This window comes from Ambystoma mexicanum, chromosome 5q, assembly GCF_040938575.1.
Source record: "Ambystoma mexicanum isolate Mex_15411 chromosome 5q, UKY_AmexF1_1, whole genome shotgun sequence".
Classification (NCBI taxonomy): domain Eukaryota; kingdom Metazoa; phylum Chordata; class Amphibia; order Caudata; family Ambystomatidae; genus Ambystoma; species Ambystoma mexicanum.
Genome location: NC_090933.1, coordinates 1238440524 through 1238584702, shown reverse-complemented (window position 1 = coordinate 1238584702; position 144179 = coordinate 1238440524).

Genomic DNA, 144179 nt, shown 5'->3' with positions numbered 1-144179 from the left:
AGAACACCCAACATAGACTTAATCCTGTGCAGCAGTATATTCTCTTCAAATCAACACATGTCTGTTTGTATCATGAGGCATCAGGGAACATTAATAGTAGGTCAAACTTCCAGGAGGAGACACCTAGGAGCATGACCCCGGTATCAATGAAGCCCTGAATTTAGAGGTTGGAATGCCAATATATTAACTAGTTCTCTCCAAGTACCCCCATTCATGCAAGGATTTTTATGTTCATCATTATTCTCTTATCAGTTTATGTTGTGTAGCTTAGACAGTTAGTAATTTGTCACGTGTGTCGTGACCTTCACCGCAGAGATGAGCCCAGCTGACCCACGTGCCACTTGATCGACTGGGAAGCAGCGGCCAATTGCAGCATGGCATCCCCTATAGAGCAGGCTGTGCCATACGGCCCCTCCAATCCGCACAATGATTTTGTACATTATATGATGGTGTCAGTAATGATGACAATGTTCCTTATCATGTGATGCCTGTGTACTCTTTTGTAGAGCGCTCTCGGACAGCAGAGTTGTCTGATTGCATACCTTAATTAATATAAAGTTTGTTATCCTTGCAACTTACCTCTTGGTCTTATTCCCTGACTCTTGGTCTTATTCCCTGACTGGGCGTGTTATCATTACTTTTGCATATTGGGAGGGCACGTGTTTGGGTGCCCATCTTCAGTGTTCACTGTCTCCAACCGATCTGATCTGGAGGCAGAATAGCACTAGGAAGCCTACGAAGCCCAGGTAATTGCTAAGTATAGCACTAGAGCAGCTATGAATGAGGGTTGGTACGTGCCAAATCTACATGAGAAAGTGGCAGAGTTTGTGGGAAACTGCGTGACATGTCAACAGTTTTTGTCTGGCCATACTCTAAAGACGGTGTGAGGAACTATACCTCGACCGGAAGGGCCCTACCAGAACTTGCACATCGACTACATTGACATGCAAGAAAAATGTGCCTCTTACAGGTACAAGGTAATCATTGTCGGTCCCTTCTCCCGTTGGCTCGAGGCCAGTCCCCGTGCACAGAACGACGCAAAGACGCAGATAAAATCTTGGTGATGGTGGTGTTCCCAAGATGGGGTATATGTGAAGAAATAAGGGTGGATAACGGCCATTGCCAACAACCTTTTTGAGGAAATTACGCACCTCATGGGAATAAAACATAAACTTTGCACAGTATCCCGGCCGCAAGCCAACATGATTGTCAAGAAGGCTTATCAAAAGAACGTTTGACCAAGCTAAAATCTACTCTATGCTGAAACTGGCTTTTTTGTCTCCCCCTTTCCTTTTCACCCTATGCAACTCACTCAGTGCAGATCACCATTTGGCTCCACACAAAATTGTAACGGGTCGGAGGGTGCATGCGCCTGTCCCTCCCACCCGTTCAATTTCGGACGCTAACCCTAGCTCAGAGATGCTTAGATATGAAAAGTGTATGTGACCGAAATGACTAAAGCTCTCTGCTACATCTCCCGCCAGGTTCAGCGACCTACATGTCGGCCAGTCAACACTGAAAGACAGCAAAGTGCCCATCCGGGAAAGGTCTTTCCGGAAGCACAGCCTCTTTATACTGGTGACCAAGTACTCCTCCGCATCGCAGTTAGAAATTGGAAGGAGCCGAGATTCTTCAGCCCCTACGAGGTGCTGTATGGAACACCAATGCAGTGAAGATCAAGGAGAGACAGGTATGATCCATACGGCCGACGTTCGCAAAGACAACAGCAGCATAACAGAACAACAAAGCGTCAACTGATGGGAAATATATACAAGTTAATTTGGACATTTTGTACTGCTATCAGATGGTATAGAAGGCCCACCAATGAACAAGACGATGAGCAAGAGGCTACTAAAGAAAATAGGGGGAAAAGAATTACCAGGTTACTCACCGTAGTGACCACCTTACTCCTAGTCCATAGTCCGCTTTCCTCCATACTTATGGGACATCTCTCAGTCCTGTGGGACGGGACCGGAGCACTTTGTAAAAAGCATCCAAATGTTTTTCAAAAATGTGTCCCTCCTCTCTTTCCTACACGGGGCCCGGCACGCGGCCGTAATCCCGCCCACCTTGGCTCTGCCCCGTGCATTGCCAATCAGTCTTTTTCTATCGCAGGGTCAAGACCCATTAGCGATAACAGAGGAACCTTATTAGAGGGGACGGCGGGCGGGCGTATGGAGGAAAGGGGACTATGGACTAGGAGTAAGGTGGTCACTACGGTGAGTAACCTGGTAATACTCCTACTTCCCGTCCCCTTTCCTCCATACTTATGGGAGATTCCCAAGCACTCCTTACAGGAACTATGGGTGGATGGAAATACCCCTTACTGAAACAGGTTCTTCAGCACAGCCTGGCCGAACTGAGCGTCAGCTCTAGAGCTCATATCGAGGCAGTAATGCTTACAGAAAGTAGATGGGGAGGCCCAAGTAGCCGCTTTAGCGATGGACTCCCAGGGAACATACTTCTGAAAAGCAACCGCGGCTGCCTTACCTCGCACCTGATGTGCATGGATACCTTTAGGAGGTTTCAGCTTTTGGACGGTGAAAGATTCCATGATAGAGGCGGCAATCCATCTGGAAATGGATGCCTTAGACGCCGGCCTGCCCTGGGGTTTACCGAAGGTCACAAACAGTTGGGAAGAGCTCCGAAGCTCGGAAGTCCTGTCCAGGTAGAATTTAAGAGCTCTTTGGACATCCAGGCAGTGTAGAACCCTTTCCGCCTCCGAGGCAGGGTTCGGAAAAAAGACCGGAAGGGAAATCAACTGATTCAGATGGAATTCGGTCACTACCTTTGGTAGGAAAGCTGGGATCGTCCGAAGGACTACCTTGTCCTTGTCAAAGACCAACAAAGGATGCTCCACCGACAATGCCTGGCGCTCACTCACTCTCCTCGCTGACATAACGGCTACCAGAAAAGACACTTTCTAGGACACGTACTTGAGGTCAACCGTAGCCATTGGCTTAAAGGGTTTATGGCACAGCGCCGTCAGGACTACATTTAGGTCCCGAGGAGGGTGCAAACTACGAACCGGAGGGTAGATGCGTGTCAAGCCAGCAAAATTGTCTCTTCGCCACCGGGTTAGTTAACGAATAAGAACACCGGTCTGTAGAGAGGTAGGCGGAAATCGCCGAGAGATAAGTCCTGCAGGACAGGACATGAACCCCTGACTCTGCTAGGGAGGATACGAAGGACAGCACCGTGTCAATCGTCGCCATCCTCGGGTCCAATTCTTTCTCCAAACACCAATGACAGAACCTGAGCCATTTACTCTTGTATTGGGATCTGGTCAAGGGTTTCCTGGCTGCCTGGATAATGCGCATGTTATCCGCAAACAAATCCAAATGCTCTAGAGCCGTGAACTCAGGCACCATGCCGCCAAGTTGAGCGATTGTGGGGAGGGGTGCCACATCTGCTGTTCCCCTTGGTGAAGAAGATCGGGAGTTACTGGTGACCTGATCGGAGCACACACCGACAGGTGTTGAAGTTCTGAGAACCAAAACCTGGCCGGCCACCACGGAGCTATCAGTAGAAGAGAACAGTTGACAGAGCTCTTCAACTTCCAAATTGCTCGATGAACTAGGGGAAGAGGCGGGAAGGCTTAAGCTCTCATGTTGTGCCATGGGATCTCGAGTGCGTCCCCCAGAGAGGAGGCTCCCAGCCCCCCTCTGGAGGCGTACTGAGTAAGCTTCTTGTTTACCGCCGTAGCGAAGAGGTCCACCTGCGGTGTGCCCCAGCGCGAGAAAATCCATGAGGATCTCCGCCTTCAACTCCCACTCATAGCTGACCACTGTCCGCCGGCTGAGGGCATCCGCTGTGACATTCAGCCGGCCCGGGATGTGCACTGCAAGCAGCCAGACCCCATGAAGCACGGCCCACTCCCAAATCTGGATGGACAGATCCACGAGAGGGGGAGACTTCGTTCCCCCACTGTCATGATCTCTGCTTCCAAAAGGTCAGGGTTTTCCCAACTCCCTTGGAAGCAGATCCATAACCCAGGTTCCGAGTGCCAACCAGTCCCAATTGGGACCTTTTGGACCCAGTCCTGGCGCCAGTGGCACCAGGCTCATAAATATGCCCAGTCCCAGCGCTGGAAGCGCCGGGCTCATAATGCTTGGGTGGACTTACCTGCAGCAGACCATGCTGCTTACTTGCCTGCCAGTTGAGCCTCTGATCCTCTTCTGTTTGGAACTACTTTTCCTGTGGGGTGGGGCAGGAGCCACTCCCTAGATTCAGAACACTGGAACTCTTCTGGAAAGCAGGAACTCTTTTCTTACCTAGGCGTGGCTGTGGAAGGAGACACCTAAGCACTACAGGAGGCTATTTAAACCACACCCGATGGATGAATCTTGCTTTGCGTTATTCTGCATCCTCTGCAGCAGAACGCTCATCGTGTCTTCTGCATCTGATCCTGGGCCTAAGGAAAAAGGCTTACCATCCTGAATCCAGTCTTCAGCAACACCTATAAAGACAAGAAAGAACAGGTTAGCATTACGGTCTTCAGTGACAGCTCTTCACTTACCTGGTCCATCGGCTGTCACCAACGCCTCGCGCTGCATTCCGGCATCTGAAAGACAAAGGCTTACCTACTCTTCGTGCGCTCCGGAGGTCTTCACACTGCATTCCGGCATCTGAAAGACAAAAGCTTACCAACTCTTTGCACGCTCCGGAGGCCTTCGGCGCTGCATCCCGCATCTGAAAGACAAAACAAGGTGCGTTTAAAGACATTGGGGAACTTTAATACTCACGTGCCATTACTCCTTTCCACATCTAACCCAGTGGGTATTCCGGCACCCTGCAGCCGCTCCGAACTTGTACCTGCAAAATAAAAAGACAGTTAGAGCGCATCGTGAAGCAGGCAACAAGCGCTTACTTACGTGCTTCCAGGCGCTTCTATTCATCACACGGGCTCCTTCTTCAACTCACTTCAGCCCGTTATCCGCCATCGCCGGAACCCTGCAAAACAAGAAACATCATTACTAAAGACTTTAAAGACATTAGAATTACTCGAAACTTACCGTTCGTGCAGTAAACGACGGACAGCAGTCCTCTGAAGTCAAGAGGCCTGCTCCCCTTATCCAGTGAAGAAGCTGGTTACAGCACCCTGCCCCGAGGCAGATGGAGAGCACGGCGTTCACTTACCTAAGGTGAGAGCGTTAACCTTTGGGGTTCTACAGGAGAAGAGAAAGGGAAGAAGAGAGAGACATTCAATAACCCAGTTCCTTAATCCCATATTTTCTATCTGCAGACATCTGACCCTTCAAGTCAGCCATACAGTGCACAGAGGTCCAGCCCAAAGAGCCAGCCGTGTGTTACACATCACCTTTGCAGATACGGTATCCGCCCAGTCAAGACCGGCGCCTCTACCGGAATCAGGTGAGCGTTACAGAACGCAAAGCCCACCACAAAACTCCCGTCCAGGCGCTATGGAAACCTCGGATACCGACCAGCTAGCCCAGTTACTTGGGGAACTAAGGGCAGAAGTGCATGCAGCCCGTCAGGAAACGAACGCTCTAAGAAGGGAACTGATTATTTCCAAGGAGCGAACAGATGATATCGCTAGACAATTGCTACAGTCACAAGCCGGACAGACCCCGTTACCCGCATCTGGGGGAAATCTTCCTTCTACATCCTCTATGAATCCAGTGCAGATCAACCTACCTGGGAATGTACCTCTGGCTCCGCCCGAACGATTTTCTGGTGACCCAAAGAGGTTTGCAGTATTTATCAATCAGTGCCGGTTGCATTTCTTATGCCGGCCAGCAGCCTTTCCAACTGATCAAGCTAAAGTAGCTTTCATGCTTTCGTACCTTAGTGGCAATGCGGCAGACTGGTCGATCCCTCTAGTAAATCAAGATGATCCGGTCCTCCATGATTTTCAAGCTTTTCAGCTCAGTATGGAAAAACTGTTCGCAAGACATTCACAGGGGCAGGCTTTGGACAATGAGCTTCTTTCGTTGCGACAAGGTAATCAAGACCTTTTGGCTTATATTGCGTCTTTCAACAGACTGATAGTGGAAACTCAATGGCCTGAGGACAAAAGGATTACGCTGTTTTATAGAGGTCTACGTGGAGAGCTCAAAGATGTGTTAGCCCAAGTAGTGAATCCCCCACAAGATTGTTCGGACTATATAGACTTAGTCGTTCAAATAGATCACAGACTGCAGAACAGGAAGGCCGATCGTTCCAAGTTTGATGCTCGAGTATTTTCCAAACCGCCAACTCCTTCCAAAGGAGTAGACCCCGGGGAACCCATGCAAAAAGGGGGTCTGAAAGGTCCTCTAACACAAAAGGAGCGGGAAAGGAGAAAACAGTTGCAATTATGCCTCTATTGCGGAAACTCAGGGCACTTTCTTCGAGACTGTCCGGTGAAACCTGCCAAGAAGGCAGTAGGAGCTGCAGTTACCAAAGTTACAAACTCTGAGCAGGGAAACGACCTTGCCCGACAAGAATAGAGGTCCTCTTGCCGAGCGTGAAAACCAGTTCCGTGACCTCGCATTTCGTGATACCTATGGTCCTCATTAGCCCTGATAATCCGGATCGATTACATGCAATTGAAGCTTACGTCGACAGCGGTGCCATCGGCAATTATGTGGATCATGAAATGGTTTTGAGGATGAATCTAACTCTTTGTCCCAAGGCTGTAAAGGACGTCATTACTACGGTGGATGGTACGGAGATAGCCTCCGGGCCAGTAACGCATACCACTCAAGAGGTGACGCTAGTAAGTCAAGATGGACACCATGAGAAGATCGTGTTCGATGTGATCAAGGCCCCTCAGTTTCAGATTATTCTAGGAATACCTTGGTTAGAGAAACACAATCCTCTGATCGATTGGCGAGCAAAAACGGTCCAGTTTCCAGAATGTGTCTCTACTTGTCACCCTCCACCTGGTGGTGCACTGGCAGCAATTTCTTCAGAGACTCCCCAGTTACCTCCCGAATACCTAGAATACCAAGATGTTTTCCGGAAGGATCAGGCTAACTCTCTACCTCCTCATAGGTCTTATGACTGCCAGATAGACCTGATACCTGGATCTACTCCTCCTTGTAGTAGAATTTATGCCCTCACCGAGCCTGAGAACCTTCACCTTCGACAATACCTGGATCAATACCTGGCAAATGGGTTTATTCGTCCTTCCAAGTCCCCTGCTTCTTCAGCTTTGTTCTTCGTTCCAAAAAAGGAAGGAGACCTTAGAACTTGTATAGATTATCGCTCCCTGAACCAGATCACCGTTAAGAATAGATATCCGTTACCTTTGATCCCTGAACTCCTGGACCAAGTCAGAAAAGCATGCATATATACAAAGCTGGATCTTAGAGGAGCTTACCACTTGGTACGAGTAAAAGAGGGCGATGAATGGAAGACGGCCTTCCGCACCAAGTATGGACTATTTGAATATCAGGTCATGCCCTTCGGACTTTGCAATGCCCCGGCCGCCTTTCAATATTTTATGAACGATGTCCTCAGAGAGCTCATAGATGTGTGTGTTGTTGTTTACATTGACGACATCCTCGTTTATTCTTCATCGGAATCTGAACATCGGAAACACGTGAAAATGGTCCTCGAAAGATTGCGTCAACACAAACTTTTCGCTAAGTTGGAAAAATGTGTTTTCAACGTGACTGAAGTTGAATTCTTGGGATTCATATTATCACCTGGCGGAGTGCGTATGGATTCAAAGAAGGTCGATGCAGTTCTCAAATGGCCATCACCATCCCCCGTAAAAGGTGTGCAAATCATGTTAGGCTTCGCTAACTTTTACCGCAGGTTTATCCCCGAATTGTCTCGAATAGTCCAGCCCATCACTGCCTTGTTAAAGAAAAACAAACGTTTTGAATGGTCTACCGAGGCGGAACAAGCTTTCCAGGATTTGAAGACTAAATTTATCTCTGCACCAATCTTAAAACACCCTCGCCCCGAACTCCCCTACATCGTGGAAACTGATGCTTCAAGCCTTGCCATGGGGGCAGTTCTATCACAAAAGGACCCGGTAACCAATCAGTTGCATCCCGTGGCATTTTGGTCCCGCAAATTCTCGCCTCCTGAAATCAATTACACGATTACTGACAAGGAACTTCTGGCTATCAAGTCTGCCTTTAAGGCTTGGCGGCATTATCTGCTGGGGGCCCGACACACCGTTACTGTGATTACGGATCACCGAAACCTGCAATATTTGAAAACCGCAAAAGCCCAATCCTCTAGACAACTCCGTTGGGCATTATTCTTTGCCGAGTTTGACTTCATAATTACCTATCGACCTGGTACAAAGAACGGTAAAGCTGATGCCCTTTCTCGGATGGGAGTGGAAGAACACTTGATCAACCCTAAACCTGTACCAATCATTCCCGAACAAAGAATTCTGGGTGTAATCGCCACAGAATCCATAGAGGAAGTTAAGGATAAGGCCAGGCAACTTGTAACTCCAGCAGACATACAGAATTGGCATCTGCAGGGAAAGGACTTTGCAGTAAAGGACAACTTATTGTATTTCCAAGAACGATTATACCTACCCAGCACAGATTTACAGAAAAAAGTAATCTCTTGTTATCACGATTCCTTAATGGAAGGACATCCCGGTATGGCCAAGACCTCAGAAAAGATCAAGCGCTTCTTCTGGTGGCCGTCTTGGAAAAAAGATATCAGAGACTTTATAATGTCCTGTGGAGTATGCGCCCAAAACAAGAGTCAAAAGGAAAGACCAGCAGGCCTCCTACGCCCTATTGACATCCCACCTCGCCCTTGGCATACGCTTTCTATGGACTTCATCACCGATCTACCTCCATGCTCCGGATACAATACGATTCTAGTAATCGTGGACTTGTTCTCCAAGATGGCGCATTTCATTCCGCTCAAAGGCTTGCCAACAGCAGCAACTCTGGCCCGAGAATTTCTCGAAAACATCGTCCGACTGCACGGTTTTCCTTCGGTTCTAATTTCGGATCGAGGTAGTCAATTTATTTCTCATTTTTGGCGAAGTTGCTGTCGGTCGGCTCAAATTGATGTGAGACTATCGACCAGTCACCACCCTCAGACCGACGGACAAACCGAGAGGACCAATCAAACCCTGGAACAGTATTTACGCTGCATGCTGCAACAAACTGAAAAAACTTGGAAAGACATCCTTTGGATAGCCGAATATGCCTACAATAACTCTGTCCATTCGGGAACTGGGAAAACCCCGTTTTTTCTTTTGTACGGCAGTCACCCTCGAACCTCGGAGTTGGATCCCCTCCAAGATCTTGAAACACCAGCAGTAGACTACCTGCATTCTACAATCACCCAAGCCTTTAAGGAAGCTGTTTCTCACCTTCAAAGGGCTAAAGAACAATACAAGAAAGGAGCAGATCAACATCGGAAGGAAGCCCCTCAATATCAAGTAGGGGATCAAGTCTGGTTATCCACCAAATATCTACCTCTAAAAGGGCCACGCACATTCAACCCAAGATACCTTGGTCCCTATTCCATCACTACCATAGTAAACCCAGTAGCGGTCAAGTTGGACTTGCCCCTGCACATGAAGATACATCCGGTCTTCCACGTCTCTCTATTAAAACCCGTGCAACCTCAAACCCGACTAACTAAATCTCCGAAACCTATCCTAGTTGATGGAGAACTCGAGTTTGAAGTCAAAAGCATTCTGGACTCCAAGATCTCCAAATCTAAACTATTTTACCTAATTGACTGGAAAGGCTACGGCCCCCAAGAGAGATCCTGGGAACCTGCTGAATATGTCCATGCTCCTCGCCTAATCAAAAGATTTCACCGAACATTTCCTGACAAGCCAAAACCCCCGGAGAAGCCCGGTTTGGGAGGGGCCTTGAGGGGGGGTACTGTCATGATCTCTGCTTCCAAAAGGTCAGGGTTTTCCCAACTCCCTTGGAAGCAGATCCATAACCCAGGTTCCGAGTGCCAACCAGTCCCAATTGGGACCTTTTGGACCCAATCCTGGCGCCAGTGGCACCAGGCTCATAAATATGCCCAGTCCCAGCGCTGGAAGCGCCGGGCTCATAATGCTTGGGTGGACTTACCTGCAGCAGACCATGCTGCTTACTTGCCTGCCAGTTGAGCCTCTGATCCTCTTCTGTTTGGAACTACTTTTCCTGTTGGGTGGGGCAGGATCCACTCCCTAGATTCAGAACACTGGAACTCTTCTGGAAAGCAGGAACTCTTTTCTTACCTAGGCGTGGCTGAGGAAGGAGACACCTAAGCACTACAGGAGGCTATTTAAACCACACCCGATGGATGAATCTTGCTTTGCGTTATTCTGCATCCTCTGCAGCAGAACGCTCATCGTGTCTTCTGCATCTGATCCTGGGCCTAAGGAAAAAGGCTTACCATCCTGAATCCAGTCTTCAGCAACACCTATAAAGACAAGAAAGAACAGGTTAGCATTACGGTCTTCAGTGACAGCTCTTCACTTACCTGGTCCATCGGCTGTCACCAACGCCTCGCGCTGCATTCCGGCATCTGAAAGACAAAGGCTTACCTACTCTTCGTGCTCTCCGGAGGTCTTCACACTGCATTCCGGCATCTGAAAGACAAAAGCTTACCAACTCTTTTTTTTTAAACATGTTTTTATTATTTTGTAAGTGATACAAAAGGTAAACAGTCCCTCAACTCCCCATCCCGCCTCCCCCGCCCTCCCTCTTCCGGAAGCATAGTCATTGAACCAAAGATCTCGCAGCTAGTCACTAGGTGAAAAAGTCAGAGATTTTTATAGAGTGCGGGCACCACTGTGCCATGTAGTCTGACTGGAGATATTCTAGCACTCCACCCCATTCTTTTGTGAAGGAGCCATGTGTTCCATGGAGATTGTGTGTGATTTTTTCCATGGTCATTTGGGACCAGACCTTGTGTAGCCAGGTGAACAGCATCGGTGAGTCTCTATTTTTCCATCCCTGTGCGATGGTTGCCCAGGCCGCGATGAGTAGGCTCATGAAGCATTTTCGCTGCGCCTTGGTGAGTGTGTTGACTTTGTGGTCCGTGAATCCACAGAGCCAGGTTTTCTCTGTATACCGGTCCACTTCTGGGAAGATCTTCTTCAGTTCGGCTATTACTCCTGTCCAGAAGAGTTTAACCTTGGGGCAGTCCCACCAAATGTGTCTCCACGAGCCTGCATCTGTACAGCCTCTCCAGCAGCGGTTGGGTGTAAGTGGGAACATACTATTTAGTCTCTCCGGGGTGTAGTGCCATTGTGTGACGACCTTAATCCACATTTCTTTGGTTTGAACTGCTCTTGTCAGTTTGTGGATATCTGACCACAGCGACTGCCACTGCTGTGCGGTGATGGCTGTCCCCAGCGTTTTTTCCCATCTTTTCATGTATGCCCACTTGATGTCTTCTCCCTGGGTATTCATGAACCTGTAGAGGTTGGAGACTAGTTTTCTGTCTCCTGAGTTTGTGAGGAGAAACTTTTCAAAGGCGGTAAGTTCTCTTGTCGCCGCATGGGTGATCTCAGGCGTGATCAGCCAGTGTCTAAGCTGCTCATATTTGTACCTGTCCGCATTAGTGAGGTTCCAAGTTGATTTGCAGTTGGCAAAGGATCTCAGCTCCCCGTCCACGAACATCTCCCCTATTTTTCTGCATCCAGCTTCCTCCCAGTTCCCATATGCCCCTTGCTCAGTCCCCGGGGGGAACTGCCGGTTTCTACAGATTGGGGTGAACGGGGCCGTAGTCGTGGTAATATTCTCTCTCCGTGTCTGCTCATCCCAGGCATTCAGCGTGGTCTTCATGATCTCACTAATGCGAAGATTCGGGTGCCTGTGCTGTTTAGGTGTCCATAATAAGTCTTCTAGTGGGGTTCTGGCGACCGCCCGGTCCTGTGTCACCCATATCGTTCGTTGATTATCTCCTAGCCATTCTCTCAGAATCCTGAGCTGGGCCGCTTGGTAGTAGTTCTTAAAGTGTGGGAGTGCTAGGCCACCTTCCCTGATGTTGGATGTGAGGATTGTTCTGGATACTCTTGGGGGTTTCCTGTTCCAGATGAAGGATGAGACCGACTTGGCTAGGGCTCTGAAAAAGGAGTCTGGGACCCCAACCGGTAGGGACTGGAAGTGGTACAGTGCTTTAGGGAGAATGTTCATTTTTATCGACTGTATTCTCCCCCACCAGGAAATATTTAGGGGATTCCACCTCTCTAGATCTCTTTGAATCTTGGCTAGGAGTGGGGGGTAGTTCTTGGTGTACAACGTCTCTACCTTGTGAGTCAGTGTTATCCCCAAGTATTTTATGCCCTCTTCCGCGACCTTTATGTCCATGTGGTCTGCCTCTCTACCCAGTGTTACGCTGCACCCTGCCAATATAAGCATTTCTGATTTTTTTTTATTTATTCTTAAGCCAGAAATGCTCCCAAATAGCTCCAGCAGGTGGAGCGCCGCTAGGGCTGAGTGGGTGGGGTCCTCCAGTGCCAAAAGCATGTCATCCGCATAGGCTATAACCTTGTGTTGTTTCCCCGCCATCTCAATCCCTCTGATTTGATCTGTTTCCCTAATTTTAATGAGTAGGGGTTCTAGGTACAGCGCATACAAGAGTGGCGAAAGTGGGCAGCCCTGTTTCGTTCCCCTGGATATTTCCACCCTCTCTGTAATTTCTCCGTTTACCGCTATCCTGGCTGATGGGGAGGAGTAATTGGCTTTGATCATGTTAATATATTGATTCCCAAATCCCATGTGCGCCAGAGTTTTAAAGAGCATTGACCATTCTACACGGTCGAACGCCTTTTCTGCATCTAGAGAAAGTAGTACTGCTGGGGTGCGGGAGAATTTTATTTTCTCTATAAGGTGGACTAGTCTTCTGGTGTTGTCATGTGTCTGTCTTCCCGGGATGAAGCCCGATTGATCTAGGTTGATTAAGGAGGGAAGCAGTGGGGAGAGCCTAGCCGCTAGGATTTTGGTGTAGATTTTTGCATCTAGGTTAATTAGGGCTATGGGTCTGTATGAGCCCGGGAGGGAGGGATCCTTCCCTTGTTTATAGAAGACCAGAATTTTTGCCTCGTTCATAGATGGAGTGACATTCCCACTATCTTTGAAGGTGTTTAGAAGTCTAGTGAGGAATGGGGCGAGGATGTCTACGTATTTTTTATAGAATGTGGCTGTGAAACCATCCGGGCCGGGTGCTTTGTTTAGCGGGAGGCTCATTATCGCCTTCTTCACTTCGGTTTCGGTTATCTGGGCCTCTAGGTCTGCTCTGGTTTCTTCTGAGATTTTCTGAAAGGGGATCGATGCCAGGAAACTGTTTTGGTCAGCTTCCTTTGGGTTCTCTGTGGAGTACAGGTTCTGATAGAATTCCCTGAATGTGTTCCCTATGTCCTCGGAGCTCGTTAGCGTTTCCCCGTTTGCATTTTTGACTTTCTTGATGGTCGTTGCGTTCCGCTTCGACGAGAGCAGTCGGGCGAGAAGTCGGTCTGCCTTGTTGGCTTTGATGTAGTATTTCTGTTTGAGGTATAGGAGAGATCTCTGGGCTTGTTTGCTTCGGAGCTGTTCGAGTTGACCCTCTGTGTGTTTGAGTGTCCGTTTTAGGTCTCTAGTGGGGCTTGACATTAATTCTTCCCGGACATCCGACAGCTTCTTTTCCAGTTCTGATTCCCACTGCCGTATTTGTTTATCCCTGGTCGCTTTGAGGGCTATTAGATGGCCTCTGATTACTGCTTTGGACGCCTCCCATACTGTGCTCAAGGGGACCTCCCCCGTGTCGTTATGCTCAAAGAATTCTTCCATTTTTTCCCTTATGGATTCTCCCATCACTGGGTCGGATAGTATTTCTTGTGGGAGTGTCCATCTCCATAATCTCCTTTCGTTCCCCGGAGTCGACAGTTCCAGCCAGATAGGTGCATGATCCGACAGTGAAATGGGGCCCAGCTCCATATCCTGTATTTTTCCCAGGATCCCCACTGACACCCAGAAGTAGTCTATTCTAGACATTGTGTTGTGAACGTGTGAAAAGTAGGTGAATCCCTTGGTTTGGCCTTTATATTCCCTCCAAGCGTCCCACAGGGCCATGCCTTCCATCTGTTTCCTCAGACGCTGAGAGGGAGCGCTCTGGTGGAGGGGTCCGCTCGCACTTCGGTCTGATTGGGGGTGCCAGGCCATATTTAGATCTCCACCTATTATCATTTCCCCCTTCGCGAACCCCTCCAGCCTCCCCATTGTGTCCCTCAGAAAGCCATCCTGGCCCGAGTTTGGAGCGTAAATGAATGCCAGTGTCATAAGGGCGTTGTGTAGTTTGATGTTGGCAAAGACATACCTCCCGTCCTTATCTGAGGTTTTGTCGATCACCTTTACTTCTATATTTCCTTTCACTGCGATCAGCACTCCCGCCTTTTTTTCGGCTGCGTTGGATTGTGCAATTATCTCGTATCCTCTCAGGCGGATTTTCCCCCTATCTTGAGCTTTAATGTGGGTCTCCTGGAACATTAGCACATCCGCCTTTTCTCTTCTTGACATGATCTCTACTTTTTTCCGCTTCACCGGGGAGTTCAGGCCCCTTACATTTAATGTTACAAGTCGAATCTTCCCCATTTCAAATAGTCTGATTGTACCAGTGTAGAGCTCGAGATGCGTTTCCCCTTCTCGCTTCCGGAAGATCTGCCCTCCCCTCCCCAACAATAAACAATTCCCCCAACCATAAACTTTGTTGCAACTTTACACCCGAGGAGGGCACGGGTACCTAAGGTAGCTCTGGCGTTCCGCCTGTCGCTCCCTGCCCTCTGTAGGCTCGAGGTTAACTTATTGGGGAGTCCTAAACCCCTCATTGTTCCTTGATCTTTATGTGGGTTGTTCCAGCTCTGAGCCGGGCCAACTAAGACTGTCGTTTGCGACTTCCATCATTGGGGGCCGTTCCCTGTGCTGTCTTCCGTTATTGGGCCCCGGGTCTTTGTGGTTTCATCTTTGCATCCTCTAGTTTGTTACGGTAGTCCCATCTCTACCCCCTCCACGACGTTTTCTTTTCTGACGGACCCGTTCCCATCCCCCCGGCCTGTTGTGTGGTTCCCCCATTTTCCCGTCTTTTCTGGCTGAGGATTCCCTCGGCTGGATGTCCAGAATGGATAGCCCCTCTTCCATGGTAGTCACCCTCCTTTGTTTCCCTTCCCAGTCGAACAGCAGACCGAAAGGGAATGTCCATTTATATTTTATCTCCCTTGTGACCAGTTCCCTCGTGAGAGGGGCCATCTCTCTTCTTTTTAGGAGTGTAACGGCTGATAGGTCCTGGAACAGCTGAATGTCTGCCCCATTCATCCTGATTTGATCCAGCTGCCTTGCTCTTCGTAGAATAAGCTCTTTTTGTGGATAGGAGGACAAAGCCGCCAAGACGTCTCTGGGTCTCTCTCCCGGTGCCCCCGTGCGTCTCGGGCCTACTCGATGTATGCGATCGATCCCCACAGTCTCCGGGTCCTGAGCTTCGATGATATCCCCGAAAACCTCCTGAACAGCTTTCTTTAGGTCCCCGTCCAGGACCGATTCTGGCATATTTTTGATGCGTATATTCGATCTGCGGGACCTATTCTCGAGGTCTTCGCACTGAATTTCTAGGTTATGTGTCAGGCGCACCAGGTGTTCTTGTGTTTCGGCGCGCTGAAGGGCCTCCTCTTCTGCGTTTTGCACAATCTTCTCTAGGGTGTCCGTCCTTTCCTCCAGGTTGGCCATGTCATGTTGAACTCCTTGAATTGCCTGTTGCATATCCTGTTTAATAGCTGCAAACTGGTCTTGGACCGTTGACATTAATTTATCTTGTAGTTCTTTAAACCAGGAGTGCATATCGTCTTTTGTCGGAGGTTGGGCGCCGGGGGCCATGTCCTTCGTCTCGGACGAGTTCGCGGCCTGTTGAGAAGAGTCCTCCTGTATCCTGCTCCTGGTCGACACTGGGGTGTCCCCTGCCCACATTTGTATCAGGTTGGAGTCTTGTTTGGGGGGCTGCTGTGTCTGTAGGGATCCCCCCCCTCTCCCCTTCGCTTTAGACATGTCTTCTTTCAAATGATCTTGTCTTGGAGTCCCTCCGGACGGACCCGTCCCCTCTCCTATTTCTCTGGCCGGGGGGAAGCCTCTTGTTAGGTGTGCCTTGGCGCGTCCTGCTGATTTCGTGTCCCTTCTTTGGTTGTTTGTCGTTGTTTGTCGTTGTAGGGGGTAACTACTCGGGGGGAAGGGGGGCGTACAATCCACCCCGGTATGGCGCCTGTTGTAGAGACCCCACGTGTGCTGCAAAGTTGGGGCTCCGGTTAGTGCGGCCCTCGGAGATTGCGCCGCACTCTGTTACCCTGGGTGGATCTATCTACGGTGCTCTGGTTTGTGGCGACCTCCACTTATCTCTCAGCTGTGGGGTGGGGGGGGGATGATCCCTCCCCGCTTCGGCCTGGTGGGCCTTCGTGCGGTTTCGCCGCCGGCCCTCCAGATTCACGTGGCTCCAGGGGGGCGTGGGGTGCACCCGGGGGGGGGCCTCACCTTGTGGTCCACCGGACTGGGGACCGCCGCTGGATTCCGGCGTCCCGCTCTTCCCGCGGGGTCCGCTGTTGCCGAGGGTCACCGAGCCCGTGTTCCTCGGGGCTGCCGGAAGTTTGCCCGACCCCCGGGCGCCGCAATGCTGGGGCTCCGTTCCGAGGGGGGCTCCCCGCTCCTCGCTCCCCCCGCCGATGGCCTCCTCCTCACGTCCTCTGGGGGGCCTGTGGTGGTGGTTCGTGGAGCGCGGGCCGCTCCTTGTCCCGATGGGGGAGGGGGGAGCGCCGTTCCTCGGCGCTGGAGGGGGCCGATGTGACCGCCTCCTGGTGCCCGTGACAGGGGCCGTACCCGGGGCTATTTGTGGGGTACAGCCGCCCTCCGGCTCGCAGCTTCTACGGTGCTAATGTGTGGCCCGGCGGGAGCGAGACTCACTCGCGTCTTCTCGCTCCGGCGGCCATCTTGGAATCCGGCGGCCATCTTGGAATGTAGCTTACCAACTCTTTGCACGCTCCGGAGGCCTTCGGCGCTGCATCCCGCATCTGAAAGACAAAACAAGGTGCGTTTAAAGACATTGGGGAACTTTAATACTCACGTGCCATTACTCCTTTCCACATCTAACCCAGTGGGTATTCCGGCACCCTGCAGCCGCTCCGAACTTGTACCTGCAAAATAAAAAGACAGTTAGAGCGCATCGTGAAGCAGGCAACAAGCGCTTACTTACGTGCTTCCAGGCGCTTCTATTCATCACACGGGCTCCTTCTTCAACTCACTTCAGCCCGTCATCCGCCATCGCCGGAACCCTGCAAAACAAGAAACATCATTACTAAAGACTTTAAAGACATTAGAATTACTCGAAACTTACCGTTCGTGCAGTAAACGACGGACAGCAGTCCTCTGAAGTCAAGAGGCCTGCTCCCCTTATCCAGTGAAGAAGCTGGTTACAGCACCCTGCCCCGAGGCAGATGGAGAGCACGGCGTTCACTTACCTAAGGTGAGAGGGTTAACCTTTGGGGTTCTACAGGAGAAGAGAAAGGGAAGAAGAGAGAGACATTCAATAACCCAGTTCCTTAATCCCATATTTTCTATCTGCAGACATCTTACCCTTCAAGTCAGACATACAGTGCACAGAGGTCCAGCCCAAAGAGCCAGCCGTGTGTTACACATCACCTTTGCAGATACGGTATCCGCCCAGTCAAGACCGGCGCCTCTACGGGAATCAGGTGAGCGTTACACCCTTGCTTGTTTATGTAGTACATTGACACTGCAATGTCCGTTCTTATGCAGACCACCATGTTGACAATGAGAGGTCTGAACGCCTTGAGCGCCAGAAAAATCGCCAGAAGCTCCAAATGATTTATGTGCAGGAGCTTGTCCTGAGGTGACCAGAGGTCCGAGATCTGAAGAAGATCTAACGTCGCACCCCACCCGAAAAGGGAGGAGTCTCGTGATCGTCACCATGGGGGCTGAGTGCTGGAACCCCGTGCCCACTGACAGGTTGCTGAGAGATGACCACCAGTCCAGGTCCACTCTCATGGAATCCGGAATCATTATCCGCTTGGAATCGGGGTCCACAGCCTGACGCCAGGAACTCCGAAGAGCCATCTGGGTCCGTCTCATTTTGAAACGAGCAAGAGGAAGAGCCAGTACACACGAGGCCATGAGGCCCAGAAGCCTCTGGAACCATCAGGCCGACATGCTCTCCGACTGCGTAAACATCTGACACGTGGCCAACAGATCCGCCATTCTGTCCCCGGTCAGATACACTCGGCAGTCGATCGTGTTCCAACGAAAACCCGGGAATGTCAGGTCCTGTGAGACCGTCATGGAGGATTTCCGCCAGTTCACCGACAGCCCAAGATGGAACAGGAGCTGAAGGAGAGACTGGAGGTTGCCCGCTGCTGCCAACGGACAAAGGCTGCATAGGAGCCAGTCATCGAAATCGGGATACACATGGTAACCTGGAGACAAAGATAGGCCGCAATCACCGGCATCATCTTCGTGAAGAAACGCAGCGTGGAACTGAGGCCAAAAGGAAGCACCCGAAACTGGAAGTGCTCCTCTCCCAAAGAGAAACTGAGGTATCTCCTGTGTGGATTCCAAATCAGGATATGCATGTACGCATCCTGAAGATCCACCACGCTGAGCCAATCGCCCGTCTGCAAAGAGGAGCGAATCTGGTCGGGCGTGATCATCTTGTATTTCTCTTGGGGTAGGGAAAGATTGAACTGGGAAAGGTCTAGGATGGTGCGCAGGCCAGCCTGGTTGGGTTTGGGCACTGTAAACAGCCGGGAGTAGAAGCCCTCCCCTTGCTCCCCAAGGGGAACGGGTTCCACAGCTCTGAGGAGCAGAAGTTTCTGAACCTCGGCCTTGAGGGAGGGTGAGCCCGACAGCTGAAAGGGAGGGCTGAGGGGTGGGGTAAGGGGTAAAGGTAAGCGGAAGCCCGCTCGAGCAACTGACAAGACCCATCTGTCTTCTGTGATGTCCTGCCACGCCTCCCAATGAGACGCAATGCGTCCTCCCACCGGGGTCTCGTGCGAGCGCGGAAAACCCTCATTTGGCATGTTTATCGGTGACGGTGCCACCTGAACCTGATGAGGAGGCTTGCAGAGAAATACTTCGTACGCTTTTGTCTACGGCGGTTATTCCCTGCAGGAGTATCCACTCTGCGAGATTTACGGTCGAGGAAGCCCCTAAAACCAGAGGAAGGTCGACCTTGCGACAACGGCCTTTGAGCCTTGAAGGAAGCTTTAACCAGAACAGACAATGATTTGGCCGTCTGAGTGCTGTCTTTGGTTTTAGTGAGCTCTACATCAGTAGAAGAGTGAAAAAGCTCCTTACCATCAAATGGAAGGTCCAGAACCTTGTCTTGCACCTCCTTCGAGAACTTAGTGGCATGTAGCCACGCTTGCCGCGAGGTATCAACCCCAAGCATCAGACCCGAGCCGAGGTGTCTACGTGATGAGCCGGAGCCTCCAGGAGATCCTGGGCCAAGACCCTAGCATCGGAAAGGCCTCCCCTGAAATCCTCCAACTTCTCGACCAGAATGTGCTCCTCAAACTCTGACAGACCTCTCCACATCCGCATGTTAGCTCCCGCCAAAATCAACTGTGCATTGGCCTGCCTGAGCTGCAAGGTCGAATTGGCAAAGATTTTCCTCCCTAGGGAGTCCAGGAGCTTGTCCTCCTTTCCCAAGACCTGAGTAGCCGTCGCGGAGGAGGATGCTGCAGGTCTGGATTGCAACGTAGCCACAGCCACCACTGTGGAGGAGAGAAGCAGACAAGACAACAAGGACACTTCTTCCGAAGAATGTAGCCTGTACCTCGCATCAATCTTTTTATTGACAAAAAGTCCCGAGTGTGGCTTTTCCCAAACTCTTCGGACCTCGGCCAGGACGTCCTTCTGCAAGAACAGGCCGGTACGCTCCAAAGGAGACAAGGTGAACGCCCCAGAAAGCACGCCCTTCTGTGGAGTAGGTGCCTCGGGCACCGGAACATCTAAGAAACTCATCATGTCCAGTACCCGGTCATGGAAAACTCTGATAGAGCAGGGAAGCTCCTTGTTGTCCTGATCGCCTTGAGGGTCATCTGACAGGTCAGGATCCTGCTGAACCGTGTCAGGCACTGCCTTGTCCACTGGGGACAATGGTGGCACAGGTGGAAGCGCAGGGGGAGGCACCACGGGCAAGGGAGGCGCCAGCGGAACCACCGTCAGAACGGGTGGAGCCGGAGCCGTGGATGGACATATCTCCTTGAAAAGCCCTTTAAAATATTCCCTCATGGGGTCGGTGCGCATAAGCGCTTGACATTTACAGAAAAAGGTGTCCTCAGGAGATTGTTTTGTAACCTGAGGAGGCCTCTCATGAGGTGGACAAATCCAGGGACGTAACGGGGAAGGGTGCCACACCGGCCCCTCCGCCGACGTATCCACATAAATCAAGGGAGCCACCCCCGCAGGCAACGAAACATTGTGCGGAAGAGGCATCCGGACGTTCCAATCATAAACCGGCTGGTAAGGATGCGCACAAGGGACCTTAGGTTCACCCGAAGGACCGAACCCTACACCAGGGGCCGATGGCGTAGTTGTAGGGGTAGTACCTAAAATGGCCGTCGTGGTCGTGGCGGGAACGGCCGCCATTTTGTCCTCATCTGAGGGGCACTGCGGCACGTGAGGAAGTGAGGCAGGGGTCCCCGTCGATGGGTCAGGGGTCTTAATTTTAGCCTTAACGTAAGGAACCTCAGCAGAGCCGGTACTATGAGGCCTGGAATGTTTCTGCGACATACCAACCGCCAACTGAGCCTTCGAAGGAAGAGCCTTGGCACTGCCGGTAAAAGAAGAAACTTTCTTCTTTGCCCCGTCAACAGATCTGGTGTCACCACAAGAGCGGGAACTGTGTGCTGTCACCGACAGGGCCTTGCCCGGCCCCTCAGAACTGTTGGTATCCTTAGCCTCTGTACGAGGGACCTCGGACCTAGGCCCGGTAGAAGCCTTATCGGCACGGGCCTCACACATCCGTTCGGTAACCTCAAGCCCAGCCAACACCTCGGGCGCACCCCGGTTTTGTTTTTGAGGGAAGCCGAAAGAGCGGCCTCAAAGCATGCTCCGGTACCCCACAACTCAGTAGAACTGGGTCTACAAAATGCCCCCACAGGAGGGGCCTCGGAGCGTACTCCAGTGTTCACAGGCCCCTTACGGAGACCCTCGGAGAAAACTCTGGTAGAATTATTAGGCCCGACAGGCACCTCAGGGCGAACCCCGGTAACAGAGGGATCCACGCCCCTCCCGGCTCGAGAGGAACCCGGAAAGGTATCCCCCGGCCGGGGTGCTCTGAAAAGTAAAGAACTTACCGGGCGTTTTTTCTTCTCGACGATGAAAGCCTGAAAATGCGAAGGAGGAGTCCGTCCGAACACCTCCTCCAACCGCTCCAACCGACGTTGAAGTGCCCGGACCGAAAGGGAGTCACAGTAAAAACAGGAGTCCCAACGGTGTTCCGGACCCAAACACTCTAAACAAAGAGGATGGGGATCCGCCCTCGCGAAGCGACGGTGACACGATGAACAGTCTGGAAAATCTAGTTTAAAAGACATAGGGCCTCATTAGGACCCTGGCGGAGTGGGTTTCCGCCAGCGCTAATCGCGGCGGACCCGTCCGCCGTACTACGAGTTCCCTTAGCGCCATGGAGGTTTTCTCCGCCTGGTTTTACCGGGCGGAGAAAACCATGGCGCTAAGGGACCTCGTTGTTAATTACGCCGCCGTACTTTACGGCGGCGTAATTAACTCCTTCCCCACTCCCATTATACCCTATGGGGCAAGAATGGGAATGGGGAAGGGTAAAATGGGGATTGGGGATTTACCGCTCCGCCAAGGTCGGCATGGGGTGGTAAATCCGCCAACCCCCATGGCGCTATCGGCGGCTTTCCGCCATGCTCCGCGGTGCATTTAGCACCGCGGATTCCGCCAGGGTCGTAATGAGGGCCATAGACAGACTAGTAAACGAACGCTAGCGAGAGCCAGAGAGGGAAAAAAGGGAAGAAAATCTTCCGAGGATGCAAGTGCGTCCGGCCCTGATCGTGCGGAGAAAAGGACTGATGGGCGATGCGCGGGGCGGAGCCAAGGTGGGCGGGGTTACGGCCGCGTGCCGGCCCCACGCAGGAAAGAGAGGTGGGACACATTTTTGAAAAAAAATTGGATGCTTTTTAAAAAGTGCTCCGGTCCCGTCCCACAGGACGGAGAGATGTCCCATAAGTATGGAGGAAAGGGGACGGGACGTAGGAGTAAAAGTGATGTAAATACAATAAGGATTTGAATATTGTGTGTTTTTGCCTTTTGTCTTCTTCTTTCCTTCTGGTTCTTGATGTCTAGGGGTAGTATGAGTACACCTGACCATGGTAGAAGGTAGACACGTGCTAAAAGGTGTATTTCAAAAGTATATAATACAATTGGGGAAGGAGGAGATCTGGCTTCCGAAAATACCTGGTATAGGGAAATGAAAAGGGTGGGACAAGTGAACACTAATGGTACCTGCTACATGTGCTCACTCATCCCACACCTGGCAGGGGCACCAAAACAATTCTTGCCACAAGAAGTGGCAGTAAAGGAAGGGGGGATGCCTATTGCATTTGTCTCTGTGCAAAACAAGGGGGATATTCCAGGGACATGAAGTAGATGTAAAATGGATTGATGAAGTGGAACACGTTTACGAAAATAACTTCATACAACTAGAAAGCATGGCCCAGCATATGTTGCACCGCTATAGTTGCAAATGATGCAGCAAACAGAACACTCACAGAGGCTGTCGCAGAGATACGAACAATTCACGAAAAAGTGACAAAGGAGACATAAGATATTACATCAAATACTTGGCACGCATTCGAACAAGTGCATCAGTGAGTGCAGTTTTGTGCGAAGGACCTTGTTGTTGGTTGCCCTCACAGCGTTTCAGCACTGTACTGCTTATGGTGTGGATTCCCTTCACTTTTTGACATTAATTCCCGCTGCAAACTACAGGAAACAGCTTGCCACGCCCCCCTAGCGCCCATAAAATCGGCTGGTCGCGCGCATTCGAACGAGTGCATCAGCGAGTGCAGTTTGCAGTTTGGCTGGTGGCAGGTGAGGTAGCGTGGGTCTCTATCTTTTGGTTTTACTATACTGTTCTTTTTTACACTGCTACTATCATAGCGCGACTGCCTGTTGCACGTGAAAAAGTGTAATCTTTTGGTTTTACTATACTGTTCATTATTACACTCCTAATGTCATAGCGGCGACTGGCCGTTGCAAGTGAGAAAGGGTAATCTTTTGGTTTTACTATACTCTTCGTTTTTACACTGCTACCGTCATAGTGCGACTACACGTTGCAAGTGAGAAAGTGTAATTAAGTATATTCGAACACTGAACACGAGTTACGGTTAAACATTGAAGTCGGCCATGGCAATAATTGCATCGGCTGTCCCCATAGCTAAATCCAACAGCTTGCCTCACAAAAAAATTAAAACTTACAAAGCGAACACAAAAAGTTGCACGGCCCGATCCTGCAAGCAACTATAGACTCTCACTTCTGACATACGTGAGTTCTGTACAGCCTCGGCGGAAAGATCCTCTGCTTTAGCCAGCTTGAGTGAGAGTAAGGAACAAGTTACTTACCTGTAACTGTTGTTCTCCAGCATGGGTCTGGCATGGATTCACATGCTCAAGAATATATTCCCCGTCGTCAGGCTGGGAATCCTCGGTAAAGAAAAATCAGTATCAGTTTTGTTTCTGATCTGTCTTTCGTAGTAGTAACCAATCACTGATCTCTGCGTCATACTGACCACAGCCAATGACTGCCATCTCCCTAAGCCCCGCCTCTGGCAGCCATCTTCAGATTTGGCAGCACGTGAAGTGGCAGTATGACCAAGTGAAGAGCCGCAGAGGGGTAGGCGGGAGGGTTCGCATGTGAATCCATGCCAGACCCATGCTGGAGAACAACAGTTACAGGTAAGTAACTTGTTCCTTCTCCAGCATGGGTCTGGCATGGATTCACATGCTCATGAATATAAGAATACATAGCAGTACACACATGAACAACCACGGGAGGTGGCAAAAGGCTCAACATTAAGCAATACAACGACTCAACATTAAGCATCTCTTACCTCCTCACCAGGCTCACCTTAAGCGAACAGGTCGCGCAGCACTGCTTGGCCGACCCTGTACTCCTCCCTGGAATCCCGATCGACGCAGTAGAATCTCGTGAAGGTGTGCGTCGACCTCCACGTAGCAGCCCTGCAGATGTCCAGCAGGGGCACACCAGATAGGAACGCCGTAGTAGCAGCGATCGCTCTGGTCGAATGGGCTCTCGGACGGCCTGGCAGCGGTCGGTTAGCCAACCGGTGGCAGTGCATGATGCAGCCGGAGAGCCATCTGGAAATAGAAGACTTCGAGAGAGCCTTCCCTTGATTCACAGGTCCAAAGTTCACAAACAGCTGTGATGTCCTCCGAAAATTCTTCGTCCGGTCCACGTAGAACTTCAGCGCTCTAGCCAGATCCAGCGAGTGCAAAGTCCTCTCAGCCGGCGACGAAGGAGATGGGAAGAAAACAGGTAACACCAGGGGCTCGTTAAGATGGAAGTCCGACGGCACCTTGGGCATAAAGGAGGGGTGCGTCCTAAGCACCACCCTCGAAGCATGGAAAGTCAAGTACGGTGCTTTGCAGGATAGGGCCTGGATCTCTCCCACTCGTCGTGCGTAGGTAATGGCCACCAGGAATGCAGTCTTCCACGACACAAACTTCATGGGTGCGGAGTGCGTCGGCTCGAATGGGGGCACCATGAGCCTGGTCAGCACCACGTTAAGTTCCCACGCCGGGGCCCGGGCCTTCACCGGCAGGAACGACCGGAACAGTCCTTTCATAAACTCTTTTACCAGTCGATGGGACCACAGGGACGTAAATCCTGTGGTTCTGGTATATCTGGAGATCGCCGCCAGATGAATCTTAATGGAGGCATGGGCTAGCCCAGCCTTTGCCAGCGATAGCAGGTACGGCAGTACTTGAGGGGCAGTAATCCTTAGGGGGTTGATCTTCTGTGCTCGGCACCAGATAGAGAACCTATTCCACTTGTGACCGTAGCATTTGAGAGTCGAGGACGGCAAGAACCTCTCTGCAGTCGGCCGGTATATCGTACCCTCCAAACTCTAGCGCTGCAGGAGCCGAGCCTGCAGGTTCAGCGACGCCAAGTCGTGGTGGAAGATGGCGCCTCCTTCTCTGGAGAGAAGATCCGCGTCCGCCGACAGCTTGATGGATGGGGACATTGACAAGTCCAGAAGGTCCAGGAACCAGATCTGCCTCGGCCACGCCGGTGCGACGAGGATCATCCTGCACCGGGACCTCTTGAGCTGGTTGATGAGTCGAAGCAGCAACGGCAACGGAGGGAACACATACAGATGTAGGCCGTCCCAGAGGAACGAGAACGCATCGCCCATGCTTCTCGGCTGGGGAAACCTGCTGGCGAACCTCTGGCACTTCGAGTTCGTCGCTGTTGCGAACAGGTCGATTTGGGGTTTGCCCCATCGTCAGAAGAGTTGATCCACCTGATCCTGGCGCAGCTCCCACTCGTGACACGCACGCAGCTCCCTGCTGACCGAGTCGGCAATTGTGTTTCTTTCTCCTGCCAGGTGGAAGGGAATCAGGAACATCCCCTGGGCGACCGCCCAGTGCCACAGATCATGTGCCTCCTTGGATAGGGCTGGGGATCTGGTGCCTCCCTGCTTCCGTATGTAAAACATTGTCGTGGTGTTGTCCGTGAAGATCCGCACCACCTTGGCCTTGAGCGACGGGAGGAACGATTTGAGAGCCCAGAACACGGCTCGGAGTTCCAGGATGTTGATGTGCAGGAGTTTCTCCTCCGGGAGCCAGAGGCCTCTTGCGTGGAGATCTCCGGTGTGGGCGCCCCAACCTTCCAGGGAAGCGTCCGTCGTCAGGGTCTTCTGGTACGCCGGCGTCTGAAAGTTCTTGCCCGCCGTGAGGTGCTCTGGAGCGCCCTACCACTGAATCGCCCGCCGGAACACCTCGTTGAGGGGGACCCTGTCTTCGAAGGTGCCTGTCGCCTGCATCCAACTGGCGTCGAGAAATTCTTGAAGAGGGTGCATCCGTAGTCTGCATAGGCGCACCAGGTAGATGCAAGAGGACATCATCCCCAGGAGGGACTTGATGGACCTCACCCTGGCCACGTCCGTGGCTAGCAGGCGCTGCACTTTGCCCAGAATGGTCTTCGCCCGTTCTTCCGACGGTGCCGCCAGGCGCCTCATTGTATCGAGCTTCGCTCCCAGAAACAGGGCCACCTGCGACGGCACCAGGTGAGACTTTGGGTAATTTATGGCGAATCCCAGGTCTGTGAGTAGCTGGACGGTCCTCGCAGTGTGTTCGACGGCGAGTTCCCTTGTCCTTGAGCGGATGAGCCAGTCGTCCAGGTAGAGGTAGACGTGAATCCCCTGCAGGCGCAGCCGCGCCGCCACAGGTGCTGGGCACTTGGTAAAGAACCTGGGGGCCGACTTCAATCCGAATGGCAGTGCTCTGAATTGGTAGTGGCGTCCCTGGACGACGAACCTGAGGAACTTTCGGTGACTTTTGAGGATGGGAACGTGGAAGTAAGCATCGTCCAGGTCCAGCGACGATAGAAAGTCGCCTTCCTCCAGCTGTCCCAGCACGTGCTGGAGGGTGACCATCCTGAACTTTTGTGACCTGATGTATTTGTTCAAACGACGAAGGTCCAAGATGGGGCGCCAGCTGCCCGTCTTCTTCCTGACGAGGAAGTACCTTGAGTACACCCCGGAGCCCCGGAGCCTCTTCGGGACGGGCTCGATGGCGCCTTTCCTGAGCATCGCCCGTACTTCCAACAGCAGTTGCGGGACGTGATTTTCCTTCCTGGCCACAGGTGGAACGTGAGGGCACTTCTTCAGGAATTCGATAGAGTGTCCTCTTGCCAGGGTATCTAGCACCCAACGATCGGTGGAGATGGACTTCCAAACGCCGACGAACTTCGTCAGCCGGCCTCCCACCGGGGTGCTTCGGTGGGGGCCCGAGGCCACGGCCGGTTCAGTCCTGCTTGGAGGTGGTGGCCTTGCCGCCCTGGCCACCTTGCCGACGGCGACGAGGCGCTCCCTGCTTGCCGCGACCCATGTAGGCCTCCTGAGACGAGGAGCATGCCGCCTGGCGGTAGGACGACGAGCCACCGCTGGATCCCTTGGAGGCCCCCTGTCTGCCTCCGGAGCTCCGAAAGGGCCGTCCTTGCTGAAGGGCTCCTAGGGCGCGGGCCGTCTCCGTGTCCGTCTTTATGGCTTGGAGGGATTCGTCCACCGCCTTCCCGAACAAGTTGCTGCCGTCGAACGGCATGTCCAACACCCTGGTCTGGACGTCCTGACGGAAGTCGGTCGCCCGGAGCCATCCCCGTCGTCGTAGGCAAACTCCGTTGCCCAGCTGGCAGAACCCGGTTACGGCAATATCGGTTGCCACCGTTATGGCGTGGTCCGACGCCACCTCGCCTTCTTGAAGTATTTCCAGGGCCTCGGACCTCTTGTCGTCCGGTAGGAAGTCCAATATGGGGGCCAGCTTAAACCAGAGCTCCCTGTCGTAACGGGCCACGATCGCCAGGGCGTTGGCCGCTTTGATCGTCGTCACCGCCGACGAAATGACCCGCGCCCCATGGCGTCCAACTTCTTCCCCTCGCCGTCCGTCGTTAAGGCTCCTGACCCCGCCGCTTTCTTCTTCGCCGCCGCTGAGACGTCCAAGTCTGGCGTTGGCTGGGCCCTGAGGCACAGGGGAGCGGTCTCGGGGACCCGGTACTTCTTCTCGTACCGGTCCCGTTTGGCTGGTGCCGTGGAGGGATTCTTGAGTACCGACAGGCCCTCCTCCCAGATGTCATCGATTAGAGGCACCGCGATGACAGTCTTCCTCTTGGCCTCCCGGCGCTGATAGAGGAAGCCTTCCTTTTTCTGCTCCTCCGGGCAGAGCTGGAACAATTCGGACGCCCTGGCGATCATGGCGTGGAATGAGCCAATCTCGTCGGGCGGAGATGCCCGTGCGACGGGAGACCCGTTCCTGTCCCTCAGAACCCATCGTCGAGCCCACCGCACCGTCATCTCCCGACTCGTGGGAGGATGAGGAGGGAACTGCAGGCCTTATGGGGGCGAGCGGAGGAGAGGGTTGGGTCCTCCGTCGTTTGTTCTGAGGACTTCCCGACGGGCCAGGTTGCGGGTCCTCCTGCCTGGGCCGTGGTAATCTCGTCCTTATCTCAGAGCATAAGGACTGGATCGCAAACAAAATGGCCGCCGAGCTATCCTGAGGCCTAGGTTCCGGCTGCGCCGGAAGGGAAGGCTGCTCTTCCTCGCCATCGTCGTCTTCCTCGTTATCTCCCGAGGATCTTCCTTGCGGGACCGAACCTTCTCGAATTGGACTTCGAGATTCCTCGCGACCTCGGTCAGTTCCCCCTCCGAGGCTGACTCCGAGCTCGAGGAGGCTACCGTGCCCCACCCCCCCTTTTTCCATCACGGGGGCCATGACGATGGGCTGAAAAGAGGATTCCCTCCTTGGCGGCAGGGAAACTCTAGTCCCGGAGGCAGTCTCCGCTGGCGGGGTCTCTGCCGGCTTGGCCAGAGTCGCCGCGATCGCCTCGATAGAGGCCTTTGCCTACTTGGTAGGGGCCTTCACCACCTTAGGTGCGTCCTGGGCCTTCTCCTTAGGGGGAGGGGCGACGCCTCGCTCCCCCTCTCCCGAGATCGGACGGGGCTTCTCCCGAAGCTTACCCGGGGTCTCGGACTGCCTCTTCCCCGAACCGGAGCGCTGGCTCGTGGTTGACGGTGCCGGGGAAGGTGCGCCCTGCCTGGCGACCGAAGAGCCCGACCTTTCGGCGCTCCCGGAGCCAGCGGACTCGCGGCGCTTGGCCTGGTGTTGGGCCCCCGTCGCCGGGGCGCCCGCACAGGACTTAGAAGCCCGCTCGGACCCTTTCTTCTTCTTCTCACCCGTTGAGCCCTTCTCCAACCAGCTGGCGAGACGGGATCGACGGTCCCTCATGGTCCGCTCCGACAAGTTCTTGCAGAACTGGCAGTCCTTCTCTACATGAGTCTTGTCCCCATGAAGACAGTAGAGGCATCGCAAATGTTCGTCCTCCTTAAACACATTCTGCAGCCCGCATCCAGGGCAGCTGCGAAACAGCTTGGGTCCGGGTGGCGAACTCGCGTCCTGGGCCATCTCGAAGTAGGCAGCAAATCTTCTGGAATCCTCCAAGAGGTTGATTCGACGAAATCTTCACCCTTGAGGGGCGTAGGAAAATCCCGCAACGGGTACCCGTTAACGGGAGTAGAAACGGTGGAGCTTGAGCCTCGATTAACCGAAAAAATGTGAAAATTCACCTGAAAAAGCGCGAAACACGCAGCAAAAGCTCGAGAGCTAAGCACGAGGACTCCCAACACTTGAACGTGCGGTAAAAATCTGAAGATGGCAGTCATTGGCTGTGGTCAGTATGACACAGAGTTGAGTGATTGGTTACTACTACGAAAGACAGATCAGAAACGAAACTGATACTGATTTTTCTTTACCGAGGATTCCCAGCCTGACGACGGGGAATATATTCTTGAGCATGTGAATCCATGCCACACCCCATGCTGGAGAATGAAGAAATCCCAGGGGGAAACCTCACATCTGAAATCCCCGACGACGTACTGATCGGCATTACAACGTTTTAACGGTACAAACGGCATGCGATCTTAGATCGCCAATGTCAAATGCCATTTTAATTCCCGCAATACTCGAGCTTCCTGAACTTGTAGCCTGTCCTTCAAACCCTCAAATAATCCATCCAATCACCTATACAATGCCACGAATGCAACAAGTGGACATGGCACAACAGTTGCACAAATGTTAAATTATGCAACACTGAATTGAGTGACATATCTTATCCGCTGTTGGAGACAGTGACAAGGCAAACAACCTAATGACCTCTGAGGTTAGACATACGGAACAACCACATTTACCTATCTCCAGTAACACAGACTCCCCCAAAATGCTGTTGCCCCTTTCGATTATATCTCAATCCCCTATCATGTTCTCTACTTCGACTTCTTTGTCCTTGCCTCTTTCTATTTCTTTTCTGAAACCAACGTCTTGCAGATCTTCGTTTCCCAGACCAGTTTCCCCCCTTTAATGGAAACCACTCTAGGAGCTATGAATACAGCTCTGTAAAACGCTAACAAAGCTTTATGAAATATAGGGAAAGGTCGCTAAAAAAATATGAAATGCTGTTAACTCTATTGAACTCTTGTCAAATGTATGAGAAGAATATTCACAATAAGGTTCCTTCATTAAGTGACTTAAAAGAAACGGGGCGAGTTGCAAAAGATGCACGCTCAAGCACAATACTCATAACAGATGACATGCAAGATAGCGCAGCCCTAAATGCCCAGGAAAGTGAAGCTCTAAGCACACACCATTCTACATTAAATAATTCAGTAATCTTATATTATTATAAGTTATAACAGGAATGACGAGCCCGACATAGTTGCTTGAGCATTCCATTTTAGGGCCTATCTGTGCGGCCATAACCACGCCCACGCAAAATCTTGTTGCAAATGTAGAACCGCACAATATCAAAGCTACCTGCAAGCCTTTTAACATTTGTACGTCTGCCAATCCAAATCAGAAAAAACAGAATCAAAAGGTGCCAGTAAAATTTACCCAAACCGGTTCTCAAAGATTCATTCAATCTATATCAGCACCTGGCAAGCAGTCAATCCAAACCAAAAATGCTTACCTCGCTAGGGGCGTCTTTAGGGCCCTCAACTGAATATGTACCACATAACAAGGTAATTCGAAAAGCCAAAAATATTAACACTATGAGTAAAGACAGGGAATATGTTCCTGCTAATGAAACTGCTCCAAGCAAAAATGCAATAACAGAGCCCAGTTTGAAAGTGAAATCTAGACAGACACTTTCCAGGCAGGACCCTACGTTCTTCACCCTGGAGCAGAGGAGAAATGAATCTGCCACAAATTCCATCCCACTCAATGTGCAAATGAACTTAGAAAACAGGGTTCCTGTACTGCATGATTATTCGGACAATGCACTCACTGTCCCTGAAATGGAACAAGCAAGCAGCAAATAAATGTAATATCCCTGAGATGTCATCAAGGCCAGCTTTGACGATCTATGACAAATCTGTATTTCAACACTCTCTACTGTTACAATGCAGAGGTGGCCGGTATCAGACTTATACACTGAACAGATAAAGCATTACAAAACATCTTCGTAGACATAAACATTTTGGAAGACCTGACCTCTTTAGACATTTCACAAACAGAGTTTTTCTATGAACAAGACCTTACACAAACCCGAATTTGGATTGAATCCGGGATAGTATTAAACACTATTTGGAAAGCACAAGAAGCTTTATTCCGCATGGGTTTTATACTACAGCAGGATCATCTTCGAGGAGGAGTGGGGAAGCCCATACAAGAAATGATTGCCCCTACTCTGGACATAATCTCAATTGAACCTCAATTGAGAATTAATTGCAATTCTGGTGCATTTGATTCCCATCGACAAGTCACATTTGCGCAAACTAATGACATAGACTCCTTGAGGCAATCTAGACATGCGCAAGATCCAAAACTTGAGTATGATACATAACAATTCATTTCGATGTCCACTCACTTGAGCCCTTGTAGGCTGGCTAGCTGAAATACGAGAGGGTTTAAGCACCTACTGACCATAGAACATAACCCTTGCAATGCATTCGTTATTATTTTGTTGCAAGAAACATGGCTGACTATACCCCAAGTTTGGCATGGATATACTGTGACCTCGTTACCAGCCAAAACTGCAGCCCGAGGTAGACCTTGTGCAGGACCAATGGTTGCTGTTCAAACAGACCGCTGTTTCTCAGTAGAACCGTAAGATGCCCCTAGCAAAACATCAGCAATCTTAAATGTATATAGGAATCATGATGGCACACTAGAATCTACATCCTCCTGCACCTAGAGCAAATTTTGCAACTAATTGCCAAAGATAACAACAGCACTTTTGTAATTATAGCAGGTGACTTGAACATGCATTGTTTTACAGGCCCAAAAGTAAAAATTAACCATTCTAATCAAGGCTGATAGAGGAACGACAATTCATCATGCTAAACAGTGCGCTTAGAGGAGATATTACTCCCAAACCAATGTGGAGGAGGGGAGATCAAGTGGGCATCACTGACTACATTTTTGTTCAACATGGGATGTTTAATCTCATTCAAGATTTTCAAGTTGTTACACAGCTACATAGTGACCATGAGCTCCTGACAATGACTTGGGTTTGGCCTACCACTGTGCAAACTACAGAACACTATGTCTGGAAGGGCGCTGGGAAGGTTTGAGACTGTGTGGAGAAGTAGAAGAAGTCAAAGAAGCAGAAGAAGAAATCGAAGAAGTAGAAAGTAGTGAAGCAGGTTGTGAAGCAATTCCCTGACCAGTGCTAAAAGAGTGTTATACTGGAGAGTCAAGGAGGATTCAGGGAGCCCCTTCATCGTCACAGTGTGGGCAAGTTAATCAAAGTAGAGAGCGGAAGAAGCCCTTGGAGGGACTTACAAGACTTGTTAAATAAATTGAAGATAAAATAACCAGGCCGTGGCATACAAAAATAGGGGAGTACGCTAGGAGAAGGGAGTCATTCTCCTAGCCCCTCATGGACATTTTGGAACTTGTTTCTTTTTGAAATTGTGAACTTTTCCTTTGTTTGTAAACCTTGGAACGTTTCCTGAGCTCAAGAACGCTGCACCTAATGAGACTCATATCCAGGGAAAGGGAGTAATTCTCCTGGGTTTTAGATTAGGATTTGTGTTTAAGTGAAGAGCTAGAATATTATATGATATCATATGATATGGCATTTATAACGCGCCTATACACAAGTGTTTCAAGGCGCGACGAGGCAAGGGAGGTGTGGGATGTTTTTATCCACGCATCCAAGCCCTACCTCAAAACTGTGCAGTACTGGCATTGAAAACATCATGATGGCCAGAGATTCCCAGAAAATGCCCAGGGAAGTGCATGAAGAATAGGCTGCCACCCATTTTGCCGATGTTATGGGCACAGAAGGGCACTGCCTAAAACCACCATTGGACTACCCACACAGTAGCCTGAAACCATTGGGAATGGCAATGCTGATTGCCAAAAGCAACCTAGAATTGTGCGGAATTCATTTTCTTAAATCCCAAAAATGGGTGCATTACCAGTACTCACCACTATCAGAAAGCCGGCGTTTTAAAACAGCACCAGACTTTTTTTTTGTGTAAAACTGAATAAATGAACCCAAAGCAGGCCAAAGAAAGACTTACTGAGAGGTGGATACAATCTAAAGTTATATTCTGAAGTGACTTGAAGGTTTATAACAAGACTGGCTGAGCTGTGGATTTCAGCAGTTTAAGTAAATTTGGACTGAAAGACACTAAAAAATCTAAATGTTTAAAAGAAATGAGTGACCTACTTTTGATTGTCACATAGGTTGCAATTGTTTTAATGTCATAGTTTTAAACTTAGAATCAGCATTCTAGCTGCATATGTAAAAATGGTTAATTTTATTTGAATGCAGAAAACTGGGTAACTAAAAGTGACATTAGCTGGGGCCTGGCTTAAGGAACTGAATTCTGCCCACCAGCTACCCCCGACAGGAGATGAGACTTGCACAACAGCTGTGTTCCCAGGCCTAGCTGCCCTTTTGCTGCTCCCACCAAAAGGGATATGACACTTCCCTGATTGAATTACCTGGGCTCTGCAGGAAATTGAACAAAGCCCTGTCCTGACTCAGGCAAATGTTTTATTATGGGGCCGTAAAAAGTGGCTTCCTCCTGGAAGGAAAGGGGAGGAGCACTGCCTGTGAGAGCAAGCTGGCTTGGCAGAACTGGAAAAACCAGAAATTCAACCTTGTGCTGGGGGGAAACCACACCCCTGTAGCCAGAATATGGTTTTAGAAAAAGATGAATAACTCATAGTACGGACTTGTCATAATTATTTAAATGATACCATAATTCTTGTGATTTTTCTGCCCACATTTTAAGAGGTTTTTAGAACCGGTGGCATGATCTGGGGGCAAGCTAGCAGTTAAGAGGGTATTACTTAAAATGTATGCATGTTATAAGTCTGATACTTCATCAATTAATGCCTGCATGCCTTGCACACATTTGGGTAAATTTGATTAAGAATCTGATATTGGTAACCTGACCAAAAAGTGAAATATGTTGCCATTTCTCAATGCAAGCTCTCAGGAAGAGCAGATTTGGACAGGGTATACCTCCTGTGATATGTGATGGGTGCATGTAATTTTAAACAAATGTGTACCTGTGCAAATATGTCTTTTGGGTCAAAATATAGATTGTGTGTAATTTGACAGGGGTGGGTTCTCTGTACCATAAACAGACCTCATCATGATGACACTTCATTTCGTTCCCCCAATCAAGGGGAAGAGGAGGAAGTGGCCAATGACAAGTGGAGAGGGGTAGGGCCTAGGAAGCTAGCCTCTCCACCCATTTTCAAAACACATAAAAGCAGACAGTCAGGACAGATAGGGACATTCAATTCCATTTGCTGCGGAGCATGCTGCCGGACCATACAACATCCAGAGATCCAGACTTCAAATCCATCAATCTCCAGAATCCAGAGAGGCTAGACCAGCAGAGCAGAGCTGACCCAGACCGCTGTTAGCAGAGAGAGAGCTGACCCAGATCACTGTGAAGTGCAGAGACCAGACCAGAGTCCAGTCTAAAACCTGACCAGATCCGTGGCGAGGCCCATTTATTTCAAAAATATATTGTGAGTACCTAGCAGACTGTGCAGAACCAATCTCTTAGTTAAAATAATATAATTCAATCTATTTTAATCTAAGTAGAACTGCCTAAAAGCTGTCACCTGTCATTTTCTAGCTGCTAGCTGTCACTTGTCACTTTGAACTTTTAAAATTTAAAATCTGAAAAACGACCTTTACCATATCGCTCATATCTCCGTGACCGTTTGTCTTAGAGACTTGCAGTAACTTTCCTCTGAAAGCTGGGAATCTTGGCTTTTCAATGAACCTAGAACCGCATTCCTATTCCATACACTTTTGCCGCAATCGCGAAAAACGCACTCACGAATTTGCCGCGATTTGCGATTTGGTTAAAAACCCAGCCACGTGTGAAAACAACAGTTTCCTTGCTTTCCTTGCTAAAAATTCGTTTGCCTCTTAAGAACCATCCCTGAATCATTGCTAGAGTGAGCCTGGACTAATATTAACTAGATACCACTCACCCTGAACCTCTAGAGGGAATTAAAAGCATTTCAGCATATTTTTCACTTCATTGCCAGCACATATAAAAGCATTTTGGGCCTGTGTTTCAAACTTCTGTAGTCTAAGCTTGCTGGGGTGAACTGAATTACATTTGATTGCATTTCTGAGAACTGTGTGCTTTCCTTCCATTTCCTTGCATTGCATAAAGGGGGGAGGGGATTGCCAGAGAAAAGTGATTACACTTTTTTGTTGAAATCATATTGAGTATTTTCTGTATTGCATTTTCATTCAACATTACATCCATCTGAACCCTATAAAGCATTCTCTACCACATTATTCTTCTGTCCCTATTTACCAGTGTTGCTATCTTATCCATCCTATAACCACTCATCATTGATTATAAAGAAGTGTGCTAGTGCCTGACTATCCATTATTGATTACTGCTCAGATTAAGTGTGATATTCAATTATTAATTTATTATAAAGTGTGATATATATATCTATTGTTTAAATTATCAAATAAACCTTTTAAACTTGCAAACCAGAACTACTTCTTGGGTCAGTGGGGTCAGGGGGATTCCAAGAGAGGGGTGTTATATAGGGGTAGTCATCCAGAACGCATGAACTGGACATAAAGATATATCAATAAGGGTTTCCATTCAGTATCCCAGACTAGGCATTGACTTAGCTGTAGTGTTGAATTGAATCCTCTTACAAATTGGGGGCTCGTGCCGGACGTTTGGATTAGATCTATCACTTGTGCAGATTAATACAGCGTGCCAGCTGACCAGATACACATATCCGGTCGGAGCACACGCTGTGTTACGCTGTAAAGCACTCCTCAAAGGAACGCTCTAAGGAAAAGGTCTGTTTTGCAAAAATATAATATAAACTTCTGTAAGTCAGGACAGAGACCAATCTCTAGAATGACGACCTTAGTAGACATGAAAATAGCCAGAGAGCACTTCTTACATAAGTTATTTGTGAGAGGTGAGTGGACTCACCAGGACCGCATGGTCTGGTTGCAGGCCATCACGCAACAGGTCACGGAAACAGGGTCAGATATATGGAGAGATCAGGGTCCCTTACATGTGGCCCTGAGTGAACTATACATGGCTCCTAAAGCTAAGGATGAACAAGACAAGATGGTTAGGATAGCGGCATACCTGTACCTATATATGGGAGGCATGCAGGATAAATGTACTGAAAGCCAAGATCTGGCGAATAAGCGACAGATGGCGTTAGAGAAGGTCCAATCTGACCTGGTCTCTTCTGAGCAGAGGCTGCAGGGGAGCCAGGAGTCAGAAAATGAGAGTAGACAGCACATCATTAAAATAAAGAAGGATATGGACATCCTGCAACAGGAAAAGGCTGACCAGGATACCAGATTTCTGGCCTTGCAGAAGGAGTACCAAGAAGGTTTGGACTCCCTACTGCAGAGCCAGAAAAAGCTGGAGCAACAGTTAGACTTCAATAGGGTATGTGCTGAGCAGGTAGTCACCCTGCAAAGCCACCTAGATAGGGAGAAGGCAGAGAGCAATAAACTGATTCTGAAAGACCTGGATACCCAGGCAGAGTTTGATCAGGAGCGCCAGAAAGCTGGTGCCTTCCAAAGGCAAAGGGACGACCTGGCGGCACAGATGCAGGCTCTTAGTCAGGAAAGGGATACCTTAGGCCAGGAAGTCTGCCACTTAAAAAGGAAAATGGAAGAAAATCACCTGGCCCTCCAGGGACTGGGTGACCTCCAAAAAGAACACCATAACTTGTTAGAGCACACCAGGAAGGTGGAGGATGCTCTGGCAAGAAAGGAGCAGGCCAATAGGGACACAGCTCAGGAGGTAACCATCCTGCAGCAAAGACTGGCCCAGTGCTCCAGGACCAATCGGGAAACGCAGAGAGAGAATGAGGCTCTCTGCCAGCACAATGATAGGCTCCAACAACAGGTAGCGATGCAAGGGAGACTGATAGAGTCTAGTAAGGCCTTAACTGAGGAACTGAAGGCACAGGCCCTTGCATTGCAACAGGGAGCAGGGGCGGATAGAGACCAAGTTCGCTGGGAAAGGGAAACTCCTGAGCATAACCTCTGGAGCCCTAGTACCAGAGGCCTTTATATCTCTCAGTCCCTGGACTCTGCCTCCCCCATGTCCCCTGGCGCACATGAGCACCGGGCCACAGGGATGGCAGATTACTATCCAGCCAGAAGCATGGGGCTCATAGGCCAGTACCTCCCAGGAATGGATGGGCGGGCATCTGGGTATGGGCACCCAAGCACAGTGCAATTTAGTGGGGAACCCCAGGAGAGTAGGCCCATTAAGGGCATCCTGAAAACCTCTGCCCAGTTAGGTCAGTGGGGGGGGGGGGGTACCCATCAAATCCTGGCAGCAAAGAGGAATCTGAAGACTCCTCTGAACCGTACAGGACACAGGAGACCAGGTCCCCACATTCTGCCAGCCATTCCCAGGCTCGCAGAATCCAGGAAAACCTGGAAGATCAGACAGGAACCTCTGGGAGCAGTGCCTCTGAGTCAGAGGACGAATGGACAAGGGTTACCCGAACCAAAAAGGCCAATAAGGCAAAAAGGGCCTTGATTAAGGACCCATTGAAACAGATTAAGGCAATCAGGAGTGTCATCACGCCTTATCATAAGAACGCCAAGTACTCTGTTTGGGAACACTTGGAGCTCTATGAGCAAATGATGGAGACTTTTCATTTGAAGGACAGCCAAAGCTGTATCCAATATGTAAAGTGGACATTCTCCCCAGAGTACTCCAGTTTCTTTGCAGGGCTGGAGGACCAAAATCATTCCAGGTGGTCCACCTATAGGGCGGCCATATTAAAACATTTTTCTGTTCACAGAAATCCCCAAGAGGCTCGCAAGGCAGCTTACAATTTGCAGTGTGGGGAGGATCAGGCCCCACAAGAGTTTGTGCAAGAACTGAAACGTGCCTTTGCGCAGACCACCAGAAGGGTGCGCACAGACAGCAGAGAATTTATTAATACGTTTTTCCATGCCTTGCCCAAATACATAATGACCCAGCTCGTGAGGGATTTTCACGAGAAAAGATCTTTAGACTGGGTCATTGAACAGGCGACCCGGATCTATGAGGTGCAGAAGCCCATAGAAAATAAAAGCAATACCCAGAAAAATCCCAAAACCAACAGCACCCCTGCTGCTGCCAAGGTGGCAGAGGTAAAGGTCACCCCCGTTTTGGATTTGGAGATGGGGGGGCCTAAAAACCTACCTGCACCTAATAATGCTAGGCCCAGAAGGTCCTCGGGCCAGTCACAAACAGGGAGTCAAGGAGGTAGTCCCACAAATGGGGTCCCTCGCTCTCCTGACTATGTAAGTCCCCGTTACAAGGGTAATCGACCCATCCTGGGTTATGTGTGGACTCCTCCAGCCCAAGGGGGGATCCAACCAGGCACCCAATCCAGGGGACTTCCCTCCTAACTTCCCCCAGGAGGGCAGAAATTTACCAAACCCTGGGCAGAACTTTTTCCCCAGATATCCACCCAACTTTTATCCCCAAAACCATCCATCCTTCTTTCCCCAATTCCCTGAGCCCAGACCACTGAATCCGGGAGAGGGGAGGCCAAGGGTAGAGGGGTATCCAAATCTTCCCAACCAGGGGTACTACCAAAGAAGGGATAGCTACCCTTCCCGGGATCAGCCCAGGGGAGAAAACAGGGCCCCGTATCAGCCTGAGCGGGTTTCCCAGTTAGAGCGCCAGGTTCAAAACATGGCGCGGGATCTGGGTCACATACTGAGGGCTCAGCAGAACCCTCAGATCGGCATGCCGGCGCAGAACGCACCCAACTCTGGACCTGGTGCCCCAGAACAATGACGGGGGCAGCACCCCGATAACTCACCGGTTCCCAGGGAGGAGGCACAAAGGGAAGGGGGGAGTAAAGCCTTGGAGGAAGCTTCCTTCCTCACTTGTAAACAGCCCCTGGAAACCCAGGAACCGGAAACAAAATCTCTTGCCCCTGAAAGTCTGCCTCCTAAGGAGCAGAGGGGGGGTAGGAGAAACAAAAGACCCAAACAGACTCAGTTTGAGGAGGAGGTACAGATCTTCCAATTTGAGGGAGAGGGATCCTCAGAAGATCCTGGGAAAAGGATCTTCTCCTTCAGAGAGGGGGGAACTCCTCCCAAAGAAAAATGGGTCCCTAGGGATGCAAATCCAGACTGGGGAGATGTGGAGACTGAGCTACCGCCGCCCACCATCTCATCCCAGAACCAACAGCAAGAAAATCCCCTGGTTCAAACCCACCCTGGGGACTGCCTCCAAAAAGGGGGGGGTGGCCCAGAACCGGAACCAGGGGAACCCACAATGGCTCTGATCTCCAGTTGCCAAATTTTTCTTTCAGATTCCCAAGGCTCTCCACAGAATTCTGCCCAAATCTCTTCGCTAGCGATGTCCAAAACCAGAAAATTAGCCCACCAGTTGTCCAAAAATGTGCATTATCTGTGTCCCCTTGAGGAGAAGGAGGGAAGATACTATGCCCCGGTACAAGTACAGGGGCAGGGTACAATTTTGGCACTGGTGGACACTGGATCTCAAGCTACCCTTCTGTCCAGAAGGGCCTTTGACGAACTGAATGCAGGAAGGGGAGAGAATTACCAAATTTCTCTCACCTCTCTTCCTGGACAACTGCAGAACTTTGATGGGAAGGAAATTCCCGTCGAGGGGACGGCAGATTTGGACATTAAAATTGGGCGACACAAGTTGAAACACCCGGTCATAGTTGTGACTCCAGAGGGCACCCCTTGTTTACTAGGGAATGACCTCCTGAGAAGGTTGTCACCCCTAATAGATTGTGTAAACAAGATCCTCTGGACCCAGACTAGCCGACCAATAAAATTAAAACAGAGTGTCAACCATGTTAGTTTAAACGGCACCTGCCACATGGTTGAACAAAAATCTGACCAAGTAGAATTTCACTTCCAGAACAACCAAATTCCAGACGTGACAGTAATAGCAGTAGGACAACAGACTGGTGATGGGGGTCCTCTCTATTTCTGAAAATCAACCTTCCTTCCAGCCTAAAGTGGTAGTCCACGCTGGAAGGAAACACTCTGAAATTCTATACTAATCCACAATCAGAAACTCCCACTCCTATAGTCCAGAAAGATGTGAAATCAGCTCAGAGCCTGGCTGATATTCAGCAAATTGGAGAGCAGTTGTTCATCCCTGTTCAGTTAAATGATGGGAAGGACTCTGTTCTCGCTCGATTGTGTGTGAACAACGGTAAGAGCTTCATCAGCGAAGCCATGTTCCGCCAACTCCCAAAAGATCCAGCCATTCCCACCTTCAAACTGATAGACAAATGGGGAATGGACCTGGAAGCACCTAATTCCAAACATTTCCTGCCAAGCAGGTGTATGCTCAAAATCTCCATTGGCAACAAGAGCATAGTCCACAATTGTTGGGTCGTGCGAGACGTCCATGCCGCCTTTTACTTAGGCAGTGACATTCTCAATTGCTTTGCCATTAGTTTGGACCTAATAAACTTCAAAGCTTGGTCCCGATTAGCGGATAATCCCATGGGCTTTGATGATCCAGAAAAAGCATTTAGGTCAGCTCAATTGCGACCTTATGCAGTTGAAATTCAGATCAAAGAGGAAGTCACCATCCCAGAAAGGACCCGACAATTCTCCCTGGAAGTGAAAGTTAAAAGAGGACAATATTTGCAAAACCCTGATGCTTACATACATCTAAACGCTTCTCTCCAACAGCAAGGGTTGGGGGTAAACCCAACACCATTAGTCAACATAGAACATGACACCATTCTAATAGAGGTGGATAACAGCGACTTAAAGAGTATTACTCTATCCGCAGGCACCATTATTGGAATGGCGGTTGATGACCGACATTTTTCCATCGATTTAGGTAATGAACTGTTAGGACCAATCCCCAAGGACTGTTTTGACAGTGGCAGTGAGGACAATACAACACCAGACAGGATTTTTACCCGGCATGGGGGGAACTTCCTGGTGTACACTTCTTGCCCTTATGGTAAGGAAGATGTGACTTGTGACTTCAGAAGGGATGAGGTGATTTTCCAGGTCCATGAGGGCTGCCTTTCCCGCCTGAAGCCTCCAGTCCAAATCAGCACTCTGACCAGGGACTTCTCCACCCAGCTGGAGGAGGCCGCTGAGATAGCCAAACCAGAAGACTTTCCAGGCTTCAGGCAGATGGTGGAATAGAGAGTCAGCCTAGCTGATGCCTGTGTGACTCTGGAACAAAAGCAAAAGTTGAAACAAGTTTTCTTGGATTTCCAAGATCTCTTTGCAGTAGACTCATATGACTGTGGTCACACTGACATCCACACAACAACAATCCCCACGGACCCTGGCATGACTCCCGTGTTTGTGAAGCAATATCGTTTGCCTCTCGCATCCATGGAGTACCTTACTGAAATAATTAAGAACCTTGAGTCCCGGGGAATAATCCGTCCAGTCCACAGCACCTTCAATAATCCGGTGCTGGGAATATTAAAGCCAAACGGCCAGTGGAGACTCTGCGCCGACCTGAGGGAGCTCAACAAACGGGTCCATACTTCCCGATGGCCTCTGCCCTACATTGACCAAGGGCTGGCCCAGATCCAGGGGTCACAGGTATTCACTGCAATAGACCTGACCAATGGATACTGGACCGTGCCTGTCAGCAGGGAGGACCAATACAAACTGGCTTTTACCTTTGGGGGCCAGCAATACACATGGACCCGGACTCCCTTCGGATACCTCAACTCCGGCAATGAATTCAACATTTTCCTACATAAGGCCATGCCCGACCTGGGTGCGAGGGGTAACCTGGCTTATGTAGATGATGTCCTCATCAAAAGTTCATCTGTGGAGGAACACATAGCGGAGATCCGTTATGTTCTGACGCAGTTGAGGTCCCCCGGAGCAAAACTTTCCTTTCAGAAAGCACAGTGGTGTAGAACCCGTGTTAATTTCTTAGGGCATGAGATTACTCCTCAGGGTCTCTGTCCCCAGGAAAAGAAAGTGGAAGCACTTCAGAAACTGAAAGACCCCACAACTCTGCGGGAACTAAGGAGCCTCCTTGGTCTGACTAAGTACAGCAGAAAGTTCATTGAGGCCTACACAGAGATCACCAGACCCCTGATTCATCTCTTGAAGGGGGGGGTCAAGTGGGAATGGAGTCCAGAACAAGCCGAGGCAGTAAAACAACTCAAAAGAAGCCTCTCAAAAGCGCCTTGCCTAGCTTACCCTGTCAGAAACAAGGAGTTCTTCCTGGAGACGGGGTTCTCTAATACGTGCTTGACAGCAGTATTATACCAAAAGCATGACAAGGTCAATAAAGTAATCTCCTATGCGAGCAAAACTTTATCCTCTGTGGAGGAAAAATTCAACGATTGTGAGAAGGCACTCCTGGCAACGGTGTGGGCATTGAAGAATTACCGCCCGTTTATCCAGGGGGAACACATCATAGTGGAGACTCCACACCAGCCTCTGCAATATCTCCAAAGTGATAGAATCCGGGCCGGAAATGTGAGTAATTCCCGAATTACTTCCTGGATTCTGTCAATGCAAGGCTTTCCTGTGGAGGTCAGATATGGCCAAAACAAGAAGAGTCCCCTCGCGCAAGGTCTGGCTGACTTGCATGATTGTGCTAGAGAAAACTGTCTCGAGGACGAAAGTCTAAAAATCAAGGACAACATGGAGGCATACCTTAATTCCCCCCACAAAGTTTTTGAAGAAGACAAGTGTGAGGGAATGCCCACTGTGTATGTGGATGGATGCTCTTACCATGTTGACAACGACGGGGAGAAAGAACTGGTGGCCGGCGTAGGGAATGCATGGGTGAATGAGTCCCCAGAACCCTCAGCTGGATACAAAATTGGTCCCCGAAGTAGTCAGGTGGCAGAATTGACGGCTGTGCATCAAGCCATCCTCACTGCTGTCCAACATCAACTCCACGAACTGGTCATAATCACAGATTCTGATTATGTACGGAACGGGTTCGTGGAGCACCTGGTTAATTGGAAAACCAGAGGCATGTTGTGTGCTAACAACAAACCCTTGAAACATGGGAAGTTGATCCAAAACATTGATGATCTGGTCACCTCGAAGGGAATGACCATCTATTGGAAGAAGATCAAGGGTCATTCCAAAGTAGAGGGACCAGACAAAACTGGAAATGACTTAGCTGATCAGCTGGCCAAAACCGGGGCCATCCAAGGGGATCTAATTGAGATTGAGTCCCTGTTGGGGGAAATCCAGGTCACTGCTATCACTAGGTCCCAGACAAATGCTCACGATGATCTTTCAATTGCACAATGGAGTAAGGAGACCCCTAATGCTGATTTGATTACCGCTCAGAAGGGGGATCCAATAATTGGTAAGTTTTACCAACACCTTGAGGACCCTGAGAACTTTCCCCTGAGGGATACCGATTATATTGGGAAAGAGGACCTAAGAGTGTTGATGAAATGTCCAAAAATGTTCCGAATCCAAGACGGTTTGCTGGTAAGGAAATCCAAAGCTGGCCACGATCAGTGGGTGGTTCCTACCTCATTCCGAAGCCTGATGTTAAGTCACGCCCATGATGCGACCACCGCCGGTCATAGGGGGTTTCACACAACACTGGAAATCTTAAGAGAGGTTGCATACTGGCCACACATGGGCCAGGACCTCAACCAATATTTGAAGGGTTGTCTTGTGTGTGCACAATTTCAGCCAACCTCCCTCACACACCGTGCGCCTCTCCAAAAGAGGGGGATGACCCTGCCATGGTCAGATTTACTAATCGTCTTTGTAGGCCCCGTGATTCGCTCTGCTAGGGGGAATAAGTACATGTTGACTGTGACATGCTTGTTTACCAAGTGGGTGGAATGTCTCCCAGCCCCAAATTGCAAGGCAGAAACTGCAGCTGCCCTGATGATTAACCACATCTTTTCCCGTTTTGGTCTACCTCAAAGGACTGACTCAGACAGAGGTAGCCACTTCACCAGTGAAGTGATGACAAAGATGTGGGAGATACTGGGGGTCAAAAGGAAGTTGCATATTGCTTACCGGCCAGCTTCTTCTGGGGCAGTAGAGAGATATAACCAAACCATTGTGAGCATACTAAAAAAGTTTGTGGCAGATTCTGGGCCAAGTTGGGATATCCGATTACCTCTGGTCCTAATGGCCATCAGATCTACCCCTTCATCTGCAACCAAAATGTCACCGTTTGAGTTGATGACTGGGCGCAAGATGGTGCTTCCTCAGCATTTGCTCTACAGGACCCAAGAGCAGACACTGATAAATGCCTCCACAACTCATGAGTATGTGGAGAATTTAAGGAAACACCTTCAACATGCTTTTGCTTATGCTCAGCGGAATCTAGAAAGATCAGCTGATAGCATGAAGACCCACTATGACCTGAAAACTTCCAGGAAGGAATATCAGGTGGGGGACCGGGTCTATCTATACAATTTCCAAAGGAACCAGGCCAAACAGCGAACATTTTTGCCTACATGGAAGGGACCCTTTGAGATTATAGACAAAATCTCCCCTGTGGCCTACAAGATCCGCATCCCCAAAGGCGGTTTGGCAGAGGGGGAAGAAAAGGGGGTCCACATAAACCAGTTGAAGTACAAATCAAGTACTGTTTGCTGGGTTTGCTGCCTGTCTCTTTGGCTTTATCGTGGGATCCTGCCGACTGGAGGACGTCTTAGGCGGATACACCAGATCCTGCCTGACTTCATAAGAACTAGGTGACTTTCTTAAAAACTACATCCTATCCCGGAGGCATGACACCTACCACCGCGGACTAGTAAAAGGGTGGCATAGGGTGTAGGTGTGCATAGTGCACACAGGGAGCACACTGTTTAACAACCTGTGGAGTTGTGTTAATTGTATAGAGTGTGGACCTGCACGAACTTGAAGTGTGTTGTTCGTAATAACCTGACCTAAAGTTATTTGCTTCTTACTTAGGTTTCTTCCGGTGCGGAGGCTCCGCCTCCTAAAGAGGAACGCCCCTCTCTGCCTCTACAAGTGGACTGCTCCCAGCGCACCGCGCGCGCACCGCCAAGTACAACTCAAGTACTGTTTGCTGTTCGCGGTGCGCGGCGAACTGGGAGGCTGGACGGACTCGTCCTAGAGTTCTGTGGGTCAAATGTGCCTGTAGGTAAGGTGGTTGCGCGATTTTGAGTAAACCGTGAGACTTGACCATTATTGCATGTGGCACGAATCTACGTGGTTTGAGAGGTTAGCCCTTTTTTTCAGAGGCGAACACTCCTGAATTGTTATAAAATAGATCAAGGTTAATACTCCGGCCTGTGATCTATCATTACATTGATAAGATTTGTGTTCCTTGCTGCATGCAAAACGATGTCTTCTCGACTACGGAGTGGGCTAAAAGAAACGATTATCAATCCGAAAATACGTACCAATGAGGCCACTATAAAAAAATTGGATGATATGCATGGAAACAAAAAGCTTATTGAATCGAACAATGATAATATGAATGACAATATAATGCATGAAATCAGTGCTAATAACAAACATGAGATAGCTATCAATCTAAATACAACAAGGAGAAGTTTTCTAAGTGTACCAGAGTCAGAAACTGTGAACAATCAAGCCTTTGCTAATATGGAAGACACTAATATAGGGCCGCCATCCGATATTTCGATCGTGGCTCCGGCTGTACTAATGGAATTGGAGAAGCGGATCGTAATGTCTAATGGCCCGTCAACACCAGTGACAGCACGGCTAATTGGAAAACACCAAGTACATCTTCATTGTGATATCCCATGTAACTTGGTATCAGAATCTGCCAACTCTTACAATCTAGAAAATTTAGCCTCTGATCAGGTGTCGATAGATCTGCATAATGATAGCCCTTCTGTTAATAAGTAAATGACCACGCTTCACGCTGATGCTTGTCTTTATAGAGAGGCTTTATTTCTTTAGTTCATCCAAGAGAAAGGCCCCCAGCTGTGGCTGTCCTCCTGCTCTCAATCCTCTCTCTCTCTGCTGCTAGAATGTGGAACCTTTGCTTAATCATAACAACAAAGGTTCCTTGGTAACTAGGTTACATGGCAGCAGCTGAATTGATGTGATTGTAAACTCAATGAAGTAAATGTAACCACCTCCTAACACCTCCCTTCCTTTTACCAAAATATAAGTATTTGCCTAAACTAGATAATAGATTTCATTGAACATAAGTAGTTCATTATTTACATAGTATCTGATACACCGCTATATGAAGAAATAATTAAATTGCTTTAAATACCTTGCAGTGCAGTTACAAGTTGTTGTTTACCTTTTTGCAAATTGCTATCCTCTCCTTGTTCCAGACCCCACCCCCTTTAACAAGCACCGAAGATCCCAAATCTTTAACAACTTGTTTGGGCTGTGAAAATATGGATGCACCTTTGCGCACCTTGGTGGGAAGTTTGATCTTGATCCAATCACCTTCCTCAAGACTGAATTCTCTACAAGCATTCTTCCTGTCATATTGCTCCTTGGATCGGACCCCAGATTCAAATATTTTCTCTCTCACTCCCTCCAGATCTATTCCTACGAATTTTGACCTTCCCATCCAGCCTGGACACATGTGTGAGTTAGGTTTCCTCCCTCTTAATAGTTCAAATGGGGATACACCCGTAACACTGTGTGGTGCTAGTCTATATTGGAATGTTCTCTCCATTATGGTCCTGATCCAGTCACCTCCTGTTGCTACCGCAATTCTAATTGCATCCATGAGAGTGCGGTTGAAGCGTTCTACACACCCATTGGTCTGGGGATGATATAATGAAGTGGTTACTTGTTCTATTCCATGGTTACTCAAGAACTCTCTAAATTCCTTGGAAACCAATTGGGTCCCATTATCTGATAAACACTTTCTGGGGAATCCCTCTCTCCAAAATAATTGCTCCAAACATTTAATGATGCTACTGCTGGATATGTCTCTTAGTGTAAATATTTCGGGCCACTTGGATAATAAATCTATGACAACCAGTACATAGGTGTCTCTCCCACCCTTGATATTGAAAGGCCCTAGTAAGTCTAAAGCAACCTCATCCCATGGAACTGTGGATGGCTTTCTAACAGTCATGGGTACTTTTTGAATCCTGAGACCCTTATTACCTTCAATGCAATCACAACAATTGTTGACCACTTCTTCAGTGTCTTTGTCAAGATTAGGCCACCAAAATTCTGCTCTAACCAAGCCTTTGGTTCTAGGCAGTCCCAAATGCCCAACATGAGCTAGCTCAATTATTAATTTTCTCATTTTAATAGGTACAACCATCTGATGTCCTCTATGTAAGTATCCTTTATCAATCCAGAGTTCTTCCTTAACTTTGGCAAACCCGCCTAAATCACCAATATAGTTTCTTATTCTGTTCTGCGTCACCAATGTTAAAACTCTCTGGTACAATTCATCCTCTGAACATGCATTGTCCCACTCCTCTTTCTCACGAGTCAGAGGAGACTCCTCAGACACTGTTTCTCTCACTACTGATCTGGATAAGGCATCAGCAACTACGTTGGTTTCACCACTAATGTGAAGCATATCATATTGCAGGCCTTGTAGGGATGTCACCCACTTCATGATGCGTCTGGAGACTCCCTCCAGACCACCTTTGGTAAATATTCCTATTAGGGGTTTATGGTCTGTACATACTGTGAATTCTCTGCCCCACAAATATCTTTTGAACTTTTCCACTCCCCAGACACAAGCCAATGCTTCCTTTTCTACCACTGAATATCTGTTCTCAGGTCCTTTGAGAGATCTAGAGGCAAATGCTATGGTGTGTAAGCCCTCCTGATCTTCCTGCATTAGGACTGCCCCAATACCATAGTCACTTGCATCCACAAATAGTAATGAATGTCTACTTTCTTCAAACGTTTTCAAGATGGGTGCATTGACTATAGCATCTTTAATCTTACCAAACTCTTCCTCACAAGATTCATTCCACTTGAACGTAACACCTTTACGAGTCAACATCCTCATGTTCCTTGACAAATTTGCCAACCCTCTAACAAACTTGCCATAAAATTCAACCAGACCTAGAAAAGATAGTATATCTGCTTTGGATTTTGGTGCTTCCATCTTGCGAATAGCTTCTATGGCCTTTTCTTTGGGTTTGATCCCTTCACCTGTAATTTCATGACCTAGATATTCAACTTTGTCAGTTTTGAATATGCATTTCTCTAACGATACTGTAAGGCCAGCCTCTTTGTATATGTTCAACACTCTCTCTAACCTTTTATCATGTTCTGCTTCATTTTTCCCACATACTAGCACATCATCCTGGTAACACATGACACCTCTCTCTCCTCCCAGTAATCTGTACATGACGTTCTGAAATACACTAGCTGCTGAAATCAATCCAAATGGCATTCTTATACATCTGAAAAGGCCAATAGGGGTAATGAAAGCTGTGAGATCTCTCGAATCAGGGTGTAATTCTACTTGGTGATATGCAGATTTGAGGTCAATAAGAGAAAATACTTTGGAATCAGACACCCCTGCCAATAAATCATCTATTCTGGGTAAAGGAAATTTGTCAGCCACTACATTTTTATTCAGGTGTCTAAGGTCTATGCATATCCGCAGAGATCCACTGCTCTTTCTCACTATTACAATAGGACTAACCCACTCTGAGGAATCAATTCTCTCTATCACCCCTTCACTTTCCATTTTATTCAATTCACTCTCTACATCTTTTCTCAGGGCCAAGGGAATGGTCCGTAATTTGGCAACTTTGGGAATGGCATCCCTTTTCAAACGAATTTTGTGCACAAATCCCTTCAAGCACCCTAACTTAGTGCCACTCATATGCCCTCTGGCCCCTTCCATAACAATGCTCGAGACCGATTTTCCACCGGATTTTCCACCTTCAACAGTCAAAACCTGTTCTGGGTGGCTTGCTTCAAGTCTTATCTTGAGCTCTGCCTGATCGCTCCAGGACAACAGCTCTCCACCTCTGTTGGCTACATGGATAGTCCCTAACGCCTTCCTGTCTTTGAATTGGAGCTCAGCTTCAAAGCACCCTAAAATTTCTATGGGCACATCTCCATAAGCATTTGCTCTGACTACATTCTCCCACAATGTACAACATCCAAATTTCTCCTTCCACACTTGCACACTTATCAAAGTATAATCTGCTCCACTGTCCATGAGCATTGATACTGGCACCCCTCCAACTAACACAGTTGCATATGGTTTCTTTTTCTTGACCTTCCCATCAATGGCATTGACTGAAAATATAACTTCTCTACCAGCATCATCAATTGATATAAATTCTTGATCTGCATTGACTTCATGTATTTGACTTGGGGCGGTATAAAAATTCCTACAGCATCTAGCCATGTGTCCTCTGACCCCACATTCATTACATATAATGTTTGATGCATAACATTCTTTGTCAGATGTTTTGTGATATAGACTCCCACATCTGAAACACCTCCTAATTGATGCACCTCTAGGATAACCAGAGTCCCTGCCACCCCAGAATGTAACATTCTCACTGGGCGACCCTCTGGTAGATGATCCTTGTCCCCATGCTCTGGTAAAGGGACCTTGGCGACACTCAGGTCTCCTACCCATTTGCCAAGTGCGACGCGCAGTTGCCGCACCTCTCTGCATCACTCTCGAAACCTTATGTATGGCAGCTTCATTGTCATCAGTTTTGGGCTTATCTTGAGATGTATTATCCACTTGAAGCATTTGTATACATTTGTCTGTGTGTTCTATCATTTTCGCTATCTCAATTGCTCTATCAAGAGAAGGATTTCTTTCCTTCCATAACTCCTTCCTGATGTTATCATTAGAACACTTAATCATGAGTTGGTCCCTGACATGCTCATCTCGACAATGGTCAAATCTACATTTGATGGCTAAACCTCTAAGAGCAGTTACAAATTCCTCAATACTCTCTCCATTTTTTTGAGTTCTCGTGGCAAATTTGTACCTTTCAAGAATTATATTTTCTTCAACACAGTAGTGTTTGTCTAATTTTGCTAATGTTTTCTCATATGGACCCCCATCAGGAATGTCTGGAGGTTCTGGTCGTTTTTTGACCACTTCCTGTCCTGCGGCACCTAAACAGTGAAATAGGAGCGCCTCTTTGCGCTCATTGGAGAAATTGGGTCCAAATGCTGCCAGTGCATATTTTTGAAAACCCTCTTTCCAGTCTATCCAACGCACTCTGGGCTCACCTGGTGTAGGCAGGAAGAAAATTGGGGCTGGGACGTTTGCCATGTTGTGAATTAATTAATGTCACCCCCAGGTAGGAAACCTTACACAGCCACACTGTCACTTACTTGTACTTAAATTTTATAAGGTGTGATTTCAGGTGGAACCTGTGCTGATATTGTCAGCGCTGTCTGTGGTAGTTGCAATTTGTGATCCACAGGTCAGCCTCCTCCGTAATCCACAGGTGATCCAATTTTGTGATCCACAGGTCATCCAACCTCCTCAATATTCGTGCTCAGCTCCAGTATGCTTTTATGGTTCTCTCCACTGCCAGGCACTGACTTCTTTCTTGGTGCTCCGCTCCAAAATGCGCTTTGCTGGTTTACTCCGCTCCAGGAGGATGGCCGTGTTTCTCGCCTGCTATTACACAACACATCTAGTGTAACACTCCGTCCATTTGCATCCAAACTGTAATCAATATTGCTGCAGTGTTGCTGCTGCTGGGGGCCTTTTCTCCTTGGCCAATCCTCGTCGCCAATGTTAATAAGTAAATGACCACGCTTCACGCTGATGCTTGTCTTTATAGAGAGGCTTTATTTCTTTAGTTCATCCAAGAGAAAGGCCCCCAGCTGTGGCTGTCCTCCTGCTCTCAATCCTCTCTCTCTCTGCTGCTAGAATGTGGAACCTTTGCTTAATCATAACAACAAAGGTTCCTTGGTAACTAGGTTACATGGCAGCAGCTGAATTGATGTGATTGTAAACTCAATGAAGTAAATGTAACCACCTCCTAACACCTTCCCAACCAAAAAGGGAAGTGGTATGTTCTTCACCTGATATGCGAGAATCCACTCATAATAAACCACTGAAGACTGAATTACATGAGAACTTTCAACCTAAAATTACTTCTGATGTGGAGGATCTCCTGAGCTTTGAAGCCTCCTATCCGGTAATGTCAAGGATTCTTAACTTACTGGACAAGGGCCATGAGTATACGCATTATGAACTCCGTGATATAAAAACATCGTTGCTCAGCATATCCTCTAAACTTAATAAATTGGAGGGTTATATTTTTGCTGAGAATTATAAAAAGGAGAAGGGCTGTTATTCACCTAGTATTCCTTGTAGATGCACCGTAACCACAGGATCCTTCCAAAGAGATTGGAGGGGAACCAGCTTATAGCTTTCCCTCGACTTTTGCCCAGATAATGAATGTACAAAGAAACACGGACTCGATACAAATCTATTCACACGCGCAGCTTTGCCAGATGGTAAAGCAGAACTCAGAGAAAATTGATCAACTAATTTTCTTCAATCAGCCTAGCGATGTGATAAAAGAACCAAATGGACTGAACCAGCTGACTGAATCGGATAATGTCTCTGAGCAATCACCTGACAGTCCATCTGACCTAATAGAATTAATAAAAGAGGAAAAGGTCCAGGAGGGCGAAAAATTGGTACCTCCCCCACAAGAGCTACATTCTGAGCCGCAAGGATTAAAACAATTCCTATCACGCAAACAAAAAAGATTGCATATTCGTGCAATAAATAGATTAAATGCAAGAAATAAGAAAATATTGGAAAAACAAAACCTTAATCAAAAACAAAAAAAAGTAAAAAATGTTGATCAAAATGCTAACATGGATCCAAAATTAAATGTTAAGGGGAAAGGAAGTGAGGAGAACATTGTTGCCTCTACTGGCAATATAGACCTAGATGCAACGATAGATGTAGATGAACTTACCATTGCAAGTCGTCTTGCATTACAATTGCAATTGAATGTTGCTCCCAACAATGAATTAAACCAAATATCTGAGACAGATAAATCTATCTCAGTCAAACAGAAGGAATTTACGGCTTCATTGTCCTCCTCCCAACAATCGCTGTTATCAGCATTCTATAAACCCATTCCCAATAAAAAAACAACTGAACGGACCACTATGGGAGTAGACTCATTAGAAGACAATAGGGTAACATTGGGAAAACACAATGACAAAGTCATTCCCCCACAAATGCAAATTGAGCAAAACCGCATACCGTACTTGGAGGGACTGACATCAAATACAATAAAAAATGTATCTCCAGTGCAACTGGAGGAAGACAGATCAACAAAGCAGTGGAACCCACAACTCCTGACTGGGCCAGGAAAAAAAAACAAAAATCAAAGTTATACATTGGCTAATCAAGTTGAGGAAGAGGTGGTGGGGGAAAAATCTGTCGTTACGAAGACCTCTTTTGAGGAAGATACATCTGAAAAGCCGATATCAACTATTTTGCGCTGGATTAGTGCTCCTGAAATTAATGGCGACCAAGATCTGAACAGATCATTTATATAACACACCTTTAAAAAAATCCCTGCACTAAGAACGCTGGTATCAAATGACATTATATGGATTACTCTTCCATCCATAAAGAATCATAGGATGGTCTTGGAACTTCAATCCTCAATAATCGCTGAATTAATTTGGAATTATAAACGAGAGTTAAAAATGTTGGGACTGGCAGTATTCCAAATTCCTACTATTGATGAAGCAAAAATTTTTAATGAGGTCATTCCCTTAACTATTACAAGCAAAAACAATCATGCATCTACGGGCAAGGCTGATAATTTAACGGATAAGGCAGTCTTGGAACAGTTAGTTGCTATTTCTGCGGTATCTAAAGATTGGTCCTGGCTACCGACAATACTGGGGAAGCGAAAGGAGGAAACAACGATAGAACACTCATAGTAGCAAAAAGCTTCTGCGAGTGATATCATGGAACTCATGTGGTCTGAAAAACTTAAAAACTTGGGCAACTAGATATGCTCCGCATGAGCTTGTTGATATTGTATTATGCCAAGAAACCATGGCTCTGAAACCATTTGAAATTAGAGGCTTTACAGCATACTCAAAATCTGCAACACGGGTACATAGAGGGAGACCATCAGGAGGGATCTCCATTTTGGTAAACACTGCTCTGATGTACTCGCTGTTATTAACCGTTACAACTACATCCTATTATTGCAATTGTAATTAATATAGGACCATCTTCTATGGACTATGTTTTAATAGTATCAGTATATTTTAATCCATTAGGTACCGCAATGGATTCATTACTTAAAGATTTGGATATCCTGTTTGACGAAGTTTATTGTAAATGGTCTAATGTAAAAATAATCATAGGAGGAGATTTCAACTCAAACTGTACTGAAACTCCATCAAATGAAACTCAATCTAAGGTACAAAGTCACCCCCTGACCTCAAAGAGACGGGGAATATGCCTAAACCAATTTTTTAAACATTGGAATATAGACTTCTTACCCTTCATCACAAAAGGAAATGTGACCACATGGTCCCGAAATAATAGAACCTCATGTATTGATTACATTGCGGTATCTGGGGAACTATCATCTGATTGTAAAGGGGTAGAGATCGCGAACATTGAATTGAGTGACCATTGTATTTTATATGTAACTTTCAAATTAATGATTCCAAAATTGCAATTAGATCCATTAAGCATATTTATACTGGAAGATCGACCAGGTGCCTCCCTACGATGGAATACTAGAACTTGCAAAAACTTAAATGTAACCATCAAGATGTTAATAGATAGCGCTAGAAATAAGCATCATAGACAAACAATTGTTTTAACGATCAGACAAATTTCACTAATTATGACTATAGCGCTTACATACTTGGTATTTCAAAAAACTAAAGAAATAACAAAGCCACGGGGAGTCGACTTAACGGCTACCAGAATTGCAATCCTAAAGAAACAAAAGAAAAATGAAATCTTACAATTAAATGGAATGTGTTTGGCTAGCGATGAATATCATATACAGAAACGAAAGGTACTTAATAAATATCCAAATCGTATAAAAATTATAGGATTTACCTTCATAACTCAATGAACCAAACAATGATTACCGCATTATGCAAAAATGACAGGCGTTCCATATGGGCACTCTTAAGGAGCAATGACTTGGATCAAACGGTGGATCAAAGCTCTACTATAAGTGCCGAAATATGGACACAATATTATAAAAAAAAATTTGCTTTACCGGAAAGATTTAAAGCACTTGCTGACAACTTTACTGACAAAATGCTGAATGAATTTGAGGGTTGGACACTTGAGGATATCACATGGGCACTTGGAAAATTGAACAAATCAAGAGCGCCTGGTCCAGATTGTATTCCACCTTGTGCCTTGAAAGAAAATATCCAGTTATGGGCTCCGATATTAAAAATTCAATTTGACGAGATTATTCGCTCTTCTATTAGTCCTCCATCCTGGCTTCAATCGATTATAGTTCCAATTCACAAGAAAGGCGATAAAACAAACCCAGGCAATTTTCGCCCGATTGCTTTGATGGATGGAAGTGCTAAGACCTTAGCTATCTTGTTGTTACAACAGCTGAAGGTGGTGATTAAACAACAGAATATTTTATCGATATTTCAGATTGGGTTTCGCGCCGGAATGGGAACTGCTTTAAATGCAACTGTTCTGGTGCACCTAATTGCACAGACGAATTCTCCGAACACGGGTCCATTATATATGGCATCCGTGGATCTAACAGCAGCTTTCGACTGTGTAATTAGGAATCTTCTCTGGGCAAAGTTGGAAGAAATGGGATTTCCGCCTCATTTAATCGCAATGTTAGCCAAATTGCATTATAAGACCTCATATCTGGTACGCATCAATAAATCTGGTTCAACAACAGTCCCGATTATTACCGAGGTGGGGGTCAAGCAGGGGTGCAATTTGGCAGCTACCCTGTTTAACCTATACATCTCAGATATTGAGACAATATGGAACTCGGAAGTAAGCTATCCAGCAAGACTGGCACACTTACGTATCCATTGGATTGCATTTGCAGATGATGTCCTAATTTTTGATCGAACCCCTTATGGCCTACAAAGGAAACTGGAAATATTTGAAGCATATCTTTATAAAAATAACCTTATATGTAACGTTGAAAAGTCAAGTATCTTTATACTAAAAAATCTAAAAAAGAAATATCCCAAAATGCAATGGTCAATAAATTCTATCCATATGCCCATCGCATCAAATATGAGATATCTGGGGTATGATGTTATTGATTCACCTTCTAGAAAAACATGGTTCGCAAACTTAAATGCAAAAAAAAATGTTCTAGCGACTCAAATGCGGATGGTAGTTATAAAGCATTGTAAATTTTCAATGGAACCACTTTTTCAATTTTACATGTTGAAAGTAGAAGCAATCCTACTTTATGGATTGGATTTATGTCTTTGTAACATAGACTCAATATTAGATCAAATTCAAGGGCAATTGTGGAAAGCAACCTTGAGATTGCCAAAATCACTCCCAAATTGTATTTTACGACAGGAGTTAGGAATCTCTGCTTTATCAACCAGGTTCCATTGGCGACAGCTAACTAATTACGGAAAAATTATCTTTCCACAGCAACAGTCATTATATGGGGAATTTCTAATCATGATTGGGAATCGAGAACCTAAATCGTTGATGAAGTTCTCGGAATGTATGATAAAAAAACTGGTCGATTGTGGTTTGAAACCAATAGATTTAGAATATCGTATGGGACATGTAAAGAAACGCTTATATGAGCAGGATTGGTTACTAACAATAGAAGATATGCAGGAAAAAAAATTATATTCTGAAGCAGCAAAATTTGCAACATCAAGACTGCCTCGCAAAACCTATTTGATTAAATTCCCAGCGTATAAACAGAGATATTTCTATCTAAGATTTAAACTCAATCTGTTTCACACCTATGAGAAAACCATTAAATGGGAAAAAAACACGAATGCTGGACTCAAACCATGGTGTAGATTTTGGGAGGGCAAATACTGGATAGAAAATCTGAAACATCTTACAGTATACTGTGAGCATTTTGAAACTGCGATATACTTTAATCGGCCCACAATATCTAGGTATGACTCAGGAAGCTAGGGAATGGTGTTGGAAAAAATTCATGTGGGGATACTCAATGAAAGCAATTGTTCGATTGTGTGCATTTTTTGAAAAACTCGAATTTGAATTAGATGAGAAAGAAAATATGAATAAATCCTAATGTTAAACTTGTCAATAGTTAAATGTACGAAAAAGTACGAACAAGCTTCATCTATTGGTAAGGTAAACGCACGAGAAAAGCATGAATTTAGCTTATCTACTAGGATTTACTTTATACATGTATTATGATAAGTAATGATGAATTCTAAATAACATACTGTGAACTTAATTTAATTTTCTATGTAATGATTTTAATAACAAAACTTGACGATGTTGTAAATGTTTGTTAATCAAACTTTAAAAACAACTTTTAATAAAAAAAAAATAAAAAAATAAACCAGTTGAAGTGTTGACATCCCAGGCACACTCTGCAACAACTGGAGGAATCCTCTGGAATCCTAGAGGGTACTGTCTCAGATTAATTCAGTTCTAACTTAAAATATCCTACATATCGCCTATCAAATTCTGAGTTTCTCAATGTGGGTGTTTTCGTTTTTGAATGCAAAAAGAAATGTGCATGTCCATATGTTTTGACTATAAATTTATATGCCACCCCACTATATCAATGGTGGGGGAAAAATGTCTATGAATAGGTATTGCCGCTCTTCCTTTGTCGTCCTAGGAGAAAGAAAACCTCGAGACTGGCCAAGGAGGACGATCCCGTGACCGGGAGCAGAGACGCAAGGGGCCTGGGGTACCGCCCAATCTTCCCATCAGGACCGGCGAGGAGAACCGATCGATCCGACCGGATGGAGAAAAAGATGCTGAACTGTGCCATCTATTGGAAGAAGATGAGGAAACATCCCAGGTCTTGCGAGTTCCATCAGTGAAACAGAATGGCCATCGCAAGAGGGGGGCTTGTGGGATGTTTTTATCCACGCATCCAAGCCCTACCTCAAAACTGTGCAGTACTGGCATTGAAAACATCATGATGGCCAGAGATTCCCAGAAAATGCCCAGGGAAGTGCATGAAGAATAGGCTGCCACCCATTTTGCCGATGTTATGGGCACAGAAGGGCACTGCCTAAAACCACCATTGGACTACCCACACAGTAGCCTGAAACCATTGGGAATGGCAATGCTGATTGCCAAAAGCAACCTAGAATTGTGGGGAATTCAGTTTCTTAAATCCCAAAAATGGGTGCATTACCAGTACTCACCACTATCAGAAAGCCGGCGTTTTAAAACAGCACCAGACTTTTTTTTTTTGTGTAAAACTGAATAAATGAACCCAAAGCAGGCCAAAGAAAGACTTACTGAGAGGTGGATACAATCTAAAGTTATATTCTGAAGTGACTTGAAGGTTTATAACAAGACTGGCCGAGCTGTGGATTTCAGCAGTTTAAGTAAATTTGGACTGAAAGACACTAAAAAATCTAAATGTTTAAAAGAAATGAGTGACCTACTTTTGAGTGTCACATAGGTTGCAATTGTTTTAATGTCATAGTTTTAAACTCAGAATCAGCATTCTAGCTGCATATGTAAAAATGGTTAATTTTATTTGAATGCAGAAAACTGGGTAACTAAAAGTGACATTAGCTGGGGCCTGGCTTAAGGAACTGAATTCTGCCCACCAGCTACCCCCGACAGGAGATGAGACTTGCACAACAGCTGTGTTCCCAGGCCTAGCTGCCCTTTTGCTGCTCCCACCAAAAGGGATATGACACTTCCCTGATTGAATTACCTGGGCTCTGCAGGAAATTGAACAAAGCCCTGTCCTGACTCAGGCAAATGTTTTATTATGGGGCCGTAAAAAGTGGCTTCCTCCTGGAAGGAAAGGGGAGGAGCACTGCCTGTGAGAGCAAGCTGGCTTGGCAGAACTGGAAAAACCAGAAATTCAACCTTGTGCTGGGGGGAAACCACACCCCTGTAGCCAGAATATGGTTTTAGAAAAAGATGAATAACTCATAGTACGGACGTGTCATAATTATTTAAATGATACCATAATTCTTGTGATTTTTCTGCCCACATTTTAAGAGGTTTTTAGAACCGGTGGCATGATCTGGGGGCAAGCTAGCAGTTAAGAGGGTATTACTTAAAATGTATGCAAGTTAAAAGTCTGATACTTCATCAATTAATGCCTGCATGCCTTGCACACATTTGGGTAAATTTGAGTAAGAATCTGATATTGGTAACCTGACCAAAAAGTGAAATATGTTGCCATTTCTCAATGCAAGCTCTCAGGAAGAGCAGATTTGGATAGGGTATACCTCCTGTGATATGTGATGGGTGCATGTAATTTTAAACAAATGTGTACCTGTGCAAATATGTCTTTTGGGTCAAAATATAGATTGTGTGTAATTTGACAGGGGTGGGTTCTCTATACCATAAACAGACCTCATCATGATGACACTTCATTTCGTTCCCCCAATCAAGGGGAAGAGGAGGAAGTGGCCAATGACAAGTGGAGAGGGGTAGGGCCTAGGAAGCTAGCCTCTCCACCCATTTTCAAAACACATAAAAGCAGACAGTCAGGACAGATAGGGACATTCAATTCCATTTGCTGCGGAGCATGCTGCCGGACCATACAACATCCAGAGATCCAGACTTCAAATCCATCAATCTCCAGAATCCAGAGAGGCTAGACCAGCAGAGCAGAGCTGACCCAGACCGCTGTTAGCAGAGAGAGAGAGCTGACCCAGATCACTGTGAAGTGCAGAGACCAGACCAGAGTCCAGTCTAAAACCTGACCAGATCCGTGGCGAGGCCCATTTATTTCAAAAATATATTGTGAGTACCTAGCAGACTGTGCAGAACCAATCTCTTAGTTAAAATAATATAATTCAATCTATTTTAATCTAAGTAGAACTGCCTAAAAGCTGTCACCTGTCATTTTCTAGCTGCTAGCTGTCACTTGTCACTTTGAACTTTTAAAATTTCAAATCTGAAAAACGACCTTTACCATATCGCTCATATCTCCGTGACCGTTTGTCTTAGAGACTTGCAGTAACTTTCCTCTGAAAGCTGGGAATCTTGGCTTTTCAACGAACCTAGAACCGCATTCCTATTCCATACACTTTTGCCGCAATCGCGAAAAACGCACTCGCGAATTTGCCGCGATTTGCGATTTGGTTAAAAACCCAGCCACGTGTGAAAACAACAGTTTCCTTGCTTTCCTTGCTAAAAATTCGTTTGCCTCTTAAGAACCATCCCTGAATCATTGCTAGAGTGAGCCTGGACTAATATTAACTAGATACCACTCACCCTGAACCTCTAGAGGGAATTAAAAGCATTTTAGCATATTTTTCACTTCATTGCCAGCACATATAAAAGCATTTTGGGCCTGTGTTTCAAACTTCTGTAGTCTAAGCTTGCTGGGGTGAACTGAATTACATTTGATTGCATTTCTGAGAACTGTGTGCTTTCCTTCCATTTCCTTGCATTGCATAAAGGGGGGAGGGGATTGCCAGAGAAAAGTGATTACACTGTTTTGTTGAAATCATATTGAGTATTTTCTGTATTGCATTTTCATTCAACATTACATCCATCTGAACCCTATAAAGCATTCTCTACCACATTATTCTTCTGTCCCTATTTACCAGTGTTGCTATCTTATCCATCCTATAACCACTCATCATTGATTATAAAGAAGTGTGCTAGTGCCTGACTATCCATTATTGATTACTGCTCAGATTAAGTGTGATATTCAATTCTTAATTTATTATAAAGTGTGATATATATATCTATTGTTTAAATTATCAAATAAACCTTTTAAACTTGCAAAACAGAACTACTTCTTGGCTCAGTGAGGTCAGGGGGATTCCAAGAGAGGGGTGTTATATAGGGGTAGTCATCCAGAACGCATGAACTGGACATAAAGATATATCAATAAGGGTTTCCATTCAGTATCCCAGACTAGGCATTGACTTAGCTGTAGTGTTGAATTGAATCCTCTTACAGAGGGGAACAGAGGGAAGACAGAGACAATGATCTTAGTAGGCTAGGTGACATTGAGATCGCGAAAGTGCAGGGGGGTTAGTGGGGATGCGAAGAGGAAGGAGGAGGGGAAGTGCAGTACATAGGATAAACAGTAAATAAATAAAATAAGAACAAAAATAAGAAGTGCGGCCAGCTGGTGGCAGGTGCAAGGGTAAGTGCAGGTAGGGGCTGTAGGGATACAGAATCAGCCCCAGAGTGCAAGGGTTGCCAGGAGGGCAGTGCAGGTGTGCAACTGGCGGGGAGTGGTCCTGAGAACAGAGGGTAGTCAGGTGACCATTGGAGTTTCAGTTCCCGCCAAGAGTTCAACAGGGGAGAGGAGGAGAGAAAGCAGAAGCCAAGAGGATGGTCTTGAATTGCTTCCGGAACTGCAGATAGTTCTCCTCAATTATAAGGGAGGCTGTTCCAGAGGGAGGCCCCAGCCGAAGAAAGAGATCTACCACCAACTCGTTGCTTGGAGAAGCGTCTGACTCTGAGGGAGTTGGAGGCGTATGAGCGAAGAGTCGGGAAGGAAGATATTTAGGAAGAGAGAGTTGAAGGTATTGAGGCCCCAGACCCCAGACGGCCTTGTGACAATGTAGAGGGTTTTGAACTTAATCCTCGCAGCCACTGGGAGCAAGTGCTGAGATTTCAGTCCTGGAGAGATACAATGCCTGGCCTTGAGGCCAAGGACAAGTCTTGCAGTCCTGTTTTGGATGAGTTACAGAGGGCGGAGAGTAGAGGCAGGCAGATTTAGAAAGAGGCTGTTGCAGTAGTCCAGCCTAGCGAGAATCAGAGCTCTAGAGACAGTGAGCTTCTGGGGGAAGGAGAGGAAAGCAAGAATACCTCTGAAGTGGTGAAGCTGGTAGTGTGACTTCTTAGAGACGTCAGAGATGTGGAGAAGGAGAGTGTGGAGTTGAAGATGACCCCGAGGTTTTTAGCCTCACACGTGGGAGCAGGAAGAGGGCCAAGATGGGCTGGGCAGAGAGTGACTGGAAAGGAGGAGTGGGTATCCCGTTGAGGAGAATCTCAAGGCAGAGATCATTGACGGAACACCACTCCTGGTTAGCAGACATAGAATAGGAGTTTGGACTAGGACAGTGAACTTTTGATTTGGACTACACAGAGTTCCTGCCTGAATTTTAGTTTATTTGAGGTAGGGAATCCACCTCTAGTTAGGGATATATAGGTTTGTTTTATGCTTTAAAATAAAAGTTTATATGTTAAATACATTTTGATACCGCCACACCACCTGCTCTCTGTTCTAGCCTGACCTCATCTCCGCCCTACAGTAACTCGTGTCACCACCATGCACTGCTCAGACTAGTAAGTATGACATCAAAGACGACATCACAAATGCCCAATATTAGTCTCTTTCATAGATTCACAGCCAGAAAGACAGATTGACCAATGAAAAGCTGTCTTTCCTGGGTGCGATGTTCTAATCACCGCCCGCACCACCGGCATTAATATAGAAAAGGAACAAGGTCCGTTTTCAGATGATGGTGGCCATTTTGGAACATGTTTCTTATGGCTGCCATCATCCAAAAAGGGACTCAGTCCCTTTTCCAGTTTAATGGCGCTAGCCATTTTTTTCCATTTATTGTTCCTATGGCAAGTGATGGGCTTGTGCTGAGCTGATCTACCGTCAGACAAAAAAATTGATAATATCCGCACCCCATTAAATCCCAGGGGGCAAATAGCTTTCATGCCTCGGTGGGGGGGCAGACATGGGCTTTACGTTTACCACCTATGGCTGGGAACCCTGGAAACACCATTTACATCTAAAATGTAATGAAATTCACTTCCAGCCAATGTTAGCAGGCTTAAACTCCTTTTAGAGGTCATGCAAACCCAGCCCATTGTGACACACTCACTGCTGCCAACCCACATTCTATAGTCTACAGTTTAACTTTAGATTCTTGGATTCTTGGCACAGGTTCAAAGGGAACAAATTGATCCTCAGTTGCCCCTCTTAACTCTCTACTGAGTGAGTCTACTGTCACATTACTTTCTCCTGACAGTGCACCGCCGACAGTTCCACTCAGTGAATGTAGCAACACCGCCACAGGATCTGTGCCTTCCGTGTCAGGGACAAGGACCACTTCCCCCTGCTTCCTGATGTAGTATATCGCCGTCCTCTTTGTCTGTCTGATTCCTTCACAGAACAACATCCATGGACTTGTAGATACCAAAGGTGGGCTCCCCAGCCCAACAGAGACGCATCTGAAACTAGTGACAACTCAAGCACGACTTATTTCACATTCTATCTAGCTATAATAGGCTTTGTTTCAACCAATTATGTGTCTTGTCTTTGACTCTTACCCATTTTTGTCTCTGAAAAGGTGAATACCGCTCTGTATTGTGGGTAGCGTAAAAGGGCATATAGACTGATCAACAACTGCGGATGGTTCTGTAAATTTCTGTACTGGGGGAGGAAAAGAGGCTGATGTGATACATGAGTCTCTGAATAGACGTGGCAGAGTGGTTAAATTGATGAGATATACCCACGTCAACAGCCACGGGACTCAATAGTGTGCGGATGCAGACGGAGTTAGGAACGGACCTGGATCTGTAATAAGCCATACCCTGTCTTACCCAGGGAAAATGGTTTTAGGTCATTCTAGACAAGTGCCACTTGCTCCTAAAGGAAATTCAGCACACTTCATGTTTACTCACTATTCGCCAAAGGCATCTAAGTACCTGGATAAATGGCACGAATATACACAGTGAGTCAATTAGAGACTTTCCGCAGGAAGGCACATTTGATTTAGACAGGATAATGAATTTGCGTATAGTGCTAGAGAATAAAGGTGCACATGTGTACACCAACGCCAATGAGATAGCTATCTCGAGGGATATACTGGCACTAATAAAAGACAGACCAAACCTAAGACTCGGGCATTGAAAGGCACTCAAGAAAAGCTCCAGGAGCAAGTAAAGGTTTTGAAAACCGGGCAGTCAAACCTGCAGGTATCATCCCATAATACGGAGTACAAACGATTATATCCTGTACTGCAAGGGGAGCTCCCATTAAAGTAAAGTCCTGAAGATATTTTGGACTCGTACAATCCACATATTCTTAATGGAATACCTGACCAGCGAGTGGCTAGTCCGGGCTCTACTCCATTTACACCCAAAATACAAGCTCACATTTCTAGACTCCTCCTGTCCACTGGCACGTTTGAAGGGTTTCCGAATATGCTTAATACCAGCGGTGGTGTATTCCCGCTCAGATAGCTTCAGTGAGGAAGAGATATCCTAGTGACTGTACATACCCCATGGAGCGCTACTGATTTGTTTAACTTTGTTCAGAGGTTTCCAAAGATATAAGGAAATCCTGTTGAACTTCGGGAGGAATTACAGGTTATCATTGATTGTTATCACACCAGTTGTGTTGATCTGAATCAGTTGTTACGAGCAGTACTGATCACAGATACATTTACTTGATTAAGGTGCGTGCAAATTGTCCACCCGAAGAACCAGCTACTGCTAGGGATTTCAAAGACTTTACTGACAGGCGGTGTAAACTATTATTCAAATGTGTCCGCAAAAGACGGATTGGTCAAAGATCAATGCATGCAAGCAAGCAAAGGGAGAAAATCCGGCGGATAATTTTGAAAGATTGAAGAGATGTCCGAAGTGATTAAGGCAGTGTTGACAGGATGGGAAGCAAAGGGATTAGTGCAAGTTTTGTTGGCCAGGCAGCATTTTTTTTAGGAGAAGGTTGAGAGACAAAAAGAAGCGACTGAAGCCAAGTTAATGGCATTGAAAATATACAACCTCCCCAGGTAAGAGGAGGGTTACGCACCCGCTCTGTGTGGGCAAGGGGTGGGCCGGGGAGGAGGAAGAAGAGCGCCTCAGTCGTTCGGACGGGGTAAACTGCAGAAAAATATTATCCAAATACGTATAGCGACCAATGCTATTAATGTGTGCATCAGCATCATTATAACGGTCGAAGCAGGCAGACAACCGCGCCAAGGGAAACAGCGAAGTTCCCAGCGCCCATTACTATCGACCGATGTTTAGAATTGCCAAGGGTACCCTGAACTTGTTGCACCACTTATTTTGATTGATCCTTCGGCCCCGTATATTAACTGTGTTGTTGCAGGTCAGTAAATGTCATATCTGATCGAAACTGGAGCATCACACTGCACTTTAAAAGCTTCTGGGTTTCCACAAACGACACATTCTGATGAAGTAGTTAATGCGGTGGGCATAGGAGGGACTACCATACATCATCCTGTGCCCACTGCGCTTAGGGTTGCAATCGGTCCCATTTCAGGCCAACATGCCTTTTTGCTGAGTCCTTGTCCTACTGTGAATTTGTTTGGGTTAGACTCGTTATGTAAGCTGAGCTGCTCTATTTACTTTCCCCTGATGGTGTATATCTTGATAGTCCTGCTCACAAGGAGCACGAGGTGCTGATTACCGATTCAGACTTTGAGAACCAGCCTGTTACCTCCTGTCTGCGGCAGGGGCTGATAGACCGGGTCCCAATCAAATTATGGTCAACCCATGCCAAAGTTACTGGATATATGGTCACTGCTGAGCCAATCAAAATTACCCTGAACCCTGCCTGGTCCTTGCCATGTTCCACAATATCCCATTTCTAGAAAGGTGGGAGAGGGTGTTCGTTCTGTGACAGAATCCCTAATCCAGCAAGTTATTATTGTGTTTGGGTTGATTCGCTCGTAGGAGATTTAGTCTTTTTTTTGTCAGGATAATTTTGTCACATATATATGCGGGGTGATATTGATAAGGCTCCTTTGGCAGGCGGTTGAAGCCCAGGAAGGGACAACTCTAAGCCAATTCCCACTGTTGGCATAGCATCTCTAGCGGCCGCTTACACTGGACCTCACAACGTAACCGGCCACAGGTACGTACTGCGATCTCACTGAAAGATATCTGAGAGTCAGTAGTTCTGACCAGAGGGACAACTAGCCGAGTTACTCACCTCTGGATTTGTCTCCCCAACAATGATGAGTGCTCCTGAGGGGGCAGTGCAACGGCCAAGAACAGACGTTCTGTTGGGTATAAATGTATAGGGCTAGGAGGGAAGGGGATTCGGAATGTGGGTCCAGTGTTTCTGTTGGGTTTGTGCTATCACTGCTTTCTACTAATAAAGTGTTCATCAATTCACCAGAGTCGCGTGTGATCACTTTACCTCTACAATGGCCACAGGACTCTCTACTGGCTGGACATAAAAAGAGAATTCTTTTCAAGGTGTATTTCCTCATGAATAGGTTTCTTAGTAGACATATTGCTCATATTCATTGTTATGTCCCTTCTCGCCCCTTAGCAACCTAGCAGACTGGGCATCTCTCAAGTGTCCTGTTCGTGGTAGAGGGCCCTTCTCTGTCTGGGCTCAAGCAATGGAACACTCTCCTTGAGAATATCAAGCTACAACTGAGTCACCACTGTTTCAGGTCCCTTCTCAAAACATCTGTTTGCAGGTTAGATTGGTATACTACGTATGCCCTGGGGAAGCTTCTCTCTCTGCAGTGATGAATAGTGCAAAGCAGCAATTTAGTTTGCAGAGGGCCTTTCATAATCATCCTACTCACTCCTGCATTCAAGCACAGCCAACCTTAGGTGATTTGTAATCTTCATACTTTATGATCCGGGGGCCAATGGTGCAGTGACACCTAAAACTGCATTTTCCTCTGCATGGTCAAATTTTTCATGATTCTCATCATTCGTACTCTCTTACCTATGGAAGGAGTCCTGGCCCTGAGTGTACACCTATATGCCTTATACTGGCTATGATCGAAACTGTTCCATCAGTGCATCAGACATAAAAACTGGCAGAACACGCTCCATCTCTTCCTGTTTGGGCCTCCTTGGACACAGCAACGGCCATTTCAGTGAAATCCTCAGTGGCTAAAATGCACAAATTCTCAGCGGCAGTGTCTTAGGCCTTACCAACGTTGGTAGAAAATCCCCAACCAGTGACTGAGGTCCCATTAATAAGATACCAACAATGAATCTACCATCAATTACAGTGTTTCTGTGGTGCCTATTCCTCACCCAAAGGCAGCGTCAGTTAATTTTAAACTGGACTGAGAGTCAGATCAAGGCCTTTTCACATTTAGATTTCGGCAGCCACACCAGAGGACTTTGCTGCCTATCCCACCTTATTCTGGATGTTAAGACTTTGCACAGCTCGCATCTCTCCTCAAGAAGGTGCAGGTAATACATGTGGTCTTCCTGATCTATGCTCATCATCCGAAGGCTCTTATGTGAGATAAAGTCAAGTCATTTTCTCAACTGTTCAGATGGTTCAGGAGCACAGACAGTTAACAAGGTAAATTAAAACAGCCCCCGCAATCAGGCTGCTATTTTTCACAAAATCAAAACCCTGCACATAGCCATATATTGATGAGAAAGAGCTCCCTCCAAGGGCTACTATCCCAATGGGTGGAAAACGATTTGGATTGTAGGTTTGGAGCACAGGAAGACAGCACTGACTGGTTAGTGGTAGGCTGTTCTTAAAAGGACATGCAACTATTTTAGAATTCTACGGTGAAAGCATAGGAAAAAGTTAGTGTTCTTTATCAAATTATAATGTTTCAGGTAATATTCAAAGGTATGTCATCTATAAAAGACATCATGCACCAGAAAATGTATAATCCCAGCCTCATTTTCAATACACGGTGAGGAGCCTTTCACTGAATCTTCCCATAAATGGATATCTACAGAGAGATCTTGTTTTATTATAAACAACAAAAAAAACAATTTCAAAGGTCTAGTCATAAGAAATGTTAGTAGCAGTAGAATTTATATACAAAAAAAGGTGAGTGCTATGTGATCACACCAGAGGGTGAGGTCCATGTATGTATTATATCCCACCTCATCCTCCTACAACACACCCCTGATGTACAGCACAAGGAAATCCCATGCATAATTCAAATGAACATCTGCGAACACAAGGGAAAGGACTGCAGCAAGTCTCCAGCTAGCACAGTGAGTGGTTTGTGAAGAGTAAAGACACAACTATACTCAAGTAAGTCAACTAATCTATCGATGGATGTAGGTTCCTAGTATAGCATCTAATACCACATTTAGGCTGTGTGAAAGCATTTACTACATGGAAGGGAGAAAGAAGAAGGAAGAGTACTGTCTGAGTGACTAGTTCAGTAGGTAACGTTGAGTGGTAAGGCTTGAAAATGTGTCTAAGCCTATTAACTAGTAAATGAGGGGATGGTCAAGAAAGCAAGTTGGGGTTTCCATAGAACTGAATGCAAATTGCAGGCTCCACTGTTTGCCATGTCAATTCTGCAAGTCTATGGAACTGGTTAGCAGTACCAGTGAAGGAAGGAGCTTACTTGCATAACCCACAACTGGTCGAGTTTTAAGCAATACTATAATGATCCGAAAAACAGATGGACCTTGCAAAAAGCAATCTGTAGTGTTGTTTGTACAATAACAGTAACTATCGGGGCAGGCGTGCCGAGATAGGCATTCCCAAAATAAATGATGGGCCAGAAAATTAAGTAAAGATGATGAGCATGATAGCATCAGCCATCCTAATGTGTGACGCGAAGAGTAAAAAAAAGCAACACAACCATATCAGCCTATAGCCTTGTTGGGAGGAAGCCTAAGAAGTGAACCATAGTATCGGCCCAGTAGTTATAGGTTGCCCTCCTTTATGAGAAGTGATATTGTTTTCTCCCCACTCCAAGGGTTACCTTGTGTGACGTCAGGCTGCCGCATGTTCATGTAGAGAGAATTTGGATGACTTTTCTGTGGCTGATTTTCAGATATCTTACAGGGATCCTTAGCAGCCAGGCTATAATGTCCGTTGGTTGTTGTTGAACTAGGGACAATACTGCCTGTGCTGGCATGGCGTTCTTTCTTAGATGGACTAGACATGGTGCTGCACCGCTCTTTAGCTGCTGCCAGTACTGCTCCTGGGCATCCTGCCAAAGGAACCCGGTGCTCCTTGCTGGGAGTGGTCTGCACTGGGGACATTATGCGGGCCTGATCCCCATGGTCACGCAGTGCATACCTCAGCTCTACATTCTCCTGCATCAGTGACACCATCTTGCGGAGCTCGCCGTTCTCAGAGAGCAGTCGCACATTCTCGGTGCGGAGGCTATCCACCTCACGGTCTTTAATGAATGAATTCATCATCTTGGTGCAGACCTGCCTATATCGGAAAATAAAAATAAAAAAAAAGTCAAAGTCAAAGATCTGTTATTCTCCATTAGATTTATTTTGCAACAACCTAGAAACAATGCACTTTTTTAACCTAGCAAAAAGGACAAGGAAGTATCTATGCAGGTAAACATGAATTTCCACTCCCTTCACCATTGAAATAGTCACATAATCATCATGCACATTGATCCAATGTACACATACAAAATACTCTGAAATCATCATGGAATATCCTGCTACAAACACAACTGTCCCCAGTCTGTTACATAATCAACATGCAACAGCCTCAGAACCCCTAACACATCTCTACCGCTTTCCCTTCATCTCTCCCAAGATAAATGCACAACACACTATCCTCCTTAGATTGAAACTGGATTGGGTATATTCCACTTACATGCACAGGTTTCCTAGTAAAATATAACACTTACAAAATATATAATCCAGAATCTTGTAGCTAGACTCTAGGCTGCAGACAAAGAAGCAATTACTAAACTGTAGGTGCAGCTCTCAGTATGAGTGTCATTTATAGTTTCATATCCTGTCAGGCTAGGAACTCCCCGATCATTAAATTCAGATATAATTGTGGAAAACCTAGCTTGTTTCCTATTCTGTAAGCAGAGCCACCCCTAAATGGGTGCATGCCACTTTAAGAGCACAGGGGCCGCCTCTAACTAGTCATGCTGACTACCTACACTCCAAATCCAAACACTTAAATTCAGAGTTTTGAAGCATTTAACAATCACCACATTACCCCACTACTCTTAGCCTCCTTGGGAAACAGAGTTAGTTAGCATGTGTGAATAAATAAACGTTACTAATACTGAAAAGCTACACTTACAACTAAGTACTGTATCAACCTGCAGGAATGGGAAATCATACTAAATTTAGCAGCACAATGTTGCTTCCATAGCTGGGATGTAAGGTAGGGGGGCCTGTCAGTGAAATAAATTCCTCAGTTTTTCCTGGCTGACCTGAAAATCCTCTCGTACTGTGGTGGTCCACAAGTAATGCTTACTAAAGGTATGTACTTAGCCCCACTTAGATGCGTTAAAAATGTTTTTAGGTGAGTATTGCCACTAGTTGAATGTGTTATGCTTCCTTACTGATTTTTTTATAACAGAACATTTAAGAGGCCTCCTTTCTCATAGCTTTGTCTTGTTTTGAAATGGATGGTTATGAGCTGTATAAGCCAATTGTTAAGCATGTCAGGAAATCAATCCTTCTGACCTCCAGACTGTAAAGAGCCCCATCACCCGGACTCTCAGGTTTTTGATAAAATACTGGTAAAAGAACCTCTGATTCAAAAGAAAACTTGACATCACCTTTGTAAGAAAACAAGTTATTTGCCAGCATTTATTATGACTCTAAAGAATATTCAAAGATGGTTCCAGTGTTGCTAAAGCTTGCCAGTCTGACACCCTCCTTACTAAGATTTTAGCTAGAATAAAAGATGATAGGTACTTCAGATTGGAAGAAAGAATTGGTATGAAAGTATTACCCATCAATGCAAAGCAAACAAGCCCGCTTAAGAATTCCTTCAAAACAAGAACTGCAAATCACTATACATGATTAGGTCTGTAACTTGTTAATACAGAAATATGTACCCTTTGATGAATTCTGAAGACCTGAGATTGCCGGAAGAAGCAAACAAGGCAAAATATGGATAGCAATGAATTGGATGTAACCTTGCTGAAGCACACCGGCTGTCTTTTTGGCATGCCTCATCCTCGTAGACACTGATCCTACCTCCTCTATGATGTCCATATAATCTAAATCTATGGTCAAGTGTCAGAACTTGAAGTCTTCAAGAGGCAATTTGGAAAGACTGATCAACATGGGTCCTGATTGAGAACTTTGCATTGTCGTCTGGGCAAAAGATTTGTGAAAATGAGAAAGCAGGACGTAAGGCTCCATGGGCAGAAAGCAACAGGTCTGTGGACCACAGTTGACTGGCCCACATTAGTACCAACAGCATCATCTTGTAAGGTGCAGCATAATATTGCTAATCATTCTCTCAATTAGGGGAATTGGTGGAAAGAGAAATGTTCCTGACCAGTTAATCAAAAGGGCTTCTCACAGGATATCCAACCGATTTTAATTTATTTATTGTTGTTGTGTTAGAGATCAGCTGCGAGCACAGCTGTTTTGCGGCACCACTAAAGCAGAAGTACAAGTTAATTACTCCTGGTAACGTTCTTTCGACTGGTTGTTCCTCCCACTTATTCCTCATCTTTGATATTCAATATCCAGCTTCAACTGCTTTGGAAAAGAAAATTCGGCAGAGAGCGCTGTGTGTCGATGCTGTCGACTCAATGTTCATCGAGGGCCTCCGTCTCGTGGATGATGTCATTTGAGGTATATATAGCACACGCAGCACCTGTTGGCTTCAGTTCTGTTTTTCTTTCAGTAGAACTACCTGCATCAACACGGATTTGACTGTACTAGGCTCTGAAGGAGCGATAGCTGTAAGAGCATGGGAAATTCTACTGCAGGGTAGGCTGGGAGAGCAATGAGGAATACATGGGAGGATCATCCAGTCAAAAGAACATTACCAGGGGTAAGTAGCTTGTTCTTTGAATGGATTGTGTCCTCCCACGTATTCCTCATCTTTGATAGATTCCCAAACAAGTGTTTGTTTTGGTGGAGGGAGTAAGAATGTATCAATGGTTTCCATGAACAGAATGAAGGACAGCTTTTCCAAAGCTTCCATCCTGACTCAGGGAAGAATCATGGCAGTAATGCTTCACAAACATGTGTATTGTAGACCATGCAGCTGCCTCAAAAACGTTTTAATAGGAACACCTCTTTGCAGAGCAGAAGAGGTAGCCATGCCCCAGGTGGAATGGGCCCTCAAGCGTTCTGGATGATCTTTGTCCGCCAGCCTGTAGCATTCTGAAATTTCTAGAATAATCCATCTGGATAAGGTCTGCTTTTTTACAGCCTGACCCAGTTTGTGACCTGTATAACCTATAAAAAAGCTGATCATCCAGACGAAGTTTGGACAATCTAGACATATAGAAGCTTAGTGCTTTACGTGGATTTCATCTGTGCAACCTCTCTTCCTCCTTGCCAGATGAGGTGGAGGGTATAAAGTGGCTAACACCATTTTTTGTCCTACATGAAAATCTGAAATGATCTTAGGCAAAAATGAAGGCTTCACCCTCAGGACGACCTTGTGGAAAACTGGGTGGTTTAGATGATAGTGCCTGAAACTCACTCACTCTACGGGCTGAAGTTAATGCTACCAACAAACGTTAGTAACCTTAAAGGACATGAATGTAGAGGTTTAAATGGTGCACACATAAAAAATGTAACATCAGATTGAGGTCCCAAACTGGAACCTGAAAAGGAGATGGAGGGAACACATTGGCGAGTCCCTTCAGAAATTGTATCACCAGTGGGATCTTAAAATACAAAGTTTCTTCAGAAGAGCGCTTAAAGATGGATAGCACCACCAAATAGCCTTTAATTGTTCAAACCTGGAGCGCCAGATTGGCTAGGTACAGTAGAAAAGATAACACCTCTGGTGTTTTGCACAGTAAAGGGTGTACATTCTTGTCACTGCACTAGCTGCAGAATTTGTTGCATAGGCAGCGGTACAAGGACTTCATTGCTGGCCTTCTGGCCGAAAGCAAAATGTCCATTACGTCACCAGGGAGGTTCCAATCCTTGTATCTCAGCCTCTCAGAAACCATGCGTGAAGGCTGAGAGTCTTGACCTCTGGATGCAGAACCTGACCCTCACCCTCATCTTGCGAGAGAAGGTCCTCTCTTTGTGGAAGACGTATTGGAGGGCAGATGGACATGTCCAGAAGGTCTGGGTACCACATCCTCCTGGCCCAATCATGAGCAATTAGGATCATGGGTTTCCGGAACTTTCTCAACCTCCTGATCATGAGAGAAATGACGGCGACTGGAGGAAACGTGTACAGGAGTGGAAACTCCCAGTCCACCACAAACATGTCTCCTAGAGCTACTCTTGGATGAAAATCCCTGGAGCAAAACAGTTTGCATTTCCGGTTGAATCTGGTCTCAAACAGATCCACTTGAGGGGTTCCCCAAAGGGTGACAATCTCTTGAAGGACTTCCTGAGCTAGTTCCCACTTGTGGGAGACTGTGCTCTGCCTGCTCAGAGCGTTCGCCGATGGGTTCTCTTTTCCGGCTAAGTGAAATGCTGATAGGGATATTCCTTCTTGAATTGCCCAGTACCAGAGCTGCATTACCTCTCTGCACAGTGATAGTGACTCTACACCTCCTCTCTTGTTGAGGTAGTACATGGCCACTGTGTTATCTGTTGTTATTAGGACATTATTTCCCCGCAGTGAGGGCAGTAAAGCCTTCAGCTCCAGTATGATTGCCCTCAGCTCCAAAAGATTGATATGTAGTTTGGACACCGATGGAGACCAACGACCATGATTGTGGAGGCGCCCATTCCCTGACACAATATCCAAAAATAAGAATAATGGACACACCCCAGTAGGGAATGGGACCAGGAGATAGATTGCAAGAAGAACAAAGTTTATATGAGATAAATTGTGCACGCAGAGAACTCTGCTGCCCAGAGAGTGCTCTACCAAAAATTACACGGGCAGCACATTATGAAAGAGAAAATCGTCACAGACGACATCATATTACAAAAGCACGATTCTGCAATACAATTGGGTCGAGACGTCGGTGCCGTGTAGATCCTTAGGTTTCAACCACATGGGATTGGTTGGTGCTTAAGCATCACTCCTGCTGCACGTGGGTCAGCTGGGCTCATCTTTGCGAGGTGAAGGTCGGGCCAGCAAAAATGACACTTTCCCTGACTAACTGATGTTACAATAACAGCATTTGAGAGTATGATACAAGGACAAGTTACTTACCTGTAACTGTTGTTCTCCATCATGGGTCTGGCATGGATTCACATGCTCATGAATATTCCCCGTCGTCAGGCTGGGAATCCTCGGTAAAGAAATAATCAGTATCAGTTTCGTTTCTGATCTGTCTTTCTTAGTAGTAACCGATCACTGATCTCTGGGTCATACTGCCCCCAGCCAATGACTGCCCTCTCCCTAAGCCCCACCTCTGGCAGCCATCCTCAGATTTGGTAGCACGCAAAGTGGCAGTATGACCAAGTGAAGAGCCGCAGAGGGGTAGGTGGGAGGGTTCGCATGTGAATCCATGCCAGACCCATGCTGGAGAACAACAGTTACAGGTAAGTAACTTGTTCCTTCTCCAGTATGGGGTCTAGCATGGATTCGCATGCTCATGAATAAAAGAATACATAGCAGTATACACATGCACAACCACGTGAGGTGGCAAAGGCTCAACATTAAGCATTACATCCAAAACTCAACATTAAGCAATTCTTACCTCCTCACCAGGCTCACCTTAGGCGAACAGGTTGCGCAGCACTGCTTGGCCGACCCTGGACTCCTCACTGTAGTAGAATCTTGTGAAGGTGTGCGTAGACCTCCACGTAGCAGCCCTGCAGATGTCCAGCAGGGGCACACCAGACAGGAACGCCGTAGTAGCAGCGATCGCTCTGGTCGAATGGGCTCTAGGACGGCCGGGCAGCGGTCGGTTTGCCAACCGGTGACAGTGTATGATGCAGCCGGAGAGCCATCTGGAAATGGAAGTCTTCGAGAGAGCCTTCCCTTGATTCGCAGACCCAAAGTTCACAAACAGTTGTGACGTCTTCCGAAAACTCTTCGTGCGGTCCACGTAGAACTTCAGTGCTCTAGCTGCATCCTGCGAGTACAAACTACTCTCGGCCGGCGTCGAAGGCGACGGGAAGAAAACTGCTAACACCAAGGGCTCGTTGAGGGGGAAGTCCGATGGCACGTTGGGCATGAAGGAGGGGTGCGTCCTCAGTACCACCTTTGTGTCATGAAAAGTCAAGTATGGAGGCTTGCAAGATAGGGCTTGGATCTCTCCCACTCATCGTGCGGAGGTGATGGCCACGAGGAACGCTGTCTTCCATGACAGGAACTTCAAAGGCGCCAAATGCATACGCTCGAATGGGGCCCCCATGAGCCTGGTCAGCACCACATTAAGCTCCCACGCCGGGGCAGGAGCTTTCACTGGCGGGAACAATCGGAATAGTCCCTTCATAAATTCCTTCACCAGGCGATGAGACCACAAGGACACCCGTCCCGTAGTCCTGGTATATCAGGAGATGGCAGCCAGATGTATTTTGATGGAGGCGTGAGCCTGTCCAGCTTTGGCCAGCGACAGTCGGTACGGCAGTACTTGAGGGGCCGTAATCCGCAGAGGGTTAATCTTCTGTGCACGGCACCAGACAGAGAACCTCTTCCACTTATGACCGTAACACTTGAGAGTTGAGGACGCCCTGGCTTTTGCAAGAACCTCTCTGCAGTCAGCCGGGATATCGTACCCTCCAAACTCTAGTGCTGCAGGAGCCAGGCCTGCAAGTTCAGCGACTGTGGGTCGTGATGAAGAATGGCGCCTCCTTCTCTGGAGAGAAGATCCGCGTCCGCCGGCAGCTTGACTGGTGGGGACGTTGACAAGTCCAGAAGGTCCGGGAACCAGATCTGCCTCGGCCACGCCGGTGCGACGAGGATCATTCTGCACCTGGACTTCTTGAGCTGGTTGATGAGGCGGAGCAGCAACGGCAACGTAGGGAACGCTTACAGAAACAGGCCGTCCCAGGGGAACGAGAAAGCATCGCCCATGCTCCTCGGCTGCGAGAACCTGCTGGCGAACCTCTGGCACTTGGAGTTCGTCGCTGTCGTGAACAGGTCGATCTGGGGTTTGTCCCATCGTTGGAAGAGCCGATCCACTTGATCCTGGCGTAGTTCCCACTCGTGGCACGAGCGCAGCTCCCTGCTGAGTGAGTCGGCGATGGTGTTTTTTATTCCTGCCAAGTGGAAGGGAACCAGAAACATCCCCTGGGCGACGGCCCAGTGCCACAGATCCTGGGCCTCCTTGGATAGGGCTGGGGATCTGGTGCCCCCTTGCTTCCGTATGTAGAACATCATGGTGGTGTTGTCGGTGAAGATCCTCACCACTTTGTCCTTGAGGGACGGAAGGAACGACTTGAGCGCCCACAACACTGCTCGGAGCTCCAGAATGTTGATGTGGAGAGACCTCTCCTCCGGGAGCCAAAGGCCTCTTGCATGGAGATCTCCGGTGTGGGCCCCCCAACCCTCCACCGTCACCATCTCCTGAAAATCTGGGGTTTGAAAGTCTGTGCCTGTAGTGAGGTGAGCACGGGTACCCCACCATAGGATCGCCCGACGGAACTCCTCGTCGAGAGGGATCCTGTCCTCGAAGCAGCCCGTCGCCTGAAACCAGCGGGCATCGAGGAACTCCGGTAGCAGACGCATCCGAAGTCTGCAAAAAGGTACAAGATAGATGCATGAGGACATCGTCCCGAGAAGGGACTTGATGGACCTCACCCTGGCCACGTCCGTGGCTAACAGGCGCCGCACCTTACCCAGGATGGTCTTGGTCCTCTCCTCTGACGGGGAGGCCAATTGCCCCACTGTATCGAGCTTCGCTCCCAGAAACAGTGCTACTTGCGATGGAACCAGGTGGGATTTGGGGTAGTTGATGGCGAACCCCAGTTCCGTGAGCAACCGGACGGTCCTCGCTGTGTGTTCGACGGCGAGTTCCCTTGTCCATGCCCGGATTAGCCAGTCGTCCAGGTAGGAGTAGACGTGGATCCCCTGCAGGCGCAGCCACGCCGCCAGTGGTGCCAGGCACTTGGTGAATACCCTGGGTGCCGACTTTAATCCGAACGGTAGGGCTCTGAATTGGTAGTGGCGTCCCTGAACCATGAACCTGAGAAACTTCCTGTGCCCTTTTAGAATGAGGATGTGTAAGTAAGCATCCTCCAGGTCCAACGACGATAGGAAGTCGCCTTCCTCCAGCTGTCCCAGCACGTGCTGGAGGGTGACCATCCTGAATTTCAGCGCCTTGATGTATTTGTTTAACAGACGCAGGTCCAGGATGGGGCGCCAACCGCCTGTCTTCTTTCTGACGAGGAAGTACCTTGAGTGCACTCCGGAGCCCCGGAGCCTCCTGGGGACAAGCTTGATGGCACCTTTCTTGAGCATCGCCCTTAACTCCAACAGCAGTTGAGGGACGTGATTCTCCTTCCTGGCCACGGGAGGAATGCAAGGGCACTTCTTTTGGAATTCCAGCGAGTGCCCGTTGGCCAGGGTGTCCAACACCCAACGGTCGGTGGAGATGGACTCCCACACGCTGACGAACTTTGTCAGCCGGCCTCCCACCGGGGTGCTTCGGTGGGGGCCCGACGACATGGCTGGGTCAGTCTTGCTTGGAGGCGGCCTTGCCGCCTTGGCCTCCTTGGGGACGAGGGCGGGATCCCCCTTGTTTGCCGCGACCTCTGTAGGCCTCCTGGGAAGAGGAGCGGGCCGCCTGGCGGTAAGCGGAGGAGCCACCGCTGGATCCTTTGGAGGCACCCTGTCTGCCTCCGGAGCTCCGAAAGGGCCGTCGCTGTTGAAGCACCCCTAGGGCCCGGGCCGTCTCCGAGTCGGTCTTGATGGCCTGTAGAGACTCGTCCACCGCCTTACCAAAAAGGTTGTTGCCGTCGAACGGCATGTCCAACACTCTGGTCTGGACGTCCTGGCGAAAGTCTGTCGCCTTGAGCCATCCTCATCGTCGGAGGCAAACTCCGTTGCCAAGCTGGCGAAATCCGGTATCGGCAATGTCCGTTGCCACCGTTATGGCGTGATCCGACGCCACCTCGCCTTCCTGCAGAATTTCCAGGGCCTCCGCCCTCTTGTCGTCAGGTAGGAAGTCTAGCAGGGGAGCTAACTTGAACCAGAGCTCCCTGTCGTAGCGGGCCACGATCGCTAAGGCATTGGCCGCCTTAATCGTCGTCGCCGCCAACGAGATGACTCGTCGTCCCATGGAGTCCAACTTCTTGCCCTTGCTGTCCGGCGGGGAAGTAGAAGTTGAAGCTGCCGCACCCGCTGCTTTCTTCTTAGCCGCTGCCGAGACGACAGAGTCCGGGGTGAGCTGGGCCCTGAGGAACAAGGGGGGGGGGCATCTGGGACTCAGTACTTCTTCTCGTACCTGTCCTACTTGGCGGGTGCCGTGGAAGGGTTCTTGAGGACAGCAAGCCCCTCGTTCCAGACGTCGTCGGGCAAAGGCACCGTGAGGACCGTCTTCCTCTTGGCCTCTCCTCGTTGGTAAAGAAACCCTTCCTTTTTCTGCTCTTCAGGGCAGAGCTGGAAGAGCTCGGATGCCCTGGTTATCATGGCGTGGAAGGAGCCAATTTCGTCGGCTGGAGAAGCCCGCGGGGGGGGTGATGACGGGATGTCCACTGTGTCATCACTGCCGTCGTCGTCCGTCCCCGTCGCTGTATCCGTCGCCGTATCCTCTCTAGGGTCCGGCGAGGGGGATGAGGGTTCCACCGGCCTCGCGGGCACGAAGGGCGGAGAGGGGTGGACTCTCCTCCGCTTGTTCAGAGGGTTTCCTGACGGGCCTGGTTCTGGATCCTCCGTCAGGGTCCGTGGTAATCTCGTCCTTATCTCGGTACATAAGGATTGGATCGCCAACAAAATGGCCGCCGAGCTATCCTGGGGCTCGGGCAATGGCTGCGGCGGACGGGATGGCCTCTCCACTGGGCCCTCTTCGTCGTTATCTTCGATCACGTCAGCGGAGACCACCCCCTGGGATCGAACCTTCTCGAACCTCTCGTTGAGGCCTATGAACCTCTCGTTGAGGCCCTTCTCGGTTTCCACCAGCTCCTCCTCAGAGGCTGATTCCGAGTCTGTAATTGCCACCGGCCCACCCCCCCTCTTTTTCAGCCGGGGACTTCACGAGGGTCTTAACGATGGGCTGGAAAGAGGATTCCCTCCGCGGTGGCAGGGATACTCTGGGCCCAGAGGCCGTTTCCACTGGCGTAGTCTTAGCCGCCTTCGCCAGGGTCACAGCGACCACTTCAATAGAGGCCTTTGCCGGCTGGATCAAAGCCCTCACCACCTTAGGTGCGTCCTGGGCCTTCGCCTTGGGGGGAGGGTCAACGCCTCGCTCCCCCTTCGAGATCGACCGGGTCCGCTCCAGCAGCTTACCCGGGTTCTCGGACTTCCTCTTCCCCGAACCACAGCGCTGGCTAATAGTTGAACGTGCCGGAGAAGTCGCGTCCTGCCTGGCAGCCGAAGAGCCCGACCTTTTGGGGCTCCCGGTGCCCGCGGACTCGCGGTGCTTGGCCTTCTGTTGGGCCCCCATCGTCGGGGCACCCTCACAGGACTTAGAAGCCCGCTCAGACTTTTTCTTCGCCTTTTCACCTGCTGTGCCCTTCTCCAGCGAGGCGGTGAGGCGGGAACGACGATCTTGCTTAGTCCATTCCGAAAGGTTCTTGCAGAACGCACAGTCCTTCTCCACGTGCGTCTTGTCCTCATGAAGGCAGTAGAGACATTGCGAATGCCTGTCCTCCTTGAAAACGTTTTGTAATCCGCATCCAGGGCAGCACCTGAACAGCTTGGATCCGGGCGTCGAGCCTCCCTTGTCCTGGGCCATGTCCGTTGAGGTAGGCCGCAGATCTTCCGGAATCCTCCAAGAAGCATAAAGTCGACGATAATTTCACCCTTGAGGGGCGTAGAAGAATTCCGAAACGGGTCCCCGTTATCGGAGGTAGAAACGGTGGAGCTTGAGGCTCGATTAAACCGAAAAAATGAGAAAATCTCCTGAAAAAAGCATGAAAACGCAGCAAAAACTCGAGAGCTAAAGCACGAGGACTCCCAACACTTGAGCGTGCGGTAAAAATCTGAGGATGGCTGCCAGAGGCGGTGCTTAGGGAGAGGGCAGTCATTGGCTGGGGGCAGTATGACCCAGAGATCAGTGATTGGTTCCTACTAAGAAAGACAGATCAGAAACGAAACTGATACTGATTTTTTCTTTACCGAGGATTCCCAGCCTGACGACAGGGAATATTCATGAACATGTGAATCCATGCCAGACCCCATGCTGGAGAAATGACACTTGTAAAGTCAGGTAGGAATGTGGGTGCTTCCCAGAGTTCATAGACAAGTTATAGGCAGGCATTGTACCCTCTGCACCCCGCAACCCATAAACCTAGAAACCCCGGTCCAGGTGCCCACCTTGGAGGTTTTGATCTACCGAATGCCTCATGATACGAATAGAAAAGTATTAGGATTAGAAAGAATATACAAGTGTCTGGGGAGAAGGCTCTTGGGGGCATCTTCGTTTGGCCAATACGGGAGGTCAGATGTGTATCAGTATGCATCAAAGAGCAGAGGGGCATGGGCCTGGTAGGTTACAGCTTAGCAGGGTGGGGGCCAAAAGAAACATAAGCGGGTTAGTGGAGATGGATAGGCACTCAGGCGATGGTCTGTTCTCACACAGTGCAGTGAGCTCATCTGTTCTGGGACGGCAGTAAAGGTTGCAACAATGAATAGCTGAACTTCCGTGAGAACAGGGTTTGTGTGAAGCTGGCAGGAGGCAGTGGGGTGGGGGCCTGGGCTAGTGGTGTGAAGTGCGGTGCCGAGGGAGATATAGGCTTTAAGAGATCATTTTTAGGCCTAGTAGAAGATGGCGTTTGGCGGATTAACTGAATTGAGTCTTTTCACGCTAAAAAGGTTTTAGTTACATTCTTTCCGTGTTAGTAATTAGTAGGTGATTAACACAGATTGTAGTTGGGGAGAAGGGTGGACGTCTCCCCCCTTCAGCACAAGAGAAATCTGTGTTGCGTGAGTGGTGAGAGGGGCGGGATAGACCCGGGATAGACCACCTCTCTCCCAACAATTGTCAGATTGTTGGCGTGGGCTGCCAACCCTGTGAGTGAGGCATCCATCACTACTGTTATCTACGGTCATGGTTGCCAAAAAGGTTCTCCCTTCAGACTATTGTCCTCACAGACCCACCACAGAAGATCCTGTGCGACCCTGCTTGGAGCCTGAAGCAGGTCTGACATGTTGCCCGAGAACTGAGAACATTGTGTCCTGAGAGCACATTGAAGGTGTCTCATTCTCAGGTGAGCCTATGGCACCAGAAAAATGCAGGATGCCATGAGGCCAAGCAACCTCAAAAGGTCAAAGGCTGGGAGAAGCTGGGCACGCTGAAACTTGGGAGACCCTCTGAAGAATGTCTTGAGCCCTCACCTCGGGTGGCAAGCTCTTTCCCAAGGATGTATCCAGTACGGCCCAATGAACTGGAGCTTTTGAGATGGTGTATTGGAATTGAGGAAGAATCCCGCTCTGTGAAGAGAGTGGCAGGTGACGATGAGATGATCCAGGACTGGTGCGGGAGAACGTGCCCTGATCATCCGATCGTCCAATCGTCCAGGTATGGGCAGGCGTGAATCCCCCCTCTCCTGAGACTCACTGCCACCACCGCCATCAGTTTGGTGAAAACCCTTGAGCGAAGGTCAGCCCAAATGGCAGAACTCGCAACTGATCATGAGAACTGGCAATGGTGAACCTCAGGTACTTCCTGTGCTGGAGATGGATTGGCACATGAAAATAAGCATCCTGAAGGTCAAATGACACCATCCAATCCTGGAGTTGGAGGGCCTGAAGGATCTGAGAAAGTGTGACCATCTTGAACTTGTCCTTTCTGAGGAACTTGTTCAAGTATCTCAAGTCCAACATGGATTTCCGTCCTTCTTGGGGATTAGGAAATATGGAGAGTACCATCCTTTGTTCATCTCTGCTACAGGTACCGGCTCTATTGCACCTTTATCTAGCAGGGTCAGCATTTCCTACACAAGGAGCAGATCTGGAACCCTCAAAGAATGGATCCCCAGTGGATAGTTCTGAGGTCTCTGAATGAAAGGAAGGCAAAAACCTTGGGCTATGGTTTCTAATGCCCAAGCATCCAAAGTAATGTCTCGCAATTCTTTCAGATGCTGAGACAGTCTGCCTCCCACTAGGGTTTTGTGACTCAAGATCTCAGAGAGGTTTACAGGCAACTGAAGCAGTGGCTGTTGGTAAAGATGCCCCTGCTTGAGCAGGCTTTTCACCTCTCCCTCATCCACCATGAGGCAATCTTCTTTGGCCTATTTGACCAGCCATTCCTCTCGCTCTTCCAACTGAGGAGTAGTAGCGAAAGGATCTACCCCTCCAAGGAGGGCAACTGGGGCAAAAAGGCTGGGGCCGTCTTAAAGCAGCACCCAAAGATTTGTCTGCTGCATTTGAGGTCTGCAGCTTCTCACGGCTTTCGTCAGCATTTTAAGCAGTCTAGACGCACGTCCAGGGCAAAACCAGATTTCCTTAACCACGCAAATCTATGAATTATGGTGCTTGCCGCCATGGCTCTGCTGATGCTGTCAGCAGAATCCAAACCCGATTGAAGAGACGTGCACATGGCTTCCTTGCCGTCCCTAACAGTGGCCAAGAAAACGTCTCTTTCCTCCCCTTCGGGAATATGCTCAGCCGCCATAGAAATGCAGTTTCATAGAGTGAATGAAAACTTTGCTAAGGCACATGTGGAGTTGGCTGACTTTAGAGCCACGCTCCCCGCAGAAAATCCTTTTCTTGCCCATGCATCTACTTTTTTGTCATCCCTATCCGGTGGGAAGGTTGGATAAACTGCTTATTTTGAGGTCGTGGTTGCTGCCTGCACCACCATATCTTCTGGTGTGGGTTGTTTTGATAAGTAGTTGGGGTCTCTACTAGATGGGCAGTATTTCCTTGTCAGGTTCTTGTTTACTCCGGCGTCTCCCAATTGGCCATCACGTTTTTTTGAAGAGCAATGTCGAATGGTAAAATGAGATACTTTTGCTGACCTTCATCAAGGATGTCTGTTAGATCATCCAGCTCCAAGGTGAGGGCAAGTCTGCTCCATCCCAGGTAATCTACAACCTTAGACATGAACTGTCTGTATGATACATCTGCATGTTCATCAGACTCAGGCTTACGAAATTCTAATTCTGGTGAAGTGTCCACTCCACTAGCTGTTTGTAAATTTTCATAAAGGTCCTCTGAATGTTTCTTTGATGGGGTAGTCGATGGGGATTTTTTGGGGGTTCTACCTACCGCCAATTTCCTCTTATGCTCTTTCAGAGAATTCCAGTTATCGATTGACATTTCGAGCCGGCCGAGGTCTTGTGCTTCACACCGAGACACCACAAGCATACTCGATGCGGATTGGTTATCGATATCTTGGAACCGCAGTCCTGACACTTCTTAAACCTGGTCTTCGGGGTAGAAGTTATCGAAGATGAAGATATTTTTGTACCTTTTGTGAAGGATATTATTGAAGCGTACCGTAGTTCTCGAGGCGTAAGCTTACTCGGAAAAACGGAACTGCAGCCCACGGGCACTGCGCATGCTATATATACCTTCGATGACATCATCCTTCAGACGACATCAAGTCAACTGCATCGACGCACAGGCCCTCTGCCGAAGCCGTAAAAACATTCTGAAGCAGCTGAAGCTGGGTACAGAATATCAAAGATGAGGAATACGTGGGAGGACACAATCCATTCGAAGGTAAGGGACACCATGCAACACATCTTTCACACACAATATGTGGACGATATTCGGCTCAGGTAAGTGCAAGGGAAGAGGAAATGAAGAAGTACAGATTGATATTGCAGAAAGTGGCAATCAATGGTGACAACAGAAAAACAATAAGAGGGTGATTCTGAGTGTGCTGGTAACGGTAAAACATGCAGTAACAGCAAATACCCAAGATTTACTGCACCATAAAAGTACATGTCAGTTACTTCATGCAAAAATACTGGACACAAAGCATCCAAAAAAGGATATGGTAACTATGTCTTACTGCATACGCACAATACCTTATAAAGAGAGCGGCCAATACTGGATGCAGTATTTACCACCTCCCTTTTTTAAACTAAGGCCAAACAATAATTCTGAATGACATAACTGGGAAAAAGAACACATGTAACACCATAAGAAATGTCTGGCATGTATAAGCAGGCAGAATTGAGGGGCAGATCAATTAGAGGTGCACTCCTAAGATAAGAAGACTTCACAAGACTACTCTGAAGACCAACAGCAACATGCAGCTCAGTGGAGCACTGGCAATATTCTTAGTGGAGTTGTACCTGCTATTTCATGGTTGGAATAATGAAGCAATCCTATAGCAGATGGGCCAACAAAGACAGGAGGAAGAGGAGGAGGAGGAGGCCCCTTATACATAGGATCAGAATAACCCCATGGGCACTAGCAGAAACACAAATCCTGAGGGCTTAGCGGCATGGCATGAAAACCATAATTCATGTACTGCAACTAATTCAGAATGGGCTTGAGAGCCATACTGCCATACGAAATGCCACCCCCTTCTATTGAATTTAGTGGCCGTACTACATTTCTAGTTAGAGGAAACTATTAGCATACCGTTAGCATGGTGCCTTGCATGGCCCAAATTTTCCAAACTACTGGTGCAGGTTTTGGCTGCCCTACAACACAATGCAGCAGCACACATTTCCCTACCAACAACCCAAGAAGGCAAAAATCCAATGAATGTACATGCTTATAATGTTGCCTCTTTTCCAAATGTAATTGGTGCCTTGCACGGCACACATGTGCCACCCCTAATGCTAAAGAGAGAGTTTACATAAACAGGACGTTGCAACATACACTGAATATGCAAATGACATGTGACGCTGACATGACCATCACAGACTGCAGTACAAGGTTTCCTGGCTCTACACAAGACTCAATGGTACTGTGAAACAGTACCCTACCTGTGTACATGACCACACAAACGGGATAAAGAACATGGCTCCTAGGTAAGCGCAACCCGAGTGTCGAGTCCCACACCAAAGTGGCGGTGTGTTCATTGAGGATTTAAAGAAGCCATGCACACCCACATACACAGTACAACCTTATCATCTCACAGATCCCACACTCCATGGACCCATTAATGCATGCGCAATATCCCAATGTGTGGCAGGCTCTAAAAACAAAATGCATGCATATGCTTACAGTTGACGGCAGCTATCCACTCTTGCCATGGCTAATGATACCATACCGAAACCCTCACAGGCCTACAGAGAGGCACTATAATACGGCATATATCTAAACATGCTGCGTCATATGGCGCTCATTCGGACTACTGAAAACTAGGTTCCGTTGCCAATAGAGGAATAATGTATGCCCCAACAAGGATGGACACATCATCATGGCATGTTACATGCTTCACAATCTTTGCTTGCGGCGTAAATCATCCACAAGACAGTAAAAAAGATGATGATGAAGAAGAAGCCCAAGCCATAAGCGTGGGATTTACAGGAAGGGCAGATCTCAAGACAGCGTTAAGTGGCCTTATTTTTCTGTGTTTATGTGTGGGTGGTCACTGATACAAAATGGGGCAGTTCGGTGTATGAATTGTGCACTCTCAGGCAACGTGAAGAAGTATGATTTAAATAGTGAACACAGGGTGCAGAATTTGCACTTGCCACTAGCCGCTGGCTAGTGATAATTGACTCTTGGCAAGTAAGAAATAGTGTGCTGTCTGTGTACATAGAATCGAGGTGACAAATGACCTTTTAGTGGCTGTCTCGTAGCCTGCAACCGGAAATGTTGCACCCTACTGTAACAGATTCACATACAACCCGAGGTGCTCCATGATTTATGTGTGAAATGGCATATCGAGTTTGCATCTGAACGGCCTTTATTTAATAGAACATCGAGCAATGAGTGCACTCCCACTGTAATCAATTCCCTCCCCACCCCATCATAACCCTCAACCTCCCCCAACACACCCTCAACTTCCAATCCCAACACACCAGTCAAACTCCCCCTCCCCAACACTGATGAACAAAAAACACACGTCCGCATTTCAGCCTGGGTTTCTTCCCCTTGCCAAGCAGGCTTGGTGCGTGAATGTCTCATAAACATACAGGATGAGCTGCAGGATCCGGTCCGTCTGTTGTTGACAGAGGTGGGTGGTGTTGGGTTGGTGTTGCCAAAGGATTGCAATTGGACTAGTCTCCACCCTACACGCTCCAAAATTCCATACATCAGTCCTGGTTGGTAGCCTTGGTGCTCTTGATAATATCTAGTTTCCCACACAAACGTGACATGTTCTGTCCTATTTTCTTCCCATGACACATTTTGGCCTTTTGAATGTCTTGGATGATGATATTCATTTGACAAGTTCTCGTGCCTCTGAAGTCTGGTCTCCATCTCTAAGAAACTATGGATGACTGCCTGGTGTTGTGCCTCAATTATCTCTGGTTGGCCTGTAGCTTGAGTGCTCACAGCTGCCAAGTGGGGTGAAGGGGGAGAAGGTGCAGAAAAGATTACAGACACTTGTTTTGCAATACTGATGGGCCCATGTGAATCAGGTGACCACCCTCCAGTATCACCCTGGTCATCATTGGAGTTATCTGTGGCAACTCCAGTAGGTGTACACAGTGGAGTGCCTGTGCCCTCTTCTCCCTGGTCATCCCCATGGTCCACTGTCACACTTCTGAGTGCGGCATGAGCATTAAGACGTCTGGACCACACACAACAGGCACAACAGGCAACCTGATGTGAAATAATGACGTATGGAGTTTGCATCTTAACACTTTATTGGGCATATCATCTAGTCATGAGTGTATTCCCACTGTAATCACTCCCCAACCCAACACACTGGGCAGCCAACATCTACAGCAGTAGTTTGTAAAAGGAGGGGTGGACCATGCCATGCACCATGCTGATAACTGCCTCTATCCAGAAAATGGAGTACCATCACTAACTTCAGTAGAAAAATGTGGCATTTCGTATGCCAATTTGGCTCTCAGGCTCATTCTGAAGGAGTTGCTCTGCACACCCGATAATTCCTCAGGATAGTTGTTCTGTTCAATAAAGGGTGTTAAGATGCAGTAAACTGCCCTGTGGAACTCCCCTGCTATTATCGCCATCTGGGGACGTCTCCCGTATAGACGAATGCTCTGGTACCAGTCCGCTTCATCACCATGGACCCAGGCCAGTCTACTGCCTGCCCATTCCACCGGAGTGGTGCAGGTCACATGATCGGATCACGTGACTCTATACCACGAAGCTGCCCTGTGGACCTCGCACCCTCCTACCTGTACTGGCTGCCTGCTGCTGTTATCATCTGGGGATGTCTTCTAGTGCAGATGAGTGTCCCGTACCAGGCCACTTCGTCTCTCCGGGCCAGTCTATAGCCCTGCCCCTCCACCAGCGCAATGCAGGTCACGTGCCTTGATCTCTACCTACTTCTTTGGACCCTTTTGGGCGTCCTCTGCAAATGGTGTTAATCTGAGAGCTTTTTCCCTGTTTGGGCCTGGTGGCCCGTTCTCTCCTTATTCTCATGGTCCTTACCACTTTTTAGCTTTCTCTCATGACTTCCTTTCTTTCTTTCATTCATTACCGACTTGCCTTATCTTTTCCAGCCCCAATGGTTTTCTTTTGTCAAAAGATGGCTCATAGAACATCACTCATAAAGTTGTTTTCCTTTCTCGTCTCATCATCTTCTTTTCCTTGCTGCCAAACTAATATCCTGTGATGGGTCAGGAATGAAATGGAGACACAGTGGATTCATGTTTTTGGCCATAGACTTTTATTAAACAAAATGGGTTTGGAAAAAAATCTCTCTGTCCCTGTTCTAAGAGGTATTTTCCCTACCAAAACAAAACAAATGGATCGGTCCTTTGTCAGAATGTCCAAAACAAGAAATCATGTGTACAAAGTACTATTCTGACCCTCCCATTCTAAATTCAACTCTAAAGTAAAAGGGAAATGTCTTTGGTCTTCAAATATTTACCAATGTTCAAAAGAAGAAATGTTTTGACTCCAACACAAATGTTCCAAGCAAGTACGGCTCACAGCTCAAGAGGATAATTCCCTACCCCTGGATTTGTCTTCACTTAATAGCAGTTCTTTGAGTTCTGCTGTGTTGCTGCTCATGGAGCAAACAGAAGAACTATGCATATTTATTTTCCTAGCATTTTAGGATTGTAAAATTATTAAAATGGAAAACTTGCAATTGAGAATTAATATTTCGTAACAAATTATGCTTTTTTTCTCCAGTGCAAGAAAACCAGCATTGCACAATTGTATTTTTCAGAGTTCCTGTGTTGTGTGCATAATCATGCAGAGGCAGATCATTTTCACACTTATAATTACATTTACACTCTAATTATAAAAACAGTGTGTAAAATGATGACTATGGTGTAGTTTACATCCATTCAACCTTGCAGTCAATGGGGTACATTACTATAAATGTTCAGTGGAAGCAGGGTCTTTGTTCAAGGGTGAGTGATTGTCATTACACCAATTACAGGTGTTCTAACCTCTCAAATTTTCAAGACTACAATTATAATATCCAAAACCTGACTCTGCAGGAAGTGCAAGCGATGTTCAAAAACAGACAAATGAAAGTTACCTTTGTAATTGAAATAGAAACTCAGCAAAACCTGTCCCTGTAATAATCCAGATAGGTATTTAACTTTATGTAGCACTTCATAGATGGTTCGTCCAACATCTAGGCACTGTGATTAATATACCTCAGTCGATACTCAGTTAACTGTCCTCTGAAGGATTTTAGCCAATAGGATATCTCAACTGGTTGAGCACTCGTTGCTGCAATCGGTGCTTGATCTGTAGGTTGCAGGTTCAAATCCTGGCAAGGCCAATTGAGCCTTTCATCCTTTCAAGGTTGATAAAGGAGTACCGACTTTGGTTTGGTGATAATTGTGATAAATATGTTCTATGTACAACGCTTGTGCCTAAAGCGCTGTATAAATACCCATTTGACTATGAGATTAGATATAGAATTTAGCATGGAGTCCTTGGCTCTCTGCACTGTTGTAGCATAACATTGGCATACAATTAGGTAAATAGCTCCCGGAAAGGAGGACTTTCATTAAATATCAAAAGACAATTTTTTTTTTTTTTTTTTTTTATTGATTTAGTTGCATTTTTTTTGTTACAACTTTTCAATTAACATGACATAACAGCACAATCTGAACATAAGAATTAAAATAATGTAAAAACAACTTAATGTCATTTCTCAGAAGATCATTCAAAATGTACAACCAGTAAATACAATAAGTATAAAGCACTCTAGTATTCACAAATGACCAGAATATCATCGAAGAAAAGGACACTGTATCTAAAATTTTTATCATACTCAATTCGAATAAAAATATTCAATCATGTATTCATGAGTTTACCCTGATCTAAATTTAAGGAAAGAAGAACATTTACAGTGGCTATCTGGATTTTCAAGTCTGACGAGCCAAAAATGCGGTCCCAACAAGCATCCGAATCATACATTGCAAATCTAGGGCAATATTTATGAAAATGCAGTTGTCGCTGACCAAACAAGCTAGGACATGTAGTGATTAAATGTGCTAAGGTTTCTGGAGTTTTGGTTTTTTGACAGAACCGACAAAAATTTTGAAGTGGTCCTATAAGCTGGCGCGTACAAAGGAGATCTCTTGTTTCCCATATATGTAGCCGGAAACGGAGAATTAAATTTCTATATTTCGAAGAAGGAGCTCTTGATAAGGAACAAGTTACTTACCTGTAACTGTTGTTCTCCAGCATGGGTCTGGCATGGATTCACATGCTCATGAATATTCCCCGTCGTCAGGCTGGGAATCCTCGGTAAAGAAAAAACCAGTATCAGTTTCGTTTCTGATCTGTCTTTCGTAGTAATAACCAATCACTGGTCTCTGCGTCATACTGACCACAGCCAATGACTGCCCTCTACCTAAGCACCGCCTCTGGCAGCCATCTTCAGATTTGGAAGCACGTGAAGTGGCAGTATGACCAAGTGAAGAGCCGCAGAGGGGTAGGCGGGAGGGTTCGCATGTGAATCCATGCCAGACCCATGCTGGAGAACAACAGTTACAGGTAAGTAACTTGTTCCTTCTCCAGCATGGGGTCTGGCATGGATTCACATGCTCATGAATAAAGAATACATAGCAGTACACACATGCACAACCACGGGAGGTGGCAAAGGCTCAACATTAAGCATCACATCAAACTCAACATTAAGCATCTTACCTCCTCACCAGGCTCACCTCAGGCGAACAGGTTGCGCAGCACTGCTTGGCCGACCCTGGACTCCTCCCTGGAATCCCGGTCGACGCAGTAGAATTTCGTGAAGGTGTGCGTCGACCTCCACGTAGCAGCCCTGCATATGTCCAGCAGGGGCACACCAGATAGGAACGCCGTGGTAGCTGCGATCGCTCTGGTGGAATGGGCTCTCGGACGGCCAGGCAGCGGTCGGTTTGCCAACCGGTGACAGTACATGATACAGCCGGAGAGCCATCTGGAAATGGAAGCCTTCGAGAGAGCCTTCCCCTGATTGACAGGTCCAAAGTTCACAAAGAGTTGTGACGTCTTCCGAAAACACTTCGTGCGGTCCACGTAGAACTTCAGCGCTCTAGCCACATCCAGCGAGTGCAAAGTCCTCTCAGCCGGCGACGAAGGCGACGGGAAGAACACAGGTAACACCAAGGGTTCGTTGAGATGGAAGTCCGACGGTACCTTGGGCATGAAGGAGGGGTGCGTCCTGAGCACTACCCTCGTGTCGTGGAAAGTCAAGTACGGGGCCTTGCAGGAAAGGGCCTGGATCTCTCCCACTCGTCGTGCGGAGGTGATGGCCACAAGAAAAGCTGTTTTCCACGATAGAAACTTCAACGGGGCCGAGTGCAGAGGCTCGAACGGAGGTCCCATGAGCTTGGTCAGCACCACGTTGAGCTCCCACGCCGGGGCCGGAGCCTTCACCGGCGGGAACGATCTGAACAGTCCCTTCATGAACTCTTTCACCAGACGATGAGACCACAAGGACGTCCGCCCCGTGGTTCTGGTGTATCGGGAGATCGCAGCAAGATGAATCTTGATGGACGCGTGTGCCAGACCAGCTTTGGCCAGCGTCAGCAGGTACGGCAGTACTTGGGGGGCCGTAATCCGTAGAGGGTTAATCTTCTGTGCGTGGCACCAGACAGAGAACCTCTTCCATTTGTGTCCGTAGCATTTAAGAGTCGAGGACGCCCTGGCCTTTGCAAGAACCTCTCTGCAATCGGCCGGTATGTCGTATCCTCCAAACTCTAGCGCTGCAGGAGCCAGGCCTGCAAGTTCAGCGACTTCGGGTCGTGGTGGAGGATGGCGCCTCCTTCCCTGGAGAGTAGATCCGCGTCCGCCGGCAGCTTGATCGGCGGGGACGCTGACAAGTCCAGAAGGTCCGGGAACCATATCTGCCTCGGCCACGCAGGTGCGACGAGGATCATCCTGCACCGTGACCTCTTGAGCTGGTTGACGAGCCGGATTAGCAGAGGCAAGGGAGGGAACGCGTAGAGGAACAGGCCCTCCCAGGGGAACGAGAAAGCATCGCCCATGCTCCTCGTCTGGGGAAACCTGCTGGCGAACCTCCGGCACTTGGTGTTCGTCGCCGTCGCGAACAGGTCGATCTGGGGTGTGCCCCACCGTCGGAAGAGGCGATCCACCAGATCCTGCCGTAGTTCCCACTCGTGGCACGAGCGCAGCTCCCTGCTGAGTGAGTCGGCGATGGTGTTTTTTATCCCTGCCAGATGAAACGGCACCAGAAAAATCCCTTGGGCAACGGCCCAATGCCACAGGTCCTGCGCCTCCTTGGACAGCGCTGGGGACCTAGTTCCGCCCTGTTTCCTGATGTAAAACATGGTGGTGGTGTTGTCGGTGAAGATCCTCACCACCTTGCCCTTGAGGGACGGAAGGAAGGACCTGAGGGCCCAAAACACTGCACGGAGCTCCAGGACGTTGATATGCAGGGACTTCTCCGTCGGGAGCCAGAGTCCCCTTGCGTGCAGATTTTCGGTGTGCGCTCCCCACCCTTCCAGGGAGGCATCCGTGGTCACGGTCTCCTGGTGGGCTGGGGTCTGGAAGTCCATGCCCGCCGTCAAATGCGCGCGGGTGCCCCACCACCGTATCGCTCGTCGGAAACTCTCGTCGAGCTTGATCCTTTCCTCGAAGCTGCCCGTCGTCTGGATCCAGCGCGCATCCAGGAATTCTTGCAACGGGCGCATCCGGAGCCTGCACATGGGAATGAGGTAGATGCAGGAAGACATCATCCCGAGGAGGGACTTGATGGACCTCACTTTGGCCGCTTCGGCCACCAACATCCGTTGCACCCTGCCCAAGATGGTCCTGGTCCTCTCCTCCGACGGGGAGGCTAGAAGGGACACTGTGTCGAGCCTGGCTCCCAGAAACAGTGCGACTTGCGCGGGCACCAGGTGGGATTTGGCGTAGTTCACGGAGAATCCCAGGTCCGTGAGGAGTTGGACGGTCCTTGCCGTGTGGACCACGGCGAGCTCCCTCGTCTTGGCGCGGATGAGCCAGTCGTCCAGGTAGGGGTAGACGTGAATCCCCTCGCGGCGCAGCTGCGCCGCCACCGGTGCGAGGCACTTGGTGAATACCCTGGGTGCCGACCGTAGTCCGAAGGGAAGGGCTTTGAACTGGTAATGACGCCCTTGGACCACGAATCTGAGGAATTTGCGGTGCCCCTTTAGGATGGGAATGTGGAAGTAGGCATCCTCCAAATCCAACGACGATAGGAAGTCTCCTTCCTCCAGCTGACCCAGGACGTGCTGGAGGGTGACCATCCGGAACTTCTGCGCCTTGATGAACTTGTTCAGACGTCGCAGGTCCAGGATGGGGCGCCATCCTCCCGTCTTCTTCTTCACGAGGAAGTATCTCGAGTAGACTCCGGAGCCCCGAAGCCTCTTTGGGACGAGTTCTATGGCGCCCTTTCTGAGCATCGCCTTTACCTCCAGGAGAAGTTGAGGGACGTGAAGTTCTTTCCTGGCCACGGGGGGGACGCGCGGGCACCTTCTTTGAAACTCGAGCGCGTGGCCCCGGGCCAGGGCGTCCAGCACCCAACGGTCGGTGGAGATGGACTCCCACACGCTGACGAAGCCCGCCAGCCGGCCTCCCACCGGGGTGCTTCGGTGGGGGCCCGACCCCACGGCCGGTTCAATCCTGCTTGGGCGCGGCCTTGCCGCCTTGACCTCCTTGGCGACGACGGCGGGGTCCGCTAGACTTGCCTCGTCCTCTGTAGGCCTCTTGCGACGACGAGCGGGCCGCTTGACGGTAGGAAGCGAAACCGCCGCCGGAACCTTTGGAGGCGCCCTTGCCTCCGCCGCTCCGAAAGGGCGTCCGTCGTTGCAGGACTCCAAGGGCCCGGGCCGTCTCAGTATCCGCCTTGATGGCCTGAAGGGGATCGTCCACTGTCTTCCCAAACAGGTTGTTCCCGTCGAAGGGCATGTCCAGGACTCTGGTCTGGACGTCCTGCCGGAAATCCGTAGCTTTGAGCCATCCACGACGTCGAAGGCAAACGCCGTTGCCCAGCTGGCGGAACCCGGTGTCGGCGATGTCCGTCGCCACGGTGATGGCGTGGTCCGAGGCCACCTCACCTTCCTGCAGGATCTCAAGGACCTCCGCCCTCTTGTCGTCCGGCAGAAAATCCAGCAGGGGAGCTATCTTGTACCAGAGCTCCCTGTCATAGCGGGCCACGATAGACAAGGCGTTGGCCGCTTTAATCGTCGTCGCTGCCGACGAGATGACTCTACGTCCCATAGCATCCAATTTCTTTCCCTCGCCGTCCGGCGGGGAAGTCGATGTGGAGGCCGCCCCCCCCCCGCTTTCTTCCTGGCTGCCGCGGAGACGACGGAGTCCGGGGTAGGCTGCGCCCGGAGGCACAGGGGGGCCGTGTCCGGGACCCGGTACTTTTTCTCGTACCGGTCTCTTCTAGCTGGCGTCGTGGAAGGGTTCTTGAGGAGGGAAAGGCCCTCATCCCAAATGTCGTCCAACAGAGGCACTGAGAGGACCGTCTTCCTCTTGGCCTCGCGCCGCTGATAAAGGAAGCCTTCCTTTTTCTTCTCCTCAGGGCAGAGTTGGAAAAGCTCGGAAGCCCTGGAGATCATGGAGTGGAAAGATCCGATCTCGTCGGGCGGAGAAGCCCTGGTGGGAGGCGATGACGGAAGATCCTCGTCGTATGCCTCGTCGTCCGTACCCGTCGCTGCCGTGTCAGTCCCCGTATCATCCCCTCGGGTGGACGGGGAGGAGGGCTGGAAGGGGCGCGACGGTTGAAAAGGAGGTGGTGGATGGATCCTTCTTTTCTTGGTAGGGGGAACACCAGAAGGTCCCGGTTCTGGATCCCCCGACGGGAGAGGTTCCTCCGTCGGTAACGGTAGCCTCGTCCTTATCTCGGAGCATAAGGACTGTATGGCCAACAAAATGGCCGCCGAGTTGTCTTGCGGCGCTGGCAGAGGGGAATCCGACGGGCGAGCAGGGGCCCCGTCGGTATCCTCGACGATGTCTTCGTCGTCACCTGCGTCGGGGTCCATTCCGACGGGCTGGCCTTCTTCCACGCCTAGGCCGTGGCTTAAGACCTCGATCAGCTCCTCTTCTGAGGTTGAGGCCGAATCTCCGACGACGCCCTGCCCTCCCTTCTTCTTCCCCACGGAGGGTTTCACGGGGGTCCTATCGATGGGCACAAAGGAAGACTCCCTCCGAGGAGGCAGGGAGATTCTGGGCCCTGAGGTCGCCACCACTGGTGCAGCCACCACAGGCTGAGCCAGGGCCGCCGCGACCGTTTCGATAGAGGGCTTGGTCGGATGGATCAAGGCCTTCACCACCTTAGGTGCGCTCACCGCCTTATCCTTGAGGGAGGGGGCACTGCCACGCTCCTCCTCTGCCTTAGAGCTCGACCGGGGCCTCTCCAGGAGCTTCGCCGGGTGCTCGGCCTTCCTCTTACCCGACCCAGAGCGTTGGCTCGCGGTTGATGGTGCCGGGGAGGGTGCGCCCTGCCTGGCGCCCATAGAGCCCGACCGTTCGGCGCTCCCGGTGCCAGCGGACTCGCGGTGCTTGGCCTTATGTTGGGCCCCCGTCGCCGGGGCGCCCTCAAAGGTCTTAGAAGACCGCTCGGATTTCTTCTTCTTCTCGCCAGACGGGCTCTTACCCTCCAGCCAGTTGGCGAGACGTTGATGGCGGTCCTTCATGGTCCGTTCCGACATGTTGCCGCAAAACGCACAGTCCTTCTCCACGTGCGTCTTGTCCTCATGAAGGCAATAAAGGCAGAAAGAGTGTTCGTCCTCCTTGAAGACGTTCTGCAGCTGGCATCCAGGGCAGGCCCTGAACAGCTTTCCGGGCGTCGAGCTTCCCTTCTCCTGGGCCATCTCCGAGACCGGGCCTGAGAAGCTTCTGGATTCCTCCGAAGTGTAACTCGACGAATCTTCACCCTTGAGGGGCACAGATGAATCCGACACGGGTCCCTGTTGATCGGATGTAGGATCGGTGGAGCTTGAGGCGCTTTGACCGAAAGAATCGAAGTTTTTTTGTGAAAAAAGCGCGAAAAAAGCACTAACGCTCGAGAGCAATAGCACGAGGATCCCAACACATGAACGTGCGGTAAAAATCTGAAGATGGCTGCCAGAGGCGGTGCTTAGGTAGAGGGCAGTCATTGGCTGTGGTCAGTATGACGCAGAGACCAGTGATTGGTTATTACTACGAAAGACAGATCAGAAACGAAACTGATACTGGTTTTTTCTTTACCGAGGATTCCCAGCCTGACGACGGGGAATATTCATGAGCATGTGAATCCATGCCAGACCCCATGCTGGAGAAATATGATTGTGTAATGCCTCTTTTATGTGGTGGAAAGCGAAAGCTCGAGGCGTGTTTATAAGTAAGACATTTCTGATGGTTCACAATCCAGGAGGTCTGATGGATTTTTAATTTAGCCTTATCCGGATTTTGCAGAAGAGTTTCGAGTGAAATATCTGCCTCTGCTAAGATCTTATATACTGCTGACAGCCATCTTTGGATAAAGACATGATCTGTCGTAAAGATGTAGTTCGACAATACCTTAAGTAGATTGTCTATCTTAGATGATATTAAACATTTTCTGAAAAAAGAACATTGTTTCCAGTTAAGGTGTGCAGATAGTGAAGAGAGACCCAATTCATAACGCAACCATGAAATGGGGATAAAGAAATCAGGCTGTTCTACACTTTGAAAATCAAAATTAAAAATATATTTGACAATTGCTATGTAATTTGAGGAACTTTTGTACTTTTTCAGAAGAACTTTGCACTAATGATAATAGGTCTTATAATAAGCTGTTGGTGTGAGCGCGAGATATCCTCCCGAACTCTGATTTCTTTGTCTACTTTGTACAAACTTTGTGGGAAGTTTGAGGGAGTGATATCACTTGCTGCCGACCCCTCCGTATTTTCATTATATTTATTTTTTGAAATTTGAGAGTGGAAAAGAGCGCACGCAACTTATTAGCGATCCCACAACTTTTTGTATTTATGAAATGGGGATACACTGGGGCAGATGCAGTACATGCTTCCAAAATTTGCCCTCCCATTTATCAAGAGTAGTAGATGGTATAGGAGGTCCAGCTTCCAAGCCATACAAAACTGTGGGAATAACTTTCATGTTCCAAAATGTTAAAGCCGGGATCATGGAGAATTTTCCAAATTTTGCAAGGAGAATCCGTGATTGTGATATCGCTGTTAGTAATTTAACTTCTATTTGAGCAATATGTTTCAGTGGATGGAGTGAGGCTTCGAAAATAATACCTAAATAGGTATACGACGAAACCAAAGACAGAGAAGTGTTATTATCAATCAACCAATGTTTGCGAGTGTGAAGGCCAGAATGTGGGTTGAACATCAAGACTTCAGTCTTTGAGGAGTTAATTTTTAAATCGTTCTCTGCGACATAGAGGTCTAATGCTGATAAAAGTTTTTGTAAACCATTGGGGGTCTTTGAGATGAGGACAATATCATCAGCATAAAACAATGCTTTTATGGGAATACCATTAATTTTCGGAGAATCTGATTGAATAGGTTCGAAGGTATATTTGATGTCTTGGATATAATAATTGAAAATGGCTGCCGCCAGCAAACAGCCTTGTTTAAGGCCACGTGAGGTGGGAATCGGGTGGGAGAGTAGACCATTCAATGTCAATCTAACCTGAACCGTAGTGGCAGAATGAAAATGATAAATGAGGTCGGTAATAGAGGGGGGACATTTGTCATGAATTAGTTTAGACATAAGTTTGACTCTAGAAATTGAGTCAAATGCAGAATGCAGGTCCACAAAAGCAAAGTAGATCTGTTGTTTTTGAATGTGACACAGAGATTTAATAGAGTTTAAAAGAAACAAATTAACAGCTGTGCCCATTCCTGCAACGAAGCCTGACTGAAAAGGATTACGATGGAAGTGGGTTAATGTCCATGCCGAAAACTCCAGCAACAGAAACTTTGCAAAAATCTTACTTGGAGAGTCAAGGAGCGCAATGGGGCGATAATTCGCAGGAAGTGAACGGTCTCCCTTTTTGTAAATTGGCACAAGAATGGACGTGTGCCATGAAGAAGGGAGAGTTCGAGTGGTCAGAATGTTTTGAAATAACAAAAAGAGAATTTTGGCCCAATGGTTTATGTTAGATTTGAGCATTAAATTGCTGATACCATCGGGTCCTGCAGCTCTCGAGCTTTTAGCCAATTTTATATAGTGAATAATTGTTTCCAATTCACAATTCAGAGACCAATGCGAGGTGGACTGCATTAGATATTTAAACATACTGAACGCTGGATCGAAATATAATATAGAGAAGTGTTGGACCAATTGCGCCTCTTGCACTCCATTGGCTTGTGCCTCTAATTGTTGATTACAATGTTTATGCTTAAGTAGTTTCCAAGTACCTGCAGAATTCTTTGTAGCTAAAGTATTCAGCATTCGCTCACTGTCTTGTTGGAATAGCAAGGCTCTATGCCCACGGACCCAGTTGTTATAGCGGGTTTTTGCCTGCCTTGCGAGGGTAAACCGAGAGCTTGAAGACAAGGAAAGCAGAAATTTGCGTTCCTGCCTATAACTTATCCTTCTATGATGTAAATCATGATCAAAAGAGTGTAAATGAGTAATTGACCTCTGTTTAGAGATAAGAATATTATTCTGGAATTGTTGTAGAAGGTGTGTATATTCAATCTTAGAATTAGAATTGGAAGCCATAGATGGATCAAGTGATTGTTTTAGCGTCCAAAACATTCTAGAGGACAGCGTGATGCGATTGCCAGTGGAATTGATAACAAGATGTTGAATGGACCTTCTAGTATAAGAAGGCACTATAGCCAGAGGTCTTAGGAAATGTAATGTCAGAAACTTGTGGTCACTGTATAACTGAGAAGTGATGTTTAGTGAAGTGATTTTGTCAAACAAATTTGCGTCAGTATATATGTAATCAATTGTACTGGAGCTTGAATCCCGGCACCAAGTTGTTGAAGCAGGAAGATCCCCAGGCACAGCTCCGTTAATCATCATGAAGTTATTATGAGACATAAAGGTAGTCCAAGTCGAAACCTCCTGAGCAGTAGATTGAGATGTGGGGTTAAAGCAATCGAGATTAAGATCGCCAAGGAGAAGAATGGCAGTGACATCAGATGCCTGAGAAACTATTTCAAGCATGTAGGAGAGTTCTCTGAGAAATGAATTTAGAGACAGTTTTGCCGGGTTCCGGTATATGTTAAAGATGGCCATATTACCTCCACATCCAATTACTCTAACTAATTGAATATAGATGTCGAAAGCACACCATGGGACTATTTCTAAATCAGCAGATTGTTTAACTGCTACCAGGAGGCCCGACATTGGACGGCCTCTCTCGCCTCTCACAGCCGAAATAAGTGCAGTTGCATAGTTGTCCCAAACAGGAGGGGTTAGAAACCATGTTTCCTGAAAAGCCAGTATATCATAAGAGTGAGTAAACACATCAATAGCATGTTGTAGATGAACATGGCCTCTGGTATTCCAACAACCTAGTGAAAAGAAACGATGATCCGGAGCAGCTTGAAGTTATAAATTATGACAGCCCTTTTTGGAAGATTGGTATACTCGTGTGGGTTGGAGGGATTTACCTGAATCAGCAGCAGATAGATTTGTAGGAGAGAACAAAGATTGTGATCGGTCAGGGTCCTGAGAGATGAGAAATCCCATCTCAAACAATATCAGCTTAGCATTCCAAAGCAATTTCGCCACAGTAGCTGAAGGAATCCATAGACGGACAATGGTGAAGTCAACATCAGCAATAAATTCCACCAGGTCAATATCAGTTGACAAAATGTGTTCCAAAGTATCAACATCATTCAGAATATTTAAAACACACTGCCTATTGAGATTATACAATGGGTGGGAGCCACCACGACATTTCATAATTAATGAATAGCCGTTTGGGGCACGTGAATTGGAATTTTGAGATAAAGTTTTAGGAAGAGCTTTGCTGAGATTCATATTTTTGGAGGGGTGCAAAGAGGCAGGGCGAGGAAAGGGGGGATAATTCAACGTTGGCGGTGCAGGAATAGTGACAGACCAGGGGTGGGAAGTGGGAAAAATTCGGGATAGGTCCTGTGGTACAGTTGAGTGATGGGAGACAGGTAGAGAAGAGCCAGGGCGTAGATCACTTTGGGCATGAGTAGTGGCAAGCGCATTGTTATTGGAAGCCCCAATATATGAAGCACCGTGGGTTTCCAAAAAGGTGTTCATTAAAGATTTAAGCTGGGAGGTCATCAAATCAGGATTCTGAAAAGTAGACTCACACGGCATGTTATTAGGAGCTTGATGTTGAACTGGGACAGTAGGTAACAAGGAAACTGGCGGAGGTGGCATCACGCCTATAGGCGCCGTTCTGAAGGGATTGTTGTTTGGAGCCTGGGGAGCCACAACAGTAGGCTGAGTAGAAGCAGAAGTAGAAGAAATAGACTGATTTTTCAGGGAGAGATATTCATCAATAACATTTTTGATGAGAGTAATTTTTGCAATAGATGAGGTGTCAAGGCAGGGTATGGGACTAGAGTTGATCAGAGCAGGCAACAAGGTTGTGGAGGAAGAGGCAACCTCTGAACATGCAGGGGGCACCTCAACAGTTGAGTGATGGGAGACAGGTAGAGAAGAGCCAGGGCGTAGGTCAGTTTGGGCGTGAATAGTGGCAAGCGCATTGTTATTGGAAGCACCAATATATGAAGCACCGTGGGTGTCCAAAAAGGTGTTCATTAAAGATTTAAGCTGGGAGGTCATCAAATCAGGATTCTGTAAAGTAGAGCCACACGGCGTGTTATTAGGGGCTTGATGTTGAACTGGGACAGAAGGTAGCAAGGAAACTGGCGGAGGTGGCATCACGCCTATAGGCGTCGTTCTGAAGGGATTGTTGTTTGGGGCCTGGGGAGCCGCAACAATATCAAAAGACAATTCTGCTATCGAACCTCAAAACACACAATACAATTCATGCTTGTTTTACTATGTAATTGGTTAGGTTTTTGTGTTTTCAATATTTACAGGAGATCAAACGACTAGACCTTGGTGTATTCTGTCAAAATGCAAAGCTGCTGCATAGTAATGATTTCCATACAATTTTTGCACATGTCGGCTGCATGTCACATCCATTTTACTCTCTTGCAAAGGAGAAAAGTTAATTTTACTTTCTTAAAATCATTTACTCTCAAAGTTTAAAATAGGGAGTAAAATATTCTCACCTCAAGATCTTATCTGCAGCACTGCCTGCCAGGCTTCATCTTACTGCAGGATGTGTTTTATTGACACTCCTTGGTTATCACTTGATATATTTATGTCAGGATTCTCTCATTTAACATTGTCCAACTTGACCTCACCTGGAAAGTCCTTTTGCCAGGGTGTGCCCTTTACATTAACACCTCTTGCTTGTGAATGACTGGTAGATTTTCCTGCTAGGGCTTTGTTTGTATGCAAACCAGTTGTTCTCATATACTTGTTCTCATATTCTCAAACAATTGTGATTTGTAATGTCTGGTATACTCTCCTGTCAGGGCTTTACACTTATTCTTATATACATGTAATACCTGGTATACTCTCCTGTCAAGGCTTCTTTTACTTGTAACTTCTAATGCCTGGTATACTCTCCTACCAGGACTTTCTGTACTCGCACTGTGCACACTTGCAAACGGTCTCTTTTTATGACACTGTTCGGTTTCTTTAAATTATGTGGTACCTGTTACTCCATCTCATTCAGCTTATTTGCTTTAGTTTCCCTTGGGCACCCTTGGGCACGCTTGCAACTTTGAGAATCTCTTGTTAGTCTATGGTGTTTGGTTTCTTTAAACCATATGGTACCTTCTGTTCCGTTTCATTCCTTGCATCTACATTAGTTTCTTTTCTATACTATTGTTTGCATGCCCTAATGTCCCCTTTTCCCTTGCGCGTATACCTCAGGTTGCTGCAACAGGAATAGCTTCTCCCGCAGTGAACCGCCAACAGCCTGCAGATGTCCCGGTGTCTTCTCTGAGGCTCGCCGCCTGTGCCGTACGGTTCCCATCCTGTTTCTGTGTCTCGCTCACCTGCTGTATGCATTTTTGGACTCCAGTAGCGTGGAGGCTGCTCTACGGTACAGCTTCAGGTCGAGATGCTGTGCTCTTCAATCCGATGTTCCTGCAGCTTACCAGGCTGGGCTGGTTCCGCTCCTGAGCTGGTTGGCTCCATGGACCTCACTTCTGGTTGGTAGTCGCTCAACACCGAGTGGATAGTCGTCTTCCATGCAAGTCTCCTTACTCAGCTGATCTCTCTATTTAAATATCCCACCTGCAATCGGGCACTCGCAACAACTAGAGCGCAGCGTGTGCTCCTGGCCTTTCATGATCTTCATTACTCAGCTCATATTTCTCGTGGCAGTGTTTTCAACATTAGAAAAGGGAAAGTCAACTTGTATTCTTTTACAGGCAGAGTTTGAGGAGATGCCTTTAATAAGATTTAAGGGCAAGTTCAATGTTTTATGTGCAGGGGTTAAGGTAATGTTTCCAATGTTTTTTTTAAGAGGGAAGTTTGGCAACTTATATACGTTATATTATGTTAACTGAATGTATTGAGGCGGACGTACGCCCAAAGGCATCATGGCGCTGGAGGAGTGAGAAATTTTGAGGTCACGGTTTTTAAAATAGCATTGTTTTCAATTGCTGATGAAAAGCTAAATGGTCAATGGTCCCCCGCAGAGCAAGAGGAAGGTTGTTCCATGCTCTGGTGGTTGCCACCTAGAAGGCGCACCCCCCTTTCCGAGTTAGCCTTAACCGGGGATCTGCTACCCGCAGGGCCGCCTGGGATCAAAGAACACGTATTGGCATGTAGTGGACAACCTTGGCTTGCAGATATTCCGCTCCCATGCCGTTGGATTTAAACATAATTCGGTCGGCAATAGGGAGTCAATGCAATTGCCTCAGCAGAGGAGTCATATGAGCTCCAAAAGGGGGGCGCAGAATGGATCTGGCCGCGGCATTCTGGAGTAACTGTAAGCGCCTAATCAAATAACTGGGCTGCGCCAAATAAAGTGAATTACAGTAATCCAGTGCACTTAGAACCAGAGCTGCAACCACCAGAGCATGACATGCTGTAGGAATGAAGGGAAGGACCTACCCGAGGACACAGAGCTTAAAGTTTTACATATCGCAGCAACTTGCTCATCCATGGCCACAGAGGCAGATATCTTTACCCCCAAATTCTACAGGACAGGTGTGGGGAGAGAGCCTAGGGATATGGGTAAAAAATCAGCTGTCCAAAACAGCTGAGGAGATGTAGTACCCACAACCAGGACCTCGGTTTTGCTGCCGTTTAGCTTCAGCCAATTCAATGTCATCCATATCCCCAGCTCCTCGAGACATTTTCTTAGCCGGCTAGCTGTCTCCGATTTAGTAAAGTCCAGATGGACCAAAATCTGAGTATCATCTGCATAAGAATAGTAACGAAACCCATGTGACTGAATGAGGAACAGAAGGGATCTAATATAAATATTGAATAGAATAGGGTACAGTGCCGATCCCTGGGGAACCCCACAGGAAAGAGAGGCCGGGGCAGAGCGGAAAGGTGGAAGAGACACTGATTGGAAGCAGTCTGCCAAAAAAGCTGTAAACCAGATCAGGACTTGGCCGGAAAGGCCGGCCTCAGAGAGATGGGAGATCAGAAGAACATGGTCAACAGACCTGTGGGAGCAGGTCGAAAGCAGCCGACAGGTCTAATAACAGGACTGCGCCGACAGCACCTGATCTGTCATCCAGTACTAAGTTTAAGACAGATTTGGTACCCGTACCAGGCCAGAAGACCGATTGAAACAGGTCAAAGTACTGGGAGGACTCCAGAAAAGTAGACCAAAGAGGAGATACCAGTGCCTCCAAAACTTTCATCATGAAAGGTAGGAGCGAAATAGGGTGATAGTTGGCCAACACTTGTCGATCCAAAGAAAGATTTTAAAGCAGAGGGATAACTAAGGCGTGCTTAAGTGAATGCGGAATCACTCCAGTAGCAAATGAGGCGTTAACTGCTGATGTAATGTGAGTGATTAGGTCTCCAGACGCTTCCTGGAGAAAAGCCAAAGGTATGGCATCCACAGGAGAGGCAGAGTTAAGTCGCTGAATAGCGGACAGAACATCGGAGTTAGAAAACAGGGGAAATGCGGACCATGACCCTTTAGCCAACAGTGGTTCCACAGGAGCCATGGCAGCTATGGACGCCATAGCCTCATCTTTTATGTTATCGAGAATTGTGCCAATTCTAGTCACAAAGAAAGTTAAAAGGGAGTCACACAAATCCTGAGAGGGCGGCACCACAGCCCGTCCTTTCTCTGGCATAGAGAGTGACTGAACCAAATCAAATAGGGCTTTTGGTTTGTTAATGGCCCTCTCCATCGTATGGCTAAAACAGAGTCTCTTTACACTCACCACAGCTTTATGATAGGCAGTGACAGTACTACGAAAGATGGTTCTAGAATCAAAAGAGTAGCTAAGACGCCACTTTCTTTCAGCCTGCCTACAACGTAATTAACTTTCTCTAAGTTCCAGCGAGAGCCACAGTTCAGGAGGCCAACTTCGTTGCTTGCATAATTTATAGGGGGCCAGGGCATCAGCAGTAGCTATAAAAGAAGCTTCCAGTTTGGCCAGGGTGCAACTTGCAGTGGGACCACAGTGTGTTTGTAAAGAGGTAGTCAACTCAAGATTGGACACCCTGAACTAACTGCGCTTACGAATCAAAGGCTTTGTCACCGTGGGGGGAGGAGCTTTGAGAGGAATGGAGAAGGGCACCATAATGTGATCTGACCACATTGCAGGGATAGGGGCAGAAATGACGACAGAGGATAGTGGGCAAAAAATAAGATCTAGCATACGGCCACGTTGGTGGGTAGGACCATTTGCCCCCTGAAGGAGTCCTAGATCTGCCATCAAGGCCAGAAAATTGGCGACCTGCTCTGTCATAGTTGAATTAGCAGGCAGATTAAAGTCGCCAATAGTAATGAGATCGGGATATTTAATTTTCAGTTCCAGCACCATGCTGGAAATTCAGCGTAAAATGCAGTGTCAGCCCCTGGAGGTCGATAGGCCAGCAGAATTGTGAGGGTAAGGCTAGGTGAGACAGAGATACAAACCAGGATGCATTCCATTTGTAGAGATTGCTTAGGGACCGAGCAAGAGACCCTGTAGTTGGTTTTATGGATCAGGGCTACCCCACCACCAGGGTGGGGGTGCATACAATCTACATGTGCCAGTTCTTAATTAGAAGGAAGAGCCTGAACAATGGCAGAGCCAGACGTCTCTCAGCCATGTTTCATTTAAAAAAAGGAGGTTGAATCCATTATTAGATAGTAAGTCATAGCTATCCATAGCGTGGGCGACTAAAGAGTGTATGTTAAGTAAGGCACACTGCAGCACAGGAGGTTGTTTAGGTGTCTTAGTGGCAAGGGGTGTTATAAAGCCCAGCAGCAATCTGGCATTGGATGGAGCGAAAGATAGTAACTCGCTGCGTTGCAGCCTCCATGGTACCAAAGTAGTGCCTACAGTGTCCTGCACGTACCATGCATGGACGGGCACAGACGGGCGTGCCTTAATTGCGCCTTTTGCGTGCTGACTGCACACCCGTTGTGCCCGTCCGCTGCGCGGGTGATCACTCCAGTACATATGAGGCTGTGAGTGCAAAGACAGGGAGGTAAAGACCTGCCCCCTCTAACAAAGAAAGAGGACAGCAGCACACGCAGCGTTCTCACAAGTAATGAGTAAATGGATTCAACTGCAGCTGTAGCCCAGCACGAGCTGGCAATTATAATAAAAACACAGCATGCAACAAGCAAAGAGATTTGCAATCATATAATGCAGAGTAAGTTAAAAGTAAACATATACAGAGTGAGAAAAGGCATTTCCAAAAGTTTCAGATGGCAAGTCAGGTTTTAGATAACTCGAGGGAGATGAACATTGGGTTACCTCGAGAGTAATCCTCACCCTCTGCTTCTTCCTCGTTCCAGTGGCCCGCATATTCTCCCTAATGTACAGCATTTTTGCACCCCCTCCTTACCCTTACCTCTTTTGAATATCATTACTGTTGCTTTACCAATCCCTTTCTTTCTTGCTTTTCTTATCATTTAGAGTTCTCCCTTTCCTCTCCCTCTTCTTTCTGTGATGATTTAGACTGTTCTTTCTTCAATTTTACCACTTGACTGCCCTGTTTTGTCTTGGGGAATTTAATCGCCATCTTACCTCCACACACCTTTCTTATTCCTTTTTGCCTCTACTTGAACCCTATCACCTTCTGCAATATTCAACTTCCCCTTCACATATCTCTGGCTCTTCCATTGATCTTATTTTTGACTTCCATCCTTCCTCATTGCTGGTTACAGTTTCTCCTTTTCTTTCTTGTGATCACTCTCTTCTCTATTTTTCCTTTACTCCTCTTTCTGCTTCCTCCTTACTGCCTTCTTCTTCTAAATATCTCCGTTGTGAACTTTGGCTTTTCGATTCTTCTCTTTTTCTTTGTTCCTTTACTACTCATGCCCTTCTGACTCTTGCTTTATTTTCCCTCAATTTTCCTCTTCTTTCACCCTTGGATCTCCTACACCTTACCCTTCATTTTAAACCTTACTACAACCCGCCTCAACCATGGCTCTCCCTGATCTTTGCCACCTCCAAATCGGACTTTGCTGTGCCGGAAGGTGCTGGAAGAAATCCCAGTGTGTAGCTGATTTGGAAGCTTTATCTTCTTTAAATTCTTTCTATGACCCCTCTTTGCTTGCTGCTAAAAAACAATACTATTGCAATCTGATTCTCTCGTTATATTCTCATCCTTGACATCTTTTCCAGACTTTGAATCCACTACTTTGTCCACCTTCCATTGACCCTTCTCGAGACTCATATCTCACCCCTATTAACTTTGCTACGTTCTTTACTGATGAGGTTCATCTTTTTCGCTCATCTCTCCAAACTTCCTCCACTCCTCACTCAGTCCCTGCTCACTCATACCCTCCTCTCTCCACCACTTTCTCTTCTATGTGATGCTGATACAGCTTACTTGTTACTCGTGCCCATCCCTCAGCTTCCCCTTTGGACTCTATTCCTTCGCTTATTCCTAATGCCTTTCCTCTTCTAAGCAATAACTCTTTTCATTCTTTCCCTCTCCAACCCTTTCTTTCCTGTGATCTTTAAACCTGCATCGATTCTTCTGATTCTTAAATAACCTTCACTGGACACTTCTCCCGCTAATGTTCGACCTATTCCACTTCTTCCTTTTTGCTCTTACATCTTGGAGCATATAATTTGCGGTCATAATTCTCTCCTTTCCCCTTTCCAATCCGGGTTTAATCCATTTCATTCCACTGAGACTGCTCTTCTTGTGGTTACTGATTCGATTCTTTCTGCTCCTCACACTAAACTATAATCTATTGTCATCCTACTCGATCTTTCTGCTGCTTTTGACAGAGTGGACCATCCCCTTCCCCTCTTCTCTTTCCTCCTTTGGCATTTCTGGTCCTGCTCTCAACTCGTTTTGGTCCTATCTTTCTGATCATTCTTTTTCTATATCCTCGGCTGGTGATATCTCTCCTGCTGTTACTTTGCATCATGGAGTCTGTTAGGATTCAGTTTTTGGGCCTCTTCTCTTCTGTCTTTACACTGCTCCTTTAGCTGACATTATCATGCCCTTTCGCCTTCCTGTCATTGCTTTGCAGATGACACACAGATATATTTTTTAATTTTCCTCCTTTACTGATGCTATTCATGACATCTCTGCTTGCTGTCTGTTCAAACCTGGATGCACTCACTTCCTTCACCGGACCCCTACTCATTTTTTCCTTCTTCCTCCAGTCCTCCTTCTCCCCTGTCCCAGTATTTCCTTCCCTCCTCCTCGTAATCCTACGTCAGCGGTTGTTTGGAATCTATGTGTCATATTTGATTCTTCCTTGTCTTTTTTCTTCTCATGCCACTAGCACGCTTGCGTGTGTCGTCTTCAGCGACTTAATATTCATAAGATACACTCTTTCATTTCTTTTCAAGCCAATAAACTATTTGTACTTTAGTTCTGTCATGATTAGACTATTGCCCTGCTCTCCTTTTCAGTCTTTCTGCCTATCGTCTTGCTCCCTTGAGATCCATTTACAATTCTTCTAATCATACGCTTTTTCTTCTTCGACCCTGTACTTCTATTTCTAATGCTCTTCACTCTATTTCTTGGATATCTTTCGAATGTATTCTTCTTTTTCACTTTTTGTTTTTAAGTGTACACATGGTTTGTCCCCCCTTATCTCTCGTCCCTGGTTTCCTACTCATTTCTCAGTTAGTTTTCATTCTCATCATTCTCAGTCTGACTTTCCCTAAACTCCCCTGTATGTCGTCTTGTTTTTGATCTTCATCCATCTTAGCTCCTAATTTTGGAACTCCTTACCTCTTGATATTCGTACTTCCCCTTCCTCATCTTCATTCCGCTCTTCTGTAACAAATGCATTGTTTTTATTGTACCGTTCATTTAATGCGCTTTGGTAAAAGCTCTTTATAAATTCAGTAAATGAAAAACGAAACATGGGTGGAAGGAGGACTTTTTGCTTTGGAGGGACGTGGCCCTTCAGTTTCAACAGGTGGTGCCAGCGGTTCACTCTGTGCCTGCTGCTCGGGTGATGGGCCAAGCCGTTGCTTCACTGATGCCCCGCCCTTTGCTGGTGTGTTGTCTACTGCAAGAGTGGCTACTGACTTTTGGAACATCTTACACCCTGGTTTTTTTCTTGGTATGGTGGTGGTGAGGGTTGAGGCAGGTGGCGTTGTTCCCCTGTGGAAACACATGAAAGACATATATTCAGTTACTCTGCCAATGAGGGCACCAGTGATGCATAGGTGCTTGGTTAGCCTATCCATACCCATCTGCTGTGCATGCATGCCTATCCAGTTGGTATGTATGTGGGGGGTGTCTCTTTCATATGTGGTACATATGGGATTGGCAGGCTTGTGGGTGTTCTTTGGGTCTCATATTACCAGCAGTTATGGTGCAGTGGCAGACAGAGGCAGACTACCAGAATGTTTGGGATTTGTCTAGTATGGTGTGCTGTGCATGGTTGGACATATTCCCCCCTCCACTTTCAGTGGATGGTGGGATACACGGACATGCTGTGGGGTTACATCAATGCACCTTCTGTATGTAAATGTGGGAACATAGATTGTGTACAGACCAGGTGCTACTTTATATCATCTGCCCTGTCCTGTGCATCACCAGATCCAGTAATACCTCCAATGGTTGTAGATTTGGGTCTTACACAGATCCCCCTCCAGTTGCTAGGCACTCCTACCGGTGGTCTGAGATGATCGAGCAGAACCTCCCCTTAAGGTCATCCCACTTACTCCTGACATCCCTGGTTGTATGCAGATGTACAGACACAGCCTTGACCTTGTCAAACACACGGTCCTTAAAAAACTGCACGTTGAAGGGACGCTGTTGCGCCGAAGCAAGATGGCCGCCTAGGTGTTGAGCTCCAGACGGGGAGAGCAAAGAACCTTCGCGTTCAGGCCCGCGACCCCACTGCATCCGCTTGAAATCGACGGTGCATCCCTATAATCTTATCCTCTGTGGCCCGGGAAAGTTTCGTGGAGAACCGCACCCTCGGCACCGAACTGTGGCCACCTGGTCCCTGCTGGGACTCCTTCTGTTCAATAACCCGTCTGAAACTCCGTGGACCGCGGCCCTCCCGGCCACTTGAGGGCGCGGCGTTGCGGCCTGCTGCGGGGAGGTGCCTGCGTGGCCAGGCTCCTTTCTCCCTGGCACCCCGACGGCTGCCTCGCCCTGTTGGCCCGCCATACCTACTGCGGATGCGACATCCGGGGACACCAGCGACGCCTTTGCTGAGAGATTACCGACACCGCTGGCCCGCCGTCTGCGGCCCTGCGCCCACCCGCATAGCTTCTTCAATCCTGCCACTCCTCCGCGGGCCGGACGCCAGGTAGGGGGTGAGGGGGGTTGAGGAGCCCTCTCCATTGCCCCCCCCCCAGCCAGACTGTGGCCGAACGTCCGTGTGTTCGGAAGCTTGGGGGAACTCCTATACCCTGTCGGTGGTTTCTGGACTCGGCCCGGCTCGCAATACGCGCCATCATCGCTCCCTGCTACTGGCACCCTGATCATCCGTGCCCTGCTGGGGACTTTGAATTTTGACTTGGAGGCATACACGTGGACCCCTATACAGTACGTCCCCCCCCATTGCAATGTGAACGGCCGACTGAATCTGGGATTGACTACCAGACCTCACCACCCAGGGAATCGCTTGCAGGGGCTTAGTAAAGCTCAGGGAACGCCGCTGCTCTGCAGAGCTACACGCTCCTGGCTGGGTTTTGACCACCCCTCTGCCATCGCCGCACCGGCCATATTCTCCTGCACCAGCACAGAATAACAGTGGTCCGCTGCGTCGCCGCGGGACGGGCCTTCGGCGGTCCTTGCCTCCCCGGAGGGGTTCATCCTGAGCTGCATCCGAAGGGGAACCTGCCAAACCCGACAGCTAGCACCTTCGGGGCGCCGGCGAATTGATCTCTAATTGCCACAATGACCAAGGGAGCGGGAGCCGGGAGGAAGCAAAGCTCACTGAATATGTTCACTAAGACACCCTCCAGACCGCCGACCGACCCTCCAGAGGAATCGCCCACCGCCTCGTCATCCTCATCCCCAGATGACTCGCAAAAAATGCTGGAGTATATGCGCGAAGGTTTCACCACGCTTCATACCAAATTAGACGATATGAATGGTACCATCTCGTCGATAAAGGCTCATATCGAGAGAACAGATAGCCGGGTCACTGAAATCGAAACAAGGGTTGGCACCACTGAGGATGACCTGGGCTCCCTCCGCGTGACGGTTACCACTCTCACCAGTCGGGTCCTGGCAGTGGAGAAGAAAAATTACGATCTTGAATCCCGCTCCAGGCGAAATAACCACTGCATTGTTGGCGTACCCAAGGACGGCATTGGTGAGCCCATGGAGGAATATGTGGAACAAACTCTTTTAACACTGCTGGATCGCCCCAAACTGTCAGCGCAATTTGCGGTGGAAAGGGCACACCGCTCCATGACTGCAAAACCCAGACCTGGCGCACCTCCCCGCCCCATCATTGCCAGGATCCTGAATTTTCGTGATCGGGATGCCCTCTTATGGGCGGCCAGAGTTAAGGGGGAGCTGCTCCTCGGGGGGGCGAGGATACATCTATATCCGGACTTTTCCGTGGCGGTGCAGCAGGAGCGGAAAACCTTCATAGCTGTAAAAAGGAGACTCCGGGACTTAGGAGTTAAATACTCTATGCTTTTTCCCGCAAAGCTGAGAATCGAACACTCTAATCAAACATTCTTTTTCACCATCCCTGAGGAGGCTTCCAAATTTATCGACGAACACTTCCCGGGCTGAGCCACTTATTCCCTAGCTGGGATGTATATCTAATCTGCATATTGGCGTGCCTAGGACGAGTGGGGGACCCCTGCTGGCTTCTACCCCTATGATGGCACCCTATCGTTGAAGTTCATTGGTTGCTGGTTTGTTCACGTTGCTCGTTTTATCCTATGCAATTGTAGCCTTGTGTGTCATGCTGACTCATTGTTTCCAGAGGCATTACTCCCCGTCTTGGGGATTACTCTATAGTTACCACTATGTCCTGAGGGTGAGTCCTCGGACTCCTCTCCCGCCCTTATCACTCGGACTCCATATTCTGCTCCCCAGATGGTGCTTCCCTCCTGCTCACTTGTTTCATTCCCGATAGGCCATGGCTCCCTCTGTTACCTGTTCATGCCTCGTACACTATGGTTAATAATACTAGATTGCATACTCTCCTCACACACTCCCCAGTCCGGTGCGCCACTGCCTGGCAGCTAACAGTCCCCCAGGCGTAGATGCCTAGAAGTTCCTGGTTGATATGGGTTTGTTTGGGTCTCGTCCTTCCGATTGGGGGAGGGATGTGAGTGGGGGGAGGGGGAGGGTATGTTATGGTTAAAAAAGTCTTGACGACCACTAGAGGCGCTCCATGCGCCGAGGTAATGTTTTTTGAGTACACAAACGGGGCTCTGCGCACTGCAGGTTCCACTAGCTCCCTGTGGTTGGTGCCCCCGTGGCAGGAATACAAGCAGTACTCACGCGAGTATGGCTAACACTGATGTGACCTTCATGAGCTGGAATATTCGGGGGTTGGGCAATCACAGAAAGATGAGACAGGTACAGCTACATGCTGAACATCATGGGGTGAAAATTCTATGTTTACAGGAAACCCATGCTCGATCGGAGCAGTGCGAGCGGTTTGCGAGGCAATGGGGGCCCAGAGGTGCTATACTAACTATTCAACGCAAAGCCGTGGCACCCTTACTCTGATACACAAGAGCCTGAAATTCACATGCCACCCTTCGCATATCGATCCTCTGGGCAGATACGTATTTATTACTGGCAAATTGCTCCACCAAGAGATAGCCATCCTGAATATATATGGTCCTAATATCGACGACCCTGAATTTTACCTACACCTAGCTGCCCTCCTCGAAAGCTACCCCCTACTTCAATACCATACTAGATATCACCCTAGAAAGGTCAGGCACCAGACCTCGCCAACTTTCCAAGGCAGCCTACACTATCCTCACATCCCTCCCCCGGCTGGCACTTGTGGATTTATGGCGTCTAATGAACCCTGATTCCTGCACATTCTCCTTCTATTCTTCGGTTCACGATTCCCACTCCAGGATAGACAGATGGCTAATAACGGACACACTGGTCAGATCCGTGTCTCACTTGGCTATCCTCCGTAGGACGATTTCGGACCATTCACCGGTACTCATATCCCTAAACTGGGGTCAGGATGCCGAAAAAGCTAGGCAGTGGAGGCTGGGCCCATACTCGCTTCTCGACCAGGCCTTCGCAGCCGAACTCGAATCCTCCATCCGAATCCTTTTTGGGATCAATACAGACTCGGTAACATCGCATTCAAAACGTACGTGAGGGGGATGGCCATATCCAAGTGCTGCAGTATCCTTAAGGAAATCCGCTCAGACATCACTGCCAGTGAAACGGCCCTGGCTATCCTTGAGTCCCAATATGCTCACGACCACTCCCCAGATACTCTGGCTGCACTGGGTTCCGAGCTGGACAGGCTTCGCGACCTTGCCCAGCGTGAGGTTAAATTCCTAGACTCCCCCGAGGTGGTGAGGAAATACGGTGAGGGCGAACGCCCGGGTCGTATGCTAGCCAGGCTCTTGCGCTGGGAGTTCGGTGCCCCCCATATCCCTGCAATAGTGAGACCCGATGGCTCGCTCGCCACCTCCCCCCAGGACATCAACTCCCAGTTTCAGCTATTCTATACCTCCTTGTACTCTGCTGCCGATGGTCCCCAAGCCCCGGAAATTAATTCCTACTTGGAGACCCTCCCCCTATCAGTGCTGTCCACCGAAACCAGCCTACTCCTGGAGAGACCGTTTACCTCTGAAGAGCTTGACGAGGCCATTGCATCGTTGGCATCAGGGAAGGCCCCTGGATTTATATAAACGATATGTTAATCCTGATTCCACAGCTATTGGCCTTGTGGGAGGAGTCGTGTGAAAAGGGTATTCTCCCTCCATCTCGTCGGGAGGCGCTGATAACAGTGCTCTTCAAGCTGGGTTAGCCCCCCACTCAGTGTGGCTCATACCGACTGCTGTCTCTGATTAACAGCAATGTTAAAATATATGCTAAACTGCTGGCCAACTGCCTAACCCCACATATGCCGCACATTATTAACCCCAACCAGGCGGGATTTGTCCCGGGTAGATCTACATCCCTGAATTTGAGGAGGCTCTTCAATGTAATCAGCAGAATCAGTCCCACCATGCAGGCGGTTGCAGCCACCGAATTCATGCAGAAGGCATTAGACTCAGTCTCGTGGCGGTATCTATGGCGAGTCCTCGAGAGGTGCGGGTTCGGAACCAATTTCCGTGCGTGGGTCGGGTTACTTTACACTGCCCCGTCGGCCAGGGTTCGAACCGAGGACAGATGCTCTGCTCCCTTTCAGATATCCAGAGGCACACGACAGGGCTGCCCCTTCTCCCCACTTATATTCGCTATTGCAATGGAACCCTTTGCGGACAAGGTACGCCAATCTCACTCGCATAGGGGCCTTAGCACGACCGGCCAATCCGATGTGATCTCCCTATATGCGGATGACTCTCTTCTCTACATCCGGTCTCCCGACTCTAATCTCGCCCCCATGCTAGCGGATGTGGCTTGCTTTGGGGACATATCAGGCCTTAAAATAAATTGCTCCAAGTCCACCTTATTCCCACTTACAGATTCCACGCAACCCCCCGCCGACTTATGTGGTTTCAACTGGTCGCCATCCAGCATCACCTACCTGGGGGTGGTGGTTTCCCGCCACGTGGCCAAGCTTTGCGAGGATAATTATCAGACCTATTTAACTAGCCTTGCAGTGAGGGCCTCCAGCTGGTCCAAACTCCCCATTTCACTAGCAGGCAGGATTGGAATCCTTAAAATGGTGGTATTACCCCAACTCCTGTATCGTTTCACTAACCTCCCTGTGTGGATTGGGGATGTTTTTTTCAGAAAGCTGCGTCAGATAAGCAACACCTTTCTATGGCATTCGGGAGCTGTCCGCCTTAAGCTTTCCACATTGACCACTCCCAAAGAACTGGGTGGGTTCAACGCTCCTGATTTCATCAGATACTGGATAGTAGCCCAATCGCAGTTTGTGTCGTATTGATTTAATACCACTGATCCCACCCATATGTTCGGCTGGAAAAACTAGCGGTCTCGGACCGTGTGATAGGTTCCCTGATCCTCAAACCAGCACCCCCTGACCCAGTTGCTGCCACGTCCTTGGCATTGTCCAAACTCTGGGCAATGGTCGGCACGCCTCATCCATTTCACGGTGACCTGCCGTTATGGAACTTTCTTCCCGATGTCCCACATATCCCACAATCAGTCGTATCACACTGGCAGATGCTGGCTTCCTGGCACTCCATGATGCCTATGAACTGAGAACTGTGTTGAGTGGCTAGATCTCCCCCCACCTCTTAGAGGCCGGCCTTCAGTATGGCTACAATACTCCTCATTACGGAAGAATCAAAAATCCAAATTCCCTGATTTCCCTGCCTTACCCCCAGATGAGCCTATAGTGGCGGAACTCTGCTCCTACCTCTCCTTTAGGGGCAAGGTGTCAAGGCTGTACTCTTTACTACAGAATAGGGCGCCCCCCCCCCTTTACAGGGTTGAAACGCGCATGGGAAGAGGATCTGTAAGTTGAACTCACTGACGAGAGATGGTCCCGAATGTGTGGCCGCACCCACAATGTATCCTATACCACCAAATTTAAATTAATACAATTCAAAGTGCTACACAGATACCATCATACACCAGTTAGACTACATTGCATGTTCAGCACCGTTCCTCCCAGCTGCCCCAGGTGTGGCATGGATCGAGCTACCTACATTCATATGTTATGGCACTGCCCTCGTCTTATTCAGTTCTGGTTAGACGTCTGCTCCACACTATCAGATATCCTGGAATATACCATAGCCCCCACCCCATTACACTGCCTATTTCATGATCTTCCAAAGCTTCCCCGCGACGCTAAGAAACTTTCAGGTCTGGGCATGCTGTTGGTGGTCCGCTGTATACTATTATGCTGGCTCCGTCCTAGGGCCCCTACCTATGCACAGTGGCTCAGGTCGATTACATGGGTTCACGATATTGAGGAATCTTGGAATGCAATGCAGCACTCACACTCGAGGCCAAGAGACATCTGGCGGAGGTTTCGGGACTATATGGCTGCCATGGCCTCACCCACGAACTCTGTCGTGTCCTCCCCTAGGGGCTCCCCATAAGTGATGTTCTTTTTCTGATACAGCTGTTGATGTCCAGCCTGCTGCCTCATCTTCTGTATAGCGTAATTGATGCATGATGTGTGGCTAATAATGTATGTTGCTAGTTCCATAGACTCATTGCTGGTGCCATGTGGCGCCTTGTTTGTTTCTGGTGTGTTGTCAAGACAAATAAAGAAAGTTTTAAAAAAAAAACGCATGTTGGAAGGGGCACTTTTCACCGTGAGGTTGGCCACCAGCAGCCTTAGTGCCTCCTTGGCTACCTCATCCGCAAGGACCGTAAGCTTCTGCTCCAAAAATGCTGGCTTCCTCTGCCTACAATCATCTCCCTTCCCTCCTGCAGAGTTCCCAGTTTCATGTCCACTGCTCATTCTGTCCAGATGGTGAACCAGGACTGTGGAGTACCTTCCTGTAATGGTCGCACAGACGCGTGTTCTTTTCCAGAAATGCTGGGACTTTCCGTTTCCGTTTCCGGTATCGCTATTACCAGATGCAGAACTGGATTCAGTAAATACCATTACTGCATGCATGGCAGTAAAGATCTAATAATACGATATGCCTGTATTGACCACTTCTAGTAACAACATTTACTGGATTATCTTTTACCGGGTGTTTTACCGCCACACTTTCATCCAGTCCCTAAAAGTAGCACTGGGTAGGGAAGAAGGATAGGACAGGGCTAGTGGCCAAAAAGGAATCCTTCATCCTGGGTAGGGAAGAAGGATAAGGGCAGGGCTAGTGGGTAAAAGGAATGCCAAGGAGGAATAGCAAGATGGCTGACTTAGGCTTAGGGAGAGGAATGTCATTGGATGAGTATGACCCAGAGGACGGTGACTGATTTAAGGGGAAAACTACAGTTTTAAAGTGAAAGTGAAACTGTTTTTTCTTTTACTGAGGATACCCAGCCTGCCGACAGGGAATATTCATGAGCATGTGAATCCACGCCAGACCCCATACTAGAGAAGAACAAGTTACTTACCAACTGGTAACGTTCTTTCGATTGGATGTTCCTCCAACGTATTCCTCATCTTAGATGTATTCCATACAGCTTTAGCTGCTTTTGAAAAAAATGTTGGCAGAGAGCGCCGTGCGTTGAGTCGATGGTCCCCTCGAAGGCCTCCGTCGAGGGTGACGTCATCGGGTCTTATAAGTAGCACGTGCGGCGCCCGTTGGCCTCAGTTTTGTTTTTCCCCTTTTACTATTGATTTTGCCCTGTGTAGATTGTGCCGGCAGACAGGTATTCGCCTTGCGAGAGTTGAAGTGGCAATAACCCGGAAAAATCTACAGAGGGGTAGGTTGGGAGGCCGATGAGGAATACGTTGGAGGAACATCCAATCGAAAGACCATTACCAGTTGGTAAGTAACTTGTTCTTCGAGTGGATCCAACATATCCCTCATCTTAGATAGGCTCCCAAAGCAGTATGGACAGGTGTTAGATTTTTCGATACCTCTTTCGATGGGATGTTCCTCCGACGTATTGCTTATCTTTGATAGATCATTTCCGAATAGCGCCATGGTTCCCCGCCATCCGTGTAATGAGGCCCTATGTCTGCCACTTCCTTCACAAACTGGGCTTCTCCCTCAATTTAAAGAAGTCACAGATGATACCATCACAGAGACTCCATTTCATTGGAGCAATCCTGGACACTTCCCTGGGAAAAGCCTCGGCACCAGAGGTAAGAGCTCAAGATATTCTGCAGATGGTGACCAAGTTTCAAAATGCCCAACGTCTCCCAGCCTTCGACATTTTGAGGTTGCTAGGCCTCATGGCATTCTGCATCTTCCTTGTGCCAGAGGCTCGCCTGAGAATGAGATCTCTTCAGTGGGCACTGAGGACTCAGTGGTCACAATTCTCAGGGAGAATGACAGACCTCCTTCAGATTCCGGACAAGGTGGCTCGAGACCTTCAGTGGTGGGCCTTCCAGAAAAACATCTTGAAGGGAGAACTGTTTTGGCAACCATGGCCTGAGATAACAGTAGTCACAGATGCCTCACTCACGGGGTGGGGAGCCCATACCAACGACTTGACCATCAGCTGTCGTTGGTCTCCATCGGAGTCCAGACTACATATCAACCTGTTAGAGCTGAGAGCAATCAGACTAGCGCTTTTCTGCCATCTGTACAGGGGAAAGATTTCCTGATAATGACGGACAACACAGTGGCCATGCACTACCTCAACAAAAGAGGAGGCGTAGGATCACTACCACTGTGCAGAGAGGCAATGCAGCTCTGGTTTTGGGCAATCCAGGAAGGAATCTCTCTATCGGCAGTTCACCTTGCCGGAGAGAAGAACTTGACGGCAGACGCTCTGAGCAGGCAGGGCACAGTCTCCCACGAGTGGGAACTAGCTCAGGAAGTCCTTCAGGAGATCTTCGCCCTTTGGGGAACCCCTAAAGTGGATCTGTTTGCCACCAGTACCAACAGAAAGTGTAATCTGTTTTGTTCAAGGGAATTTCCCCCAAGAGGAGCTCTAGAGGACGCGTTCGTAGTGGACTGGGAGTTTCCACTCCTGTACGCGTTTCCACCAGTCCTGTCATTCCTCAAATGATAAGGAGGTTGAGAAGATTCCGGAGAACCATGATCCTAATTGCCCCAGACCGGGCCAGGAGAACGTGGTACCCGGACCTTCTGGACATGTCCATCTGCCCTCCAATTCGTCTTCCACTGAAGGAGAATCTTCTCTCACAGAAGAGACGTCAGGTTCTCCATCCAAACATCAGAACCCTCAACCTTCACGCCTGGCTTCTGAAAGGTTGAGATACAAGGATTGGGAGCTCCCTGATGACGTCATGTAAGTGTTGCTTTCGGCCAGAAGGCCAGCAACAAAGTCTTTATACCGCTGCCGTTGGAACAATTTTTGCATCTGGTGTAGAGAAGAGAATATCGCCCCCTTTTCATGTGGTACACCAACGGTGTTATCCTTTCTACTCTACTTGGCAAATTCAGGCCTTCAAGTTGGCACTATCAAGGGCTATCTCGCAGCTCTATCGATCTTCAAGTGCACTGCGGAGGAACCTTCGTATTTCAAATTACCCTTAGTAATACAATTTCTAAAGGGATTAACTAATGTCTACCCTCCAAAACCTTTCCAGGTTCCTTTATGGGACTTAAAATGTGTCTTAAATTTCCTGATGGGTACTCCTTTCGAACCACTCCACTCTTGTTTGCTAAGATTTCTCACCCTTAAAACTGTCTTATTAGTGGCTTTAACATTTGCTAGAAGGGTGAGCGAATTACAAGCTCTATCTTGTAAACCCCCTCATACAATGTTTCATAAAGACAAGGTTGTCCTACAGGTGAAGCCTAATTTCCTCCCAAATGTGGTTTCTGAATTCCACATCACTCAGAAAATTACTTTACCTTCATTCTATCCGCCTCCCCATCCGGGGAAAGAGGAAGAAAGGCTACATAGGCTGGACGCAAGGCGGGCTTTAAGCTTTTACATCAGCAGACTTGCTAGGATTAGGCAAGCAGACCAACTGTTCGTGAGTTACTCAGGGCACAATTTGGGACTACCGATAACAAAACAAACCATTTCCAGATGGATTATTTTGGCCATCCTGGCATGTTACATACTGGCAGGGAAAGAGCCTCCTCAAAATCTTAGGGCTCATTCAACCAGGGGTATCGCAGCCTTCTCGGCCCTCCAAAGAGGGGTTCCGGTTCGAGACATATGTGCGGCTGCTACATGGTCGTCCGCACATACCTTCACAAGATTTTACAACCTGGATTCCTCCTCCAGTCAAGAGACTAGGTTTGGCAAAGCTGTATTACATTCGGTTCATTCCTAAAAGGAAACATGGCGTTTTACTCCCACCTCCAATTGCACACCACTGCTATGGGAGAGTCTATCAAAGATAAGGAATACGTCGGAGGACACAATCCCTTCGAAGAACAAGTTACTTCTTACCTTGTAACGTTCTTTCGATGGGATGTTCCTCCGACATATTCCTTATCGCCCCTCCCATCCATCCCCGCAGTAATACTTCCCTTGTGGTTTCAGTTTACGCTCCTTAAAGGTCAATAACCAATTCATGTAAAACAACTGTTAACGTCAAAACGGAACTGAGCAACAGACGCTGCGCGAGTATATTTATACGCGTGGTGAAGTCGGCGCTGATACGGAGGCCGTCGAGGGACATCGGCTCGAGGGACGTCGACGCGCAGCACCCTATACTGAAAAAAAAATTCCGAGGCCAGCAAGCTAGGAGATGATCTTTCAAAGACAAGGAATACGTCGGAGGACACAATCCCTTCGAAGGGTACATTATCCTCATCAGATTTCACCTGTTCCTCAAAAATGGAGGTCAGGGACTTGAAGAATTCCTTCCTAGGAAGAGGTTTGAAAACCTTTTCTGGGAGAGGGGGAGGAGGAGTATTAATGGGTCCTGAACGCATTACAGGTCTTGTAGCCTTCTCTTTCCCTTTTTCTGGCTGATTTGGTCGAACTGGAGCTTTTGGCGAAATGGTTTAGGGGTCGACTTCGACAAAGGTGTCAATGGCGTTGATGGCGTCGATGTAATACATGTCGTCGACGGCGCCGGCTTCGAGGGCGTTGAGGCGCTCTTCGAAGACTTGCCCTTTGAGGTGTGTTTGGTCTCGGACGGCGTCGGTGACCTCGAATGGTGGACTCGACTTGAGCATCTTTTCTTGCTCGGCGACCTAGAAGGTTCTCTATCCTCCCTCTTTTGATCACCCGGGCTCGAGGGCGCGTGACTGTCGGTTTGATGTCGCTCCCGGCCGGCTTCCAAAGAAGGTGTGGACCGAGACTTCGCTTTCTCGAACACCTCCATCATTTTGACCCTGAATGCTTCCCATTCTTCGGATGACAAATGTTTAGTGGGACATTTCATCTTTTTTGGGGATTCGTCCAAGGACGAGGTGGAGGGGGACCTGTGGCGTTGTTTCTTCGATTTTTTTGTCGAAGATGACGAGCGCTGGGAATCGCTTCGGGACCTGGACCGATGCCTTTCGCGTCGAGGAGACTTCTCACGGGACCTCGACTCGACGCTAGAGGCTTTACGGTCAGATTTACGACCTACCTGTAGTTTTCCCATCTTCTCTCGCAAGGCCTTCACCGTCATGGCCTGACACTTCGTACAGGCCTCCATGTCGTTGCCTTCTCCAAGGCACCACAAACACTGTCGGTGCATGTCTGTGATAGACATTTTTGAACCGCACGATTTGCACTTCTTGAAACCCGATCTCGGGATCGTGGTCGGTGTCGATGACGAGGACATATTCGTTATATTTAGATATTCTCACAGAACTTGAGCGCACCAAATCTCCGAAGCAAGGTGTACTGCGGAAAATCGGAACTGAGGCCAACGGGCCCCGTGCGTGCTACTTATAACACCCAATGGAGGCCTTCGAGGGACCTTCGACTCGATGACATCGACACACGGCACCCTCTGCAGAAAGTTTTTTCTGAAGCAGCTAAAGCTGGATGGAATACATCTAAGATGAGGAATACGTTGGAGGACACAATCCACTCGAAATATAAATATATCCATGTCATGAAAGAGAATGAAATTTGCAAGCAGCTAAACCCAGAATGCAGGGTCAGAGGCAGGACAGATGAAATCATGAACAAAAGGAAGGACATACAAGTAACGTTTCCAACAGTGCAAAGTGGACTGATGATAAACAGTTCACAATGGTGAGAACGCTTAAACAGTGCCAATGGCTTAGGTCAATGGGAAAGGATATAAGAGTTAAAATCTCAATGTCACACCTCACATAGGGATTGGTAGAAAATTACTTAGTCATTCACTCCACACATACTCCTCCTGGAGCAACAGATTGAAAGTCAAGATCACATGATACAAGCATAAAAGAGTGTCATCCAATCAGTAAACGCGTGAAAGAAGATGATCTCAATGCAAATGAAATAACTGTTTAATATTTTAATTTAGTCACAAGGTTAGAATAAACCAATAGAGTTAGGAAATGTATGGAAGCACCTATAGTGCAAATGATGATGTTCAATGGGAGACCTGAAAAATTGGATCAATCTGTAACATTTGTTGTCTTTTCCTTTCTGTAATTTGCTATATTATAATTTAATATAATTATACATCTTGTAATTTTTAGTTGAGTGTCTTGTTATATAATTCCCTGCCTATGGGGTTATAATACATTTTGTTTTTCTTACAACTTGTGCATTCATTTTTGGCTCTTGTGGGTCGATTTTTCTATTTAAAGGGACATTAAGGTGTGGGGGCTTGAAATCATTTTGTATTTTGCAATATATATGAATAATGGATAGCAAAAACTGAAAATGCCAGCAGATCGAAATATCGTATGAGGCAATAGTAGTCATGGTTGTTGGGCCAATGAACAAGGGGCTGCATTTGGAAGGTGCTGGGTGGGTCTTGTCACCAGCAAGTGGAGCAGGGCAGAAGTTGGCAACAATAGGAAGGACTGAGGCAGGATTAGCATTTATACATGGAACTACCCAGAGTGCTTAGTGCCTGAGCAGGCAGCATGTAGCCCCTCAAGGTTACCTCCGAGATGAGACACTGCAGGTGGATTTTGGTCAGGTGATAGAAAGAAGCAGCAGGTGCAATGGACATTAGTAATGGACCAGTGGGAGCACGCTCCCTGAAGCAGGAGAATGCATCTTTCCAGGACTGTAGTGCTTTTCCAAGGCTGAATGAGGTATTCCATAAGAAGCCCGTTGTCAGCACTGAGGCACAATTTAATTAGGTGGTTGTTGTTTTTAGTTTACACATGTCATGGACACACTGCAGGTTAATGTACTGCATAACAATGTAAAAACACTGTCTCTTGTTGTACTGTTGACTCTGTTTTCCCTGACAGGTGTAAGAATGGTAACTGAATCCCAATTTTACAACGAGAGTTATCAAGGGCTGAATATGGATACTGAACAAAAGTGGCAAAAGGGAAGGATCCCAAGTTAACAACTTGAGATCTACCATGCAAGAAGTGTTGAATCTGAGACCCTGTTGTGAGTCATAGCCAGGAACGCAGGATCTCGTGGTAGACTGTATCAGATCCTGCACAGAGGTCCAACATCACCAATATCAATAAGTACTCCTCATCTGCATTTGCAAAATGTCGTCCCATGCAGGCGTTAGGGTGGTTCCCGTCCCATCCTTAAGGCAGAAGCCTGATAGCAGAATATCTAATATCATGGAGGACTCCCATAGTTTTGCTACTAGTAAGTAACCACTTTTCCAAAATCTAGACTTGTGAAAGAAGGCCAGCAATGCAGACAACAATTTTTCAGGACAAAAGTGTCCAGAGAGGTTTCCTTTACAAGTGGCATAATAATGGCCTCTTTCAATGACAATGGAACTATTCCCTGACCAAGGGAAAGACTAAAAAAAATGAGTTAAAAAAAGGTGCCAAAGAATTGGCATGTTGGACTGTAAGGCATTTTCCTGCCTGCAGGTGGGTTTCAAAGAAAGCAACAAAGGCAAAACATTACCTACTTGTACTGCTTGAAAAGTGATTTGCGATCCAATGGGCAAAGGCACAGGTGGAAACAAATTACCAGGTTACTCACTGTAGTGACCACCTTACTCCTAGTCCATAGTCCCATTTCCTCTATACTTATGGGACATCTCTCCGTCCTGTGGGACGGGACCGGAGCACTTTGTAAAAAGCATCCAATTTTTTTTCAAAGATGTGTCCCTCCTCTCTTTCCTGCGTGGGGCCCGAAATGCGGCCGTAACCCCGCCCACCTTGGCCCCGCCCCACGCATCGCCCATCAGTCCTTTTCTATCGCAGGGTCAAAGACCCATTAGCAATAACAGAGGAACCTTATTAGAGGGGACGGCGGGCTGGCGTATGGAGGAAAGGGGACTATGGACTATGAGTAAGGTGGTCACTACGGTGAGTAACCTGGTAATACTCCTACGTCCCGTCCCCTTTCCTCCATACTTATGGGAGATTCCCAAGCACTCCTTACAGGAACTATGGGTGGATGGAAATACCCCTTACTGAAACAGGTTCTCCAGCACAGCCTGGCCAAACTGAGCGTCAGCTCTAGAGCTCATATCGAGGCAGTAATGCTTACAGAAAGCAGATGGCGAGGCCCATGTAGCTGCTTTAGCAATGGACTCCCAGGGAACATACTTCTGAAAAGCAACCGCAGCTGCCTTGCCCCGCACCAGATGTGCATGAATACCTTTAGGAGGTTTCAGCTTTTGGACAGTGAAAGACTCCGTGATACAGGCGGCAATCCATCTGGAAATAGATGCCTTAGACGCCGGCCTGCCCTGAGGGTTACCGAAGGTCACAAAAAGTTGAGAAGAACTCCGAAGCTCGGAAGTCCTGTCCAGGTAGAACTTAAGAGCTCCTCGGACATCCAGGCAGTGTAGAACCCTTTCCGCCTCTGAGGCAGGGTTCGGAAAAAAAGACCAGAAAGGAAATCGACTGATTCAGATGGAATTCGATCACTACCTTTGGTAGGAAAGCTGGGTTTGTCCGAAGGACTACCTTGTCCTTGTGAAAGACCAAGAAAGGATGCTCCACCGACAATGCCTGGAGCTCACTAACTCTCCTTGCTGACGTAACGGCGATCAGAAAGGACACTTTCCAGGACACGTACTTGAGGTCAACTGTAGCCATTGGCTCAAAGGGTTTATGCACAGCGCTATCAGGACTACATTTAGGTCCCAAGGCGGGTGCGGACTACGAAACGGAGGGTAGATGCGTGTCAAGCCAGCAAAGGGTCTCTTCACCACCGGGTTAGTTAAAGAATAAGAACACCGGTCTGTAGAGAGGTAAGCGGAAACCGCTGAGAGATAAGTCCTGCAAGACAGAACATGAACCCCTAACTCTGCGAGGAGGATACGAAGGACAGCACCGTGTCGATCGTTGCCACCCTCTGGTCCAATTCTTTCTCCAAACACCAATGACAGAACCTGAGCCATTTACTCTTGTATTGGGATCTGGCCGAGGGTTTCCTGGCTGCCTGGATAATGCGCATGTTATCCGCAGACAAACCCAAATGCTCTAGAGACTTGAACTCAGGCACCATGCCGCCAAGTTGAGCGATTGTGGGGATGGGTGCCACATCTATTGTTCTCCTTGGTGAAGAAGATCGGGAGTTACTGGTAACCAGATCGATGGACACACCGACAGGTGTTGAAGTTCTGAAAACCAAAACCTGGCCGGCCACCACGGAGCTATCAGTAGAAGAGAACAGTTGACAGAGCTCTTCAACTTCCAAATTGCTCGATGACTTAGGGGGAGAGGCGGGAAGGCGTAAGGTCTCATGTTGTGCCATGGAATCTCGAGAGCGTCCCCCAAAGAGGAGGCTCCCAGCCCCCCTCTGGAGGCGTACTGAGGAAACTTCTTGTTTACCGCCGTGGCGAAGAGGTCCACCTCCGGTGTGCCCCAACGCGAAAAAATCCATGAGAGGATCTCCGCCTTCAACTCCCACTCGTAGCTGACCACTGTCCGCCGGATGAGGGCATCCACAGTGACATTCAGCTGGCCCGGGATGTGCACTGCAAGCAGCCAGACCCCATGAAGCACGGCCCACTCCCAAATCTGGATGGACAGGTCCACAAGAGGGGGACACTTCGTTCCCCCTTGCTTGTTTATGTAATACATTGATACCACATTGTCCGTACTTATGCGGACCACCTTGTTGACAATGAGCGGTCTGAACGCCTTGACCGCCAGAAAAATCGCCAGAAGCGCCAAATGATTTATTTGCAGGAGCTTGTCCTGAGGCGACCAGAGGTCCGAGACCTGAAGGAGATCTAACGTCGCACCCCACTCCAAAAGGGAGGAGTCCGTCGTGATCATCACCATGGAGGCTGGGTCCTGAAACCCAGCGCCCACTGACATGTTGCTGAGAGATGACCACCAGTCCAGGTCCGCTCTCATGGAATCCGGAATCATTATCTGCTTGGATTCCGGGTCCACAGCCTGACGTCAGGAACTCCGAAGAGCCATCTGGGTCCGTCTCATTTTGAGATGAGCAAGAGGAAGAGCCAGCACGCACGAGGCCATGAGGCCCAGAAGCCTCTGGAACCACTAGGCCGACATGCTCTCCGACTGTGTAAACATCTGACACGTGGCCAACAGATCCGCCATTCTGTCCCCGGTCAGATACACATTGGCAGTCGATCGTGTTCCAACGAAAACCCAGGAAAGTCAGGTCCTGTGAGACCGTCATGGAGGATTTCCGCCAGTTCACCGACAGCCCAAGATGGAACAGGAGCTGAAGGAGAGACTGGAGGTTGCCCGGTGCTGCCAACGGACAAGGACTGCGTAGGAGCCAGTCGTCCAAATAGGGATACACATGGATACCCTAGAGACGAAGATAGGCCGCAATCACCAACATCATCTTCATGAAGACACGTGGCGCCGAGCTGAGGCCAAAAGGAAGCACCCGAAACTGGAAGTGCTCCTCTCCCAAAGAGAAGCAGAGGTATCTCCTGTGTGGATTCCAAATCAGGATATGCATGTACGCATCCTGAAGATCCACCATGCTGAACCAATCGCCCATGTGCAAAGAGGAGCGAATCTGGCTGGGTGTGATCATCTTGAATTTCTCTTGGGGTAGGAAAAGATCCAACTGGGAAAGGTCTAGGATGGTGCGCAGGCCAGCCTGGTTGGGTTTGGGCACCGTAAACAGCCGGGAGTAAAAGTCCTCCCCTTGCTCCCCAAGAGGAACGGGTTCCACAGCTCTGAGGTGCAGAAGTTTCTGAACCTCGGCCTTGAGGGAGGGTGAGCCCAACAGCTGAAAAGGAGGGTTGAGGGGTGGGGTAGGAGGTAATGGTAAGCGGAAGCCCGCTCGAGCGACTGACAAGACCCATCTGTCTTCTGTGATGGTCTGCCACGCCTCCCAATGAGACGCAATTCGTCCACCCACCGGGGTCTCGTGCGAGTGTGGAAAACCCTCATTTGGCAGGCTTACCCGTGGCGGTGCCACCTGAACCTGATGAGGAGGCTGAGGAGCGGGACAAAAACCGTGTACGCTGTTGTCTACGGCGGTTATTCCCTGCAGGAGTATCCACTCTGCGAGATTTGCGGTCGAGGAAGCCCCTAAAACCAGAGGAAGGTCGACTTTGCGACAACGGTCTTTGGGATTTGAAAGGAGCTTTAACCAGAACAGACAATGATTTAGCCGTCTGAGTGCTATCTTTGGTTTTGGTGAGCTCTACATCAGTCGAAGAGTGAATAAGCTCCTTACCATCGAATGGAAGGTCCAGAACCTTGTCTTGCACTTCCTTCGAAAACTTAATGGCCTGCAGCCATGCTTGCTGCGAGGTATCAACCCCAAGCATCAGCCCCCGAGCCGAGGTGTCTACGTGATGAGCCGCAGACTCCAGGAGATCCTGGGCCAAGACCCTGGCATCGGAAAGGCCCCCTCTGAAATCTTCCAACTTCTCGACCGGAATGTGCTCCTCATACTCTGACAGACCTCTCCACATCCGCATGTTAGCTCCCGCCAAAATCAATTCTGCATTGGCCTGCCTATGCTGTAAGGCCGAATTGGCAAAGATGTTCCTCCCTAGGGAGTCCAGGAGCTTGTCCTCCTTTCCCAAGACCTGAGTAGCCATCGCAGAGGAGGATGCTGCAGGTCTGGATTGCAACATAGCTGCAGCCACCACTGTGAAGGAGGGAGGCGGACAAGACGACAAGGCCACTTCTTCCGAAGAATGCAGCCTGTACCTCGCGTCAATCTTTTTATTGACAAAAAGTCCCGAGTGTGGCTTTTCCCAAACTCTTCGGACCTCGGCCAGAACGTCCTTCTGCAAGAACAGGCCGGTACGCTCCAACGGAGACAAGGTGAACGCCCCAGAAAGGACGCCCTCCTGCGGAGCGGGTGCTTCGGGCACCGGAACATCTAAGAAACTCATCATGTCCAGTACCCGGTCATGAAAGGCTCTGATTGAGCGGGGAAGGTCCTTGTTGTCCTGATCGCCTTGAGGGTCATCTGACAGGTCAGGATCCTGCTGAGCCGTGTCAGGCACTGCCTTGTCCACTGGGGACAATCGTGGCAAAGGCGGGAGCGCAGGGGGAGGCACCACGGGTCTTAATTTTAGCCTTAACGTAAGGAACCTCGGCAGAGCTGGTACTATGAGGCCTGGAATGTTTCTGCGACATACCAACCGCCAACCGAGCCTTCGAAAGCCAGTAAAAGAAAAAACTTTCATCTTTGCCCCCTCAACTGATCTGGGATCACCACAAGAGCCTGAACGGTGAGCAACCGCTTTCACCGACAGGGCCTTGCCCGGCTCCTCAGAACTGTTTGTAGCCTTAGCCTCTGTACGAGGAACCTCGGACCTAGGCCCGGTAGAAGCCTTATCGGCGCGGGCCTCGAACATCCGTTTGGTAACTTCAAGCCCAACCAAGGCCTCGGGACGCACCCCGGTTTTGTTTTTGAGGGAAGCCGAAAGAGCGGCCTCAGAGCAAGCTCTGGTACCCCACGACTCAGTAGAACTGGGCCTACAAACAGCCCCCACAGGAGGGGCCTCGAAGCGTTCTCCGGTGAACACAGGCCCCTTACGGAGACCCTCGGAGAAAACTCTGGTAGAATTATTAGGCCCGACAGGCACCTCAGGGCGAACCCCGGTAACAGATCGATCAACGCCCCTCCCGGCACGAGAGGAACCCGGAAAGGTATCCCCCGGCCGGGGTGCTCTGAAAAGTAAAGAACTTACCGGGCGTTTCTTCTTCTCGTCGATGAACGCCTGAAAATGAGAAGGAGGAGTTCGTCCGAACACTTCCTCCCACCGCTCCAACCGACGTTGAAGTGCCCGGATCGAAAGGGAGTCACAGTAAAAACAGGAGTCCCAACGGTGTTCCAGACCCAAACACTCTAAACAAAGAAGATGGGGATCCGCCCTCGCGATGCGACGGTGACACGATGAACAGTCTGGAAAATCTAGTTTAAAAGACATAGACAAACTAGTAAACGAACGCTAGCTAGAACCAGAGAGGAAAATAGGGAAGAAACACTTCCGAGGATGCAAGTGCGTCCGGCCCCGATCGTGCGGAGAAAAGGACTGATGGGTGATGCGCGGGGTGGAGCCAAGGTAGGCGGGGTTACGGCCGCGTGCCGGGCCCCGCGCAGGAAAGAGAGGAGGCACAAATGTTTGAAAAAAATGTTGATGCTTTTTACAAAGTGCTCCGGTCCCGTCCCACAAGACGGTGTAACGCTCACCTGGTTCCCACGGGAGCGCTGGTCTAGTCTGGATTGTGTGGCCTCTTCTAGCATGATGCGCAGGACCCGGAACACCGATTGGACAGGACCTCCAAATCGTCCTTGCCTGGCCCGTAGGAATATCCTTCTTATGGTTTGGAAGGATGAACTCTCCATCCTGCTTCTGGTGCAGGGGCGCGTGTTCGTCCAGTTACTTCACTGGTTTTCAGAATGGCGCTGGCAAATCCACTTGACTTTCCTGAGCGATGCGCCGTAAGTATGAAAGTTCAAAGTTCAAGTGAGGCCCCCTTTATGTTGTCTTTCTAACCTGTGATCTGTCCTTTAATTCAGGTGCAGAATGAAGGCGATGCGTCGAGGGGTTAAACTGCCGAGGTGAGTAGTGATGAGAGCGATCACTCTAAATGTACTTATCATTCCCCAGAAATGTCTCTTGTCCTTTCCCCATAGGGGCCGGGGTACGGTACGTGCCAATGGGGCGGCGCCGACCCGAAATGTGGAAGAAAAGCCGGTAAGTATTATGGCTGTTAATCAGGCTTTCCTTCTGTGTTCCTTCTGCTCACCTTTTGTTTCTTCCTCTCTCCCCTAGGTGCAGAGATGTGGCGTCCGATGCTGACAGCCGCGATTGAGCCGGGAGATGTCTCGAGGACAGGTGAGTGAAGCGTGGCGCTGCAGCGAGCAACGCGATGCTTTTAAATGGAAGTCTTTCTTCAGGGATGCTGGCGAGAAGATTCCGGATGCAGGTAAGAAGTTTGAAATAGTCCTTGGTTTTCACCTCTCTCTTCTCTTCCTTCCTTGCAGGTCTTCCAGGTTCGAGGCGGGCGTGGCTGGAGTCCAGGAGCAGGAGCAGACACGGTGAGCGTTAAGCTGCAGGAAGCAGAACAACGCGAAGCATGAGCTGCTGTCTGGGCGTGGCTTAAATAGCCTCCAAAGAAGTCCCAGGTATGTATCCTTCCCCAACTAGGTATGTATCCTTCCCTGGCCACGCCCGAGTGAAAAAATAGTCCCTATGAAAAAATAGTCCCTTTCAGGTCTCAGGGAGGCCTGAAGCGTGCAGCATGGTCTGCATCAGGTAAGTGCACAAAACACCTCCCTTTATGAGCCTGGCGCCTATGGCGCCAGGACTGATGTCCAACATGAGCCTGGCGCCAAAGGCGCCAGGACTGAGTCCAAAGAGCCCCTATAAGGGGCCGCTGGGCTTTTACCCGAGGGCATGATGCCTGCTTCCGGGGGTGCTGGGCCTGGCCTGGTGCTCCGGGGGTAGGCATCATGACAGCACTCCCCCCCAAGGCCCCTCCCAAGGTTGTTCCTTCTGGAGGTTTCGGTTTGTTTGGGAAATTCCGATGGAACCTTTTTACCAGCCGAGGTGCATGTACGTGATCACTGGGTTCCCAAGACCTTTCCTGAGGCCCGTACCCTTTCCAATCAATTAGATAGAAAAGTTTTGATTTTGAGATCTTAGAATCCAAAATGTTCTTCACCTCGAATTCAGGCTCCCCATCTATCTGAATCGGTTCTGGTGGCTTTGTTAATCTGGTTCCTGGGTGCACTGGTTTCAAAAGTGACACATGAAAAACGGGGTGAATCCGCATGTTAGCTGGTAGATCGAGCTTGACTGCCACTGGGTTGATTATAGCGTTGATCGAGTAAGGGCCTAAATACCTTGGATTAAAAGTTCGAGGCCCCTTGAGTGATAGGTGTTTGGTAGCCAACCATACTTGATCCCCTATTTGGTATGGAGGCGCCTCTCTTCGATGCAGATCCGCATTCTTTTTGTATTTCCCTTTCGCATGTTGCAAATGTGCAGTTGCATCCTTGAAGGCTTGAGTAATCGTAGAATGCAAATGGTCCACTGCGGGCATTTCAAGGCTCATAGGTGAGTCCAAGTCTGAAGTACGAGGATGATGTCCATATAGGGTATAAAAGGGGCTCTGACCAATTCCAGAGTGTATCGAGTTATTGTATGCATATTCTGCCACCCATAAAATGTCCTTCCAATTACCCTCCGATTGGTGCAACATACATCGTAGATATTGTTCAAGGGTCCGGTTCGTTCTCTCCGTCTGACCATCGGTCTGTGGGTGGTAGCTGGTCGAGAGTCTTACGTCGATTTGTGCCAGTTGACAACACTTTTTCCAAAAATGAGAAATAAACTGGCTTCCCCGATCGGAGACTAGTATGGACGGGAATCCATGCAAACGGATGATATTTTCGAGGAATTCTTTGGCAAGAACAAAGGATGAAGGTAATCCTTTCAACGGAATAAAGTGGGCCATTTTGGAAAATAAATCCACCACGACCAGAATAGTATTGTAACCATTACAAGAGGGCAGGTCCGTGATAAAATCTAGTGACAGGGTGTGCCAAGGTGCTGGTGGAATGTCTAAGGGCTGAAGAAGACCGGCGGGTCTTGTCTTTTGACCTTTGTTTTGGGCACAAACTCCACAGGACATCACGAAAGATTTAATATCCTTTCGCCAGGAAGGCCACCAGAATTGTCGTTTAACCTTTTCCTCTGTTTTGGCAATGCCAGGATGTCCTTCCATCAGGGTATCATGATGACGGGAAATAACCAGTTCTTGCAATTCCTTTTCTGGCAAAAATAAGCTTCCTTGGAAGTAAGGTAAGCCATCCTTGACTGAAAAGTTAGACCCCCTTTTGATCCAATCCTGCAAGGCTGAAGAGTCCAGGAATTGTTTCACTTGTGCTTGAATGTCTTCAAGGGTTTGTAAAGTGGTTATCCCCAAAATTCTTTGTTCGGGAATTATCGGCACAGGTTCTGAGTTTGTGTCTATTTCTTCCATTCCAATTCGGGATAGAGCGTCCGCCTTACCATTCTTATAGCCGGGGCGGTAGGTGATTACAAAATCGAACTCAGCAAAGAACAAAGCCCATCGGAGCTGTCGAGACGATTGATCCTTGGCAGTTTTTAAATATTGTAAATTTCGGTGATCAGTGATCACGGTGATGGTATGCCGGGCGCCGAGGAGATAATGCAGCCAAGCCTTGAAGGCGGACTTAATGGCTAATAGTTCCTTATCGGTGATCGCATAATTTATCTCCGGCGGCGAGAACTTTCTGGACCAAAATGCTACGGGGTGCAGTTGGTTGGTTTCAGGGTCTGTCTGAGACAGGACAGCTCCCATGGCTAAGCTGGACGCGTCGGTTTCGACTATATATGGGAGATCGGGACGCGGGTGCTTCAAAATAGGTGCGGACGTGAACTTAGCTTTCAACTCCTGAAAGGCCTGTTCGGCTTCCTCGGTCCATTCAAAACGTTTATTTTTTCGCAAGAGTGCAGTGATGGGTTGCACCACACGTGAAAACTCCGGGATAAACCTGCGATAAAAGTTGGCAAAACCAAGCATGCTTTGGACACCTTTCACCGAACTAGGTGATGGCCATAAGAGGATGGCATCCACTTTCCGTGAATCCATTTGGACCCCTTTAGGTGTCAGGATGAATCCGAGAAACTCAACCTCGGTGGTATGGAAAACACATTTTTCCAGCTTGGCAAACAGTTTGTGCTGGCGCAGTTTCTCTAGGACGGCCCTGACATGCTTTCTGTGATCAGATTCCGAAGAGGAGTACACAAGAATGTCATCGATATACACGACAACACAGACATCGATGAGTTCCCGAAGGACATCGTTCATGAAGAATTGAAAGGCTGCAGGCGCGTTGCACAACCCGAAAGGCATCACCTGGTATTCGAATAGTCCATATTTTGTACGGAGGCCGTTTTCCATTTGTCGCCTTCTTTTACTCGTACCAGATGATAAGCCATTCGGAGATCTAACTTGGTGAATACGCAAGCATCCTTCACCTGGTCAAGGAGTTCAGGCATCAGAGGCAGAGGGTAACGATTTTTAACAGTTATCTGGTTCAATGCGCAGTAATCGATACAAGTTCTAAGGTCGCCTTCTTTTTTAGGCACGAAGAACAAAGCTGAGGATGCCGGGGACTTTGACGGGCGAATGAAACCATTGGCGAGGTATTGATCTAAATATTGTCTCAAATGCAGATTCTCTGGTTCAGTAAGGGCGTAAATCCTGCTACAAGGGGGTTGTGCACCGGGCACCAGATTTGGCAATCGTACGATCTGTGGGGAGGTAACGTGTTGGCCTGTTCCTTTTGGAAGACGTCCTGAAAGTCTTGGTACTCTGGAGGTAGTTGCACGGGGACAGAGGTTACTGATGCTAGATTAATCTTTGGAATTTCTGGGTAGCAGGTTTGTGCACAATCCGGGAAGGTTATTCTCTTCGCTCGCCAATCAATTCGAGGATTATGTGTCTCTAACCAAGGGATTCCGAGAATAAGCTGAAACTGTGGAGCCTTGATTACATCAAACACAACTGCCTCCCGATGGCCATCCGGACCTACAAGTGTCACCTCAGCTGTTGAATGTGTTACCGGTCCAGAGGCAATTTCGGTTCCATCTACTGTGGTGATGACATCTTTGTTGGTTTTAGGACGCAGAGGGAGGTTTATCCTAGAGACCAATTCTCGATCCACATAGTTTCCTATAGCCCCGCTATCGATGTATGCCTTTATAGCATGCAACCGTTTAGGCTGTTCCGGATCTACGAGGACCATTGGCACAATGAAATGCGAGGTCTGAGAGTTAGTTTTCAAGCTCGGCAAGCGGACCCCTACGCTTGCCGGGCGTGGTCGTTTCCCGATACAGAGTTTCCATGGATTTTATCAGCGGCTCCTACCACCTTCTTGAACGGCTTAACCGGGCAATCTCGTAGAAAGTGTCCAGAGGACCCACAATAAAGGCATAATTGCATCTGTCGTCGTCTTTCCCGTACTTTTTGAGTTAGGGGTCCTTTAACAGCTCCGATTTGCATGGGCTCCGAGGCATCAGCTCCCTTGGGGTTAGCGTGGGTCTTGGCCAACACCCGGGTTTCAAACTTGGACCGATCTGCTTTTCTGTTTTGCAGCCTGTGATCCAATTGGACCACTAAGTCTATATATTCAGTGCATTCTTGGGGCGGATTTACAACTTGTGCCAGGACATCTTTAAGTTCTCCGTGTAGACCTCGATAGAATAACGTGATTCTTTTATCCTCTGGCCAACCAGTTTCCACAATTAGTCTATTGAAGGTTGCAATGTAGGATAGAAGGTCTTGATTGCCCTGTCGCAGAGATAGAAGTTTGTCATCCAGAACCTGTCCCTGGGAGTGTTGAGCAAATAACCTTTCCATGCTTGTTTGAAATCCTTGAAAATCACGAAGAATCGGGTCATCTTGAGTTACCAGTGGGACTGACCAATCGGCAGCACAGCCGCTGAGATATGACAACACAAAGGCTACCTTGGTCTGATCATTAGGGAAGGCCCCAGGTCTGCATAGGAAGTGCAAACGACACTGATTCATGAATACGGCGAATCGTTTGGGGTCCCCAGTAAAGCGTTCAGGTGGGGCCAGCGGCATGTTTCCAGGTAGATTAATCTGCACCGGGTTACTGGAAACCACAGGAGCGGGGTTCCCCCCAGAACCGGGTAAAGGAGTTTGTCCAGCTTGACCTTGCAAAAGCTGTCTAGCCAGGTCATCAGCTCTATCCTTTATTACAATCACTTCCCTCCTGAGGGCACTAGTCTCTTGATGAGCGGCGTGTACTTCGGCCCGTAATTCCCCCAGTAATTGGGCCAACTGGTCATTTTCGGAAGTTTCCATAGCGCCTGGGTAGGAATTTGTAGGAAGGCTTCGCGTTCTGTAACGCTCACCTGGTTCCCACGGGGGCGCTGGTCTAGTCTGGATTGCTGTGGCCTCTTCTAGCGTGATGCGCAGAACCCGGAAGACCGATTGGACAGGACCTCAAAATCGTGCTTGCCTAGCCCGTAGGAATATCCTTCTTATGGTTTGGAAGCATGAAATCTTCATCCTGCTTCTGGTGCAGGGGCGCGTGTTCGTCCAGTTACTTCACTGGTTTTCAGAATGGCGCTTGCAAAATCCACTTGACTTTCCTGAGCGATGCGCCGTAAGTATGAAAGTTCAAAGTTCAAGTGAGGCCCCCTTTATGTTGTCTTTCTAACCTGTGATCTGTCCTTTATTTCAGGTGCAGAATGAAGGCGATGCGTCGAGGGGTAAAACTGCCGAGGTGAGTAGTGATGAGGGCGATCCCTCTAAATGTCCTTATCATTCCCCAGAAATGTCTCTTGTCCTTTCCCCATAGGGGCCGGGGTACGGTACCTGCCAACGGGGCGGCGCCAACCCGAAATGTGGAAGAAAAGCCGGTAAGTATTATGGCTGTTAATCAGGCTTTCCTTCTGTGTTCCTTCTGCTCACCTTTTGTTTCTTCCTCTCTCCCCTAGGTGCAGAGATGTGGCGTCCGATGCTGACAGCCACGATGGAGCCGGGAGATGTCTCGAGGACAGGTGAGTGAAGCGTGGCGCTGCAGCGAGCAACGCAATGCTTTTAAATGGAAGTCTTTCTTCAGGGATGCTGGCGAGAAGATTCCGGATGCAGGTAAGAAGTTTGAAATAGTCCTTGGTTTTCACCTCTCTCTTCTCTTCCTTCCTTGCAGGTCTTCCAGGTTCGAGGCGGGCGTGGCTGGAGTCCAGGAGCAGGAGCAGACACGGTGAGCGTTAAGCTGCAGGAAGCAGAACAACGCGAAGCATGAGCTGCTGTCTGGGCGTGGCTTAAATAGCCTCCAAAGAAGTCCCAGGTATGTATCCTTCCCCAAATAGGTATGTATCCTTCCCTGGCCACGCCCGAGTGAAAAAATAGTCCCTATGAAAAAATAGTCCCTTTCAGGTCTCAGGGAGGCCTGAAGCGTGCAGCATGGTCTGCATCAGGTAAGTGCACAAAACACCTCCCTTTATGAGCCTGGCGCCTATGGCGCCAGGACTGATGTCCAACATAAGCTTGGCACCAAAGGCGCCAGGACTGAGTCCAAAGAGCCCCTATAAGGGGCCGCTGGCCTTTTACCCGAGGGCATGATGCCTGCTTCCGGGGGTGCTGGGCCTGGCCTGGTGCTCCAGGGGTAGGCATCATGACAGACGGAGAGATGTCCCATAAGTATGGAGGAAAGGGGACGGGACGTAGGTGTATTTGAAAAAAAAGGTTTAAGCCTTAAACAGCGCTGACGCTTACCTAAAATTTATTTAAAAAATAAAAAATGATGAAGAACAGAGGTGAGCTGCTAATTTGGATTTACTTGCCTGAGGCTAACCAGGGCATGGGAATAAATGGAAGAGTGAAGAGGTCCAATATTGCGCTTTCACCTTACAGAGTTGAGTGTCATATTTCAATTATTGATGACAGGAAAATAGTGTTTCTTGATATATCTAAGTTTATTTTATTCCAAATAATATGTAAGCAATTGAATTCACTTAATTCAAATTGTAAAGTAAATCGCTGGGATACACTATGATGTTATTCAATTGTCAGAACTGGTAAATTTGTTTGTATAGTCTAATAACAGTTCTATTTAATCCATTGAATAGTATGGCTGCTTTACTCCTGTTCCTTAAATAAATCTGCTCCACAGTTGTCATTAGGCTTTTATCCTTGTGGTTTTATTCCAGAGCTGTTAGTGAGCTTGAATCCTTGTAATATTGCTCCCCAACACGTGTTTCCCCGCTTTTTCTATTTAGAGGTTCATCAGGAGGTCATCATGTCCACAATTTGTATCATTTAGAACCGGAGAAAACATTAAAGAATTCAGACCATTATTCAGAACAAATTAAGATGAAAAAACAGCGACAATTCATCCGTGACGAATTAGACTATAAATTCAAAAGAGTATATACTTTTCGCAAACTTTCAGATTCTAGGATCAAAAAACAGACTTCATCTATTTCGCCATCAGGATCTAAACCGCAGACAACTACCCCACAATCATCAGATACAGATTCAGTGAGTGATGTAGCCCAAGAGGCAGTTTCACAAGCATTAAAGGACAAAAATGAACCTGATAAAGCAAATCCGTCACAGCCCTCCACTTCTCTCTCAGCCACATCATCTTTTGTAGAGGAATTTTTCCAGCACAAGCAAAATCAAAACTACTCAAGACCAAATCCCAACTGGGTAAATACCTCGACACTAACACCAAATCATGGACAAATGAGAGGGGCATAAGGGGGAGAGGCTCCAAATACAAAATCAGGCAACGCAAAACCCACAACCACAACGCAAAACCTAGTGGTCAATCTCACAAAAAGGATCTCTCGCCACACCTCATTTCATCATTAAACAAAGGGCTTAACCTTTGCCCAACCAACCACTAGGACTATTTTTCCACCATAGTGGATCTCGATCATTTCTGTAGAAAATTGAAATTAAAGTATTTTTTACATTAAGAAGTGCCGAAACAATTATACAGTTATAAGGAAACATCGGAATTCAGTTCAATTAGTGGAACTTACCAGAATTACCAGAATTATTATTATTACCACTATTGAATTTACCAGAATTGGATGATATCCACACATTGAAATCCTTTGCAGAAGAAAATAACATTTCTATGGACCTTACAGAATATGCTACATTCAAACCACAATCTAAATGTATACCCACATTAATAGCAGACAATGCAATACACATGTTTTTTTTAAGGCTACACAATTTTATCTACGTTCAATCTATTTAAAAGGAACTAAGAAAAAGATCCACCATGATCTCAATCTTTCACAAAAACAAGCACTAATTGAACTACGGGCAAACAACACCATAACTGTGAAAACAGCTGATAAGGAAGGCAACATTGAGTTACTCAGAACTGAAGATTATATCAAAATAGCAATGGAACATCTTGAAGATACAACATGCTATGAGAAACTATATAACAATCCAATACCTAATCTACAAACTGATTGGCAACTCATGAGTACAAACTGGAAAGAAAAAGGACTATTAACAGAAGAAGAACACCTTTACATGAGCATATCTTCGCCTATTTTACCTACCATGTACTTTACACCAAAAATTCACAAACCATTGACAGATTTACCACCATGTCGACCGATAATAAACAGCATTGGATCCTTGACAGAACGAATCTCAGAATACATCAATCAATATTTACAACCATTAGCAGCAGCATTATCTTCATTCATCCAAGATACCAAACACATTATTCAACAGTTGGAAACCATACACTGGAAACTAAATTACTGGCTTGTCACTCTGGATGTTTCAGCACTATATGCCAGCATTCTCCACAACAAAGGACATCATACCACTAATTATTTTCTGAAAACCAGATCAATTTCGTATTACGAACAAAATCTGATGATCCTAGAAATGTTACATTTTATCTCAACTAACATTTTAACATTCAATAAACAATTTTACAAACAGACCCAAGGAACCGCCATGGGTGCCAAGTTCGCCCCATCGTATGCAAACTTGTACATGGGGCATTACACACTTGTACACGCATGGCAGCATCCAGCTTTCACTATCAACAACAATGTCGTTTTCTGGGGACGGTATATATTGACAATATCATCATAATTTGGAATGTACTCATCAACAACTTCTGGACTACAACATGCATCTCAATAACAACACTTATAATTTGAAACTAACTGCACAAGAAAGTCAGTCACAAATAGACTTTTTGGACCTTCGCCTCTACATACAGATAATACAATACATACTACCCTCTATATAAAACCTACCTCAGTCAATAGTACGTTACATGCATCAAGTAACTACCCGATTCACGTCATCCAAAATATACCTTATGGAGAAATGCTGAGAATTAAACAAAATTGCACAACCTCTGAAGAATTTGAGAAATATGTAACCAACACCATGCATAATTTCAGACAACGAGGATACAGTCAGAAACTACTGAATAAATGTTATCACAAAACCACTTTCAGGACAAGAGACAACCTTTTACAGGACAAAGAAAAATCCACAACATCAATTGGTTCCGAAAAATTATGCTTCATTACAATCTACAGCTCAAACAACATTATCAAACAAACAATGATGAAAAATTGGAACATATTACAAGTGTACTCTGACCTCCAACATATGCTGGATGATCAACCAAGCATCACTTTTCTGAAAGCTAAATATTTGAAGAATATGTTAAGTCCATCCCAGTTTCATCACAAATCAACAAATTCAATGTATTCAACGCCAGTGTGGTTAAAACCACCATTACGAGGCAACTAAAAATGTGGACAATGAAAGTTTGTAAATACTCAGATAATGCCAAAGTCCTAATACAACAACCAAATGGAACACAAGCACCTATCAAGCAACTCATTAATTGTAACAGTAAACATGTTATTTATGGCATCCAATGTGCATGTAATCTATATTATAAAGGCAGTACCATCAGGCAATTAAACATTTGCATTGGAGAACACATTAGAGCCATTCTGAATCAAGATTTAAGATCACCTCTGGCAACTCATGTTCTAACAAAACACACTTTGGAAAACCTATCTCAATTATTTTTTTTTTGGATAGAAAAAATCTCATCACCACCAAGAGGTGGGAAATTAGAAAAAATATTGAGAAAACGAGAAGCTTACTGGATTAGTATTATGGACACATGTCATTCTGGTTTAAATACAAACCAGGAGTTGGATAATTTTCTATGAAGGACTTATCCATTTTAGAATTAGCTACCAGCAGAACAGTAATTAACTATATATTATGAAATGGTTATGCAAAAATGTGTTTTTTGACTGTATATTGCTTTAGAAAAGTAATGTTGAATAATTTTTCCATCACAAATCGCAAACACTAATATGGCATAAATATGTTATCTAATTTGACATTTAAAAGGTATTTAGTTTCAGCCTCAAAATTTACGACAGGAATTGTGCATTGCACTGTGTTTCTGTCCCATTACAAGCAAACCAAGCCAAGACACACCTTGCTCATTATCAAGTACAGTAGTCAGTAATCACCATCATTACCAAGACAATACAATAAAAAAGTGCATAATATAAATTAACAAATGAAAAAGAGCCGCAAGTTTCGTCATCCTGAACCAAAATACCAGCTGCACGCTAACTGCGCATCACATCACCGCGCACCCAAGCGCTTTGACTGTAATCGAGGGTATAAAGAGTGGCCATTTTCCGGATCATTCGCATGGCAATCGGACCACGTGGATGATCACAGAAGCACAAAAGTGAAATGAATTTAAGGTATCCTTAAGTGAACTACTTATTGCCATTTCTCTTTACTGAAAATTGAGTTAAAGCTCTAGTTATTTATATAACAGGCCAAAATACAAAAGGCTATTTTGTTAAAATTTCTTGATTTAGGAAACACATACAACATTAGAGGTAGAACTGCAAAGCCTTACCGTGAAGTAGACAGACAAGATATTTAACATGAACATAAGTAAAGCTACTCAACTGTAAGTAACTATATCTTTAATAGCTAAGAATCTAACAATAGCATAAGAAGGTAACTAAGATCACAACTTTTATATGAATTTTTACTTTTTTTGTCTCTTTCATTTAGGATACAGTTACAATCCTTTTACAGTACCATTAGATACTTCCAATTACTACAAAAACACATTAACCATTAAGGGATACAAATTGTGGACAATTATGACAAGATTTTATTTTTAAATCACAATTGCACCTCCTGATGAACTGCTAAATAGAAAAAGCAGGGAAACACGTGTTGGGGAGCTAAGTTACTCACCGTAATGACTACCTTACTCCTAGTCCATAGTCCCCTTTCCTCCATACTTATGGGAAATTCCTCCGTCCTGTGGGACGGGACCGGAGCACTTTGTAAAAAATATCACATTTTTCAAAAAAGTGTCCTTCTCTTTTTACGCGGGGTACCGCACGCGGCCGTAACCCCGCCCTCCTTAGCTCCGCTCAGCGTATCACCCATCAGTCCTTTTCTATCGCCAGGTCTATGACCTTTAAGCAGAGGAACCTTTTTAGAGGGGACAGCGTGCGTATGGAGGAAAGGGGACTATGGACTAGGAGTACGGTAGTCACTATGGTGAATAACTTTATTACACTCCTACGTCCCTTCCCCTTTACACCATACTTATGGGAGATTCCCAAGCACTCCTCACAGGAATTACGGGTGGAGGGAAACTCCTTACTGAAACAGGTTCTTAAGCACAGCTTGACCGAACTGAGCATCAGCCCTGGAGCTCAGATCCAGACAGTAATGCTTACAAAAAGCCGATGGGGAGGCCCACGTAGCCGCTTTTGCGATGGTCTCCCAGGGTACATATTTTTGGAAGGCAATGGCATCCGCCTTGACCCGCACAAGATGGGCATGAATTCCCTTTGGGGGCCCAAAGACCCTGAATGGTATACGCCTCAGAAATACATGCAGCGATCCACCGGGAGATGGTCGCTTTTGAGGCCGGCTTTCCTTGCGGAGTTCCGAAGGTCACAAAAAGCTGGGAAGAGTTCCTGAGCTCAGATGTTCTGTCCAGATAGAACTTAAGGGCTATTCTATCATCCAGGCAGTGCAGAACCCTTTCGGCCTCTGAGGCCGGATCTGGGAAGAATACAGGCAATGAAATTGACTGATTCAGATGAAAATCAGAGACCACCTTAGGAAGGAAGGTGGGATTTGTTCGCAGGACAACCTTATCTTTATGAAAAGTAAGGAATGGATGTTCAACTGACACGGTCTGAAGCTCACTTACACGCCTTGCCGAAGTCTCAGATATCAAAAAGGACACTTTCCAGGAAAGGTACTTAAAATCGAGCGCAGCCATGGGCTCAAAAGGCTTATGACACTAGGCTGTAAGGACCACATTCAAATCGCACCTTGGATGCAGATTGTGGGCCTGATGCATCTTTATCCTCCTGTTCAAAAAGTGTCTTTTAATAACTGGATTAGACAGTGAAAAGTAACACTGGTCAGTGGACAAATAAGCAGCAACAGCCGATAAATATGTTCTGCAAGACAAGAAATGGATGCCAGACTCTGCAAAATGTGAGACAAAAGACAGGACCATGTCGATAGTAGCCTCCCTGGGGTCTAGCTGCTTGGCCTCTTGAATAATGCTCATGTTATCCGCGGACAAGTTGAAACGCTCTAAAGTTCTGGACTCAGGCACTAAGCTGCCAAGCTGAACGATTGTGGGGAGGAGTGCCACAGTTGTTGTTCGGTCTGGTGAAGCAGGTCGGGAACCTGTGGAAGCTTGAGCAGCGGGCACACTGATAGATGCTGAAGCTCTGAAAACCAGAACTTGGCTGGCCACCAAGGGGCTATGATCAAACAAAGGTCATGTCGAGCCGAACAAAAATTATTAAAGATCTAATACATGAGTGTTAACCTAGACCTAGATGAATAGGAACGGTGCCCACAGTGAAACCAAAATACAAACTGTCAAGTCTAAGAAGGGATGAAAGGGTTTCAACCCCCTCTCCTGAACCTATAGAAGCCAAATAGATCGACCCTCCCACCGTGGATGGCACGGGCGTCTGAATGTAAGAACACAGATAACCACGTGGCAGCCAATGGGGGGAAGACGGAGTTAGGGAAAGGGGGTGGAATGACAAAGGGAAGGTAGGAAATAGAGAACATGCATATATATATATAACACAGAATACTAAATACGGAAACCCCTGAATACCTGTCTACTGTCTGAATGTACTAAAGTAGGAACTTGGGTTCTTAATTACCCTACACCATACCGCTGACCATACCCATGACTCTGACCATGGAGATATCACATATAGCAGACATAAAGAAACACCAACTGTATTGTACACACCAGGGAATACTCCCTACATGAATTCAACATGACATATGGCCCCGTGGGCTGACATTTAACATAAGCAAACAGAAGCAAAGCACATAGGTCATGACATTCCTGTCATAATAGGACTGGACCACCTTGCCCCTTCCCATTGATAGAGAATCTTATCTGCACCGAGAGTATTGCCTCATACTCCAAGTGTAACCCGTGTAACTTGCACTGGTTTACATGAACTCATAAGTCTCTCAAACGTAGCACACCATATAGTGTTCTCAAGATTCACATGAATACTAGGAGGTACTTATCTTAGCGTCCGGGTGCCTCGCAAGAACACCCGGACATCAGGAACTGTCGCTGTGAAGCGCCGCAGCCTCCGCGTGCTACTGCCGCGCATAGTCTGCAGGCAGTGATAGGAATGAAGTCACCGCCGCGGCCCGCGTAGAAAAAAAACTTGCAGGAGGCTGCTGCGGGACTCACGTGAACACTAGAGTCAGACCGCAAGGGTCCGCAAGTACGAACCGGCAACGCTTGCTCTCCCTGTCGTGTTGCCTTCTGTTCCGTTCACCTCCGTGAACGCTTCTTCCCCGCTCGCCATCAGCTCGTCCAAGGCTCCTCAAACGCTGTCATGACCGCCCGTGCTGCATAACCTTAATTATCGGCACCTGTGGCCGGGCGGTCAATGGCTAAATACTCTCTTAATGGATCAGCTGTTCAATGGCTCGAAGTGCATAGACTACAACTCGCCCCTTAAGCATGCTGGGAGTCAAAGTTTCTTCCTCATTTTCTTGTATACTGTCTCCTGGGCTTGCCCCAGACCCTACTCCTGACACAAACAATTTTATGTCATTTTGTAAAAAAATACATAACAATTTTATTCTTGTATCACAATTCAATAAAATTCATATTCAGACTATTATAAGCCTGTACCAAGTATTGGATCAATATATTACAGGAAAAATACATTTGTGTTGAAGATACATTTATTACATCAAAAAGATGGGCCTACTAGAAGGTCCATAACCGTGTGCAGAGCGTGTGGGGCAACAAGAACCCAAAACGAGTGAAGGGGATCACTCAAAGAGAGAAAGCGGTGTCCACACAAAAATACCAGCGGAATATCTGACCATCTGTAAATTATACTGTGACAATTATTGGTAATGTTAATTTTAATAAAAACTAAATATGCAGACAATTGAATAGAGGTGCCATTCGTCAACTGTGTGGGACAACTAGAATGTTCTAAAGTCAACCAAACACTTAGAAGGAAATCATAATAATAGTTTCGCCAGGGTGGAAGCATCTAGCCACGTATCCAGTTGATGCCCGTCTTCCTCAGGACAGAATGCTACCATGTAGTCAACAGCCTCAAAATAGAAGCTCAGTTCAATTATACACAATTTTATTAGAAACAAAACTAAATGGACACACCCAAATCAGGGAGTTGACCATTTACTCAACCAGGCTAGCCATTCCCTGTGTCAACCGTACAATTCTAATGACGTCTTGGTCCTTCCACATATAGATCTCTTTTTGATGAGTCCACTCAAGAAGGTTTGGAAATGGAAACCATAAAGTAGCCCAAAATCCTCAATTAAAGCGGGGTAATGCTGATGGCTTTGATCTCATAGCTCATCAAGTGCACGACTGTCCCAAATCTCGTTAGTCCATGCTTTTAGTGTTATATGTCCATCAATTGCTCACATCCGTGGAACACTCCATGCATGAACAGTCGTCCGGGCAAAGCACCAAGGGGCTATGAACAGCAGGCAGCAATTCAGCGTGTTCCTCATCTTACAAAGCACCCGATGGATCAGACGAAAAGGCGGAAAGGCGTAGGCCTTCATATTGTGCCATGGAATTTCGAGAACATCCCCGAGTGAACAGGCTCCGAGCCTGTTCCTGGAGGCATACAGAGGAAGCTTCTTGTTTATAAATGTCGCAAAGAGGTCCACTTCTGGAGTGCCCCAAAGTGGAAAAATGTCTGAGAGGATCACTGTATTCAATTCCCACTCGTAGCTGACAATTATCTGTCGGCTGAGGGCGTCGGCAGTGACATTCAGCTGGCCCAGGATGTGAACCGCTACCAGCCAGATACAATGCTGAATGGCCCATTCCCAGATCTGAATGGCAAGATCCACAAGAGGAGGAGATTTGGTATCTCCCCCTGCTTGTTGATATAGAACATGGACCTCGCATTGTCCGTGCGGACAGACCACTCTGTTGACAATACCTGGTTTGAATGCTTGCAGCGCCAGGAAGATAGCCAGAAGCTCCAGATAATTTATATGAAGCTGTCTGTCCTGCGACAACCAGAGATCTGAAACTTGATGATCTAGTGTCGCCCCCCCAACCCAAAATGGAGGAGTCCATTGTGACAGTCAATTGCAGGCAAGGGTCCTGGAAGGGAGCGCCCACCGACAGATTGCTGAGAGACGACCACCACAAGAGGTCTGTCCTCATGAAAGGTGGAAACAGTATCATTTTGGAATCTGGATCCACAGCTTGAAGCCATGAGCTCCGAAGAGCCATCTGCGTCCGCCTCATCTTGAGACGAGCAAGATGAAGAGCCAGCATGCACAAAGACATGAGGCCCCGAAGCCTCTGCAACCACCAGGCCAACATGGTCTCTGACTGCATAAACACCTGACACGTGGCGAACAGATCCGCCATTCTGTCGCCAGTCAGGTACACTCTGCAATCAATCGTGTTCCAACGAAAACCCAGGAAAATCAAGTCCTGAGAGACCGCCTTGGAGGATTTCCGCCAGTTCACCGACAGCTCAAGGTGGAACAGGAGCTGGAGGAGAGACTGAACGTTGCTCGAGGCTTTCAGTGGACAAGGACTGCGCAGCAGCCAATCGTCCAAATACGGATACACATGGATGCCCTG